At 47.5% G+C, this 117,323-nt stretch overlaps 3 protein-coding genes and 1 long non-coding RNA gene across 12 annotated transcripts; 2 read left to right on the top strand and 2 right to left on the bottom strand.

Annotated features, from left to right (window-relative positions):
• Positions 1-1,969: 1,969 nt before the first annotated feature.
• TMEM63A (transmembrane protein 63A) lies at positions 1,970-35,301 on the top strand. Of its 9 annotated transcripts, none has more exons than XM_066381156.1 (26): positions 1,971-2,187; positions 3,104-3,130; positions 3,805-3,879; positions 5,250-5,430; positions 7,001-7,191; positions 8,977-9,056; positions 10,818-10,884; positions 12,398-12,435; positions 16,957-17,099; positions 17,688-17,739; positions 18,077-18,185; positions 19,039-19,112; positions 19,453-19,533; positions 20,197-20,320; positions 20,413-20,546; positions 22,031-22,168; positions 22,578-22,731; positions 25,594-25,700; positions 25,810-25,896; positions 26,751-26,810; positions 29,091-29,253; positions 30,567-30,672; positions 31,793-31,960; positions 32,588-32,703; positions 33,026-33,088; positions 34,344-35,301. In XM_066381156.1, exons 4-26 carry the CDS (start codon positions 5,307-5,309, stop codon positions 34,509-34,511), a joined length of 2,547 nt encoding a protein of 848 aa, XP_066237253.1. In that variant the 5' UTR covers positions 1,971-2,187; positions 3,104-3,130; positions 3,805-3,879; positions 5,250-5,306; the 3' UTR covers positions 34,512-35,301. The 9 variants fall into 9 exon arrangements, with proteins under 9 accessions (XP_066237301.1, XP_066237253.1, XP_066237244.1 ...); XM_066381147.1 differs by having other exon boundaries at positions 3,762-3,879; XM_066381175.1 differs by lacking the exon at positions 3,104-3,130.
• A 455-nt stretch (positions 35,302-35,756) lies between these two features.
• On the bottom strand, positions 35,757-74,017 carry EPHX1 (epoxide hydrolase 1). Its single transcript, XM_066381228.1, has 9 exons — positions 73,866-74,017; positions 45,671-45,858; positions 45,234-45,414; positions 41,523-41,750; positions 41,068-41,197; positions 40,346-40,554; positions 38,244-38,352; positions 36,731-36,856; positions 35,757-36,216 (listed from the first exon to the last, which is right to left on the bottom strand). Exons 2-9 carry the CDS (start codon positions 45,851-45,853, stop codon positions 36,015-36,017), a joined length of 1,368 nt encoding a protein of 455 aa, XP_066237325.1. The 5' UTR covers positions 45,854-45,858; positions 73,866-74,017; the 3' UTR covers positions 35,757-36,014.
• On the top strand, positions 47,355-69,359 carry LOC136389104 (uncharacterized). The gene is made up of 3 exons (XR_010748269.1): positions 47,355-47,477; positions 48,258-48,452; positions 68,925-69,359. It is a non-coding gene; the product is annotated as an uncharacterized lncRNA (long non-coding RNA).
• An 8,262-nt stretch (positions 74,018-82,279) lies between the features above and the next one.
• On the bottom strand, positions 82,280-88,217 carry SRP9 (signal recognition particle 9). Its single transcript, XM_066381124.1, has 3 exons — positions 88,022-88,217; positions 84,842-84,910; positions 82,280-83,440 (listed from the first exon to the last, which is right to left on the bottom strand). Exons 1-3 carry the CDS (start codon positions 88,091-88,093, stop codon positions 83,321-83,323), a joined length of 261 nt encoding a protein of 86 aa, XP_066237221.1. The 5' UTR covers positions 88,094-88,217; the 3' UTR covers positions 82,280-83,320.
• Positions 88,218-117,323: the final 29,106 nt, after the last annotated feature.

Here is a 117,323-nt window from a genome sequence, read left to right as displayed (position 1 = left end):
AATTAGTATAGGTGTGCCATGAAATGAAAAAGGTGGAAAACCACTAGGTCAACCTGATTAGAAAACTAAGGGAAGAGCTATAAAAGACATGGTTAAAGTCTTAGTTAAGTACAACAGGAAGCTAGGATTGAAATACATTCAGATTCTAGTGTGCCAGATTATAGCTAATAAGAACTGTGCAAACTACCAAGGATCCTCTTAGAATTGAAACAGAAATCTTTTTTTGTCATTGTCCACATTTTAACTTTTCTGGGCACAGAGAGTGGGCTTTGTTTCTATTTTACTTGCTATAAAATATGAAAAATCTGTGATCAAAATCCTCAGTACTACAGGAATGTGGGTCACTCATTTAGGTTTTGGGGCAGACAAACGGAGCAAATTTTGAAACTGTCATATATAACATTTTAGAATGCTAAGATCACAGTGGCTTTTAAGCTGTGACTTTGATGTAGGATGCTGGCCTGGGGCATGGAGGTCTTGGATTCCTTGGTAGTTTGCACAGTTCTTATTAGCTATAAATTCTATAATTCTATACCCTCTAAACCTCCATTTCCTTCTCTATCAAGTAGGATGCCCCCTCCTCTGACTCCCATACATTTACTGGAGCTTTAAGGAAATATGTTTTTATATAAGCACTCCACACCTTGCATGCTACATAACAGGGATTAAGGTTATCTGAACTCACATGCTGAACCAGTTTGGACTTCTGTTAATTTTGAAATAAACTTAACCTACTAAAAATCAGATTTAGAGATTCCTTCCCTCTCTGAAATAAAAGATTCTAACTTTATTTTTTTATCAGAGGTTTTACCATTTTAATTCCTGGGGTTAGAACCTTGCTCTTCCCAGGTGCCATTGAGGCAGGAAGGGAATGAGGACTGGCAGGTAGCGGGTATGGGGCTGTGAAGAGAGTGGACAGGTCAGTCTGAAGAGTGGGGAAAGTCCAGGGGCCACACTAGGAACATGCTGTAGGTCAGGTGTGGTGCCCTTGACAGCAGAGGACAACAGCAGGAGAGGAGACGTGGCCAGGCACGGTATGCGGAGACCAGGGCTGAGTGAGCTCAGGGGCCAAGGGCAAACTGTGAGAAATGACTAGTAGCTGGGGTTTGTGAGTCAGAAAGAAGGAGGAAGCCAGATGGGACAGAAAATAACTGCCAGAGAAGCAGGAAGAGACCCCCTACCCCTCCCAGAGAGCCACAGGCTGGTGCTAGGATCATGGGCAGAGAGTTAAGGAGAAGACGTTTAGCATCACAACAAATGACAGAGAGCAGAGAAATGGAGGAGAGGGCAGAGCACCTGCAAAACTGCACCTGTGTGTGTGAAGAACTACTCAGGATTTACCGATTTTTAGTGTTAGAAGGGACCTGGAAGGAGGCTTTTGTGCAAATCCTCAGGTTTTGCAGATGCGGAAACCGAGGCCTGCGGAGGAGCGCGGTTTGCACACCAGGCTGGGAGGCGGGCGGGGCTCTTCGGCTTCACAGGGCCCGCGTCCTCCCTGAGCCACATCCTGCGTCCGGCCCAGTGCCCACCCCGGTGCCCTTCTCAGCTTACAGTCCAGCTCAGAGCAAGCACCCTGGTACCCAGCCCGGGGAGACCGGCCATGCTCAGCGAGCTGGGCTAGATCGGTAACCCTGGTGGTCTGGCCAGGGTAGTACCGTGCGACTTCCGTTTGGGGCCACACCGAGAACCCTCACCAGGGCCCTGATGGCGGCAGGTGGCCACAGACTGCCTAGAGCGGAGGTGCTGAACCCTGCTGAGCTCCGCATCCTCCCACTCCCGGGGGTGGCCCAGGAGCCGTCGAAGAAATAAAGGACAAAACAGGGACGACCACAAACGTTGGCGGGTATTCTCCCCGCGCGTCTCTGGTCCGCAAACACCTGTGCGTGGCCCAGGTCACTCCCAGGTGCCTGGAATACGGGGATGTGCCGGGGGGGGGGGTGTTGGTGAGCGGAATTTGCCCTGGTGACGTCCTCCTCGGCCCTGGACGGAGCTGGCGGCGCCAAGGGGTGAGGACTGTTCCCTGGCGCGGGCGGCAGCTGCAAGTTGAACAAGCAGTGGCCGCCGCTTTGCGCATGTGCAGGAGGCGCGGTTCACTTTGTAACTTTCAAGTGCCCGGGACGCCGCTCGGCGGGGCCAGGTGAAGCCAAGCAACTTCCTCCCACCGCCGCAGCTGCGCCGCCGCGTAAGGTAAAGTGGAAAGGGGTCGCTGGCCTCGGGAAGTCGCCCTCCGCCTTTCCCGGACGTGTGGGACCTGGGCTCTGTGCCGGGGCGCTACGTCAAGTGTCAGGTTTCGGGGCTCGGCCCTCGGGTCCTCGCAAGCCCCACTCCCTAGCAGGGTGGGTGGGGGGTGGGAGCAGAGTATCAGTCCCCGGGCCGCGCAGCCCCGGCGCCCCGATCCCGCCCCGCGCTCCTCCGAACTTCCTGACAGCTTTGCCCAACTTTCCGCTTCCCAGCTTTTCGCCTTCACGCCGACCCCTCCCCCAGCCCCTCTTTCTTAGGGGCTTTGTCAGCTGGAACCCGACTTCCCAGCCTAACCAGGAGCGCAGCCTCTGGGTTCTACCTTCTCGGACTAGACGCGAGGCTAGCCTGGCAAAGGGCCAGACGTCTGAGTCCTCTGGCGCTGGGAGGGTTGAAACCAGCCAGGCTGTCCTCTACAGGAGGAGGCTGGGAGTTTGGGGGAGGAACAAGGAGGGTGAGGAGAATCTACTAAGGAACCAAAACCAAAACCATTCAGGTCCAGTACCTGATAAAACTGGCTACCTGAGACCCTGGAGTGGCCTCCATATCTCCCCTGGGTAGGGGTACACATCATGGTTGATCAATTCACCTCGAAGCTTCCTTCTACTCTAAAGTTGTGCAACTGCGTCCCAGTTCCTGCAGTGTTCAGAGTTTGAGGTTAAGCCTGTGGGTTGTAGTCACCAGTCCCAGGTGCGATGGCCGCAGGGGGGCTGTGGGAGTCCTCCTGGGCCTTTCTGGCTCTGGCAGGACTGTAGACACCCACTGGGGCCGAGGAAAGACTGCAGCTCATCCCACACTGTTTTCCCTTCTCCCACCGCAAACCTCACTGTCTCTCTCTCTCTTCCTCTCCTGGGACATCTGTCAGAGCCCTGAAGTTGGCTTCTGCCTGGAGGTGACTGTGAACAGAAGCGGAGGCCGCCTTTCCCCCTCCAACCCCCTCTTGTTAGTGTTGGGAGAAAGGTCCCTACTGGCTGTTCACTGGGCTCTAAAGGGGAGAACATCAGATGAGGTCCTGCTGTTCTCCCACTAGGTGGAGGGTGACTTAAAAAGCAGACAGCTTTTGAGTGTTCTCAGGGCTGGGTCCTGGGCTAAGTACTTTATGGGCATTGTCTCAGGTGTGTGCCTCCCAACATCCCTGTAAGAAAAACATCACCCCCACTTTACAGAGAAAGAAGCCAAGGTACAGATTGGTTAAGCCACTTGCCTAACTGACAAGGTGCCGGGACCCTAACTCCAGAACCTGTTCAGGGAAATGTTGGGCTCACAGCCTCTCATCATGGCAGACGCTGTGCCATTTACTCGTTGCTCCAGGGCCGATGTGTGTGTGGAGGTAAAAGTTGTCCAGGTTCCTGGGTCCTTTTGGTGGTCCAGTAAGAAGTTTGTGCTTACTTTGCAAACTTTTGCATCTAGAAGATCAGAGTTAGCTCCTGTGGCAGAAGGGCTAGGGCTGCTTGCGGTCTGGCAATCATTGTATCAAAATCAGAAGATTTGGTGACGTTAAAAAATACCTTGGATTTGTACAGAGCCTTCTTGTGAGAGCCACCAATGCTCAAATGCTTCTTGCAGCATTCTGCTGGCATTTCTGGAAGAAATAGAGGTCTTCAAGTGCGCTATGGGGGCCAGTCCTCGCTGCCAACTCAGGTGGGTGGTGGGTGATGGGATAGCATTGGTGGTTAACTTTTTGCCAAGTTTGAGACCAGCTGTTGGATTCAGCCATCTGTCCCCACTAGCCACAATCAGATTCTGGGGTGCACATGGGCTGAACTTGGAGTTGGGGGCCTGAGTCAGCTGCTGCTCACCTGCCTCAGCAGAAATTCTTGGCTCTCCTACACTCGGGGTCTTGGCTAGGAATGAGATGAAGAATATAGACCTCTCTGGAAGGCAGTGATAGGTGCTAGGCATTTGCATGTGCGTATCAAACAAATATCAGATGACTGAATATTGCGAAGGTAGCAGCCAGGCAGGGCTCCTGTGACCACAGGGCCTCCTTGCTGGTTTGGCCTCTGCCCAGAACTATCAGTTTTTCACCTGCTGGGCCAGCTTCCTCTTGATCACTGCCAGCTGAGCTGTCCTATCTCCTTCCCCCTCCCCCTCCTCCCAGCAGAGGTGCTCATTCTGGAAGATGTAGAGAGGCTGGCCCTGGAGGGACCATGATGTTTCAGCAGAATCTGGACTTTATGTGTGTAACAGCAGGGACAGGCTCTAAGTGAGCTGAAAGGCCTGAGAGGGACTGGAAGCCTCCAGAGCTGTGCCATCACCTGGGCATCTCACCTGAAGGGGCCAGACAGACAGGCTGGTGGTATTTGCTGGCTGATCTCACTGAGTTCTTCTCACCAAACTTTGTGAACCCACACAAGTGATCCTGTTTGGCAAGAGGACAGTAACTTAGAGGCATGACGGGGCTGAAGGAGGTAGAGGCACCATGAGTACTTCCTCCCATGGGGCCTCCACTTGCCTAAGGCTGGGCATAAAGTAACATTGGTGAGGGCTGTCCTGCCCCCAGCACCACCACTGTAGCTGCCACCTCTTTCTACAGATGACAGTGTTCCCTCTGTGAGCATTTTATGAGGATGCCTTTTTCTTACCAATTCTCTTTTTAAGCCTTCCTTGTTTGTTCTGCCCTGTCCCTGGCGGCAGCAGCCGCCTTTGGGGCCCATATGAGGTCCCACAGCCTCCAGTGCTTGGCTGGGGTGGGGACCACTATTGTGACCCCAGTCAACCCTGAGCCAGAGGAGAAGAGGGGTGAGGCTGGATCCCCAAGTGATGCTGAGTGAGGAGGGAGGAGCAGGGGGGCAAAGAGGACCCTGGGCTTAGACCCAGTTCTGGGAGTTGAGGGAGAGTCAGGGCAGGAGGATGGCCATTGGGAGGAGCCAAAGGGTCTACATGCGTGTTTGAGTTCAGAGACACTGGGGCAGGTGAGAGAGAGTGTATGTGTGTTGTGCCGAAGGCCTCAGAACTCCTGAACTGGGGGAGGCAGCCTCCACGTGACTCCGGTTGTCTGTGTCCCTTAGGGAAGTCTGTAAAAGCTGGTGCTCCATGACCCCGTGGTCAGGAAAGCCTAGCAGGAAATGAGTGGCAGGCCCAAGTCAGCTTGGGAGGTGGCCAGGGCCGCTGCTGCTTTTGCCAGAGCCGGTTTCAACAGAGGACCTCTCCAAGGAACTCGTGCACAGTCCTCACGTCCCCTGATATCTGGTAAGTGTGGGGACAGGAGGAAGGGCAGGCACTGGCCTGCCAGCGTCTGGCTGGGCTGTTTAGTTGGGGGTGGTGCCACTGGGTGGAGTATAAAGGAGGGAAAGCAGGACCATATGTTTCCCAGAAGTAGATTTTGTGACTCTGCTCAGAGCCACCAGCTCCATGGCTCTGGCGCCACAACCTCCAGCTCCTATAGGGGTGAGAAAGTGCCTTGATCTTCTGGGGTATCCTGCCATAACTTGGACCTGCCACCCTGCCCTACACCCTGCCTGCTTTTCTGTGTGTGGGGGGTTGTCCCCAGCCCAGCAGTCCTAGGGTCAGAACTGGCAATCACCCCCCACGCCACACAACCCACCAGCACTGCCAAGGGTCCCAACTTCTGATTGGGTTCTCTGTACCTTTTCTTCTTGTCCCCAACATTGTTGTCCCCGTGGCATGCAGAAAGACCCGACTTAACAGAAAGCCCATGGGAATCTGGTTTGATCAGGTTTGGGGAGCTGAGGGCTGGAGGGAGGGGTGCTGAGCCTTGCTCCTGGCCTTTTGGCTGGCCGCAGACAAAGTGAAAAGGAGGCCAGAACTTGGGCACTGACTCTGGGGCCTTCAGAGTCAGAAGACAGACAGACAGGAGCTTTTCATTAGCTCCCGGTGTGCCAGCAGCCAGGAAAGGAGAGGTTGGCAGCCAGTCTGGGGCAGTATTTGCTTTGGACGTTGCAGACCTTCCATTTAGACTAAAGGTACTGTGGGTGCAGGGGTCAGAGGGTGGAACTGGGGGAGCTCCATGGGTGACTCAGGGGTCCCTGTGGAGGTCCTGAGATGCTATCCCCCTTCTCCCCTGGACCACCCCCTCCTGTGTCTTCTCTATTCCCACATTCTCTCCCAAATGGTTCCTTCCCAGGCCTTTAATCTCTCATTGAACCAGCTGGAGAGGGAGCGTGGAGGAGTAGAAGGAGATCTGGCCTCCGCGAGTCGGAAGTCGGGGTATGAGACCCCATTCTGCCAGGACCAGCTCCTTAATCTTTGGGCAGGTTTTTAAGCCTCTGAGTCTCAGTTTCCAAGAGTATTGAATGGACCTGTCTCTGATATCCTTGCACAGTAGGAGAAGGGGTTCATCCATGACTCCCATGGACCAGCAGTTGTTGCATACTTAGATGTCCCTTCCTTATTTGTTCCCCTCCACCCTGTCCCCTGCCTGCACGCTAGCGCTCCCAGTGGCTCCCAGGGGAATTACCTTGCCAGCAGTAGTCCTGGAGCCTGGAGGCCTGTGGGCACCCTAAGCAGGCAGACACAGCAGCTCCTGTCCTTCCCTTCTTCCTGCCCCCCCCTCTGGGGAGGCTGCCAGCTGTGTCTTGCATGGCCATCCGCCCCAGCTGACCCTTGGGACTGTTCCTACACTGTAGCTCTTTTCTGTGGACTCTGCCTGGCACGCGGGGCCTGGCATCTGCCTCTCCCCATCCCTTGCCGCTAGAGCCCTGTGCCCTGCTCGCCCCTGGAGGAGACACCCACCTCTGGCTCTTCCAGTGCTGGAGGGTCAGAATTTGAGCTCTGACCATCTGCCTGGTCCCATTCACAGGCGTGATGACCGACTCCCCATTCCTGGAGCTGTGGCAGTCCAAGGCAGTGTCCATCCGGGATCGACTGGGCATTGGGGACCAGCCCAATGACTCCTACTGCTACAACTCAGCCAAAAACAGCACCGTACTCCAGGGAATCACCTTCGGTGGCATTCCTGTTGTTCTGCTCATAGATGTCAGCTGCTTCCTGGTAAGACCCTTGTGAATCATGTCCCTCTCCCCCCTCCCCAAGTTATTTATTTAAGCCCCTACTCTCCTGAGAAACTCAGGTGAGGAGACAGATGTACTTGGCTTTATATCCCGACTCTGCTACTTACTGGCTCTGTGACCTGGGGTATGTTGCATGGCTTGTTTGGGCCTCAAGTATCTGCTCTGTAAAATGGAGCTAATAATTCTTACTTGAGAGAGTTGAGAGAAGATTAAGTTAGGCAAGGTATGGCAACAACACAGGTTACTGTTCCTTTGATTACTATCATCATTGCTGAGTTATCAGTTTGTTATCATTTCCAGAGATCCTCCCAATTTGAAATACACCATTTTTCTTCCCTATGCTGACTCAGCCTTAGCTAGGTGAAATTTACTGGGACTAAGGGGCACCTCTTTTCACAAATGCCGACGGGATGGTTGGTCCCTCTTGATGCCTTCTCCTAACACGTAGAGGAGACCCTATGAGAAAACGAAGTGAAATGGGGGCAGAGGGGTAGACACCTTGGGATGGCTTTGAGCCAGAAGCTAGCTGGGGATTTGGGGGAGGAGGAGTTAGTGTAGCATGAATGTCCCAGTTCCCAATGGAAATAGGCAGGTATCAAACAAGTTTGCTGAAACAAAAACAGTCCATAGGTGGGAGGTGGGGGGAATTCTTCCCCTTTCATTTTCCAGTTTGGTTCTAGGGTTAAGGTCTAAATGTGTGCATTCGAGTTTCGCTACATTGTTGGTCCTTTATGAGCTGATGCGGGAACCTGCATGCTACACATGTTGCTTTTATTCAAAAGGGCTCTTTAAGCACCAGATCACCCATGTGTTGGAGCTAAAACGCACCTGTAGGTTGAGGACACTGTCATATAGACCAACCGGTCTTGGTTGAGAGGAAGGAGCGGGCAGGAGTACAGTGGTGGATTTGAGAGCGCTGGGGTTCATGGAGGAGGGTGGCCCTCACGCTGTAAGGCCGCGTCTTCAGGAAGGGAAGAGTTTGGGCCAAGTGAGAAGACTGGGGACGGAGGATGGGCAGGGACCCTAGGCAGGCTGGGTGGGGTATGCCTGGATCAGGGTAGGTTGAGAAGAGAGAGTTGTTCTCCAAGGGAGTGTGCTGGTTGGGGCGACTTTTATTACAGGAAGGTAAGGGGAGGTCACAGAGGAGCTGGGGCTGGTGGCTGGCTGGAAAGCTGCACGCATGGGAAATGCCCATACCACACGGCCAGGGAAGCAGCAGTTGGGACAGAGGACAGGCCCTGGCTGAGCAGCCTTCTTTGGATCCTGCAACATGACTCCTCTGCCTTTGAAAATATGTCACTAACTTCCGGCTCAGTCTGCTATTGGAGTTCTGTAATTAAAAATGAAATTCCACGTAAAGTGAAGAAGTTAAGTAAAGCTGCCCCCACAAGGCTGCTGTGAGGCCAGACCTTCCTGTACAGGGGCTGCTGATGACAGATCAGGGCTGAGGAAGGTTGTGGCCGTTAGTGCTGCCCTGATAGCAAAGGACAGAGCCAATGTGCTTGACTAGGAGGAGCCAAGGCAAGCTCACTGTCAGCACTGACAGCTTTTGTGACTTAGGAACAAGTGATGAAAACTGGGGGGGATGGTGAGCAAAGCATCAGGCCTCTGAGCTGTGTGGCTTTGGGCAGCTCAGTACCCTCTCTGGGCTTGGATCATCTCCAAGACCCTTCTAGCCTTGTTGGGTCTAGGCAGATGGGCTTTGCTCCTCAGACAGCAGTTTCTTCTCCTATATGCTCTCACTTGGTTTCTTTTCTACTTGTAGTGTTTAATATTGGTGTTTTCCATCATAAGAAGAAGATTCTGGGATTATGGGCGCATTGCCTTGGTGTCAGAAGCCGGCAGGTAAAAAAGGAGGGAGAGAGAGAGAGAGAGAGAGAGAGCGAGAGAGAGAGAGAGAGAAAGAGAAAGAGAAAGAGAGAAAGAGACTGAGATGGGCTGGAGGCTTCTAAAACCTACTAGTCAGGACCCACACACGAGGCTGGTGTTATATCATGTTCCCTGAGCACATCTGCCAGGCCTGTCCCAGACACCGTGTTTCTGCTCTGCACCACAGACCCACGAGGTCAGCTTTGGCACCTCCACTGTGGTGATGAGAAAACCGAGGCCCACACTCCTAGCTCTCTCTTGGGGCGTTGGCTGGGCTGTGACCATGAACCTTGCTAGCTGCAGGCTAAGCAGGAAATCTTGTTCCTTTAGATAATTAGGGCTTTCAAAATCAACTAAAGAGGAGGATGCCAGTTTTATTTTTGCCCTGAATGTTTTCAAGGGCATCTTCTTTGAAATTAATTAGTTTGGGGCTGGGGCTGATTACGAATGGCCGTAGAGCCGTTGGGTGAGCTACGCCTGGCCTCCTTCCGGTCTGTGCTGGCGATGGCCCTAACCCAGCTGGCCCCGGATGAGTCTGCTACTAACCGCAGACTTCTCAGCTCCTTTCACTTTCATCCTGGGCTCTGATGGCTCTCTGCTTATGTCGCCCAAAGGGGGAAAATACATTCTTGATCTGCACCACTGGGGTTTCCAGCTCCCTGTGGCTGTCACACACCTTGGTATCTTGTGTCAGTAGGAAATGAATGGGAGAACATATGATGCCTGGGCTGCCTGCCCAGCACCTCCCCTGCCGTCACCCGGCAGACCTTCACTCTTGCTCCAAAGGCTGCCCCTCCAAAGGGGGCTCCGACTTCAGCTCGTTTGGAGCTTTAGACTGTTGGGTGAAACTTTTGGGACATTGGTGCACTTTTGGGACATTCACCCCTAGGAGAGAGGCTGAATGTTACAATATAATATAAAACTTTGACATCAGGAGACCTAGCCACTTCTCTGGCTGTGTGATCTTGGTTAAGTCCCCAAACTTTTTTTGGGGGGGGGGTGTTTCTTCCTGCTCTTCCTTCCGCACAGGCTTACTGTAAAGGTCTAATGAGACGGTTCTCTGGAAAGACTTTGAAAGTGGAGTTTCACCATGTCTTAGCTGTTAGGAGTGAGATGGTGGAGCCAGGGGTAGAAAAATAGAAGCAAAATGCACTCCCCTGAAATTCACAGCACATGGGGTGTTCACATGAGTCACTCAGAAGAAAGGGTCTGATTAAAACGCCACAATGTAAAATGCCAGAGTTCATCAACTCTAAAATGCACATTTTGACATTTTCTTGTCTCTGAAATTGGAATGCAACTTATCATTGGTAGTTATAGTTTAATTGGTAGCATTTTTTCATTCTTTGCGGTTCATAATGATGCCCCTTAAAACCAGTGGTGTCTTAGATTTGATAAAATACAGTATTTATTCCAAGTGTCATGTGGTATATCGGGAAATAGCTTATAAACAGGCAACTTTTTGAAGTCACCTTAGGCAAACCAGTCATAGTGCTGAGGGTTAAGGGTGTCCTGATCCCGAGTTATAATCACATATAACAGAGTTTTATGTCTTACACACCTAGGAATGGTCATTGTTCTTGCCTATACTTTTCACAGGGTGAGTTATATCCCACCCAGCCATTGAGAGCAAGTATCTTTGGTCCTGAACTTGATGAGGCAGCAAGATACTGGACATACATTTTTAGATTTTTTTTAAAAGAGTTATCCTGATTTTTTCCCCTTTTGTATTTCTAGTGAAGCCAGGTTCCAGAGATTGTCATCGTCTTCCTCCCTAGGTCAACAAGACTTTGAAAATGAGCTGGTTGGTATCTAAGGGACAGCTGTGGTTGTGGCTGGTGGAGCAGGCGGGCAGTAATGAATGAGTGAGGAAAGGGCAGTGGTGTTCCTGTGCAGGTGCTAACTCAGTACCCTGGATCATGAGAGGCAGGTGTGGGTAAGAGCCCCTCCGCACTGACAAAGCCACCTAGACTTAGTAAATACCACAGGAGAGATGGCAGCAGGATGACCCAGGATCCTGAGACTTAATTGACTCTCAGGAAGAGGGCTATGGAATCCCCATGTGGTCCTGGCACTTGTCTCTGTTATCATACATATAGCTTTGGGTGACAGTTAATTATTGACTTGCCTGCTAGTTTGTGAGCCAAATGGGGGTAGGAACTATGTCTTTTCCAGTGCTGTTCCCCTTTACCTGACACCCAGTAGTACAGTGTGTCCGTAAAGTCATGGTGCACTTTTGACTGGTCACAGGAAAGCAACAAAAGATGATAGAAATGTGAAATCTGCACCAAATAAAAGGAAAACTCTTCCAGTTTCATACCTATTCAGTGCAGTTCAATCTCATGCACAGATTTTTTAGGGCTCCTTAGGTAGCTATCCCGTATAGCCTCTACAGACTCGTCACTGACTGATGGCCTACCAGAACGGGGTTTCTCCACCAAACTGCCTGTTTCCTTTAACTGCTTATCTCACCGAGTAATGTTATTCCTATGTGGTGGTGCTTCGTTATAAACGCACCAATATTCACATTGCATTTCCGTCACGGATTTGAATTTAGCGAGCCACAGAACACACTGAACTTTCCTCTGTACCGTCCACATCTCGACTGGTATGGCCGTGGGGCTGCTCCGCTGTATACACGGTATTACGTCATCATCTGTGCATGCACACACGCTGCCACATCATCCTACAGAAACTGGGAAGGTTTTCCTTTTATTTGGTGCAGATTTCTATCACATTTCTATCGTCTTTTGTTGCTTTCCTGTGACTGGTCAAAAGTGCACCATGACTTTGCGTAGGTGCTTAACAATGGTCAAATGAATGATGAACAAATATTTGTCTCCAAATAAAGACAAATAAAGCTGGTAACAGTCCAGCTTTAGGGAGTATCAATGGACAATCAAACCTATAGACAACCCCTTCCCTCTCTGAATCCAACTCCTGGGCTCTTTTGCCTCATGTCTCATTCAGTCGCTTTGAGACAAACAAACCCACATCAGTTTCTCCAGAGCTGCCCTGAGTTATCGTCAGCTGTTGATTCAAGTTTCATGATTTGACCCCACAGGCTGTGTAATTCCACAGGTTGTCAAATTGGAGAGGTTTTAGCAAGAATTGCAGACATGGAGTGCATGTTGGGAAGGACTCGGAGCATGCAGACTCTGTCATGTTTGGGATAAAGGGCTGCTTGCTGAATATGGGGCAAAATGCTGCTTTTATACAAGAGGAGGTGGAATGGTTATTAATGTCAAAGACGATGATTCTATCTGCTCCCCAAGACAGACATGCTCAAAGCTAATCGCTGATCTCTTTGTTTCCAGGGATGCTGCCCCTGGCTGACTGCAATCTTCCGTCTGCAGTGAGTACAGCACAGGCAGCTGTGTGTGTGTGTGTGTGTGTGTGTGTGTGTGTGTGTGTGTGTGTATTTGGCCATCTAGAGGAAAGAGCCAAGATGCCTCATCTTGAGATAAGGTCTCTTAGGTACTTTTTCAGTTCAGGTTCAAAGCAGTATGTGAGAACAGAGGTAGCCCAGCAGCCCCTGGACAAGCTAACTAAAGCTCATGCTTTGCTTTAAGCAGGAATTATGGTACTTAATATTTAACATGGATATACTTGGATGGAAGCTCTTCTAGACAGTTTTATATGTCTTTGAACCAGTGAAAAGCAGAGAACTAAAGATTGCTTGATGTATTCAGCTCATTGGGTTAAAAGTTTTCTTTTTTTTTTTCAAAACTTGGAGACTGTGGAGAGAAATCCTAAAAAGATGCTTGGTCAGGTGAGCTGATTAGTCATGTCCAATGTGGTGGGAGAAGCTGAGATGTGAGTCTTGGCACTGCCGCCTGCTGCCATATTCCATCCAATCCAAGAAGTCATTGTTGTCAGATGCACATTATTTGACATAGACCCAGGAATGAGAAAATGCTGCCTGGTGAGCCGTGATCAGCTATGATCACTGGAATAATATGAAAAGGACATCTTAGAATTGAAGAACTATCAGGTAGTGTCAGGACCTTGTGTAAGTCTGTTTCTCTGGGCCTTAGTTTCCCCAACGATGAAAGGGTGCCTAGGATGATACCTGCTATGCCTAATTCAAGTGAATTTGTATGGATTGTATACATGGCAGAGTCTAAGGGGGTGTTGTTCCCAGGGGAACTGCCAGGAGGCAGAGTTTCTATAGAAGAAGCCAGTGAACTCTGATTTGGAGCAGGAAGAAGCAGGAGAAAGGATTTCAGGGAGAGAGGGAGGGGACAGAGGTGGGAAAGGCGGAGATGCCCAACATAAAATCAGGTTGCTTGGACACGTTTCTTCCTAATATTGGAAGTAATACGTGCATTGTGCAAAAAGTCCCGCACATACAGGAAAGAATCAGTAGGAAGGAGTTTTAAGTCACCAATGATCCTACCTCTAAGAGATGCACATGGCATGTGTTCCTTTGGTCAGCCTCTCTCCACGGCCACTGCTGGTTAGGGCTCAGGCCACCTCCCTACCCTGGACTGTGGACCCCACTCTTGTCCTAGACCCAGTGGGGCAAAACCAGAAACTCTGACTCATCATTTTCGTGGTAACTAGCAAAGGCTCGACAACTTTGGGCTGAAGTCACTCTCCTCTCCATGCCCACTGTTTGCATTGTCCCATGTCCCCAACACTCCTCTCTCCACAGGGAGGCTCCTTTCTTGTTGAGTGGGACTATTGGGGGCGGAGAGGACACAGCTGTGAATTCTCTGTTATTTTAATTCTGTTGAGGACATGATTTTGCATTTTGACTCCCAATGGTTTTTGCTTCTGTTTGAACCTTAGAAAAGACTACCCTTTGACTTTTTTTTCTTTTTAAAAATTATTTATTTATTTATTTATTTATTTTTATTTTTGTATTTTTCTGAAGCTGGAAACGGGGAGAGACAGTCAGACAGACTCCCGCATGCGCCCGACCGGGATCCACCCGGCATGCCCACCAGGGGCAACACTCTGCCCACCAGGGGGCGATGCTCTGCCCCTCCGGGGTGTCGCTCTGTTGCGACCAGAGCCACTCTAGCGCCTGGGGCAGAGGCCAAGGAGCCATCCCCAGCGCCCGGGCCATCTTTGCTCCAATGGAGCCTTGGCTGCGGGAGGGGAAGAGAGAGACAGAGAGGAAGGGGGGGGGTGGAGAAGCAAATGGGTGCTTCTCCTATGTGCCCTGGCTGGGAATCGAACCCGGGTCCCCTGCACGCCAGGCCGACGCTCTACCTCTGAGCCAACCGGCCAGGGCCAACTTTTTTTTTTTCTACAGAGACAGAGAGAGAGAGAGTCAGAGAGAGGGATAGATAGGGACAGACAGACAGGAACAGAGAGAGATGAGAAGCACCAATCATCAGTTTTTTGTTACGACACCTTAGTTGTTCATTGATTGCTTTCTCATATGTGCCTTGACCACAGGCCTTCAGCAGACCGAGTAACCCCTTGCTCGAGCCAGCAACCTTGGGTCCAAGCTGGTGAGCTTTTTTTTTTTGTATTTTTCTGAAGCTGGAAATGGGGAGAGACAGTCAGACAGACTCCCGCATGCGCCCGACCGGGATCCACCTGGCACGCCCACCAGGGGGCGACACTCTGCCCACCAGGGGGCGATGCTCTGCCCCTCCGGGGCGTCGCTCTGTTGCGACCAGAGCCACTCTAGACCAGAGCCACTCTAGCGCCTGGGGCAGAGGCCAAGGAGCCATCCCCAGCGCCCAGGCCATCCTTGCTCCAATGGAGCCTCGCTGCAGGAGGGGAAGAGAGAGACAGAGAGGAAGGAGGGGGAGGGGTGGAGAGGCAGATGGGCGCCTCTCCTGTGTGCCCTGGCCGGGAATTGAACCCGGGACTTCCGCATACCAGGCTGACGCTCTACCACTGAGCCAACCAGCCAGGGCCCAAGCTGGTGAGCTTTTGCTCAAACCAGATGAGCCCGTGCTCAAGCTGGCGACCTCAGGGTCTCAAACCTGGGTCTTCCGCATCCCATTCCGACGCTCTATCCACTGCGCCACCACCCAGTCAGGCCCCTTTGACTTTTTTTATTGTATAAACTTTTTTATTTTTTTTATTTATTTTATTTTATTTATTCATTTTTAGAGAGGAGAGAGACAGAGGAGAGAGAGACAGAGAGAGAGAAGGGGGGAGGAGCTGGAAGCATCAACTCCCATATGTGCCTTGACCAGGCAAGCCCAGGGTTTTGAACCGGCGACCTCAGCATTTCCAGGTCGATGCTTTATCCACTGCGCCACCACAGGTCAGGCACCCCTTTGACTTTTTAAAAGTTGTAATTAAATTTTAACAACTGCTCACACAGTAGTACAATTGGCATTTAAAGTGACCTCTCAGTTTCCTTCCAAATTGCCTTTTTCTAGCAAGGTAAGAACGTCAGAAGAGTGTCTCACCGTATGTATTGAACATAGCTCATTTGCTGGTTTTATTTATTTATTTATTTATTTATTTATTTATTTATTAAGACAGAGAGAGAGTCAGAGAGAGGGATAGATAGGGACAGACAGGAACAGAGAGAGATGAGAAGTATCAATCATCAGTTTTTCGTTGCAACACCTTAGTTGTTCATGGATTGCTCTCTCATATGTGCCTTGACCGCGGGCCTTGAGCAGACTGAGTAACCCCTTGCTCAAGCCAGCGACCTTCGGTCCAAGTTGGTGAGCTTTGCTCAAACCAGATGAGCCCGTACTCAAGCTGGCGACCTTGGGGTCTTGAACCTGGGTCCTCCGCATCCCAGTCCGATGCTCTATCCACTGCGCCACCACCTGGTCAGGTCATTTGCTGGTTTTAGTCTTCATTGATATTTATTTACTAAGCAGAGAGAGAGTAGGGCAAGGTATGTGCATTTTGGTCATTTATTTAGAATTGGAAACAGGGTAGTTCATTGCAAAGCTTTGAACTCCAGGTAAATAGTAAAAAGGAGTACCTTCGCAAGCATACTTCTGAGTGTGTACTAGGTGTCAGGCACAGCAGCGGGTGCCTCTGCTAATCACCAGGTAGCTGGTGCTTTCCATGCTTCAGGTGAGTCTCAGCCTCAGCGAGTCCTGTGACTGGCTCTCACAGGTGGCTGAGCTGGATTCCACTGTGGTCTGTCTGACCGCCAAGCCCATGCTCCACCTGTCAGAGGTGCCTCTTTAGGCCTCCATGAGCTCTTCCCAGGCTGTGCTCTCTCAGCCTTCTACAAGCAGGACCCTCAGGATACCTCCCCATCAGGAGGCTGGGAAAGAGGGAGACCCCCCCCTTCTCCCATGAAAGCCTGGCTGTCAGAACCTGGAATTTTCTGGATCCCCAACTGACCTGGAGCCTCTAAATACAGCACCAAGTGTGGGAAAGAGTGGAGCAGGTCACCTCCCATCTCTGGGGTCATGTCAGGGACACAGGGAGGAGCCAGGGGCAGCAGGATGAACTGAGCCTCGGCATGTTTAAGCAATGTATCAGCCTCCTTCTCCCAGCTTGGCTTAAGGGGGTACAGATCGGGGCTGTGAACTTCAGAAGGAAGTTCCCAGTAGCCCTCTTGCCAATAACATCATTCATAGAAGCAGGAAGGGGCTGTGAGGTCATTGTACCTACACCTCTCACCCCACACAAACATGGGCACCACCAGTGTTTCTGGAGACAGAAGGAGTGGTAGCAGTTCTTCCCAGGAGTAGGGTGTGGGGCTCAGGTCAGGCTCCGAAGTTCTCATAGCTCCTCTGTTAAGAGCTATGTGGTTATAAAAGTTGTGTAACTTTTCCATACCTCTGTTTACTCATACATAAAAAAATTGAGATAAAATCAGAACCTCCCTGGTGGCAGGGTTGTGGGGGTTAAAGGAGATAATCACGAGAAGCCCTGAGAAGGCCTGTGACTACTGCTCATTAAGGTTCTGTGTGTGTGTCTTGCCCAGTGATGATCAGATCCTGGAGTGTTGTGGGGAGGATGCAATCCACTACCTGTCCTTCCAGAGACACATCATCTTCCTGCTGGTGGTGGTCAGCTTCTTGTCCCTGTGTGTCATCCTGCCTGTTAACCTCTCGGGCAACTTGCTGGGTAACTATTCCCATCCTCCTCTGCACTGGACCCAGGCCGAGCAGCAGGCCTGGGGGAGGGGGCTCACTGTGGTGGATTCATGCTCACACTCAGATGTGAGAAGGTCTCCAGGTGGCTTTCTGGACTTTTCCACCAGATTAAAAATCCAGAGAAGAATCTACCCCACACTTGGGCCAATTTTTGCTTCTAAGAAGGTGGGGAAAAAATCCCAAGATTTATGTTTTCCTGCCCCCACCCCAATCAGGAGGCCACAATTGGTGGATCTGGAAGACGGTTGTGGTGCTCAAAGTCGGAATCAGAACCAAGAGTTACATTTTCAAGCAACCGTGGGAATCTAGCCTCCAAAATGCCACCACGATTCCATTTCTTATGCCAGTGATCCCCAATCTTGGTTTTCAAAACAGCGTAGGATCTCTCCAGATTTCTCAAGAGATGCCACAAAAAGTCTCAAAGCAAGACGAATTCAGATTTGGACTTGACCCCCATGATGGGTCAAGAAGTTGTCAGGGAGGATCGTGGGATGAAGCAGAGGTCTTGGTTGGGGAACTCTAAAAGACACTGGAACTAAGTATCTGTGCTTTTCTGCAGACAAAGACCAGTACAGTTTTGGGAGGACGACGATAGCGAACCTACAGACTGAGTGAGTAGGGTTGGAAGGGACTAAGGGTGCCGCTGGGCGAGGCCAAGGAGAAGGCAGGAAGCGCGGGCGGGCTGGCTGATATCCGCAAGCCCCTTTGCAGCGAGCCTATGGCTGGATTCTGGGCACAGACACGCCGGAAGCAGTGCTGTTTTGAAAGGGTTTTGGCAAACCAGGGGGTCCCGTGCATCTGAGGTCCATTTGTCAGGACAGGGCTCTGTCTGTGGGGGCACTGGCCATGCACCTCAGTGCCATGAAGGTAGCCAAGCCCCAACCCCTGCACCTCCGCCCCCGCCTGGGAGCCCACCCTGACAGCAAATGGTATCCCTCCGCCCCTCAGCAACAACCTACTTTGGCTGCACACAGTCTTCGCTGTCTTTTATCTCTTCCTCACTGTGGGCTTCATGCGGCATCACACCCAGTCCATTAGGTACAAAGGAGAGAACCTGGTGAGTGCGGTGGGGCTGGGGGTGGGCCAGGGGATGGGGAGGGACCCAGGGGGGTGGAGAGATACTATGTCCCCTGCGTATTCCCGTATTCCGCAGGAGCAGGACAGCACTGAGCCTCGGGCAGGCTGTCTGTGGAACCTGGTTTGCATATTTCCATTCAAACTAGCCATTATATTTTTTTAAATTAAATTTATTTATCTTTTAGATTGTATTTATTCATTTTTATTGGAGAGAGAGAGAGAGAGAGAGAGAGAAAGGAAGGAAAGAAGGAAAGAGATAGTTAGAACAGGGGAGGAGTAGGAAGCATCAACTCCCGTATGTGCCTTGACCAGGCAAGTCCGGGGTTTCGAACCAGCAACCTCAGCATTCCAGGTTGACACTTTATCCACTGTACCACCACAGGTCAGGCTTAAACTTCCCATTATCTTAAACAAGTCTTTCTTCTGATGAATTATTTCAGGATTTAGTTATTTTTCCCTCTTGTGGGGTACGGGCTTGTCATTACTGATTTTAAGTAACTTTCAAGACATTCAAATTGAGAGAGCTTCGTCTCTCTTTGCAGCACACAGCTTGAGGGAAGAGAGCAGTTTCTGTTACCTGGTTCCAGGCCTGGGCCCTCCTCTCATCTGCTGTGTGACCCTAATTGAGTCACTTCCCTTCTCTGGGTTCTTTCTCAGCCCGTCATGCAAAGGAGGCTCATAGAATTGCTTTGAGAAAATGTTCTTTGTGCAGCTGGGGAAAAGGTTCATGTAGATATCATGCTTCCGGGCTCTGCCAGGCCCTGGAATGAGAGCTCCTGAACACCCAAGACTGGCTTGTCCTGGTAACTTTTCTCTCTGCTGTGTTCCTCCGGCAGGTGAGACGGACCCTGTTCATTACAGGACTCCCCAGGCACGCCACAAAGGAGGCTGTGGAGAGCCACTTCCGGTGAGCAGGGTCCCTTTTGGACAGCAGGGCTGTGGCCAGAGGGGACTGAGCCCCTCCAGGAGGGATCACACAGTCCTATGGGGTAGGCACTTTGGGTGAGTGCCCTATGTCTTCCCCTTGGGCACCTGGGTGATAGCTAAGACCCTGTCACATGGGCATCAAATAAATGGCTGCCTTGTGCTGGCTCTGCTGGTGCTAAAAGAGGGGAAAAAAAGGTCTCCGCTGGCACAGAAATGAGCAGTGTGATTGCTCTGCTACCTTTGGCGATGTGGGGATCTCACCTGCCTAGGGGTTCTCTTTTTTAATGCTGGCTTTTGCCTCTGGCCTGCCCTGGGCACAGGGATGCATATCCGACATGTGAAGTGGTGGAGGTCCAGCTGTGCTACAATGTGGCCAAGCTGATCTACTTGTGCAAGGAGAGGTAAGAGTGGGTGATGGGCGGGCATACCTGGGTTAAGCTGGCCTGCAGCTTTCTTTTTTCCCCCTCCTTTTCTAAGTCAGAGGAGGGGAGATAAAGAGACAGACTCCCACATGTGCCCTGATCAGGATCCACCTGGCAACCCCCATCTGGGGTCAGTGCTGTGCCCATCTGGGGGCATGCTTGCAACCGAGCTACTTTTAGCACCTGAGGCCATGAAGCCATCCTCGGTACCCAGAGCTGATGTGCTCAAACCAATCAAGCCATGGCTGTGAGAGGGGAAGAGAGAGAGAGAAAAAGAGATAAGGGGGAGAGGAAGGGGTGGAGAAACAGATGGTCACTTCTCCTGTGTGCCCTGACTGAGAATTGAACCTGGGACATCCACATGCCGGGCCAACGCTCCACCACTGAGCCAGCCAGCCAGGGCCTGGCCTGCAGCTTTCTGACCCTTCCCCTCTCAGATGACCACCCTCCTTCCTTGATGGCCTTGGATCCCATCAAGGATCTCCCAACTGGGAAGGGAAGAGGAGGCTCTGTCTTTATCTGTTCAGAAAGCTGAACTCCCAGCTCTGGTGGTGACTGATGGTTGAATGGAGGATGTTGGGTCTATGCCACCAGATTGTGGATCTGAAGTTTGTCCCCTCCTTCTGCCCCCCTCAACTGCAGGAAAAAGACTGAGAAGAGCCTGACCTATTACACAAACCTGCAGGTGAAGACAGGCCAACGGACCCTCATCAACCCCAAGCCCTGTGGCCAGTTCTGCTGCTGCGAAGTGCAGGGCTGTGAGCGGGTGAGGCCCACACCATGGCCAGGTGCACGGTGCTGGGGTCCCCCTGCCACCTACACGGGGCTGCATCATCACAGGGATGTGTCCTCTGGTAGGAGGATGCCATCTTTTATTATACATGCATGAAGGACAGGCTGATGGAGAGGATCACAGAGGAGGAGTGCAGGGTCCAGGACCAGCCCCTGGGGATGGCCTTCGTCACATTCCAGGAGAAGTCCATGGCCACCTAGTGAGTGTCCCAGGCCCTTCTGTGGCTGACTCCCTTGTCTCTCTCCAGATACCTCACTGCCCTTCTTGGGTAGAGGTGGCACTCACATCACTGGGGTCTGACAGTGGTATGTCCACCTATTTCCCCAAGTCTGGCAGGGGAGGAAGCCATCTCACTCACGCCCTTGGTGAGCCCAGCCCATATGTGTATGACAGCTGGGCATGGGCGACTCTAGCTGAGACTTCTCGGGTGGATGTGGCCTTACCTTGCTGTCGGGCTCACACCAACTACCCCAGGGGGTGCCCTAGGCTCTGTGTCCCATGTCCCAGCATTCTGCCAGGCAGGATGGATGTCACCTTCCTTCAGATATCCCCTCTGTAACCACACATCCTTCTCTGTGCATGGGCTCCCATATTCCTACAAATGACAGTGGTGGGGCAGACCCCTGCACACTCCAGGGTGCTCACTGCATAATGCTTGGGCTCTAGCTCATAAATGTACCCATACCTGGGGTCTCGGTGTCCTGTCGCCTTGGGAGCAGCAGAGGGGTGAGGTCAGGAGAGGGATGTGGAAAGCAGGTGGCCAAAGAAAAGCCCCTCCCTTGCCTTCCCTTGGGCACCGTGGACCCTGGCAAGGGTCTCCTGGGTGTGCTTTGCAGACCCTGAAGTGAGGCTGGGGCCAGGAGGCCAGTGGAAAGAGGAGGAATGTTCTGAGACAACAAGAGGGAAGCTTGTGGGAGACAAACGGGGGAAAGTAGGACCTGTTGAGCTGGCGAGGGTTGAGGTGGGAGTCCTAGGGAAACCTTGGATCGGAATGAGAGCATGCCTCATATAGCGTGATCTGATAACAACTACGGGGCCTGGGGAGTAAATGAGAGAATCGGAGGGTGAAGCGCTGACAGCAGGGCCCAGGGGAGAGCAGTGTACGGGGCAGTGCAAACAGCATGGGTGCGGAACCTAACTCAGGGAGCCTCAGTTTCCTTATCTGTAAAATAGGAATAATAACCCTTGGCTAGCAGGGTTGTTCAGAGGATTAAACAAAATCCTCCATGTAGCCTGTGCCTGACCAGTGGTGGCACAGTGGATAGAGTGTCAACCTGGGACGTTGAGGTCCCAGGCTTGAAACCCTGAGGTTGCCAGCTTCAGTGTGAGGTCATCGACATGATCCCATGGTTGCTGGCTTGAGCCTCTCCCTCCCCTCCATCAAGGCACATATGGGAAGCAATCGATGAACAACTAAAGTGCCACAACTATGAGTTGATGCTTCTTTTCTCTCTCCTTTCTTGTCTCTCTCTCAAAAAAAAAAAGAAACCCCCCAAAAAACCACCCAAATCCTCCACGTAGTGTGCCAAGCATGTTGTCTCTTTTATAGCATTGATTATAATAAAGTAATAATAATAAAGTGGTCCTGCATCATGAGGCTCCCAGTCTTACTCAGTCCTCTGTGCTGAGCATGTACATGGCACCGTGTGGTCCGGGCCCTTGACATTTCTGCATTTCCTGCAGCATCCTGAAAGACTTCAATGCCTGCAAGTGTCAGGACCTTGCGTGCAAAGGCGAGCCCCAGCCATCCCCCTACAGCAGAGAGCTCTGCATCTCCAAGTGGACAGTCACCTTTGCCGCTTACCCCGAGGACATCTGCTGGTGAGCCCCCAGTCCTGGAACGTGTGTCTGGGACATTATAGCCTTAGGTCAACTGTCACCTTCCTCATTAGCCCGGGGACACATTAAAAGAGTAAAAACAAAAAATTGAAATTAATTTTAATAACATTATCTCTCTCTGCATATCTAAAATATTATCACTTCAACAGTGCTATAACTTGTTAGCAGTGAATAACCTATTTTCCCTCTGAGCTGCTAGCACCTCAATACAGTATTTGACCTTTCTGTAGCTGATGGTCAGTGCAGATAACTTGTCTGTAGTGCTAGGTCGAAATGAGCCCTAAGTCAGAGCCCTTAGGCCTGTCCCTTCTGACCCACCTAAGTCGTGGGCATTGCTGGTGTGGCCAGTGACCACATCCGGGATATAAGGGCTGTGTCCCCTCCTCCGCAGGAAGAACCTCTCTATCCAGGGCTTCCGCTGGTGGGTCCAGTGGCTGGGCATCAATTTCACGCTCTTCGTGGTGCTGTTTTTTCTGACCACGCCATCCATCATCCTCTCCACCATGGACAAGTTCAATGTCACCAAACCTATCCATGCGCTGAATGTGAGTGACCATTCTGCAAGGCCCATCCCAGGAATGCTGGTGACGATAGGTGTGATGGGTGGTGGAGGGAAGGGGACAAGGGATGTAGGGGACAGTGAATCAGGGTGTCTTGTTTTCCAGCTCATGTCTGTGCTACTTTTAAAATAAATAAATACTTTTTATTGAGGTATAATTGGCATATATAATCATGTCTGTGATTTTAAGCCCTAAGCAGACATGGTCACATTTAGTGCAATGTCTTCTAGTAATTTAAAGACTATATATATATGTAAAATTTCATTATACATAACATATAATAAATGCATATCATTATATCCCATATATTCATTTATTCATAATACATATAATTACATATACATAGAATCAATCTAAATATTCATCAGTAGGTGTCATTTGAGTTGAATGAAGTATATTTGGTCTGATAGCATGTTAAGTATCCATTAAAAAATTGTGTAGCCTGACCTGTGGTGGCGCAGTGGATAAAGCGTCGACCTGGAATGCTGAGGTTGCCGGTTCGAAACTCTGCGCTTGCCTGGTCAAGGCACATACAGGAGTTGATGCTTCCTGCTCCTCCCCCTTCTCTCTCTCTCTCTCTCTCTCCAATAAAAAACTGAATAAATAAAATCTAAAAAAATAAAAATAAATAAAATGAAAAAAAGAGTCTTTAAAAAAAATTGTGTAGACTTTCTGGTGGATGTTGGCAGCTTAAGCTAAAAGCAGGATGTCAGCTGTCTCTGGGCCCGGTCACAGCGAGGTGCCGGTGGTGCAGGTGAGCAAAGGGGGTCACGGGGAGCGGGCAGCAAAGGATGGATCAAGGTGGCAGAACCAGGAATTGCTTCTTTGACATTTCAGTTTCTTTTTTTTTTTTTTTTTTTCATTTTTCCGAAGCTGGAAACGGGGAGGCAGTCAGACAGACTCCCGCATGCGCCCGACCAGGATCCACCCGACATGCCCATCAGGGGGCGATGCTCTGCCCCTCTGGGGCATCGCTCTGTCGCATCCAGAGCCTTTCTAGCGCCTGAGGCAGAGGCCACAGAGCCATCCTCAGTGCCCGGGCCATCTCTGCTCCAATGAAGCCTCGGCTGTGGGAGGGGAAGAGAGAGACAGAGAGGAAGGAGAGGGGGAGGGGTGGGGAAGCAGATGGGCGCTTCTCCTGTGTGCCCTGGCTGGGAATCGAACCCGGGACTCCTGCACGCCAGGCCGACGCTCTACCACTGAGCCAACCGGCCAGGGCCAACATTTCAGTTTCTAATACTCTTGTTACAAAGTCATGGATTCTGGATAGGTAATGAATGGTTTTTAAAAATCTTAGGCAGACTGATGGGATAACAGCTAAACACTCCCTAAATTGGCATCTAGTTTAAAAGATGTTGGCTTTGCTGAAATATTACCCTAAATATTACCCCCCTCCAGTTCCACTTGATGTGTGGTTAATCACAGGTTTTTAAAAACTTAATTAATTAATTAATTAATTTTTAAAACTTTACAGAGCCAGAGAGAGAGTCAGAGGGATAGATAGGGACAGACAGACAGGAATGGAGAGAGATGAGAAGCATCAATCATCAGTTTTTTCGTTGCGACACCTTAGTTCACTGCTTTCTCATATGTGCCTTGACCGTGGGCCTTCAGCAGACCGAGGAACCCCTTGCTCAAGTCAGCGACCTTGGGTCCAAGCTGGTGAGCTTTGCTCAAACTAGATGAGCCCGCGCTCAAGCTGGCGACCTGGGGTCTCGAACCTGGGTCCTCTGCATCCCAGTCCAACGCTCTTATGCACTGCGCCACCGCCTGGTCAGGCTAATCAGTTTTGGAAAGCATGCTGGGCTGGGGGCCCGAGGTCCTGGTCCTCCATCTGCCATTCCCCCAGCTGATGCATTCTGAGCCTTGGTTTTTCATCTGAAAACTGGAGTAAAAAACTTGCCCTCTTACACTCAGGGGACTGTTATGATGGTGATTGAGCTAATGTATGGTTGAAGCTCTCTTTCTTATCTGACTCAATATATAATAAAAAATACATAGTGCACATTAGCATTGTTCACTAGATTTAAAGCACATAAATGTTCATTTTTTGGCCCATCTTTTGATGTATAGTCAAGGCCCGTTCTTTTGAAGATAAAGCTGCTGATTTCAGAGTTCCCCTTCATCAATTTTACACAAACTATATCCTTATTTCATTATATGTGATTCTAGTTTTGGTCTCTTACAGAAAAGCAAGAACTTAAAGATACTTGTGAAGCCATTCTAAGTATAGGACCCTCCTAGGGCTCCTCGGTCTTCTACAGTTAATGTATTCTTATCTCATTCAACAGCATTTTTTATTGGCCTTTAGCAAGACTTTCCAAAGTTAGTTTTCAAAGAAATTTTCTATTTTATGCTCACTTAAACAGGGGAAGTAGTAAGTTAATCAGGTCATGTCATTACAATAACAAGTACAATGGACATAGACAGGACTGGGGACAAACATGAAGTAGCCCTGGTAAGTTCTGATGGGGCCTTTGGGAGCTGAGTGGGCAGGCCAGCTGGGGAAGGGCTCTGGCCTTCAGCATTCTGTTGTCCCTTGGTATTGTCATTGGTTTTCTATAGGAAATGGAGATGGTTATCTATCTGGTCAGTAAGACAAGGGGGTTTCAATTACTATATGTGAAATTGCTATCTTCATTCTAAAGAGCTCCACCATACAAATATAAGGTGTTATTGTTGTCTATTCAGCCAACAGTATGGGATACCTACCCTGTACCAGGCACAGCATTGGTTATTGGGGTCAAGAATGATCAAACCCCAATCGTAGGAGATCATTGAGCTGCTGTGCCAATAGATCATGGTTTCAAAGCCCCAACTCTCTCTGCTGTGGACCTTGTTTTCCAGGACCCAATCATCAGCCAGTTCTTCCCAACCCTCCTCCTGTGGTCCTTCTCAGCCCTGCTCCCGTCCATCGTCTATTATTCTACACTGCTGGAGTCTCACTGGACCAAGTGAGTACTGGGAGCTCTGACTCCTGTCCCCTAGGGCAGTGGGCACATGGCTTACTGGGAACACCTGGGACACTAGGGCCTGTGGGTGCTCATCTCTGACTTCCTGCAGGTCAGGGGAAAACCGGATCATGATGACTAAGGTCTACATATTCTTGATCTTCATGGTGCTGATTCTGCCCTCCCTTGGCCTTACCAGGTACATGTCGCCGCCCCTGCTATAAATTCAGAATCAGGATCACATCGGGAGAGCACTGTCTCCAGGAGAATGGAAACGGTTTTGGAGTGGATACAAGTCCCTAGCAATATTTGAGCTTGTCACACTCACTTGAAGTGTAATTGTGCTGGCCCATTGATTCTCCTGAAGACACAATTTCTCTTCCCTTAAAAATATATAGAGGTGGGCAAAAGTAGGTTTAGAATTGTTTGCATGGAAAAAAATTATGATTATTATTGTACAGTAGCTTTACATCCCAATAGGCCTAGGTTGCAGGTCCAATCCCTGGTCAGGGCACATGCAAAAATCAACCCATGAGTGCATTAGATGGAACAACAAATTGATGCTTCTCCTGCTTTACCTCTCTCTCTCTCTCTCTCTCTCTCTCTCTCTCCCCCTCTTTCCCTCTCTCCCTCTTTCTCTCCCTCTCTCTCCTTCTCTCTCCATCCTCTCTTTCCCTCCTTTTCTCTCTCCCTCCTTTCTCTACAAATCAAGCTATAAAAATCCCTAATAACTTTATTAACTAAAAAGAATGTCACAATGCAATTATAAATCAACTTTTGCCTACCACCGTATTTTTTAAAATCTTGAAAACAAAATTTATCATGGCCTTCCACTTAGTGGGAGGATCTGATCCTGACTTTGTTTATCTCCAAGAAAGAATTTTCTGTTAAAGTAGGCCCTGGAATGTTGCACTGTAGTAAGTGGCATTTTAAAGGATAAATGTGGATCTTGAGAGTCGGCCTGTTTTTGGAGCAAGAAAGAAAAAGAAAATGTATATAGTAATCACATGGAGTGTTGGAAATAAATTCTTACGGGATTCATTTGTCTTTCAGTCTGGATTTTTTCTTCCGGTGGCTCTTTGACAAAACCTCGAATACCGCTATCAGGTTGGAGTAAGTATCCACCACACTGAGTTTTGGAGCCACGGCCCTGGGTACATGTCCCACAAGAACTTGGGCTGCACGGTGGGGAGGGTAGTTCATGCTTCAGAACGGATATCTTCCTTCCTGAGACCACAGGGCCTGGGTCTTCCTCACCGCCCCTACCAGGTTCCTGGCTGGGCTGAGGCTGGGCAGAGCCATTGGCTGCACCAGGGGAGCTGGCCCATTTTATGATATGTGTGCAAAAATGTGGTTAATCTTTTAGGCCAAGACTCAATTAATTGCAGTCTCATTCATTCTTTGAAACGTACTTACCGAGAACAGAACCATTGGGGAGAAGGAACTGCAGGGTCTCAGTGGGGCCAGGGAGCAGGAATGGAGAGTAATAATTAACATTGTGCCTGGAATGACTGGGTTGTGGAATTATTTTTTGCCATGCCAGGAGAATGGAGCTAAACTTTTTTCTGATGCGTGTCCTTGTTAATATTTTCAGCTTGTACCATGCCTGCTTAACACTGATACTTATTATTCAAGAAGGCACTATGCTAAATGCTTTATTCTTTTCTCATTTCAGTTTATAATGACTTATGAGGTAGATAGCATTAGTATGTCCATTTTACAGATGAGGAGACTGAGGCCCAGAGATGTTGAATAAATTGCCCAAGGCTACTCAGCTAGTTAAGGGACAGAGCTGGGATGCAGCCTCGGCCCTTACTGCACTAAATTTAAAGTCCTGATATGGGCTCTTAGGCTCTTGATGGATTTTTCCAAAGAGATATTTGTAGGGAAGGCTGGCTGCGATTTTCTGGAAGGAGGGGGTGAATTATTTTTAATGGGTTCTTGCTGGATAAGCAGGTGACTCAGGACCTGGCAGCCTCAGACAGACATCCCCCTACCCAACCAGCCCTTGTCTAGGTTGACAGTGACTTCCAGATTGCCAAGTGCAATGGTTAGCTCTCAGTCTTCATTTGACCTGATCTATCATCACCATCATGCCTTCCTCCGTCACTGACATTGGTTCTCCCCTCTCCTGGTTCCCCCATCTCAGTCTCTTGGGTAGGTTCTTTTGCATCTCCCCAAACTCTAAATATCAGCTGTCTGAGGGCTCAGCCCTCAGTCTTCTAGCCACACTCCTTCTCTAGGTGATCTTAGCTGGACCCATGGCTTTAATGCCACCTGATGACTCCTGAATTAGAATGCGGATGAAGTCACTTTTTTTTTTTTTTTTTTTTTTTTTTACAGAGACAGAATCAGAGAGAGGGACAGATAGGGACAGACAGACAGAAAGGGAGAGAGATGAGAAGCATCAATTCTTCGTTGTGGCACTTTAGTTGTTTACTGATTGCTTTCTCATAGGTGCCTTGACCAGGAGACTACAGCAGACCGAGTAACCCCTTGCTCAAGCCAGTGACCTTGGGCCCAAGCTGGTGAGCTTTGCTCAAACCAGATGAACCCATGCTCAAACTGGAGACCTTGGGGTCTTGAACCTGGGTCCTCTGCATCCCAGTTCAGTGCTCTATCCACTGCACCACTGCCTGGTCAGGCTGAAGTCACATTTATAACCCAGCCTGCCCTTCTGGACTCCATAGCCCACTGCCTGCCACAGCCCCACTTGGGGTTCTATTGGGCATCTCAGACTTTACCTGCCCCAAACCAAACTCCTGACTTTTATCTCCAACTCTGCTGCTCCCACAATTTCCACCATGACCACCATTATGCCATGCACAGATGACAGCAGTAGCCATCTGCGTGATTCCCCTGCCCTCGGCGGCCTCCCTGCACTCAGAGCTGCTCTTCTGCCCTGGGCCAGCCCTCCATACACTATGGCCTCATGCCCTGCCTTTCCCCCTGGTTGGTCCTCTCCAGCCCCTGCCTCTTGTCCCATCGACTTGCCAGGCACACTTCCCTGAGGGTCATTACCTGTTGTATCTGCTGTCGGGATGCTCTCTCCCTGGTATCCAAATGACCCTCACTCTTTACCTCTTCTGCACAAAATCACCATATCAGAAAGGCATCTCTGACTGCTGTGCATAGCAGAGCAAACATCTCCCACCTGCTTTCTTTGCCTCACACTGGGCACACATGTTTGTACATGTTTGTGTATCGCCCATCTAGGACGTAAGCCATGAGAGTGAGGTCAGGGGCTTTGTTTCATTCTCAGTGCTTAGAACAGTGCCTGGCACATGTGTGTGCTGCACACGCACATACCAAATGGAGGGTCAAGTACAAAGCTTCCTTGGCAGGAAGGAGGCTGTCCTGGCTCTCAGCTCATGCCCCTGCCTGGTTCCCCAGGTGCGTTTTCCTGCCCGACCAGGGAGCCTTCTTTGTGAACTATGTCATCGCTTCAGCCTTTATCGGCAATGGCATGGAGCTGCTGCGGCTGCCTGGACTCATCCTCTACACCTTCCGCATGATCATGGCCAAGACCGCCGCCGACCGCAGGAATGTCAAGCAGGTGCACTGGCTCCCCTCTGACCTTCCGCACCTCAGGCATTTCCCCTGCCACCCTGTCCAGTGCCATGCACTTTGCAAAGTGTCTCTCACCAGGGACACAGGGCCACCTTTGTAGGGGGTAGAGGAGTGAGGACCCTATGTGAAAGTGGCCTGTCTGCATAAATCTCCACTCTATAACTTATAACTTACTGGCTGGAGGGGAGAGCATGGATTTTTGCATTTTAATTGTTTTGGTCACACGCACATACAACTAACATTACATGTTCCTTATTTTGGGGCATTCATTGGCATGAATTCTTTTTTTTTTTTTTTTTTTTTTTGTATTTTTCTGAAGTTGGAAACGAGGAGACAGCCAGACAGACTCCCGCATGCGCCCGACCGGGATCCACCCGGCACGCCCACCAGGGGGCGATGCTCTGCCCATTAGGGGCAGACTTTACCTGCCCCAAACCAGAGCCACAACCAGAGCCATTCTAGCGCCTGAGGCAGAGGCCACAGAGCCATCCTCAGTGCCTGGGCCAACTTTGCTCCAATGGAGCCTTGGCTGCGGGAGGGGAAGAGAGAGACAGAGAGGAAGGAGAGGGGAAGGGGTGGAGAAGCAGATGGGCGCTTCTCCTGTGTGCCCTGGCTGGGAATCAAAGCTGGGACTCCCGCGTGCCAGGCCGACACTCTACCACTGAGCCAACCAGCCAGGGCCTCATTGGCATGAATTCTTTAGATTATCTCAGATATCAAAGGTGTTTGGGGCTTGTGGCATTTGTTCCCTAAATTGGGTGGTGTGGGTTCTCTTTTATTCTCCTTTGCCACGTGGGTACCACGAGAGGAGAGTCAGAGATGTGCACATGCTTTCATTTAATCCTCAGAGCCCCTGAGATGGACACCACTGCTGGTACCTTACTTGGCAGACGCACAGACTAAGCTATAGGGAGGTTAAGCATGTGGCCCAGGGCACATGCCAGAAGGGGTAGAGCTGACTCTGGGTCTGGTGCCAAAATCTGCAGGATATCACTCGACAGTCTGCCTGCAGAGGCACCATCTCTGCCCTCCAAGAGTGCAGGGGCCTGCTGGGTAGACATGATTCAGACAAAGGAAACACTGAGACAGCATGAATCACTACACCTTGGGAGGTCTGGGTGTGGGCTGAGCAAAGCTGGTTGTGGAGGGAGAGAAAGGACCTCGAGAGGTGGGGGGCCTGTGAGTCTCCCATTTTCAAAATCCCTCTCACTGGTTTTTCCCTCACCATGTGGAGCTATCAGAGGGGGGCTTGGGGTGCAGCAAACCTGGAAGGGCCTCACCACCTTCTCCTCCTCCCAGAACCAGGCCTTCGAGTACGAGTTTGGAGCCATGTATGCGTGGACGCTGTGTGTCTTTACTGTCATTATGGCATACAGTATCACCTGCCCCATCATTGCGCCATTTGGTGAGTGGCCCAGGAGCTGGTCTAGGGTAGGTGGGTACCTGATTTCCTCCAAATACCCTGAGACAGCCATCACGGGGCATTATGGAGACCCACAGACAAAGGAGCTGCAAAACCACAAAGTGTCAAGGAACAAAACCAAATTTAATTTCACTTCCTGTGAATTCCTCCCACTGGCCTCCTAAACTGTTGCCTCCCTCAGTACTTCTCCTGATCTGAGCTTCTCTGCCACTTCATTCTGGGTCGGCATTAATGATAGAGGTTCTTGTATGTGCTGTCACTCTGGCCAGTCGCCTTTGCACCTCCCCACGATGATCACACTCATTCTCACGCAATCCTACAAGCCAGGTCTGGCTTCTGTCCCCTCTCACAGATGAAGCATGTGATATGTGCCACTGAGGAAGAGAGTAGGGATTCAAACTTAGAGATGTTTGATTTTAAAGGTCAACATCTTGCAACTAAAATAAAACGTCAGGAACTGGCTGACAAATGGAAGACTCTAGAAGGAAACAACACCCGAGAGACTTGACAGTGATAGCTGAGGTTTAGGGGTAGGAGGAAGTTTTAGTTTTCCCTGTTTACTCTCTGGTACTATTTTAAAACTATAGTATTACTCTTCCAAAACAAAACAAAAAATTTAAGAACCTGACATAAAAGCCAGGACCCACCTTATGTGCCACCCCTAGGTTAAGATCCTTGGGCATCCACTGACTGAGGGCACAAGGCCAGCTTGAGTGGGAGAAGGAAAGGAGAGGGAACACTGGGGGGTCCAGGGGTGCTCAGCATGGGAGGGCTCCGGAAGCAGCTGAGGCCAGGTCTCTGGGCGTCAGGTAGTCTCTTTTCCCAAGATGATGCTAGAATTTCAGTGTTCCTTGGGCAGAGAATCATAGACACCTCTACTCCTTGGAATCAGAGAGAAACCAGGAAGGGGGAGGGTAGAGGTACTAAGAATACTAGCAGCCAGGATGTGCATTTATATACTTGACCACCTTTTGGTTCATGTGGTTAAACAGCAGACCCAGCCCCAGTTCCATGCACAAATAGCCACTCCAGGAAGAAGGGGACAGAGGGGCCCTTGTGGCCCAGCCAGGTCTCCGGCTCACAGCCCTCCCCATCTCTGCAGGCCTCATCTACATCCTGCTTAAGCACATGGTGGACCGGTACAATCTCTACTTTGCCTATCTCCCCGCCAAGCTGGAGAAGAGGATCCATTTCGCAGCCGTGAACCAGGCCTTGGCTGCTCCCATCCTGTGCCTCTTCTGGCTCTACTTCTTTTCCTTCCTGCGCCTGGGTGAGGAGCCCTTTGACCCAAGGCTAGGGTGGCAGCTGTCGGCCTCATGTTCCCATATCCATTCCAGCCAGTCAAATCTCTAGTTACTTTAACAGCATCAACTCAATGTCCAATCAGGAGTTGGTACCCAGGTTGAGGGCTGCTTGAGTGTCCAATCAGAAAATGGTACCCAGGGTGAGGGCTGGTTGGGTGTCCAGTCTGAATGTGGCACCCGAGGTGAAGGGTGGTTGGGAGCAGTGTTGACTCTGGTAAAGGCCAGGCTGACTGTCCCAGAGAGCCTAAGAGAGAAGATGGTCCCTTTGTCAGCTGTGCAGGGCTGCACCAGAGGAGATGGGGAAGCTGGTTCAGACTGCTGTTTGGCAGTGGATGGGTCCAGGTCCTCATACCTCGCAGTGTGGACATGCAGGATAATCTGAGCAGAATAATGCCAGCTGCTGAGGGACTGCTCTGCATCCCTGGCTGTGAAGACACCATCCCAGCTGCTTGAGGGGGTGGAAGTGCCTTCTCTTTATTTCCTGGCAGAGGGAGAAGTCCTCCCAAGTTCCTGCACCCCTTTCCTCAGGAGGGTGAGGGTGAATGGCAGCTCCCTCTTCCTCCTTCTCTGAGGCTGGCATCCCTTGTGCCCAGGTCTGACGGCTCCTGCCACCCTGTTTACCTTCCTGGTCGTGCTCCTCACCATCCTGGGCTGCCTGGCCTACACCTGTTTTGGATGCTTCAAGCACCTCAGCCCTCTGAACTATAAGGTAAAGGACCCCTCACCCTGTCATCCCCAGCCAGGACCTGAGAGGAGATGTGGGTTCACTCCACCCATTCACATATCAACAGCCTTCTCCAGGTTTTATTTACCCAGAGAGGCGTGGGCCATTGGGTGAAATGTGTGGGTTCCCTCCCCACCCCCTTCCCTTCTTCCTGCTCTGCCCCCCCCTCCCCCTCTTGGGCTGCCACTGGGAGCCTGGTGCCAGCTGGTACTATTATTCTGGGTGTTAATAGTCTGCTTGTTTGGAGGCTGTTAGTTCAGGAAGACCAGTTTTGTTTATCATCAGAAGTGTCTGCTGTTATTTGCAGACAGAGGAGTCAGCAAGAGACAAAGGAAGTGAGGCTGAGACCCACGCGTCCCCACCATACACAGTAAGTTATGGTTCTCCTCCAGCACTGAGCGCGGGCAATGGCCCCTACCAGATGGGCCCTGAAGACATGCTTTGATCATCTCTTGTTAAGATAGGAGTCCCTTGATCACCTGTCAGGCAGGTTGCTGAATTAATGCCTCTTGAGAAGGAATCCTGGCCCCTCCAGGTGCTTTACCTTGCATATGTGAAGTTTTGCCAGGATGTATGCCCATCCCCCTTGGTTTCAGTTTCCTGCTCACTTTCCTTCTCTGCATATTTAATGTCCACTGAGTTTGGGCCTTGCACAAGGTGGTATCACCAGGCCCCTTTGGTTTGGTGGGTGGAGCTTATCACCAACATTTCAGCAGCACCTGTTTGGGGGAGGTCCTCTGCGGTGTCAGAACCAGCTCCCCTTTGAATTCAACAAGTGAACATTGCATCTGCTTCAGAGCAGGCACAGCGTTAGAAAGATACTGGGTCCCCTTTCCTCCCTGGGTCTCCCTGCTTGTGGCCTCCAGGGTCCTGCTCCTAGGTGGAACTGGGAAAGGAAAAGGGAGCCTCAGGATCCCAGAGTCGTGACCACTGGCCATCGGCCAGGGCCAGGGCCAGGGCCAGGGCCAGGCCGGGGTGGCGTCCCTCTCATCAGCGGCGTTCTTTCCAGTGGCAGCCTCCCAGGTGTCAGGTCCTCTTATCAGTGTTTGTCTTTGGACCAGCCCCAGAGAAGGCTCCCAGGGGGACTCATTACCCAAGCGCACACCTGTGGCTGTGAGCAGACAAGGGAAGAGGCAGGGCAGATGGACGATGTACCTCCCTCATTCTCAGCCTGGGTCTGGGGAGTAGCAGAGCCAGGTGGTGCCACTAGCTAGGGCCAGCAGCTGGAACCTGGGACTGGAAAGAGGAGTAAGTTCATTCAGCTTTCCAGAAGGCCCACTGCCAGCCTTCTAGCCGGTCCTGCGTAGATAGACTTGTTTTCTATATAAAGTGAGAAATTCTGCTAGGATCCAGTGCTAGCAAAAGTCATTCCCTCTGAGAAGTAGGTGTGTGTACTTTTTTCTCTATGATCATGAGAACTGTATAATTGATTATATTTTCTATTTTACTCTGGCTGCTAGAAAATTCTGCAGTTGGCATATTTTGGGTTCTGATGCCCTAAGTTGATGTTATTTCTTGAGCATTGAGTCCCTCTTGCTGGAAGGAAGGGGGACAATGGAGGAGGAATGGGGTATAACATCTCACGCCTGCCCCTCCCAGGCACTAACACTCTTATTTGCTGGCAGCCCTATGTGCCCCGGATTCTGAATGGCTTGACCTCGGAGAGAACAGCCCTGTCCCCACAGCAGCAGCAGACCTATGGAGCCATCCACAACATCAGTGGGGCCGTCCTGGGGCAGTGCCTGGCCCAGAGCCCTGCAGACAGTGTGGCAGCTGCCTACCAGGAGGACTGAGGGCGAGCAAGCTTCTGGGCTGGGCCAGGCTTAGGGAGCTGGCACGTGAGGAGATACAGGTGGAGAAGTAGCTTGACATTGACCCCAACCAAGTTCAGGACTTCTGTCCACCTTTTAGAAAGTCCCACTGCTCTGTAAAGATGGAACCAGCCAGGAAGGGGCTCCGGCCCTTGGCTGAGGGGTTTGGGGTGAGACTGCCATTGGGTAATGCTTTTTGGTCACAGCAGTGGTGAGGGGACCAGGTGCAGCTCCCTGCCTTTGCTTGTGTGCCTGGGGCTCTGCTCATTTCCGATCCCCCTTCTGCAATGTCCAGCTCAGTAGCTGGATGGTGTCCCCATGATTTTTAGCAAGATCATGTGTTGGAATTGTGCCCCTCCAGGCCCATTGGCTGTGGTGACACACTCTCAGGAAATGGGGAGGATGTAACAGATGGAAGACCTCCTCCCTCTAAGCACGCAAACACCAACCACCCCTTTCTTGGTGCACATACAACCAACTGGCAACCAAAGAGCCTACTGCAGAGGGAGCCTGGACCAGGAGATGGTGCGGGGGTCCTTAAAGCTCCCCGCTCTGGGTATTAAGCCACGCCCCCAGCCCTGTCCCAGGAGTGTGTAGGGAGTAGAGCGGAGCCAGCCAGTGCAGGCTCTGTTGGTGGGCTGTACATGCACCTCCACTTTCCACTGTGGTTCTATTTTTGTATCATGTTGCCGTGACGCTATGGCTGGGCCAGGGTCACCCCACAGCAGTCAGGGACAATGGGATTCATTAATAAAGTGCCTATTTAGCCAGACTGGTGATAGCCAACCTTTCCTGCCTCTCCAGGGCCAGTGTGTGGGGCTCAGTCTCCAGCCCTTGACTCCGTCTCTGTCCCCTCCAAGGTGGAGTGATGGGGAGAGTAGTTCTCAGGGCCTCCTTGGAGCCTAGAGTTGCAGGTGGGCTCAGGCGGTGAGGCAGAACCTGTGGGGCTGCCTCATTTCCCAGAGGTGGGCAGAGTTGGATCTGGGGCACCCTTGCGGACCCTGTCCCCAGCAGTCACTCAGCCCCTTGGACTCTGCTCTGAGCGGCCCCAGGTGCCGGAAGGGGATAGAGCGGGCAGCAGGCCTGTTCTGCCCTTCCCTGCCAGGTTTGAATGGGATCACTTCCCCAACCCCAACGCAGACCTGCCAGCTTTCCTGGAAGGGAAAGCCCAGTGGGGTTGGGGCACATGCATGTCACTTGATTCCAGCTGCTCTTAGAAGTAAAATCATTATCAAAGTCATGTTGCTTAACACAAGTGTGGGGGAACGAGTGTGGAGGTGTGAGCAGGGTGGGGTGGGGTGGGGGCTCGCAGGATGGGTAGGGGACTGAAGCAAACCCATTCCTCAGGAAAGGGGCTCTTCACCAAGAGAAGACAGAGGCGCCTCCCTGCCAGCCCTACTCCGGAGGGAGGCTGGCACTGGGACATGGGACTTCCAGGAGAAAGGGCAGGTGTCAACAAGGGAGCCGGCCCCAAAGGGGTAGGGGTCACTGCCGCTCCACCAGCCCCACGAACTTGCAGATATCCTGGGCGACCAGCTCTGGCTCCTCAAAGGCCGCGAAGTGGCCCCCACGGGCCATGTAGGAGTAGGAGAGGAGTTTCGGGTACTGGAACTTCACCAGCTTTTCTGGGACGTGCATTAACTCACATGGGAAGGCAGCAAAGCCTGTGGGCACGTGGACCTTCATCCTGGAAGGGATAGCGATCCCACTGAGGGCTTAGGCTGTGGCTTGGCAGCCTGTCCCCCACAGCAGGGGGTAAGTGTGGGAGAGAGGGTCATCTGGCCTACCCACAGGGAGCCATAAAGCCACCCCCCACAATTCTAACCAACTAGGAACCCTCCTTTAGGGAAGGACCGCCTAGGCTGGGGAGAGGGATGGGATAGCCTCACTCCCCACCGCTGTTCCCTTTTCCTTCACTGCCCCCAGGGGTCTTCCTATGAGATCAGGAAAGGGTCCCAGAACTGTCAGAGCCACACCAGGCCGGCATCCTGGCCCCGGGAAGCCCTCCGGGAGCTGATTCTAAGGACAGAGGGATGTCTCCAAACACACCTGACCTTTCACTTGTGCTCTGGTCCTACACGCCCAGTGCACCCGCACTCCAGACTCTACTTTTATGCCACTGAATGCCCTAGCTTGAGTTCAAGACCAGGTCCATCCGCTGCTCTCTGCCTTGGAGGGCCCGTGCCCTGAGGCAGGCTCACCTGTAGTGCTTGTCAGTCAAAAAGTTGCCTCCCAGGTTCTCCTTGTAAAAGCGCTGAGAGGAGGTGATGGTGCCCGTTGTCCAGTAGATCATGACGATGGTCAGCAAGTCGTCCAGGGAGAACTTCCTAGGAAAAGCACAAGGCCACGATCAGTGCCAGATGCAGTCGCACGACAAACAAGAGCTGCCACTGTAGGTTGCGAGCATTTGCCAGGCCCCATCCCCACCTGGCTTCCCTCATTGGACCTCACTGCAAGGTCGGGGGTACTGTCCCCAAGCCACAGGCAGGGCAGGCTCAGCCCAGCATCACCATCCACCATGATGACAGGTAATGAGTGCACGGTGCCGACAACATACGAGGCAGGCTGTGCTGGTTCTCACCGTCATCTTGGATGGTGTCAGCCAACTCCTTCTTCCCTTACCCCAGAGGTTTTGCCCAGGTGGGAAGGAACAGGCAAGGTCACCTGACCTCAGGGGCCTTGACATGGTCACTACCAGGGGTCCAGGAGGTCTGTGAGCAGAATGCTACACCCCCTGCTCAGAGGCGGTACCCCCTCCTGTGTCCTCAGTATGGACCGGACCATCCGGGACTATCCCCAGATAAGACTGCCCCTGCCAGGCCCTGGGCAGTCCCTGGTCCCAAGACAGCCTTCACAGCTCCTGTCCCTGCCCCGTCTGGCCCCACGAGCAGTAGGGCAGAACCAGCAGTTCCTGGGGCATTTTTGTTCATCAGGCCCTAGCTTGTTCACATGCCTCCTGCCAAACTGGTGTCGCCCCTGGAGGGAGCCATGGGCCCAGTAGAAATCCCCCACTCAGCATGAAGCACCCCTTCTCTCCTCCAGCCTGGGACTGCTGAGCAGGCAGACCCCATCCAGGCCACAGGGCCCCACACTCCAGAAGGAAACTGTCACTTGGCTCACACTGATGGAGCTCGTGGTCTGTGGACTCGGGATGGATGCTCCTTCTCCTGGTGTTGGGCTCCTTCACCCCACCCCATGTCCAGAGTCCCTTGGAGCCCTCCATGGCCTCTATCTGTCACTGGTGCCCACTGGCTGTGCCTTCTGGTCCCCTATGTTTCCTCATTACTCTCCCCCACCCCGTTGTCCACCCTACAAGCTTCCACCTTTCACCCCCAGAATAACCGCCCGTGGTACACGAGATCCTCTAACTTCTGTGACACTCACTGCTTCAGTGTCCCTGTGTGGCCTTCTGCTACCGGGACCCAACTGACAGTCCACAGACCCGAGGGGACTGCAGCCCTGCTGATGGGTCCATTATAACTCTTTGTTCTCGAATTTCAACTGCCAGCTCCGCAGAGGGTACCAACCCCCGGTGCCCATCCAAGCCTTCCCTTCCTTCTTGGTCTCTGAAGAAACTCAAGTCCCTGGAGCAGCTGCTCCCCCCATACTCTTCTCTGCTGGATTCCAACTTGGGGCCTACTTCCTCCACCCAGTGAACTGGAGGGGAGGAGGATGGTGAGAAGGTGCTGCTGGGCGAGGTGCAGGGGGTCTCACCTCTCCAGGCCGCCATCCTCCAGGTCGCGGAACTCGGAGTTGGTCCAGGTGGAAAACTTCTCTAGAAGATAGGCAGCTAGTCCCACGGGGGAGTCATTCAGGGCACAGCCTGGCACGGGGAGGCAGAGCGACTCAGGTCTGGGACCAGGGAGCTGGCTGTCAGTTCTGAGGTGTGGTGCAGGTCCCATGGAGGGGTGCCACAGCCAGGGAGCCTACGGTGGGGCACAGCTCTGCCCTGACGCTTGGGGTGCTCCTGCACCTCACTTCCTTAACCCTCACTTTGGGATCCTCATGTTTGAGAAAAGGGGTAATGCTTCCCACTGCCTCGTGGGGACCTAGACACTGTATGGGCAGCTACCCTCACACAGAAGGGTCTGTGACTCCGGGTTTTGTGAGATCTGAATGAGAAATACTGTATATTAACGCTGTTTTTTAAAAGGTGGTTTTTTGGTTTATGTGCTATGATTTGTGAAAAAATGAGAAACTACCTAAAAGTCTAAAACAGGATCAGTTACAAATAAATATTGATCCACCCACAAACTAAAATACTGGCAGGCACTAAATATGGCTGGGACAACAGCATGGTGTCTCACAGCATGGGTGAATCTCCCAAACATAAAATTAAGCAAAAGAAGCTAGACTTAATTCTACTCTAGAATTCCACTTCATATAAAGTATCAAAACAGGCAGAACCAATCTATCTGTCTCAAGTCAGGAGGGTGTGACCCTGGAGGGCTAGGGGAGACAGTGGAAGAGGGGAAGGGGGCTTCTGGGCTGGTAGGTCATGTTCTGTTTCTGGTCATGCAGATGGGTTCCACTTGTGAAAGTTCATCAACCAAAATGTTAGCAAGTTTGTTTGAAGTCTGGGGACAGAGGAGGTAGGGAAGGATGAGAGGTGACAGGTGAATGTTGTTTCTGTCTTGAGCTTTTTGCATCTTTCAATAATTTTGAAAATGAGCATGGATTGCTTTTATGATCAGAGGGATGAAACGCTATTAGTATCATGAGCTGCCTAATACGTATTGAGAATAAGATTGTCCTGAAAACTATAAGACTTTGAAATGGGCAAAACTCTTCCTGGGTGCTTTCTGAGTGACATTCAGGAAATTATACAGTGGACCCTCCCAGGGCTATCTGACTCTATAGGGGACCCCTCTTCCCTTGTCTTAGAGCTATTTTATAGCTCTGTAAAATGTAGAAAAGGGATAGTTATGCAGGTGATTCTTGTTCATAGAGAAGCAAATGGATATTTAATTATTACTGTGGGTTTTGATGTTTTGCATCTATTAGCCCAGCAATTTTCAACCTTGTTCATCTCATGGCACACATAAACTAATTACTAAAATTCTGCAGCACACCAAAAAATATATATATTTTGCTGATCTGACAAGAAAAAAGGTGTAATTGTTTTGTTCACACTGGACAACTATTGTTGTGTTGGCTGTTGTCATTTTTTTTATTTGACAATCTAAGGGGAAAGAGGTCAATGTCTTGACTAAATAGTCAGGTATTGCATGTTTTAAAAATTCTTGTGGTGCACCAGCTGAAAATCACTGTATTGGCCCATTATGTTCCTAATTAGTGTTCCTAATTGCCTTTGAGCTGTTCTGTTTTACATTCTACTGGTTCCTTTATTAATTAATGAGGTAAGTAAAATCTTTGACATGTACTCATTTTATATTTGTAAGATTTTATCTTTTTAAATGTCTTTATCTGTTGTTTTTTTTAAATACTCTTTTAACAGGGCCCTGGTTGCTGGGCTCTCCCTCGCTCTCATGGGGACCCCCTCTTCTGTCCCCACAGTCCCAGAGGGACCACGCCCCCCGGCTTCCTCCTCCCTCCACCCTCTCCACCCCTCAGGGGTGGAGGGATCAGAGGTCAAAGCCACTAGGAATATTAAATCTGCTAAATGGAATTGTTTGGGAGTTTGATGACGATGCATCAACTCACTTCTATGGAAGAATGCAGTTTACTGGTCAAGAGAGCTCAGAGTTCCCGAAAGGGATTGTCACCCTGTGAGTAGTGTTCTGGGGGTAGGTGAGGCCCCCCTTGGTGGAGAGGGCCTCTGAGTTGGGCCGCTGGGCCACATCCTGGTCACTCACCCACGGTGTCCGGCTTGGTGGATTGGATATGCAGGTAACCACTCTCCCTGAACAAGGTGTAGAACACCTTCTCCTTTAAGGGATGTATCAGCTCCATATCCCTCTCGGTATAGCCAAAAAGCTTCCGGAAACGTGGTCCCAGGTAAAGGGTCAGGGAGTAGAAATTTCTTAAAATGAAAGCCATGTTCAAGTGCAGTCCTTTCACGTGCCTGAGGGCAGAGAGGGGCCAGGTGAGGCTTGCTGGTGTCAAGGGAAGGGGGGAGAGAAGAAACAGAGAGGAGGAGGCCACCAGGGCCAGCCCGCTTCAGCATCTGCCCTTCTGGGGTGGCCACATGAGATGGAGGGGCAGGTTGGCAAGCACATACAGAGTTTCTAGAAAGTTCTGGTCTAGTCTCTCTCAGGGTTTGGTCCATCAGAAAGGTATATTCCCTGACATTTCCCTCCTTTAACTGGCCCTTTCTGCCTGGGTATCTGACCCAGAGTCACCTACCCTGTGTAACACCCTATGGAGGGAGGATCCTTGTCAAAATGCCCCAGGCAGAGCTGACTGCCAGGAAACCCTCCCTCCTGTGCCCTGGGCTCACTAGCATCCCAGCAAGAGGGCATGCCAAGGCTCAGACACTAAATCCAGGCAGGGCCCAGTATGAAGAGCCCTGCACAGATGTCCAACTTGCAGATGCTGTGCACACACAGGCATGCACACACACCTGAGTGAGCCTCACCTGGGTGCCAGCTGAGCCATGTTGGTGCAGATCAGGGACCCCCAGTCCCCTCCTTGGACGTAAAATTCCTGGAAGCCCAGCCGCAGCATCAGCTTATAAAAGATCCTGGCGGTGGCCACCGAGTTCAGGCCTGGTTGTGAGGGGGAACAAGAACAGAGTCATGGAGAGAGGCCACTCCTTGGGTCCTCCCATGTCCTGTGAAACTCCTCCCCCTCCCCACCCTATCCTCACCCCCAGGCTGGGTAAGAGCAGCTCAGGAGGAGAGAAGAAATCCTGGGGCCCCTAGGTGGGGTGCCTGATGCCTGCCTCGATGGACAGGGAGTGGGGACAGATGGGCTCATGCCAGGCTTCGCAGCTGATTCCCAGCCTCATTCTCCCAGGAGAGCCTGGTGGGAAAACCTGGCTCCACCAGGTGAGGAGGAGGTGGGTCTGTGGGCCTTCAGCAGCCCCCGTACCCTTCTTGGAGGATGCCTCTGAGAAGCCATAGCCAGGAATGGAAGGGCAGATGACTTCAAAAACATGCTCGTCTCTCAGGCCGTGGTTCTTGGGGTCAGTCAGGAGCGGAATGATGTTGTAAAACTCGTAGAAGGCGCCGGGCCAGCCATGCACCATCAGCAAGGGTTTTGGGGTGCGGCTGGAGAGCAGCTGGGGGGGCTTCACGTGGATGAAGTGGATATCCAGCCCTGCGGGGATAAAGTCTAGTCAGGATGGGGGACGATGGGGAGAGGGTCCTGCAGTCACGGCCCTCTGGTCTGGCATCTGGTTAGGCTCTGCACCCTCTGGAGCTCAGACAGTGGATGCTGCCACTTCAGCCCCCCACCATGGTATTGATTTCAGTAATAACAGTAACAGCCACCAACTCTGGCCAAGCACCTGCCCTGCGCTCCAGCTGCATGGTTGTCCTTACTCAGGCTTCACGGCCATCCTTCAAGGCTGGTGCTTTCCTATGGCCCGTCACATGAGAACGTGAGCTCTGTGAGGCCAAGGCTGAGGACGTGGCCATTTGTGCATACTTGTATTCCCAGAGCCCAGAACAGTGCCTAGCTCATGACAGGGCTCAGTAAATACTTGCTTAATAATTTAAAAATCAAGTTGGAGGTGGTGGTGTAAAAGCCCCATATATCTAGCAACAGAGAATGAAATAGGTTATAGTTTAACAGTATCCTGGAATACAGCACATGTTTAAAATGACAGTGTAGATGTATATGTATTTGATAGAACACAGTTCAGTATATATCGCTATGTGGTGAAAGCAAATTACCGAGGCACATTCATTATGTGATCGACTTTTGTAAACAGTATATGAATGCACATATTTATACTGTGTGTAGATGAATTTTAAAGTCTGAAAGGATAGATTACAAAAATGTAAAAAAAAATTCTGAACAGGAAGATTTCAAGTGCTTTCATTTTTTTGTATGTGTTACATGTACTTTCTAATTTTTCTATAATGGACACATATTAAATGCATAACTTTGTTTTTGTTAGTGGAGAAACATATTTTTAAGGTAGAGTGCTGGAATGCCATCCATGCCAGGACAGGTGAATGGTTCCAGGCTCCTCTGGAGACTCCTGGAGAGCAGCCCCTTCCCGAGCGAGGGGCCCGGATAGCACCTGGGAAGTTGTGGCAAACAAGGCCAGTCTTCCTATTAACATCTGATGTTAACAGGATGCATTTGTTACCACGAATAAACCAGTACTGATACGTGCATAACTAAAGTCCACACTTAAGTTTTGATTTTTAAAAAAATTTTTTTTTTTTCATTTTTCTGAAGCTGGAAACAGGGAGAGACAGTCAGACAGACTCCCGCATGCGCCTGACCGGGATCCACCCGGCACGCCCACCAGGGGCGATGCTCTGCCCACCAGGGGGCGATGCTCTGCCCCTCCGGGGCGTCGCTCTGCCGAGACCAGAGCCACTCTAGCGCCTGGGGCAGAGGCCAAGGAGCCATCCCCAGAGCCCGGGCCATCTTTGCTCCAATGGAGCCTTGGCTGCGGGAGGGGAAGAGAGAGACAGAGAGGAAAGCGCGGCGGAGGGGTGGAGAAGCAAATGGGCGCTTCTCCTGTGTGCCCTGGCTGGGAATCGAACCCGGGTCCTCTGCACGCTAGGCCGACGCTCTACCGCTGAGCCAACCGGCCAGGGCCTGATTTTTAAAATTTGATGCCATTAAGAACATTTGATGTAAGACCAATCCTCTTCACAAATTTTTAAGTGTGCAATATTGTTATCTGTAGACTCAGTGTAGCACAGCTGATCTGTAGGATGTATTCATCTTGCATAATTGAAACTTCAATTATCTATTAACTATTTATTTATTTTTTTAACTTTCATTTTGTTCATTTTAGAGAGGGAGAGAAAGAGAGAGAGAAAGAAGGGGGGGAGGAGCAGGAAGCATCAACTCCCATATGTGCCTTGACCAGGCAAGCCCAGGGTTTTGAACTAGCAACCTCAGCGTTCCAGGTTGATGTTTTATCCACTGCGCCACCACAGGTCAGCTTATTAACTGCTTATTAACTATTTATTAATTAGCAACTCCCCACTTCCCCCACCTCCCAGCTCCTGGCAGCCACCATCCTCTTCTCTGCTTCTATGAGCCTGACAATTTTAGGTCCCTCGTATAAATGAAACCGTACCATATTTGCCCTTCTGTGATTGGCTGATTTTACTTAGTATAATGCCCTCAAGGTTTACCCCGTGTTGTCTCATTGTGGGATTTCCCTTTTTTTTCCCCCTAAGACTGAATAATATTGGCCTATACATACAATGGAATATCACTCAGATATCCTGAGTTTCTACCTAATGTCCTTTTTCTGTCCTAGGACCCCATGCAGGACACAAGACATTTAGTTGTCATGTTTCTGTAGGCTCCTCTTGGCTATGACAGTCCAGACTTCTCAAACATGCTTAAAGAACATAACTTTCTTTTAACAGAAATAGAACCCTACATACATTCATTCCATTTTGGAACTTTATTATTTTCATTTAACAATATATCCTGGTCATCCTTCTATGTTGCTAAATTTACAGTTTATTTTAGGAGGTAATAATATTCAATCCTTTGGAGCACACTGCATGACATGAGCTTATTTTTAATTCAAGTTCTATCACATTATCATTTGGGTTTTAAATTAAAAAAACACAAAGCCCATCTATACATGTATGCTTGTGTGTGCACGGGCCTCCCTGATAGCAGATACGAGAGAAGCAGAGTGTCCCTGGGGAGGGGACTAGGGGAGGGTCAAAAGGTAGATTCCTTTTCACGGTGTATCTTTCTGTACTTTTTGAATTGTAAATATTTCAATTTTTAAAATTACAAAAAAATGCAAAAAGCCCAAACCTCATAATTTTCCCTTTGAGGAGGAAATGTTCTTTCGATTTCCCTAATAGGTCTGTGGTGCCCACAGGATGCTCCATACCCAGGATGCTGACTTAGGAGCCACACTAGGCTCACAGGCAGTGCTGGCCCTGGTGGGTGGTGAGGGGAGGGCATGAGGAGAGGTCATGGCCAGGGGCCCGAGCCGGGACAGGCTGGGAGGCTGCAGAGCTGGGACCTGGCCTTGAACCTCAGTCTCCCTGGGACTCAGGCAGCTGGCTCACTCTCTGTGAGGTGATGGGCTGGACATCCCTGCAGGCCTCTGGAGAGACTGACCTGTGCTAGGAGGCCCAGGACAGCGGCTGGAGCCAGAGGCTCAGCACAGACAAGGGAGGGTGGATGACAAGGCAGTGGCGATGATGACAGAACACTGGGGTGGGGGTCAGAGGCTGAGCCTTAAGCAGCCCGGAGCTCAGGGGTCAGTGCAGCTCAAACATGAGGGAGGAGGACAGCAGCATACAGAAGATGAGGTGGGAGACCTTGGACCAACCTCAGGCTGTGGAGCCAGGAAAAAGATGTGTTGAAGGTTTGCTGGACCCAGGGGTGGGAGGCAGCCAGCTTAGCATTATGGGGGCTGGACAGCAGACAGCATGTGAACTTGGGCTTGGACTGTTGCATCAGTTGGGATTTTGCGTTATTTTTGCATCTTGATGAGGTTATACCTTTTAAATACATCTCAAAGACCAATAACTGGACTCTGAGTCTCCCTAGTTTTGTCTAAGTCATGTCTAGCATCTAAGAAGTCCGTTCTGTGACATCTGTCCCCCTTCAGCGGGTGTTTTGGAAACATACCTTCAATCTTCGTCTTGAAGTGAGGGTATCTGTTGAGAACCTCCACCTGCTTCCTCCAGTCAAATTCATTCCGCCAGTAGGAGATGATTTTCTTCAGATAGTTGGAGTTGAATCCATAGTGGAAGCGGCTGTCCTCCAACGATGGGGTTAAACGAACCTTCTCGATCCTTCGGTGTAAATCCTGGAGCAAAATGTAGGACCGCAAGGAGAGAGGTATGGGTGGGGCAGAGCACAGAGGAAGTTTGTTTCCAGAAGACCCAGCAAACCCTGTAGCCACAAGACTGCACTATAGTAGAGGCAAAGCTGGAGAGGGGCCATGTCCCACACCCCGTCCCCTCCACAGTCCTAGCTTAACACCCAACACCAGTGTCAGGGAAAGCACAGAAGGGGCTTCCTGCCTTCCCTCTGCCCAACCCTGCACGAAAGAGGGCCCTTACGTTGATCTCCTCTTCTGATGTTTCCACTTTGAAAGGACAAATGCTCTCATCCTCCTCGGAGGTGGGCCTCGCCCCAGAACCCCACCACCCATCTTCAAGTGGCAACGTTTCCTCCTTATCCTGGGAGACGAACCAGTAGATGACGAAGCCCAGCACCAAGGCAAGGAGAATTTCCAGCCACATGACTCCTACAGAGAGGGGGAAGTCCATCAGCCACAGAGATCACCCAGCCACTGTCATTTCCCTCTGATATAAATGACCAACTTTCCCTTTCTTGGCGGAATTATCTGTTTTTTCACCCATCCACATGGGCTGTGTCCTCGCCCTTGGATCACCTCCTTGGGAAGCAACCAGGGAAACACAGCTGCGGAGTTCTGCAACAGTGACACTCTCAAGGCCTGTATGGGAGGCAGGGCTGGTTTGCCTCACTTCTCACTGCCTTTTTATAACTGCATACTCCTGCCAACTCAGCTGACAGATGTGTGTGTAACGTGGTTACCTCCCCTGGACTTCATGCAGCAAACTGAACCATGCTGGCCCAGAGAGAATGTCAGAATGATCAGGGTTTAATATCCCATCTAAATGTAGGAAGTCCAGGACAAGGGGCATTAGGATGGTCTACTCTAGCACCACTCAGGCAAAGTAATAGATTCAAGGAAAATTTTTTTTTTCCATTTTAGTGTTTCTTTCTTAAAAAATCTAATTTATTGGGATGACATTGGTTAATAAAATTATATAGCTTTCAGGTGTATGATTCTATAGTACATCATCTGTATATTATATATTGTGTGTTCACCACTCCAAGTCAAGTCTCCTTTCATAACCATTTATCCCCTCTGTACCTTCTACCTCCCTCCACCCTCAAGGAGAAAATCTAAAGTCGTTTCTCTTGCATCCTAATTTAGATAATAAGAATATTACTACTTGGCTCAAGAGCAGTGCTTTAGAGCCACTGATCTTGGATTACATAGGGGGCTTTACAGGATTGTGCTAATTTGGTACCCAGTAACCGCTCTTTATTTAATAGCGGGTATTAAATGTACACGAAGGTGTTTTAGGTTAGCCCTCTGTAACAGGCGCTGGCTGTCTGCCTGTGGGTTTTCAAGGGGTGTGCTAAAGCACGTACCATACAAATCCAACCAGTAAGGAGCCAGAATAAGTCAAAATTGACTTTCCTCTTCATGTATGTAATGCAAGAGTCAGGGCAGGCAATGGTTTTGCCCCAAATCACACCGTAGTTGTGAGGATGAGAATTTGTAACCAAAGCATTCATTCCCTGTCACTAAGCAGGTTGCACGCCCCCCGATATTTCTGTTTCCCTTCACGCATCTGTTTTTAGCTTCACAACCCAGAGCCAGGCAAGCCACGACTGCACGGGAGCGCCGGCCGTCGGACCCAGCCTTTTTCCAAGGTCTACATTTATTTTCCGGAAGATGAAATAAACAAGACCCGCCCCGTCCTGGCCTATTGGAGCAGAGGTTCAATGGGGGAAAAGGTGGCAAGTCAGTGATCCCCGAGAAGAGGCGGGGCGTCGAAGTTCGACCAATGAGAACTCGGCCACTAGGGTTGACTTCGTGTCGTCGTCCCCCCCCCCCCCCCCCCCCCCCCCCCCCCCCCCCCCCGCTCGTTGGGAGCGAGAACCAAGCTGCCCGCCGCTGGGGGCGTAGAGGGTGCAGGGCACAGCGGCTCTCCTTACGCCTCTGGAACTCCCAGGCCAGGCCTGATGCTTTACTTAGAATAGAAGTGAAGGTTTGAGGCTTAGGAGAGAACGTGCTGCTCTGTCTGCCCAGCTCCCTGCACAAAGCAGGTGAGTGTGGGGGGCCAGCCGGTGGCTCTCTTTCTTCCCCAGGGTGGGCTCTTTGGGGTTGGGCCAATGGAAGCAAACATCACTCACAATGGAGAAGGCACTGTTCCCCAGGAAACCCAAGGCTGGCTGGACTCTGGTAGCAGCAGCCTGGGTTGCGGAGGGGGTGACACTAGGTAGGTGACAGAGCCCTCCCCTCCCCAAGGCCCCTCTCTGCCTAAAAGGTACCTAAGAGGAAGAAGAGGGCTAGGTTGGAGCCAGTGACCCCCCCCCCCCCCAAGCTGGAAAAGAACTCAGCAACCTTGAGTCCAACCCTTTCACTTCATAGCTGTGGAAACTGAGGTGGGGTGGGGGGTGGGGGTAAGTGCTTCTCCCCAGGTTGCTACACATCTGGAATAAGGGGAGAAAAGGGCTGCATTCCCTGCCCTCTGTCATAGCTCTTCTAGGGCAGGGTTCCTCAACCTCAGCACAACTGATATTTCAGAGAAGATAATTCTCATCCTTTGCATTGTAGGGTGTTTAACAGCATCCCTGAATCTACCCACTAGAAGCCAATAGCACCCCTCTCCCGTAACCGTGACAACCAAACATGTCTCCAGACACTGCCCAATGTTCCTGGGGGAGGGAGTGGGAAACTGCCCTCAGCTGAGGACTCACACTATAGATCAGTGTTGCAATTCTAGGATGTGGTTTAGAATCACCTGGGGAGCTTGTTAAACCAAGTTCCCGATTCAGGAGCTCTGGGGTAGGGCAGGAGAATTAGCATTTTAAACATGTTCCCAGGTGCTGCTGCTGCTTCTAGTCTGGGAACCACACTTGGAGAACCCCTGTCCTAGACTGCACTATAAACTCTAAGAAGTCTGGTCCATCTGTCTGTCTTGCTCTCCATGGTATCCCAATGAGCATCCTGGGAAGATGGGAAGAACCCTGGCTCTTTCAAAGGATTGAGAACGGCAAAGAGAAACCACCATCTCCAAGGTAACAGGGGAGCAGAGAGACCCAGAGCCTCTTTCTGCTCGCAGACTAGTCAATTGGTCCCATGTGGAAGGCTGGATACCCAAGTTGCCTACCTGGGTATGATCCTCTGGGGAAGGGTGTTCTTTGCATCCAAGGTGTCTTTGGATAGAGTATACCCAGAAGTGGAATCACTGGGTCATAAGGCAGTTCCATTTTTAATTTTTTGAGGAATATCCATACTGTTTTCCACAGTGGTTGCACCAATCTGCATTTCCACCAACAGTGCATGAGGATTTTCTTTTCTCCACATCCTCCCCAACACTTGTTTGTTCATTTATTTATAATAGCCTCTCTAACAGGTGTGAGGTGTATCTCACTGTAGTTTTAATTTGTATTTCTCTGATGATTAGTGATATTGATCCTCTTTTCATATGTCTATTGACCATCTGTACGTCCTCTTTGGAGAAGTGTCTATTCAGGTCCTCTGCCCATTTTTAATTGGATTTTTTATTTTAGTGTTGTTGTATGAGTTCTTTATAAATTTTGGATATTAACCCCCTATCAACATATCATTGGTGAATATCTTCTTCCATTCAGTAGGTTGCCTTTTCATTTTGTTGACGGTTTCCTTTGCTGTGCAGAAACTTCTTAGTTTGATATAGTCCTATTTGTTTATTTTTTCTTTTGTTCCCTTTGTCCAAGGACATATATCAGAAAAAATATTGCTAAGAGAAATGTCAAATATTTTACTGCCTATTTCTTCTAGGATTTTTATGGTCTTGAGTCTTATGTTTAAGTCTTTAATCCTTTTGAATGTATTCTTGCATGTGGTATAAGAAGGTGGTCTAAAAGAAAAAAAAGAAGATGATGGTCTAGTTTTTACTTTTTTGCATGTATCTGTCCAATTTTCCTAACACCATTTATTGAATAATGTCTTTACTCCATTATATATATGTTCTTGTCCCTCTGTCATAGATTAATTGGCCATATAGATAAGGGTTTATTTCTGAGGTCCCTATTTTTATTTCAGATTTTATTTATTGATTTTAGAGAGCGAGAAGGGGGGGGGCGGGAAGCATCAACTCATAGAGGTTGCTTCTCATATGTGCCTTGACTTGGCAAGCCCAGGGTTTCGAACTGGCGACTGCAGCATTCCAGATCAGCACTTTATCCACTGTGCCACCACAGGTCAGGCTGGGTTCTCTATTCTATTACACTGATCTATGTGTCTGTTTTTATGCCAATGCCATGCTGTTTTAATTACTATAGGCTTGTAGTATAGTTTTATATCAGGAAGTGTGATCCCTCCAATTTTGCTCTTCTTAAGATTACTGAGGCTATTTGGGGTCTTTTGTGGTTCCATATAAATTTTTGGATTATTTGTTCTAGTTCTGTGAAAAATGTCATTGGTATTTTGATAGGAATTGTGTTGAATCTATAGATTGCTTTGGCTAGTACGGTCATTTTAATGATGTTAATTCTTCCTATCCATGAGCACAGCATATGATTCCATTTATTTATATTATCTTCAATTTCTTTCTTCAGTGTCTTATTTTTTAAGTACAGGTCTTTTACATCCTTAGCTAAATTTATTCCTAGGTTTTTTTTTCTTGTGCAATTATAAATGGGATTGTCTTCTTAGTTTCCATTTCTAATTGTTCATTATTGGTGTATAAAAATGCAACAAATTTCTGAATATTTATCTTACTGAATTCATTTATCAGTTTTAGTAGTTGGTGGAATCCTTAGGGTTCTTTATATACAGTATCATCTCAATTGCAAATGATGTCAGTTTAATTGACACAAACCAACAGCAAAGAAAAAATTCTCAAGGCAGCCAGGGAAAAGAAGAATACAACATATAAAGGAAGGCCCATTAGATTATCATCAGATTTCTCAGCAGAAACTCTACAAGCTAGAAGAGAGTGGACCCCAATATTTAAAGTCCTGAAAGAGAGGAACTTTCAGCCACGAATACTATACCCATCAAAGCTATCCTTCAAATATGAAGGAGAAATAAAAACATTCACAGATACAGAAAAGATGAGAGAATTTATCATCAGAAAACCCCCACTCCAGGAATTACTAAAGGGGGTTCTCCAATCAGATACAAAGAACAAAAAAAAAATCAGAGCCACAAGTAAAAGCTCCAAGAAGAACACAATAAAACCAAATTTAAACTGTGACAACAACAAAAAGAAAAGGGGGGAGAAGATGGAGATTAACAGTAGCAAAGGACGATGGAGTACAAAAGTACTCGCAAAATAGTTCGCTACAATGAACAGGGTAGGGACCCTTTTCATTACTCAAAGGTAACCACCATTGAAAAAACCACCACAGAAGCACATGAGATAAAAAAGATAGCAACAGAGGAAAGATGTATGGAATACAACCAAATAAAAACAAAAGATAGAAAAACGAAAGAGAAGGATCAAACAAGACACAAAACTAACAGAAAGCAAGATATAAAATGGCAATAGGGAACTCACAAGTGTCAATAATTACACTAAATGTAAACGGATTAAACTCACCAATAAAAAGGCACAGAGTAGCAGAATGGATTAAAAAAGAAAATCCAACTGTATGCTGCCTACAGGAAACTCATCTAAGTAACAAGGATAAAAACAAATTCAAAGTGAAAGGCTGGAAAACAATACTCCAAGCAAATAACATCCAAAAAAAAGCAGGCGTAGCAATACTTATATCTGATAATGCTGACTACAAGACAGCAAAAGTACTCAGACACAAAAATGGCCATTTCATAATGGCTAAGGGGACACTGAATCAAGAAGACATAACAATTCTTAATATATATACACTAAACCAAGGAGCACCAAAATATATAAGACAGCTACTTATTGATCTTAAAACAAAAACTGACAAAAATACAATCATACTTGGAGACCTAAATACACTGCTGACGGCTCTAGATCAGTCATCCAAACAGAGAATCAACAAAGACATAGTGGCCTTAAACAAAACACTAGAGCACCTGGATATGATAGACATCTACAGGACATTTCATCCCAAAGTGACTGAGTATACATTTTTCTCCAGTGTACATGGATCATTCTCAAGAATTGACCATATGTTGGGCCACAAAAACAACATCAGTAAATTCAGAAAAATCGAAGTTGTACCAAGCATATTTTCTGATCATAAAAGCCTTGAAACTAGAATTCAACAGCAAAAAAGAGGAAAAAAATCCCACAAAAATGTGGAAACTAAACAACATTCTTTTAAAAAATGAATGGATCAAAGAAGAAAGAAGTGCAGAGATCAAAAGATATATACAGACTAATGAAAATGACAATACGACATATCAGAATCTATGGGATGCAGCAAAAGCAGTGATAAGAGGGAAGTTCATATCACTTCAGGCATATATGAACAAACAAGAGAGAGCCCAAGTGAACCACTTAACTTCACACCTTAAGGAACTAGAAAAAGAAGAACAAAGACAACCCAAAACCAGCCGAAGAAAGGAGATAATAAAAATCAGAGCAGAAATAAATGAATTAGAGAACAGAAAAACTATAGAAAAAATTAATAGAACAAGGAGCTGGTTCTTTGAAAAGATCAACAAAATTGACAAACCCTTGGCAAGACTTACCAAGGAAAAAAGAGAAAGAACTCATATAAACAAAATCCAAAATGAAAGAGGAGAAATCACCACGGACACCGTAGATATACAAAGAATTATTGTAGAATACTATGAAAAATTTTATGCCACTAAATTCAACAACCTAGAAGAAATGGATAAATTCCTAGAACAATACAACCTTCCTAGACTGAGTCAAGAAGAAGCAGAAAGCCTATTAGTAGAGAAGAAATAGAAAAAACCATTAAAAACCTCCCCAAAAATAAAAGTCCAGGCCCTGACGGCTATACCAGCAAATTTTATCAAACATTCAAAGAAGACTTGGTTCCTATTCTACTCAAAGTCTTCCAAAAAATTGAAGAAGAAGCAATACTTCCAAACACATTTTATGAGGCCAACATAACCCTCATACCAAAACCAGGCAAGGATGGCACAAAAAAAGAAAACTACAGACCAATATCTCTAATGAATACAGATGCTAAAATACTAAACAAAATACTAGCAAATTGAATACAACAACATATTAAAAAAATAATACATCATGATCAAGTGGGATTCATCCCAGAATCTCAAGGATGGTTCAACATACGTAAAACGGTTAACGTAATACACCATATCAACAAAACAAAGAACAAAAACCACACGATCTTATCAATAGACGCAGAAAAGGCTTTTGATAAAATACAACACAATTTTATGTTTAAGACTCTCAACAAAATGGGTATAGAAGGAAAATATCTCAACATGATAAAGGCCATATATGATAAACCATCAGCTAACATCATATTAAATGGCACTAAACTGAAGGCTTTCCCCCTTAAATCAGGAACACGACAGGGTTGTCCACTCTCTCCACTCTTATTTAATGTGGTACTAGAGGTTCTAGCCAGAGCAATCAGACAAGGCAAAGAAATAAAAGGCATCTATATCGGAAAAGAAGAAGTAAAGGTATCACTTTTTGCAGATGATATGATCCTATACATCGAAAACCCCAAAGAATCCACAAAAAGACTACTAGAAACAATAAGCCAATACAGTAAGGTCGCAGGATACAAAATTAACATACAGAAGTCAATAGCCTTTCTATATGCCAACAATGAAACAATTGAGAACGAACTCAAAAGAATAATCCCCTTCACGATTGCAACAACAAAAAAATAAAATACTTAGGAATAAACATAACAAAGAATGTAAAGGACTTATATAATGAAAACTATAAACCATTGTTAAGGGAAATTGAAAAAGATATAATGAGATGGAAGAATATACCTTGTTCTTGGCTAGGAAGAATAAATATAATCAAGATGGCTATATTACCCAAAGCAATATACAAATTTAATGCAATTCCCATCAAACTTCCAATGACATTTTTTAAAGAAATAGAGCAAAAAATCATCAGATTTATATGGAACTATAAAAACCCCCGAATAACCAAAGCAATCCTAAAGAAAAAGAATGAAGCTGGGGGCATTACAATACCTGACTTCAAACTATTATAGGGCCACGACAATCAAAACAGCATGGTATTGGCAGAAAAATAGACACTCAGACCAATGGAACAGAATAGAAAGTCCAGAAATAAAACCACATATATATAGTCAAATAATTTTTGATAAAGGGGCCAACAACACACAATGGAGAAAAGAAAGCCTCTTCAATAAATGGTGCTGGGAAAACTGGAAAGCCACATGCAAAAGAATGAAACTGGACTACAGTTTGTCCCCCTGTACAAAAATTAACTCAAAATGGATCAAAGATCTAAACATAAGACATGAAACAATTAAGTACATAGAAGAAGACATAGGTATTCAACTCATGGACCTGGGTTTTAAAGAGCATTTTATGAATTTGACTCCACAGGCAAGAGAAGTGAAGGCAAAAATTAATGAATGGGACTACATCAGACTAAGAAGTTTTTGCTCAGCAAGAGAAACTGATAACAAAATAAACAGAAAGCCAACTAAATGGGAAATGATATTTTCAAACAACAGCTCAGATAAGGACCTAATATCCAAAATATACAAAGAACTCATAAAACTCAACAACAAACAAACAAACAATCCAATAAAAAAATGGGAAGAGGATATGAACAGACACTTCTCCCAGGAAGAAATACAAATGGCCAACAGATATATGAAAAGATGCTCATCTTCTTTAGCTATTAGAGAAATGCAAATCAAAACTGCAATGAGATACCACCTCACACCTGTTCGATTAGCTATTATTAGCAAGACAGGTAATAGCAAATGTTGGAGAGGCTGTGGAGAAAAAGGAACCCTCATCCACTGTTGGTGGGAATGTAAAGTAGTACAACCATTATGGAAGAAAGTCTGGTGGTTCCTTAAAAAACTGAAAATAGAACTACCTTATGACCCAGCAATCCCTCTACTGGGTATATACCCCAAAAACTCAGAAACATTGATATGTAAAGACACATGTAGCCCCATGTTTATTGCAGCATTGTTCACAGTGGCCAGGACATGGAAACATCCAAAAAGCCCGTCAATAGATGACTGGATAAAGAAGATCTGGCACATATACACTATGGAATACTACTCAGCCATAAGAAATGATGACATCGGAACATTTACAGCAAAATGGTGGGATCTTGATAACATGATACGAAGCGAAATAAGTAAATCAGAAAAAACCAGGAACTGCATTATTCCATATGTAGGTGGGACATAAAAGTGAAACTAAGAGACATTGATAAGAGTGTGGTGGTTACAGGGGGGAGGGGGGAATGGGAGAGGGAAAGGGGGAGGGGGAGGGGCACAAAGAAAACAAGATAGAAGGTGACAGAGGACAATCTGACTTTGGGTGATGGGTATGCAACATAATTGAACGACAAGATAACCTGGACTTGTTATCTTTGAATATATGTATCCTGATTTATTGATGTCACCCCATTAAAAAAATAAAATTATTATTAAAAAAAAATGTCAGTTTTACTTCTTTCTTTCCAATTTGGATGCCTTTTATTTCTTCTTCTTGGCTCACTGCTGTGGCTAGACTTCCATTACTATGAGGAATAAGATTGGTGACAGTGGATATCCCTGTCTTGTTCCTCATCTTAAGGGAAATACTTTTATTTATTTATTTTAAATGTTTATTATATTAGTTTTAGAGAAAGAGGAAGGGAGAGAGGGAGAAACAGGAACATAGATCTGCTCCTGCATGTGCCCTGACCAGGGTTTGAACTAGAAACTTCTATGCTTTGGGATGAAGCTCCAACCAACTGAGCTATCTGACCAGGGCAAGGAAAACACTTTTAGTTTTCCCCCACTGAATATGATGTTAACTGTGAGTTTGTCATACATGGCCTTTATTATGTTGAGGTATGTTCCCCCTATTTCCACTTTACTAAGACATTTTTTTAATGTTTTTTTAAAAGACTTTATTCATTTTAGAGAGGAGAGAGAGAGAGAGAGAGAGAGAGAGAGAGAGAGAGAGAGAAGAGGGGGAGGGCAGAACAGGAAGCATCAACTCCTGTATGTGCCTTGACCAGGGAAGCCCAGGGTTTTGAACTGGTAACCTCAGTGTTCCAGGTCGACATTTGATCCACTGCGCCACCACAGGTTAGGCCATTAAGATTTTTTTTTTTTAAATCACAAATGGGTGTTGGATTTTGTCAAATGCTGCTTTTTCTGCATCTAATGGGATCTGTATTTTTTGTTGTTGTCGTTTTTTTCTTCACTAGGTTAGGGAAGTTGTCAGTCATTATTTCTTCAAATAAGTTCTCAATCTCTTGCTCGCTCTCCTTCTTCTGGTACCCCTATGATACAGATGTTGTTATGCTTCACATTGTCCTAGAGGTCTCTTAAACTATCCTCATTTTTTAAAATTAATTATTTTATTTTATTTTTTTGAGACAGAGAGAGAGTCAGAGAGAGGGATAGATAGGGACAGACAGACAGGAACGGAGAGAGTTGAGAAGCATCAATCATCAGTTTTTGTTGCGAGACCTTAATTGTTCATTGATTGCTTTCTCATATGTGCCTTGACTGTGGGCTTTCAGCACCGAGTAACCCCTTGTTCGAGCCAGCGAGCTTGGGTCCAACCTGGTGAGCTTTTTGCTCAAACCAGATGAGCCCGCGCTCAAGCTGGTGTCCTCGGGGTCTCGAACCTGGGTCCTCGGCATCCCAGTCCAACGCTCTATTCACTGCGCCACCGCCTGGTCAGGCACTATCCTCATTTTTTAAAATTGTTTTTTCTTTTTGCTGCTGATTGTTTTCTGCTATCTTGTCTTCCAAATTGCTGATCTGATCATCTGCTTCATCTAATCTGCTGTTGATTCCTCCTAGTGTATTCTTCATTTATGATATTGTATTCTTCATTTTTGATTGGTTCTTTTTTATGGTTTCTATGTCCTTTTTTATTCTTACTATCTTTTTGTTGAAGTTCTCACTGAGTTCATCCATAAGTTCCTTGAGCATCCTTATAACCATTGTTTTGAACTCTGTATCTGGTAGATGCTTGCCTCAATTTCATTTAGTTCTTTTTCTGAGGATTTTTTCTGTTCTTTCATTTGGGGCATGTTTCTTGGATTCCTCATTTTGGCTGCCTCTCTGTATTTGTTTCTGTGCATTAGGTAGTCTTGGTAGGGTGGTGGTATGGAGTAAGTGTCTTGTGGGGCTCAGTGGTGCAATCTCCCTGATCACCTGGGCTAGGTGCTCCAGTAATGTCCCTTGTGTGGGTTATGCGAGCTCTCCTGTTGTAGTTGAATCTTGATTGCTGTTGGCCTTTCGGTGTGTGACCCTCAGGGTGGCTGATTATGAGGATTGATCTGGACCACAGTATACAAGCTGCTTTGTGGAGGCTGACCACACAAAGTGGGATTGACACCAGCAGGGTCTGGTGCCTGCCACCAGGTGTGTTGGTTCTCTGGCCTCTTGGGCAGGACTGTAGTGTAGGTCAATGTCAGGTGCTGACTGTGACCCTCCCTGGGCTACCTGGTAGGAGCTACAAAGCAATTCACAATTTGTGGCTGCCTCTGCTGGACCTAGGTGTGCACAGAGGGGGGCCAAAGCTACACACTATGGCCAGCATCCACCAGCACTGAACCTGGGGGCTGGTCAGCAAAAGACCCAAGGTATCCTGAAATCGCCTCTGCCTGTCGACTGCCTGTTAGGTTCAGTCACTGAAAGAGCTTCTGGTGGTATACAAACTTGGTGCCAGTGGTGGGTCTGAAGCCACTCAGCAGAAGTCCCAGTGTACACCCAGGCCAGCCGCTACCTGCCTGCGGCCTGCAGACCTTTGTGGTTGGAAGGGTCTCAGGGAGCTGTCAGGAGAGTCCTGTACATCAGGTCCAAACAGACCAGGATTTGCCTGTGTGGAGGGAGGGTTCTGTCCTGGACAGGTAGAGCTGGTTGGTGAGTATGGGAGTGAAAAATGGCCCTTCCTTGGAGCCACACAATGCAGCCTCTCCTTGTACGTCTCTGATACCCCACAGCTGCCCGGATCTCCTCAACTCTTTCAAGAAAGTCTGCACTGTGGAACCAGGCCGGCTCCTGTCAGCAGAGTCCTCCCCAGGGCACGAGCTTGGCAGGGCGGGACTGCAGGGAGTTGGCCGGGTGGACTAGTGCTCACACAATATGGAGGGGAGTGCTCAACCCAGGAAAGATGGGCTGTGTGGGAGAGGAACTCAATGGTGGCTGTCCCTCCAGTCCTCTCCCTGGGCCACACAACCCAGTCTCTCCCTGTAAGACTCAGTCTGCTCTGAGCCTTTGTCCCTCAGCCAGAACCCAGAGTGAGGACCTGTGAATGTGATTTTGTGTGCTGCCCCTTTAAGAGGGCACCTGGGTTTCTAGCAGACTCACCTCTCTCTCCCTGGCGTCCCTAGCTGATGAAATCACTGCTGTTTTTCACAGCTACATGTTATGTGGGCTCCTCCTTCTGCTCTAGGCTGGGGAGCTGGGCATCCCCAGCTCCTGGGAGGGAACTTTCTGCAGCTGAGAGCTCTTTGGATTCTCAACCATGGCATATGAGTGTGGGGCAAGCCCTTTTCATGTCTCCGTTGTTTCTGCCAGTCTTGATGAGGCTTCCTCTGTAAATCCTTGGTTATAAAACTTCTATTCAGCTAGTTCAGTTGGTAATTCGGGCTGATTGTTCTGTAATTTAGTTGTAATTTTGGTTTGGTCCTGGGAGGTCAGTGTAACTTCCAGCTGCTCGGCCGCCATCTTAGATTGGTGGGGAGGATTTTAGTGTACATGAAACTGTGTGCTTTCAGAAAGCAGGGATTATGTCCTTTTCAGCCCTAAATCCCCATCGTGCCTTGCTTATAAAAGAGGACCCATAAACCACTGAACTAATGCCGTAATAGGCAAGCCCATCACGATAAGGAGAGTGGGCCAAGGTTTAGGGAGATTGAATGACTCTGCACAAGGTCACCAGGGCTTATTGGTGAGCCGGGGACTGCGTGGCTCCCACTGCCCTCACGGCCTTCACCAGCCCACAGCAAGGAGCCAAGGCAGCGCTCTGTGCTTTCCAGATCACCTCCCTGCCAGTGCCTTCCCCATCATCCTCCTCCAGCTGGAATGCGATCTTCTGTTTCTTCTGTCTCCACATTGCCCCAGGCTCAGTGCTCTACAAACTGAGGTGCTCAGTGTCCACACACTTGAAGCTGGGAAGCTGGGGGCCCCCATCCCTGCCACTGGAAGACATTTACCTTTCAGGTGGCAGGGAGTATGTGGAGGATACTCTCAGAGCTGAAATCGAGGTCATCGTCCCAGAGAGAAACTAGGCTACCTCAAAATGTAACGGGAGACTTTCATACAATCAATCTGGAAAACTTTTTGGCAGAATCTTCTAAACCTAGACATATACAAACTCTGTGACTCAGCAATTCACCTCTAGGTCTAGGCCCTCCCAAAATGTTTACCAAAGTCACGAAACAGAATGTTCATTGTAGCACTATTCATAGGAGCCCAATACTAGAATCAACCCAAATGGCCATCCAGCACAGGCTGTGGCATGTCCATTCAATGTAATACATGGAACAAGAATGAAGAATCTGCAAGCACACATGATGATATACCACATGATTCCATTAAATACAGGACAAAGACAAGCAAGGCTTATCTATAAAGAGAGACATCAGAATGTTTTCCTTTGGTGGTAGGGGCTCAGGTCCAAGCACTCATACATGTTAAAGCTCCCCAGTGATTACAATGGGCAGAAGAGGATAGATAGGTCTGTGTGCAGCCTAGAAAAGAGAGACCTGCAGAGCAGAACTTGACTGGTGTCTTGGCAGGTGTCTTGACCGCTCAGGGGTACACTGAGCAGTCACCGTGGGAATGCTCTATTCTGAGTCTGGGGTGGCCATGGTCATCAGGCCTCCTCACCATCTCTGTGCTGTCCCTCAACTGTGGCAACCCCCGTGGGGTCTGATCCTTTACTCAGTGAGAACTACTGATTCAGAAGTCAGCCAGAGGTAGACCTGACCATTGCATCCCTGGGAACATGTTATTTACCTCCCAATCCACCATACATCAAGTATATATTATGGAAATACCTTGTGAGTTTGGGGAAGCATGGTGGCCCGCCTGGATGTTACCATTTGAGGAGCCAGCCTGGCTTACCTGTAGAGCCGCCATTCCATGGGACCTCCTTTCCCAAACAACAAGTCTGACTACCTTTGATGTTAAGAATTGGACCATTGTAAACCTTGGAGTTTACAATAAGAGAGCTTCTAGCTTGCTTCCTTGTTCAAGTAGTTCAAATCTCAGCTCTACCATTTACTAGTTGAGGGGCTTTTGGTAAGTCACCAAACCACTGAGCCTCTATGAACTTGTCTGTAAAATGGGGATATTAATGCCGACCCCCCAGGCTGTTTATGAAGATGCCTGGCTCAAAGCAGGTGCTCTGCCAAGTCCCTTATTGCTGTGTTGGATCTCTCTGTGCTGGGGGAGACCCCAGCGGGACTCTGTCCCTGTTAGATTATGTAGCCCACTCCCTGGGGCCCCATCACAGTCTGTGTGCATTAGTAGGCTGGAAGTTACAAAGTGCGTGGTATGGACAACTGTGGTCTGGGCACCTGCTGTCCTTCCTGTGTGTCCTCACCAAGGACTGACCAGGGAGGATGAGGGACAGCACAGGCCATGTACGTTTTTGGCTATCAACCCTTCGCCAGACACGTCCCTGGGGGTAGGATTAGCTCTTCTTTTCTGTCTTCCCAAAGAAATCGTATTCTCAACATTAGGGGTTAGAATTCTGTTTGCTTAGCCTCCACGTTTCCAAGGAGAGCTATCTTTATCTCTTCCATGTGGTCAGCCCCTGCTTGTGTAGAAAATACTCTAATCACTTCAAAATATTGCCATTTAGGAGACACTATGAAAAATTCAGAAGTAATACAATACAAAATAGGAGTGCCTGCTTTGCTGTGCCAACCCCTGACATTAGAGCTTATTGGCCCAACTCAGAAGTTCCAGAAATACATTTTATCCAGTTAGGTTGTTGTTCTGTTTTTTAGTGCACTTTTCCAGAATAGCGACAAAAGACTTGCTGATGGGGTGGGTGGTGGGGAAGGGAGCCTTTCTGAATGAAACTGTTGTTTGTTTGTTTTTTCCTCGGAGCCACAGTATCTTGTCTAAAAAAATGATTAGCTTGCCTAGTAAGGAAAATGTAGTTTTCTTTTTAAAAAGATTTTATTTATTTATTTTAGAGGGGGGGGGGAGTAGGGAAGAATGGGAAGCATCAACTTTTAGTTGCTTCTTTTATGTGCCTTAACCAGACACATACAAGATTTTGAACACACTGGATTTCGAACCGGTGACCTCAGCATTCTAGGTTGCCACTTTATCCATTGCGCCACCACAGGTCAGGCAAAAATGTAGTTTCTGTTGTAAAGCAGACTAATTTTTAAAAAAATTTATTGCTTTTAATTTATTGTGTTTACATAGATTCTGTGTCGCCCCAAATGCATCCCCCCCCGTATCCCCCTCAACATCTCCCTTGCTCCCCTCCCCACAGCACCCTCCCCAGACTAATTTTTTTTTTAACACACTAACTGGAGGACAAGAGTCATTTAGTTATAAGAGACTGAGCTTAGAGGGAAATCTGAGGAGCAATAATTGACTACTCAGATAAGACATGATGTTCTATGTGGTTTAACTTCCCCCATTCTATAGCGAGGTCAAGTTCTGGGCATGCACTTATGAAATGTAGAAAAAAATCTGAATGAGTTCAAGTTGAGGAAGCTAGCTGAGCAATGTGATGACCATCACCCTTAAAAGACCAACTAAATGTAAACTATTTGAAAGGGACAGATAATTCAAGTAAAGCAGTGTATTAGTTTACTTTTGTCTTTCTGGTCAGACTTACAAAGGCCAATTTTTTAAACATAGGAGGTCAAATAAAGTAGGTGCTTTGTTCCCTGGCACTGTTAAACGGCACATAAGTTTCATAACAACCTAATATTTCAGTTATGCTTGGGTCAAGAATACAAGTTTTAAGACATATAGTTCATTTTAAGATTGATAGTAAAAGCTTGAGCAAACTCTTTTTCTATAATTTGAATTTGGTCTGTAAAGTATCAAGGAATTGTTTTTTTTTTTTTTTAAGTAAATAAGAGAGTTGGATCTGTGCATTAGAAAGGCTCTGTTGGACCAGAGGGTGGTTCAGCAGACTCTGTGTGTGACTGTGGTCCAGGTTCTTTGCTGATATGGGACTAAGACACAGCCCTGTACCTGCAGGAGTTCATGTCACAGTAGGACAAACAGATCAACAGACAGTACCCTTTTAGTGATCAGTATAATATAAGCACAATTATGTGCTGCATAATGATGTTTCGGTCAATGATGGGCCACATTAATGACAGTGATGCTATAAGATTATAATGGAGCTTAAAAATTCCTATCACCTAGGGTCCTCGTGGCACAATGCATGACTCACATGTCAGTGGCAATGCTGGTATGTAGGGTACAATTATGTAAGGTACATAATATTTGATAATAATAATAAATGACCATGTGACTAGTGTATGTATTCACTATACTACTTATCGTTATTTTAGAGTGTACTCTATTTATAAAAAAAAAAGTTTGCAGTAAAATAGTGTGCTGTGTTAGCCAGCAGCAGCCTCGTACTTCATCTCACCTCCTGTTTATCACATTCCTGATTGTGAAATTTTCTGGTTTAATTTAACCTCGTGTTATTTGGGCTAGTCACATGCTTGTAGCCCAGGAGCGATAGGCTAGGTGCATAGCAGGTTCTCCCAGCTGGAATTGTTGTGGAAGTGCACTCTGTGATGTTCGCACGACAGAATCGCCTAACAACTCATTTCTCAGAATGTATCTCCGTCAGTAAGTGGCGCACGACTATGCACAGATGGAAGAGAAGTGTGCAAAAGTAGGCGTAGTTAAGTCGGCCACAAAGGTTTCACAGAGAAGGGGGGTGCCTGAGGAGGGTTTTTAAGAATAAATAGAAGTTTGCCAGGCGGAAAATAATGATAAAATGGGGCCAACTCCAGGGAGGAAGAGCACATGCGCAAAGGCACAGAAGAAAGAAGTGGTGAGTGCACAGTGCAGGCGGAGGACCGCTGGAATCACGTCCATGTTCAGTGTCTGAATCGACTTTACGAGCTTTGTAGAGTGCAGCCGTTTACATTTATTTCTGTATTCGCTGAAAGACGTCCCTACCTTATCTCTTGGATAAATTGTTACTTCATCATGATGGAGCTGACCCAGGAGGAGTCTTAACTTAGAAGTTGTGTTGGCAAGTCAAATAATCTGTAAATTACATGCCAAGAGCAGTAAGGAACGAGACCTGGGGATGTGAGCATTTCATGGTTCATCGAGGAAAAGATGACCTGGGTGGCAGATTACACCAAATGCAGCCACCCTTACCAAGCTCACTGGCCCAGCAGACAGGACCTCAGATTGAGAGCGTGGCACGCTGCCAACTCTGTTCCATTCTTTCTTAGCAATGGAATTTTTTTGCTGGATGAGCCCAGCCAAACACTACATTTCTTGGCCTTCCTTGAAGCTCAGCATGACAAAGTGATTAGGTGATGACAAAGTCACGGTCAATAAAAATATCCATGATGTTGATGCTGCGAATGGGTGATCACAGAGAACATAAAAGGGGATGAGACTTGTGAAGAGAATCGCTTAATGTGGAGTCAGGTATTCACTGAGGAGATGGGGCCTCTGAGCATCTCCTGTCTCAGTCCAAGGAACTATTGTTAAGTGGCTGACCTATTGCTAAGTTCTCACAGCTGAGCAACAAACATCCTGGACCCACGATTGCTACATGGACATAGATAGACTTTACCTCCTCCTTGTGGTCACACCGTCTGCATTCTTCACCTTGAAAGGGATCAGTTCATTTTGACAGCCAGCATCCTTCATGTACATAATGGGCCTGACCAATCCCAGCTGACCTAGCCATGTAAATGAAGATTTACATGGAAATTGTAATAGCTCTTCCGTTTTTTGTTTTGTTTTTGTATTTTTCTAAAGCTGGAAACGGGGAGGCAGTCAGACTGACTCCCACATGCGCCCAACCGGGATCCACCCGGCATGCCCACCAGGGGGCTATGCTCTGCCCATCTGGGGTGTTGCTCTGCTGCAACCAGGGCCATTCTAGCGCCTGAGGCAGAGGCCATAGAGCCATCCTCAGCGCCTGGGCCAACTCCGCTTCAATGGAGCCTTGGCTGCGGGAGGGGAAGAGAGAGACAGAGAGAAAGGAGAGGGGGAGGGGTGGAGAAGCAGATGGGCGCTTCTCCTGTGTGCCCTGGCCAGGAATCGAACCTGGGACTCCTGCACGCCAGGCCGACACTCTACCACTGAGCCAACTGGCCAGGGCAGCTCTTCCGTTTTTGCCCTTTATAAATTCTTTTCTTGTTTCCTTTGGAGCACAGTTTATGTTGTTAAATGAATCTGTGTCCTAGATTGTAATTCCTCCTCTGCTCAAATGAAACTTTTTATTCTTTATTATGCCTACAACTTTTTTTTAAGTTGGCAAGTTTGTCTAGTGCACAACCTGCATAGCAGGACATGGGTCCCGCATATGTGTGAATGACTATGTCAAGAACCCTTACTCAGCTGGGAAGTAGGCACCTGTTGCCCTTCCTCTTCCTAGTCATACTTCCTGGGATGTAGACATGATGAGCTGGACTCTGGTAGCTATTTTGGGCCATGAGTGATCTTGAGGATGGAAGTCATAGGTACAATGATGACAAAGAAAGACAGAAGGAGTTTTGATTCACCATAGAACTACCAGCTCAGCCTTGGACTATTTACTCCCAAACATCCTTTAGCTGACAGAAAAATAAACTTCTGTATTGTTTAAGCCACTATTATATATTTTAAGTTTAAGCCTAACATAATCCTAACTAACTGAGAGAGTCAGGGGAAAAAGAAAATATATCAGATCCCCAGTGCACAAAGTCTCAAGAATAAATGCTTGCTCTTCAAATTTTTCAATGGCTATATTAATTTTCCATCTCTGAAACACTTTATGATAAATAAATGCATTCCTGAGGACCCAGGCACATACAGGTATGTTCTCAAAGGACAGATGCAATGCAGGGGGTGGCCCCTTGAAGGGTTGGTGTCAGGGACGGAGCCATCCCTACTGAGGACCGAAAAGGGTGTTGTCCTACTTGGCTCCAAGGATTCACTGCTTCTTTAAATAAAAACAAAACAAAACAAAAAACCCTGAGTGAAAAGCAATTTTCTAACACCTGTCAAAATGTAAAATACAGATGGCCCTGGACCTGGCAGTTCTAGTTCTAGTAATTTATCTCCCCAACATGCTGAATTTACATTTATATAAAATGTTATAAGTATATTCACTGATTTTTTAAAAAAATTTTATTTGTAAAAGCAGAAGAGTCAAAACAATCAAAATGTTCACCAGTTGGAGGGCTGGTGAAATAAGCAGTGATGTATTCCTACGGTGAATACTATGCAGAAGGTGAAGAAAAAAAGGTAACTTGCCTGACCAGGCGGTGGCGCAGTGGATAGAGCGTCAGACTGGGATGTGGAGGACCCAGGTTTGAGACCCCGAGGCCGCCAGCTTGAGTAAGGGCTCATCTGGTTTGAGCAAAAACTCACCAGCTTGGAGCCAAGGTCGCTGGCTCGAGCAAGGGGTTACTCAGTCTGCTGAAGGCCCATGGTCAAGGCACATATGAGAAAGCAATCAATGAACAGCTAAGGTGTCGCAATAAAGAACTGATGATTGTTGCTTCTCATCTCTCTCCATTCCTGTCAGTCTGTCCCTATCTGACTCTGTCTCTGTAAAAAATAAAAAAATTTTAAAAAGAAGAAAAAAAAGAGAAAAAAGGTAACTCTATATGCCGATATGGACAGATCTCTATGACACACAGCTAAGTGAAAAAAGCAGGGTGCAGAAAAACGTGTAGAATGGGCACCAGAGGAAACACACATCTGTGCTGAAGACAGTGTCTGGAGCACACCCAGACACAACAGTGCCCGCCTACAAGGAGGGAATAAACTTTCACGGAATAAGCATTTGCACTTAAAAAAATCACATTTAGCAAATGCATATACTATCTACTCAAAAAAAGAATAATGATACACTTTTAAAAATATGAAAAACCATAATAGTGACAGACCTGTGGTGCCACTTCCACAGTGAGTCAGCCACCCTCATGACACGTGAGCTGCGCAAAACACACTTAAGCGGCTGCAGCTGGGATGTCTGCTGCATGACTTTCTAGTGGCCAGGAGGCCCTGTGACAAAGGTTAATGTGGAAATGCATGGGCATCTGAGGGCCAGAGGCCTGGTGACAGTGTGCAAATGGGTAAACAAAGCTGGCTACGCTGACGGAGAAGCAGTGGCTGCCAGAGGACCTGTGTCCCCAGGGGCCATTCTTTCTGTGAATATGGCTCTTGCTGCCACGTGGCTCAGGCAACAACTTCTGGCAACTCTTCCAAAATATACCGCTCACAAAAATTAGGGGATATTTCAAAATGAATATGAGCGATAAAAAAATGCATTTGATTTTTTTTATTAAACAAGAACATCAGAAAAGCAAACAAGTCAAAGAAATTTGTTCAATTATACAAATTAGATGCAAAACCAACTTTTATTTTATTGGTGAGAATGCACTACACAAAAGGCCAAAAGTATGGGAGTATCTGCACGTCCCTGATCCCCTAATTTTTGTGAGCAGTGTATATCTTGACTTCATCCCCACCACAACAGCCCCACCCAAGTTCCTGTGAGCTCCCTGGATCACAGCAAAGCCCCCTACCCAGTCCACTCACACCTGCTGCACCCCCCTCCAGCACACTCTGCAGTCTGACTATTTTGGGAATGTCACTCTCCCTGTTCAAAACATTAAATAACTTCCTGTTGCCCTTAGGACAAAGCAACACTGCTTAATGTAGCCTTCAAAGCTTGTGTGGTCTGACCTGCCCACCTCTCCCCTCCCCCAGACTTCAGTCCGCTCCTCACCTTCTTGCAGTCCTTGTCTTACCGTGCTTCCTCCTACACCATGTGCTCACCTGTCAGACTTCAGATCAAGTGTTCGTCCTGACCCATTTCAGCAGGGCATACCTCTCCTTGTCAACATTGCATTTGTGTGGTTATGTGACTGTTCTTGGTCTCCCCTACTGCAAGTAAGCTCCTTGAGGGTAGAGACTGTGTCGCTTTGGTACCCTTGGGTGTCCCCAGTAAATATTTGTTGAATGAACAAATAAACTCAAAGATTGTTTGAATGACAGTGTAGAAAATTGTCAAACTTTTGAACAAAAAGATGGCTGAATGCTCCTTGAGGAATTATACAGGGGCGAGCAAAAGTAGGTTTACAGTTAGAATACAAACAAGTAATCCTATGGCAGGTTTCTTCCCAAAAGACTGGAGAACCGTTATGCCAGGTGCACTCTAAATATCAGGGTTTTGGATAAAAAAAGATGAGGATCAGATGCAGGGTCTTGCTGAACACAGTGTGGGGTCTGCCGGCCTGCCCTGGGACACTCCCTGTGAACCAAGGTGGGTGGGGAGACCCTCACAACCAGAAAATGATCCTAAAATCATAGAAAGGTACCAGCTACCTCCAGTTCAGCCCTTACCATGCACCTGGCCTCGGGCCAAGTGCACTGCCCACTGCATGGCCAAGTGCCTTTTGGTAACAGAGGTGAGAGGGCGGACACAGCCTGGGTCTGCTGAGAGGGCCAGGCTCTGTCGTGTTTGTGAGATTCCTCCCTCTACTCTGCTGGCTGACGTTTTCCTGACTCAGACTCACATGAGCGCAAGAACCTCGGGCTCCTTGTGTGGGAAGTGTGCCTGGGCAGTGAACTGTGGGGCAGAGGGAGGAAGGGGAAATGGTGGTATCGTGTGCCCCTGGGGTGCCAGGCAGAGAGAACAGTGGGGGTGGGCGTGGGGGTCTGTGTGCTTCCTCTGACCTGGTCCCCTACCTACCCTGCCAGTCTCGCAGCTCCTTCCTGGGGAAGGCAAAATGAACATCCAGCAAAGGGAGAAACAGATGGCTTCCCTTCCACCGTGGGGCCAGCCTGCCAAGGCAACACAGAATGGGACGTTCCTGCCACCAACTCCAACACACTGTTGATAGCCACCCAAGCTCTGGGGCTCCCTGGAGCTTCCCAGAAGTGTGTCCCCCAACTCCCAGGCTCACTCACCGGAGCAGAGACCACTCTGGGTGTAGGCTGGACCACCACAGATTGGGGGGGAACCGCGGGGGACTCCCTGGCCTGCACAGCCCAGCACTGTGCCAGCCTTCCACCCATAGCTCTTCCCCATGACTCCAGTGGCTCAGGGACTCAGGATGGGCGAGGCTGAGTGCAAGGGAGCTGGGCTTGTTTATCTCCCTGCAGGACCTGGAGCCAAGCCCTGGGAGCCCAGGCTCATGCCAGCACCAGAGAAAAGGGAAAATATGGCTTAAAGGCAAAAAGAAAGGGGAATGAAAGAAGTAAAAACTGTGAGGAGGGGCCGGCCCACTTGGGGGAGCCCTGATCTGGGGCCTGAGTGAAAGGACTTTGCTCTCTGCCTTAGAGGGACTCTCCCTGTCCCCTGACTCGCTATATGACTGTATTGATAGAAAGAGTACACTTGGTGACTGTTGACCTGGTGAACATGTTCAGGGAGTCGGGAGCCAGCTGCCTGGTGGCCAGCACTAACTCGTTTGCACAACCTTCCAGCTTGAAGTTATATAACACAAGGGCGGACCAGACACTCCCCACAGGGAAGGGTTCACGTGCTCATACTCAGGGAGTTTCTTGTGAAGTCCTGTTTCATCTCCTGATCTGCCTGTTAAAATAAGAGCTGTCGGCCCTGGCCGGTTGGCTCAGTGGTAGAGCATCGGCCTGGCGTGCAGAGGTCTCGGGTTCAATTCCCGGCCAGGGCACACAGGAGAAGCGCCCATCTGCTTCTCCACCCCTCCCCCTCTCCTTCCTCTCTGTCTCTCTCTTCCCCTCCCAAAGCAGAGGCTCCATTGGAGCAAAGATGGCCCAGGCGCTGGGGATGGCTCTATGGCCTCTGCCCCAGGCGCTGAAGTGGCTCTGGTCTCTAACAGAGCGAGGCCCCAGAGGGGCAGAGCATCACCCCCTGGTGGGCAGAGTGTCGCCCCCTGGTGGGCGTGCCAGGTGGATCCCGGTCGGGCGCATGCGGGAGTCTGTCTGACTGTCTCTCCCCGTTTCCAGCTTCAGAAAAATACAAAAAAAAAAAAAAGAACTGTCAAGTTTCCAATGGTTCTCAATGAACCAGAGGAAAAAACCCAGTGGAACACAGTCCACCACCTCTGAGGAAAAAGCATTACTTTCTGTGGAATTTCAATACTTGGTAATTTTCTATTTGAGTAGAGAAAGACTCGTATACTAGGGGATAATAGGAGTGGGCCATATAATATGCTTATTTGATTCCTTTTCCATCATTACCCACACTCTGCCCTTCTCTCCTCCCCCCAGGTCGGCTTGTTCTCAACAATGTGTCTCCATCTGGAAGCTTCCTCAACAGTGTGTAACAGGATAGTGCTGGTAGCAGGGCGCTGACTCAGTAACCTGAGCCGTTTGTTGCCTGGGACAGAGCAAAAGGGCTGGGTGCTTCCTGTGGAATAGCCCGAAAGACCTGGGCCAGAGAGAGTTCCAAGGAATGTTCTGGAATGATGGTATCTTGATGGGGTTAGTTTGCTTGAGGCAAAAATCTAGGTTGCAAAAAGAAATAAATAAGAAGTCACGAAAAGCTGAAAACATATCTGGCGTTCAATCAAAGGTCCTGGTTTCCTCCCCCAGAGGGCAGGAGAGTCAGCCTTCCTGAGCTGCCCTGGTCACTACAGGGGTGACACATGGGGCATGGCATCAGAACCAAGTGATTTCCTTACTTTTCAAAGGTCCAGTGTCTCCCCTTCTAATAATAAGAGTGCACCGGAAAGTCACCACTCAATGTAGCAAAGGTCACGCATTCCACGGAGAAAGGCAAGTCCCACGCCATGCTGCTGGAGACAATCAGAGGTGGTGACCTTGAGGAAGGGTGGAGAGTCCCCTCCCTGGTTTCTCTGAGGAGCACTGCGTGGCTCTCTGACATCACACAGAGACACTCAGATCTTCTGCTCCTGGCCGTTGGCTCCCTGCAGCCCACAGGCTGACAGCAAGGAGCCACATGGGCCATTGGGCGGAGACTCTCAAAACCTCCTGGGGCCTCAGTATGTGCCTGGACACCACAACCTCCGGTAACAAAGCCCAGAGAAGTCTTGGACTGTGACGTGGAGTTGGGAACACTAAACATATCATCTCATGTAGTAAGGGGTAGTTCTTCTGTTTTAAAGAGATTTAATAATGAAGCTCAGAGATGCTGAGTAGTTTGCTTGAGTTAACTCCGCCAGTAAGCACCAGGCAGACATCTGAATTCAGTCAGTCTATGTATTCATCTTTCCAAAAGCTTCTGTTCCTGTGGTCCGGGTTAGCTAGAGAATCTTCTGGAAAGTCTCTTTACGTCTCAGAGAGAAGAAAGTTTTCCCCTCTAATGCAAGCACTCTTACTTAGACCTTGGAGAGCCCAGCGGGTATAGCTTTGCTGTGCCTGACCATGCACTAAGTTGGCTCTTCATGAGAATAGTGTCCCCGTCCCCCCCGCCCCAGCCAGGCAACAAGAGCCAAAGACAGACAGCAGGGACCAGTGGGTATGAAGGCCTTCCTCCAGGTCTGTGGGTCTGTGAGCCCATCTGAAGGAATGCTGTAGGCGTTAGAGAGTGAGAACAGAGCTCTCAGGGTGAGAAAGGGTGAACTATGACCCTGCTCAGGAAAGTAAATAGACCTTGGTGATAGAAGAGGCCACTTCCCCTTGAAGTTGGTTTGCACAATTGTGTGTTTAGTTATGTTTTTGTTGAACAATGTGGTGGTAGAGGCACTGATACCTCGTGCAGTCAAAAATCCATATATAACTTTTGTTATCTATCCAAAAACTTAACTACTAATGACATACTGCTGCCCGGAAACCTTACCGAGAATATAAGTAGTGGATTAACATGTATTTTGTGTTATATGTGTTATCTACTGTATTTTTACGCTGAAGTAAGGTGGAGAAAATGTTAAGAAAATCATAAGGTTCGTCTGTGAGGTTTTTCAAATTGTCACAAATCTCCAAAAAATTTCCAATATAATTATTGAAAACAACCCATGTGTAAGTGGACCCGCCCAGTCCAAACTTGTGTTGTCCAAGGGTCAACTGCATAACCAAGGATTGGATTGCATTGTTCCATCCTGGTGAGAGGCAGCTGTTCCCAGAGCACCCACCACTCCTCTCTCCTCAGGGAAAGGGGAGGCTGGACCTTTGGCAAAGCTTTGTTCCCTATTGGGGGAGCTGCTGGGGTGCCTCTCCCTGCTGCAGACTCCTCACCTTACCACAGAGCCCCCAGAGCCTCTGCTCCTAAAGCAGTGGACATCAGACATCAGCCAAGAACAGCCTCAGGTAGCTCACCCACAGGGGACCCTAGGAGGCCAGCTGGGCTGGGCAGGGGCTCCTCTGCCTCCCCCTTGCTCTCTTTCCAGGTTCACCTCCCACACCCCAGGGCCAGGACCTTCGCTCTCTTTCAGCTGCCCTCAGTGTGCCAGGCAGATGCCGCAGGGCCCATTCAGGCCTCATCCAAACTGACCGCTCCCCACTCCCCACCTACATAATTCCTTTCCTACAGAATCATCACAGATTAGTGCTGCAGATTCTTGCAGATTGGATGGCCCTACTTCACCATTTTATGGTTGAGGCCCTGGGAGGGTGACGTTAATGGCAGAGCTAGGACAGGAATGGGCTCTTCCTTCTATGCCAGTTCTCTTCCCACATCATTGTATCGCCTCTCAAAGGAATGACTCGCTAACGATGGAATCCAGGCCCTATCAGAGGCAGGTTTTGAGCATGAGCTCCTAGAGGCCCCGCAAGTTCCCACATGCCTGCTCTGTGCCTGCTCCAGCCCCAGATCGGCTATGCTCGGGGCTATTTCTCCAGCAGTGGCAACCAGCTCACATTTAACCCTTCTGTATTCTGCAAGCCCAGCTATGTTCTATGTCTCTGAGTACTGAAGAAGTGGAGTCTGGGTAGCTCCTGCCTTCACATGTCTGGGCCTGGCAAGGATACTGGAAGAGAAGTCAAGGTGTCAGGGGAACAACCAACTAAATTCTGGCATATTGGGTTCTATGTGGACGGGAGGGGCACTGCACATTGGTGACACGGAGGCTCCCTGTGAGCTCCAGAGGATGCTGGGTTTAGACATCAAACATGAACCAAGACACTACAGGAGGGGTCTGGGGGAGGCACTACATTTACTCCAGTGGCCGGATGCCCTTTCTCTAAAAGTCACTCTGCCCTAGGACATTCAGTCACTTCCCATTGACATCCACTCCCATTAGTCTGTACAACTGGGTGTTTAAGGCAGAGCTGAGAGCTGTGCGGGATCTCACAGATGAGCTGGATTGGAGCAGATGGCTTTGAGGTTCACCCTGGCTGCCTTGCTGAGCACTTATTTTCCATGAGTGTCTTTCTTTTCCTGGAACTATGGAGGAGTCTTCTCAGGCTGGGCGAAAAAGGAGAAAGGATGAACTATGACCTTCACTTTCCTGAGAGAGGTCACAGTTTATCCTTCCTCACCTGGGTCCTGTAGGTCACCTATACTAGAGGATATAGGTGGTGGCTTGGCCCTCACCCAGAATACACAGACATAAAGTTCTGCCATGCCAGGCACATAACTGCCACGGGGCCTTTGCACTTACTCTTTCCTCCACCTGGGCACTGTCATTAGAGATAGCAGCCTGCCACTCCCTTTCTCCTAGGGGTTACTCAAATGCCACCATTCAGAGAGGCCTTCTTTTACCTGACACTCCCCTCCTCCCTTTAGTGCCCATTGTCTCCATGGTATACATCTGACATACTTTGTATTTTACAAATTTACTTTGTTTATTGTCCACCTTTCTCCCACATAACTGCAAACCCCTGAGAGCGTGTTTCCTGCTGAGCCCCCATGCTTAGGGCAGAGAGCAGTCGTTCAGCACTGCCCACACTTCCTTGGGGAGACAGGAGGAAGTCATCACGTGTCCCTCCTAGCAGTGGAAATTTGAGAAAGAACTTCTGAATACCCCCAGAGCTTTTTGCTAAATCAGACCCAGTGGGGCCAGTGAAAGTATCCCACAACATCCCCCAAGCCCAGACTCCCTGAAGGAAGTAACCAGGGCACCAGCAGACAATGGTACTTTCTGGAGCAAGGGCAGCCGGGTTTCCTGAAAATGTTTATTTTAAACCACGCGGAATTCAGAGGAGGCTGCAGTGGCACAGAAATAGGCATAAATCCCAGTGTCTTCAATGGTTTCTCATAACAGTTCACAAACCCGGGCAAAGGGCTGCGCTGGGAACTGAGATGCCAAATGCATAGGTTTCCTCACCTCCCATCCTACCCCAGAGCTGCCAGGGGCCTGGCGGGGGGTCAGGGAAGGGAGAGGATGTCTGTCCATCCAGGTGCCAGGGATAGGTACAGGTTTGGGGGAGTCTGAAGTTTATACTGTGGAGTAAAGCGGGGGACGCAACTTCAAGAATAAAGGAGTCATAATTAGGATTACAACATTGCTAGCGCCCCCACATTCAACCCGCGAGGCTGCAGAAGGGGCACGGGCAAGTGAGGGGCCAGAAGCCAAGTTCCGCAGTTTCTGGGTCAATGCGCCCCCGCCAGGGCGGGAGGCTGGATTCTGGAGTCTGCAGGTACTTTTCTTCAGCCTGATCAGATCACACCACTCACTCCTACTCCACGGTTAACTTTAATAAACCCCAAGGCCAAGTTTCCCCTTCTGTAAGCTGGGCTTGGCTGAGTGGGCTGGCCTACCCTCCTGAGAGAAGAGCAAGGAGAAGGGAGAGGGGGAAAGCAGGGGCAGCAGGCAGAGATGCGCACTGCAACTAAAAGACGTGAGATAGGTGGTAGGACTCCAGGGACGAGCACGTGCGTGTCACCGCGGGTTCCGGACGCACCCCTGCGATTGCTCTCCCGGACAACAGGCCGCGGAAGTCGCTGCCTGAAGCCCGAGCCTCCTGGCAGGGCCCGCGCGGCCTCCCCCCTCCTGCATGCCCTCGGAGACAGAGGGCGGCTTGGTGCCAGGAGCGGGCATGCGAGGTCCCTGAGACTGGGGTGCAGTTGCGGGTGGGGAGGCAAGGCGGCGCACAACACCAGTGGGAGCATAGGCCTGTCTGTAAGTTACACTGGAGCCCCGGCCGGCCAGATGGCGCGGCTCCACCACGTCCCCAGCCCGTGGCCACCAGGCCCGGCCGGCCCCTATACGCCCCCCTCTGCCCCGCGGATCCTGTCCGTCCTGCGCACCCTGGAAGCTCACCCCCACCGCTGGGCCCCAAAGCTCCGCACCACACGCCCCAGGTGCTTACGGTTGTCGGTTCCCCGGCTCCTGCTGTTGGGTCCTGTGCACGGTCCCTCTCTCTGGCTCCGTGTTCAGGTTCCTGTGACTCCCGCTCAGCGGGTCTCCAGAGTGGCGCTGACCCCGCCCAGGCTCGGCTCCACCATGGGGCGTTCCCGGCTGGGCTCCGGGGACAGGGACATCCCGGGTTCAGTCCCGCCCCGCTGGCGTTACCTGAGGGACCCTGGACTGTCTGCACGTCCTTAAGGCTCCGCCGCCTCTAAGTTGGAGCAGGGCTACTCAATTTGATGCTGTGACTTAACATTCTAAAACTTTGATAATGGTGATGGTTGGTTGCATCACCACAACTCTGAATATATCGAAAAACTACGGAACTGGGCACTTTAAAAGGGTGTCTTCTGTAGTGTGTGAATTAGACCTCAGTAAGACCGTTATTGTTACGTAAAATAACAGCAGTGAGATTGTAACTTCACTCCTCACTATTTATAATATGAAATGTAAGACTGTAAGATATTTCAAAGTATAATAAACATATATGCAGTCAATAAATAAGTTACAGAGTCCAACTCAGCAGGGTAAAATTTATTTTTCTTTCTCTTTTTTGTCAGCAGAGTAAAATTCAGTCAGAATTCTACTGCTTTTGGTCAAAAGCCATTGCTATGGAACTAAAGTGTGGGTATAATGTGCTTTCTAGACTAAATTATAGTTTAAAAAATCTGAACAAAGGCTGGATGAGCCCACACTCAAGCCAGCAACCTCGGGCTTTCGAACCTGGGTCCTCAGTATCCTCTCAGGATTCTGGAGAGGTTCCAGGCACATCAGGTAGGATAAAAAATAATGTGTGAGCCCTGGCCGGTTGGCTCAGCGGTAGAGCGTCGGCCTGGCGTGCGGGGGACCCGGGTTCGATTCCCGGCCAGGGCACATAGGAGAAGTGCCCATTTGCTTCTCCACCCCGCCCCCCTCCTTCCTCTCTGTCTCTCTCTTCCCCTCCCGCAGCCAAGGCTCCATTGGAGCAAAGATGGCCCGGGCGCTGGGGATGGCTCCTTGGCCTCTGCCCCAGGCGCTAGAGTGGCTCTGGTAGCGGCAGAGCGACGCCCCGGAAGGGCAGAGCATCGCCCCCTGGTGGGCAGAGTGTTGCCCCTGGTGGGCGTGCCGGGTGGATCCCGGTCGGGCGCATGCGGGAGTCTGTCTGACTGTCTCTCCCCGTTTCCAGCTTCAGAAAAAAGAAAGAAAAATAATGTACGAGGGGAACAACTTTGGATAGAAACTAGGTCCATTCCTGATTCACTGGGAAGGAAACAATATTCTTTATGATAAAAATGTACAATATAAATCAATCATGAAGAAACATTAGGCAAACCAAGATTCATTCTACAAAATAATTAGCCTATACTCTCCAAAAATGTCAAGGTCAGCCTGACCAAGCAGTGGTGCAGTGGATAGAGTATTGGCCTGGGATACTGAGGACCCAGGTTCAAAAGCCCAAGGTTGCTGGCTTGAATGTGGGCTCATCCAGCTTTGGGGTTGCTGGCTTGAGTGTGGGATGATAGATATGACCCCATGGTCCCTGACTTGAGCCCAAGGTCGCCAACTTGAGCCCAAGGTCACTGACTTGAGCAAGGGGTCACTGGCTCAGCTGGAGCCCCCAAGTCAAAGCACATATGAGAAAGCAATTAATGAACAACTAAGGTGCCGCAACTATGAGTTGATGCTTCTGATCTCTCTCTCTTCTCTCATTCTCTCTTTTACTTAAAAAAAAAAATGTCAAGGTCAAAAATGTCAATGTCAAAAATGTCAATGTCAGAAAAGACAAGGCATAAGTCATGACAATGAATTGCAATGCTCTACTTTTGGCTGATCCCAGCACAGAAACAGTTTCTATAAAGAATGTTATTGGGACTACTGGGGGCATCTGTAGATTAAATAGTGGTTTTATATTCATGGTTAATATTTTAATTTTGAGAATTGAATTTTTCTAAGTAAATATCTTTGATCTTAAAAAATACACATTGAAAATTTTAAGTAGTAATGGAGCATCATGTCTGAAATGATTATGTATATTATATAATGTTTTAGATGTTATTATACAGCAAATATGCATTTGCTTTGTAACTATCTAGATATATAATTCTTTTTCTATCTGCCCCCCCCCCCCCCAGCTTTTCCTTCACTCTTATTTACCATAGGACTCCTCCTGGGCACTCTGTGCTCTTTGGATGCTTACCAATAAATTGCCAATGGAAAGATCACTGATTGCACCAGACCCTGTATGTATTTTATTATAGTTCTCAAAAGGGCATATCACTCATTACTTATTACAAAAGTATTATCTACTTCAAGATTAGCAGATTATAAATCATCTTGACGTTAAAGGAGTTGGGGTGGGGATACCAAATGGCTTACAAGATGTTAAAGAGTGAACATTTTATAAGAGTACCGATTACTGTATAGCTTGCTTGACTGGTTAGATAGAGCATTGACCCAGAACTATGAGATCACCAGTTGGAATCCCGAGGTTGTCAGCTTGAGTTCAGTGTCACCGGTTTGAGCATGCAGTTGCTGTTTTGAGCATGGGTCACCGACATGATCCCAAGGTCACTGGCTTAAGCCCAAGGTTCCTGGCTTGACGCCAAGGTTGCGCAAGGGGTTGCTGGCTCGTCTTAAGCCCAAAGTTGCCTGTCCGATCCCCAGTCATGGCACATAGGCGAAGCAATCAATGCACAACTAAGTGGAGCAATGAGATGATGCTTCTATCTCTCCCTTCCCATCTCTCTCTCCAATCCTCACTCAAAGAAAAAAGAATACTGATTACATAGAGTTATTTCATATCTGTCTTCTCATCATTTTTATAATCAAGTATATTTAAAAATCATTGATTAACATATGGTGCTCCCAATAAGCCAATAAAACACAAGCAAAATCCCAGTTTCTAGAAACTTGCCCATGTACAATGGACAAAAGTAATTTACAATGATATCTGTTGGAGACAGCAGGAATGACAATATGAAATAATATATTTTATGCACTGAATCACTACAAATAGAAAATAATTTAAAATTTTATACAGCCTTCATATTTTATGTAAAAAGATGTGTCAGAAAAGAGACAACAGGCCCAAAATGGAGTCACTTGTGCTAAGCCCCACATTAGCAAACCAAATGTAATTGACCTAACCCAATTGCTGTTTCAGCTTCTCCCAGGATTCTGTTAACCAGTTACTCTGGAATTACATGGTCAACACTAGCTAGGTAATCTTCCTGATAGTCCCCTGCCTTCCCCCAAAGGAAGGAGCCATTCCTTGAAACAATTATTTCTTTTGCTAATAACTCCTTGTTCCACCCCCCACTTTCTGCCTTTAACTGACTCCATTTTGTACAGCTCTTTGGAGCTCCTTTCTATTTTCTAGCTGGGATGCTGCCCGATTCATGAGTCATTGCATCAAGCCAAGAAGATACTTAAAATGTACTCAGTTATGGTTTTTAACAGATATAAATGAAGAAGAAAGATGTCAAATGTTAGATTTTTAAGCACTTTTCCTACTGAATTTTTTTTTTTTTTTTGTATTTTTCTGAAGCTGGAAACGGGGAGAGACAGTCAGACAGACTCCCGCATGCGCCTGACCGGGATCCACCCAGCACGCCCACCAGGGGCGAAGCTCTGCCCACCAGGGGGCGATGCTCTGCCCCTCCGGGGCGTCGCTCTGCCGCGACCAGAGCCACTCTAGCGCCTGGGGCAGAGGCCAAGGAGCCATCCCCAGCGCCCGGGCCATCTTTGCTCCAATGGAGCCTTGGCTGCGGGAGGGGAAGAGAGAGACAGAGAGGAAGGAGGGGGGGGGTGGAGAAGAAAATAGGTGCTTCTCCTATGTGCTCTGGCCGGGAATCGAACCCGGGTCCCCCTGCACACCAGGCCGACGCTCTACTGCTGAGCCAACCGGCCAGGGCCCTGAAAATTTTTTTAAATGACTTCACCCTGGCTCCCCAAACCACTTTCCTCCAGGTTCCTTGAGGTCTCTGACTAGATTGTACTATATTCCCGAACTTCAAGGGCAGGGGTCAACAACACAATCTTGTGAATATCAAGATTACTAGAATTTCCTTGAATAAGCTAGTCTGTAAACAAAGTTCAAAAGCAAACGCCATCTTGGGGCCTCTATCGGCCTTCGCTGGACACTGCATTGTGAGGTAAGTATGAGAATCATTTTGTGCCTGCTTTGCAGGAGATGGAAGGACTATTAAACTGTGTTAAGATCATTCAATTGATTGAAGCATTAATTGGCTCTTGTGGCTTTTTAAGACCACAAGACCACAGCAGCTTCTTCTCCCCACCCCTCATTCTTGAAGAGCAAAAACCAGGTTTAACTCTTTTAGTTGATGCTTTTTATATTTGTTTTTTTTTAAGATTTTATTTATTGATTTTAGAGAGAGGAGAGAGAAAAAGGCAGAGTGGAGTGAGGAATGAGAAGCATTAACTCATTGTTGCCTTTTTTTTTGAGAGAGGGGAGGTAGAGAGATAGACTGCAGCATGCGCCCCAGCCGGGATCCACCTGGCAACCCTGTCTGGGGCCATGCTTGAATCAACCCAGCTATCCTTAGCGCCCAAGGCTGAGGCTCAGAACAATCGAGAGCCACTGGCTGCAAGAGGGGAAGGTAGGGAAAGGGCAGAGGGAGAGGGAGAGAAGCAGCTGGTCACTTCTCATGTGTGCCCTGACCGGGATTGAACCTGGGACATCCACATGCTGGGCCAACACTCTGTCCACTGAGTCAACCGGTCAGGGTGTTGAATGGCTTCTTAATAAAGGGTATGTGGGAGGTAAAAATCTCATTGTGTAACTTCCCAGGGATGCAATGCTTACATATTCTTGACTTTTGCTATGTGACTTCCAGTGCCTGCCTGAGGGTTCGTATAACATCCCCTGTCACTGATGTCAGGCTCTTTTTTCAATCTGGGTTCCCTTGAAGGTAGAGCCTGGGACAAAGTCTTCCTTATAAGTACGTAGTTTATTTAGAAAGTTGTCCCAGGGGAAGGAGTAAGGGCTGGGGAAGTGGAAAGGAGGAAAGACAAGACAAAGGATGCTTAAAAATTGGCTGCTGTTCTGAGCAACTGGTGCTTGATTTATGGGATGTTCTGAGCTTTATGAAATGAGAACTGTCCTCCCAGGGTACTAAAAGTAGAGTTATTAGCTCCTGTCCCTCATTAGTCAATTGACTTTTTAGTGATTGACTTCATAGGCTCTGACTTCCCTGCATCTCCAGGTTATGTGAGCATGAATGTCAAGAAGACTGTTAGGCCAAAACCATAAAGAAATGGACCAAGAGATTAAGAAACAGTTCTCAAAATCTGAAACTTCTATATGACAAAAGGTATTTGTTGTAGGCTGAATAATAGATACATCAACTGAAGTTGCATGTACCAAGATGGGTAAGATGTATAGAGATTTATTGGCAGAAATGCCTGTGAAGGGGACAGGGAGCAGGAGTAGGTAAGAACCTCAGACCTCAATGAAAGTCTCACACCTGTAACGGGAGATTGTTTCCTCCGTCCCACTGTAATCCTTTCCATTCACCTCTCCCCTTCTCTGAGGGAAACACTCATCTGTGGTCCAGAAAGTTTGCATTTTCTAGTTTTATGTAAACTAAATCATTCAGCATGCACTATGTCTGGTTTCTTTCACTCAGTGTTAACTGTTTTGTGATTCACCCACCTTGTCATGTTATCAATAGTTTGTTCCTTTCATTGATGAGGCTATTATTGGTAGGTATGGATATTCACCCTTTCACTTATCCAGAAACCTTTTGGGTTGTTTCTGGGTTTTGGCTATTCATGAAGCTACTATGAATATTCATGTACAAGTCTTTGCATATGCAAAACTTTTAAGGAAACTGCCAGTTTTCCAAAGTGGTGGTGCTAATTTCCATTCCACCAGCAATGTTTGAGAGTTCTGGTTGTTCCACATCTGTGTCAGCACTTGGGATGGTCAGTCTTTGTAATTTCAGCTATTCTAATATGTATGTAGTGGCATCTTGTGATTTTACTTTGCATTCTTGTAACAACTGATGATGATTAACATCTTTTTATGTGCTTATTTGCCTTTTTTTTTTTTTTTTTTCATTTTTTTGAAGCTGGAAACAGGGAGAGACAGACAGACTCCCGCATGCGCCCGACCGGGATCCACCCAGCACGCCCACCAGGGGCGACGCTCTGCCCACCAGGGGGCGATGCTCTGCCCATCCTGGGCGTCGCCATGTTGCGACCAGAGCCACTCTAGCACCTGAGGCAGAGGCCACAGAGCCATCCCCAGCGCCCGGGCCATCTTTGCTCCAATGGAGCCTTGGCTGCGGGAGGGGAAGAGAGAGACAGAGAGGAAAGTGCGGCGGAGGGGTGGAGAAGCAAATGGGCGCTTCTCCTGTGTGCCCTGGCCGGGAATCGAACCCGGGTCCTCCGCACGCTAGGCCGACGCTCTACCGCTGAGCCAACCGGCCAGGGCTTATTTGCCTTCTGTACATCTTCAGTGAAGCGTCTATTCAAATCTTTTGTAGGTCTTTTTTGGAAAGGGTATTGAGTTTTGAGAATTCTTCATATATTATAGTACAAGTTGTTAGTCTGTGACTAAGAGGCTTTGTATATTTGAGACAAAAAGTTCACACCCTCGTAGGTACCCTGAAAGGGGGAGTAACCCTTTACAACAGAGAACACAGGTAGACCAACAGCCATGTTTAAAGGGCTCTGTGATCCAAGGGAAGTGTATCTTCAGAAGAGAATGAAAAAATGAAATTATTTGAAATATTAGTACTAGAGTCTCAATTACTACAGTGACTTTATTTGGATTACCTTAGAATCAGCAGCCCTTGATGAAATCTATCACAAAATAGTTTGCTACAAATTAACCCATAGAAATGTGATTATAGTGTTCAGAAATACTTCCTGATTTAAAAAATTAAGTATATAGCACTGTGATTTTCAGAATATATGATTTGGTGTTTTATTATATATAAGGTCTACCGGAAAGTTCTGTCCGTTTCTATCACAAGTTTCGACATGTAAGCACGTTTATTTGGCGCATGTGTGCCTCTCTATTTTTATCACTTAATGTATATATACTGACGTAGCAAATGAACTAAAACAAAGTTGATTCACATTAGTCTTATGTGTGAAGCGATAGTGTACCCATGGCTACTGATAAAGTTCATTTACGCCACTGTAATTTTTACGAATTTCAACAAGGAACAAATGCTACAGAAGCATGTCTGTCGCATCCACCATATTCCCTGGACCTAGCACCCTCCGACTATCACTTGTTTTTGTCCTCACAAAATTTTTTGAAGGGCAAAAAATTCAAAAATGAAGAAGATATCAAAAAAGCACTGGTTCAATTTTTTGCATCAAAAGATAAAACATTTTTCAAAAATGGGATATACAAATTGCCCACACGCTGGCAAGAAATCATTAATCATAATGGCAATTATATTATTTAATAAAGTTTATTGACGGTAAGAAAAATTTGTATTGTTTTATTCCAAAAACAGACAGAACTTTCCGGTAGACCTTATATATAGTCTTTAAGAGATTCAAACTTGGACCACTTACCACCTAGTTCTTTCACTAATTTTATTTTGTACACAAACAAGTTTTAGATTTAAGGACCCCCACACACACATACATAAGAACACTCTATGAAAATAGTCTTCTTGTATTTCCCAACTGCCAAAAATGGCATTTAATAATAGACATAACTTGGCAGAAAAGGCAGCCATTACCAATAAATAATCCTTCAATTAAAATTATGAGAAAACTTAAGAGCTGGCTAATACTCTTTCCCCTGAAAAACAGTAATAATAATAATAATAGCTACCATTTATTGAGCTTACTATGTTCTAGGCACTGTACTAAAGGTTTAGCATGGACAATGCCATTTAATCCTCAAGTCCTATGAGCACTACGTTGACCCCATATCCAGAAGAAATCGGAGGCTCACAGAAGTATCCTGAGACCACAGATGCAGAAAGTAGTGGAGACAAAATTGTAACCCCAGGCTGTCTGCCTTTGAACCTCTTTTCTTAATCCCTCTGCTATCAGATACAAACATCTCACACTATTTTCCCCCCTCCCTGGTTACCTTTATAAAAGCAGTGTTAAAAAAACTAGATGTACATGAGAGAAAAAAAGGCCAAAAAACCCCTTGTGATTCAACTAAGTGTGTGAGGGAATCAACAAATTCAAAAAACCCTACACTAGTTGATTACTTTTCCTAATCAACAAAAGAACCTTGCCATCAACAGAGCTCAAAAGAATGTAATGGAAAGTACCTAGAAACAAACAAAATTTACTAACATTATCATTAGGCTCATTTTAGACTATATGAATAGAGTATGTCCTAGTCAAGAAATAGTAATATTTGTGAGGTTAAAGACTTCAAGAAAAACAATATATAGTCACATAATATTTTATTTATTGACCTTTGAAACATGTCAAGATTCATATAGCTAATGGAACTTTCCATATAACTGTCATGTTCAACATGACAGATTTCTAACAAAAAATATTTTATTGTAGGAATCAACACATGAACTTTACATTTAGGTGGTAAAATTCAGGTTACGAATATAAGATAAATATCAAATAATATCATACAAACATGACAGTTGTGACAATCATGCTTAAAACCTTGGTTAAGTAAAGAGAGAAATGGGCAGGGGTGTTGGAGAGGTACACGAAGGTTTAACAGTTCACACAGTCCTTAGCCCTTCTGATAAACCCTACATGGGAAATATGTGACACATGTCCTGTGATATGGTGGCTTCAGTCCATCAGTGAGCATTCTATTCTGTTCACGTATTTTGAGTACTGAAAACTAGTTTCAAAGCCTGCTCAACAAGCCAATGGTACTATGAATCCCTTATATTCAAAAATATAGTTTAAATTTGGAGAGTTCAAGATAAAGCATACTTGTTTTCATAACTTCCTTTAGACACAATAGAGACAACACTACTGTACATAATCAAGAATACTACTGTGCACAGTTAATTCTAGTCACTATATTTTATATTTGTTGATCATCAAATGCACAGATTTTATGCCCCAAAAGAAATCTATCAATCCAGCAAAATGGTTGCATATAATTTTTTTTAAAGATGAATAAACTAAAGAAAGAATAAGCTTTTCTTGATAACTCATTTACAAACTTACCACAAAAAATTATATCTTTTGCCCAGCATCAAATGATCTGCAGAAAAGTTTCCAAGATAGCCACATTTCTTGTTCAATTTCCAAAAATAAATACAGGCTTTCTAACTGAAAGCACTTACATTCCTAGCTCTCTAAAGTAAACATTAAAAAGCAAAGTTCAAAAATGATTTCTAAGCTTCTGAATAGCCCACTTAGTTACATAAAGTATTTACTGTCCCAACACTTTCTCAAATTCAAAGATATTTACTTGGTAAGAACACAACAGTCTTCGTTTCAAAGCATTTAGTCCGTTTCCATGGCAACACTGCGGGATTCCTTGGCTACCATAAGTCGCATCAGTTGACTGTGGAATTTCTCAATCTTTTTTACATCTTGAGCTTGGTCTGTTCTATACACCAAACACTGTCAGAAAATTTAAAAGTATACATTAACTATGTAAGACTAGATTATCAACAATGTACCAAATATATGTATAACTGGGTAAAAATTTAAGTCTTTGCTACCATTGTTTTGCCCTAGTTTCTCTGGAGGTCATACTAAGAAAATTACACTCCAGTTTCCAAGCCCCCAGCATTTACATTCCTTAAATTTGTCAGCGCTGTTGCTAAAATAACTCAATGAACTCTATCATAAGTTTCTCAAAAATGACCAGTTAAATCCTGTTGTAGTCTGATGAGAAGAACTCAAGTCTTGAGCTTTTAAATAATACAGAAAACACAGAAATAAGAGGGGCTGTGAGGGTGGAGTTTACACCGAGTGATGAGGTTTTTAAAGAAATGAGGTAGAATAGAGCATTTCAGTCCATTCCTATTGCTATAATTTATTGTAACAATCAAATTCACATTTTTAGCAATCAGTCCAGTAGCTGTCTGGGATGACTGAAGGATGAACTGGAAGCAGGGACACAGGAGACTACTCTAATAATTTAGGCAAGTGACAATGAGCTCCTAAACTTGAGAGTAACTGAAAACGGAGCATTCAGGACAGGAAATGAATGAGGCAGCTTGATTCAATAATCCCCAAAAGCCTAGAAAAGTGTACAGAATGTATCAGAGGATCAAAATACGAGTTTTTCAAATGAAGGAACAGTGGCCATGAGAATGAGGGCGAGGATGGGACCACACATGATCCTCAGACAGGAAGTGCAACTGAAACTAGAAAGCAAGAGAATGCAGCAGTCTGAGAAGAGGGCATGAGTTCCATTCCAGACAGGCTCATTCTGAGGAATGGTGAGGTGAGGGTACTGAACTTAGAGCTGCTCAGGAAGCCAGAAAAAAATCAGGTAAATGTGCAAATCAGAAAACAGACACAGATCTGGGCAGTACCCGACTTAATGACTGAACAGATTACTCTACAAAAAGTGGTATGAAAAGACAACCAAGGGCCTGACTAGGCGGTGGTGCAGTGAACAGAGTGCCGGACTGGGATGCAGAGGACACAGGTTCAAAACCCGGAGGCCACCAGCTTGAGCGTGGGGTTACTGGCAAATACCATCACTTACTTCTCACATGCTCATAAAGAAACTTTATCCCCATATATCCAGTTTTGGCCTCTCCGTCCCTGTTGACTAAGGTCTGAAGACGGCAATTATTAAACCACACCTGGCATACTGTCTTAATGAAGCAAGTTAAATTATCTCCCTAAGAGCCTATAGAAGTAGCTTCTAGAATATGTTTCTTTGACTTTGGAATGAAATGCAAAATAATAATCCTAACAGGTAATCTGCATATACTCTGTGAATAATTCCAAACAAATAATTAACTCAAATCTGAAAGTATGCAACAAATAAAAATGTATACTTACAACTAAATCATCTGTTACTTTAATACACAAACTCCCATCAGAATGCCTATATTTGAGAACCACACGTGCCTGAAACAAAAATACATATTTAGAAACACTGAAGTCAGAAGATAATTCTCATAAATAATTTAGTCTTCAAGTTGGCTAAAATGATCTTTTAGAATAGCCAAAATGTCCAAAGTAACCTTTACTGTAAACTTATCATTATAGAAATGAGGTAGAATAGAGCATTTCAGTCCATTCCTATTGCTATAATTTATTTTTTTTAAAAGACTTAAGTGGGTTGGCATTTCTAGCCAGTAAAAATATACATTGAAGGGGATCAAAGCATGTTACCTCAAAGTAAGTCACTTTGTCATAAGGACTGTTTTGAGCTGAAGGCAATTAGGACTCTGCCATTTCTGGCTAAAAGGAGGGCATAAATGTTCTCCCCTCCCTTACCAAGAAGGATTCTTAACTGCAAAACAAACTGTACTAAACAACTTTTTTTTTTTTTTTTTTTTTTTTTTTTGTATTTTTCTGAAGCTGGAAACGGGTTGAGACAGTCAGACAGACTCCCGCATGCCCCCACCGGGATCCACCCGGCACGCCCACCAGGGGGCGACGCTCTGCCCACCAGGGGGCGATTCTCTGCTCCGGGGCATCGCTCTGCCGCAACCAGAGCCACTCTAGCGCCCGGGCCATCCTTGCTCCAATGGAGCCTTGGCTGCGGGAGGGGAAGAGAGAGACAGAGAGGAAGGAGGGGGGGTGGAGAAGCAAATGGGCGCCTCTCCTATGTGCCCTGGCCGGGAATCAAACCCGGGTCCCCTGCATGCCAGGCCGACGCTCTACCGCTGAGCCAACCAGCCAGGGCCTAAACAACAACTATTTACTATACTTTTCCTAGTTACCTTCCCACAAGTTACACCCCACCAGAAGCCCAAAACTCCCTTTTCTTTTTCCAGCCTTTATTCCACACTTTATCACCCTTTGTTAAGATGGTATACAGGCTCTAAATTCTAACTGCATCTTTATATTTCTTTATGAACTCCAGTTCATGTGTAATATTTTTCGCCCTTGTTATATCTGGCTTTTGTCAGGTTAATTCATAGCAATTAAATTTAAGGGGGTAAAGGAGAAAATTATTCCTCACCTATAATACTTTTTTTTTCTTTTGTATTTTTCTGAAGTGAAAAGCGGGGAGGCAGAGAGACAGACTCCCCCATGCACTTGACCAGGATCCAGCCGACAAGCCCACTAGGGGGCAATGCTCTGCCCATCTGGGGTGATGCTCCGTTGCAACCGGAGTCATTCTAGCACCTGAGGTGGAGGCAATGGAGCCATCCTCAGTGCCCGGGCCAACTTTGCTCCAATGGAGCCTTGGCTGTGGGAGAGGAAGAGAGAGAGAGAAAAAAAGGAGAGGGGAGGGGGAAGGGTGGAGAAGTAGATGGGTGCTTCTTCTGTGTGTCCTGGCCGGGTATCAAACCTAGGACACCTACACGCTGGGCTGAGGCTCTACCACTGTGCCAACCGGCCAGGGCCTGACCTACATACTTTAAACCATAGTGGAATGATGGGCAAAAAATAGCAGAAATGGCTAGTTAATTTTAAATCCATTCCTCAGGAAACCACTGGTCACATTTGCCTTTTCCCATGACTCTCAGGATGTGGACTGAGGCTAAAGTAGTCAACAAAATCACAATCACATCTTTATCATGATGATACAACGTGATGCATTATTACATAAAAGCAGAATTTTGCCTTGAGAATAAGTCTCCATCAAGTTTTCCCAAATCTAGAATAACTCCTATATTGAGTGCCACGTTACACAATAAATTTTTCTTTTCTTTTTTTAAGGTGACAGGAGGGGAGATAGTAAGGCAGACTTCCACATGAGCCCCCAACTGGGATCCACCCGACAACCCCATCAGGGGCTGATGCTCAAGTACTGAGCTATCCTCAGAGCCTGGGGCCACATTCAAACCAAATGAGCTGGCTGCAGGAAGGGAACAGGGAGAAAAGGGGTGAGGCGAGAAACAGATGGTTGCTTCCCCTATATGCCTTGACTGAGAATTGAACCCAGAATGTCTATATGCCAGGCCAATGCTCTAGCCACTGAGCCATTGGCCAGAGCCACTCAATGCTTTTTGTTCAGTATTATAGTTAGGTAGCCCTCCCCCCCAAATGATTTAGATATCAGCATATTTCAATACAAGAAGACATTTCCCAAGAGCGCTTACAACTTCTGTGAACATTATGTTTATTTCTTTAAATGATGGATTCAAAATAATGTATCACAGCATTTTTGCTAACAATTATAAAAGTTCTTGTTTAGCTGTTTTAAAAAGTTTGGCTACAAGTCAAAACAGAAACATAATTTTAACAGTTTAAAATGCAGCATTAGAAGTCTCAAGACAGTTCTGGAAACTAAATAAAAAGGGCTATTAAAGCTGTAACCTGAAGAGTTTCCCATTATGCTCTCTGCTCTCCTGTGACTGAAAAAAAAAGTCACACCACTTATGAGATTTATCTTAGTGAAGGAAGACGGGGAATTCACCAAGCACTTAAGTAGATATATATATAATAACAACTAGGTTAATTATCTTTGGATTACCTGACTCGATTTACTGAATGGTTAAATTCAGTTTTACATATTTTAAAAATCTGTTTTTTCAGAAACAAAAAACCCCCCTGAAACTTAAAAATGTACTAAAGGGCACTGACCTCTAAAAGATTAAGAACCACTATTTTTCTAAGGGGTGTAGATGTGTCCAAATTGGGGTTTTTCAAGAAACCCCATCGTCTCGGCGGTGTCTGAAAAAATTACCGTTTTATTTTACACGCGGTACCCTAACGCCCTGGCGATACAGGAAAAGGGCAGCAACACACAATGGACAGGAAGCCTAAACTGCGGGGTTGGAGCCGGCCCTTAGAGACACGTAAACCAAGCCAAGTGCTAAGGGAAACTCGGCGGGTGGGGACGCGCAAAGGCCCTGAAATGACGCTAACTTTTGCCCATTTCAGGGCCGTTAATCAGGGAGGAGACAGTAGGGACAATAGGACCTTCAGGGGTCCGTCCGTCTCTGCTCAATCCCAGCACCTCCCAGAGTGCGGACGAGCCCCCGGGGGCCGAGCAGACGGCAGGGTGGGAATCCTGACCCGAGGATGGGGACAGAGACACCGGCCCCTCCAGCGATTTACCTTCATAGGGTCGGCGAGGTAGAGCTTCTCGGCCGCACGACTGAACTCCTCCCAAGTCTGGTACTGCGGCATCGTGGACCCACGGCGGGACGGAACAGAGAAGTCAGGCCGGGACCAGAGGCTACCAGACCCACTAACGTCCCGCCGCCACCCACCGACCCATAGGCCCAGCCGACCAAAGATGGTGGCGTCTCCTCTCACTAACGCCCCGTCTCATTGGTCGGCCGTGCCGCCTTTGCCCAATGGGAAGTAGGGATGTTGTCACGGATGGGGCGGAGCCCCGAGCGTGTGGCTCTGGGAACTGGTCTAGAGAAGTGGAGAACCGGGAGACAGCTGGCGGCTCCCACAGCGCCCTCTGGAGGACTGGAGGAGCGACCGTCCCGCCGCCAGTAGGCTCTATTTCAAAGGTCAAGTCCAGGTTTCTGTAACCGATATGGAGCAGCTCGTGATAAACTCTGGAGATACAAGAGTGGACAGGACATGGTCCAGCTGTCGCATCTACAGCCTAGTAAAAAAGAGGGGAGACAAACACAAGAGTGCAACCGAGAACTTTGAATTTATTGGGGTGAGGTTGGTTAATAAAATTATACAGGTTTCGGTCCTGGCCGGTTGGCTTGGTGGTGGAGCGTCGGCCTGGCGTGCGGGGGACCCGGGTTCGATTCCCGACCAGGGCACATGGGAGAGGCGCCATTTGCTTCTCCACCCCCCCCCCCTTCCTCTCTGTCTCTCTCTTCCCCTCCGGCAGCCGGCAGCCGGGGCTCCATTGAAGCAAAGATGGCCCGGGCGCTGGGGATGGCTCTGTGGCCTCTGCCTCAGGCGCTAGAGTGGCTCTGGTCGCAACATAGCGACACCTAGGATGGGCAGAGCATCGCCCCCTGGTGGGCAGAGCGCCCCCCCATGGTGGGCGTGCCGGGTGGATCCCGGTCGGGCGCATGTGGGAGTCTGTCTGACTGTCTCTCCCCGTTTCCAGCTTCAGAAAAATACAAAAAAAAAAAAAAATTATACAGGTTTCAAGTGTACAACTCCATAATACATCATCTGTATATTGTATCATGCGTTCACCATCCGTAACTGAAAAATTTACATCATTTATGTAGGGTCAGTGGAGCACAAGAGAAGAATGATCACTTGTGGGTCCGGGTGATGCTAATAATAATAGCACACGATGGACCTCGGTAATCATGGTGAATGTTCATCAGGTGGGCAAGGAGCGGAGGTCTAGGCCCATTTTATGTATATTCAAGCAACATACATGTTCTCTAGCAGCTTTTTTTTTTTTACAAGGACAGAGAGAGTCAGAGAGAGGGATAGATAGGGACAGACAGGCAGGAACAGAGAGAGATGAGAAGCATCAATCATCTGTTTTTTGTTGCGACACCTTAGTTGTTCATTGATTGCTTTCTCATATGTGCCTTGACCGTGGGCCTTCAGCAGACCGAGTGATCCCTTGCTCAAGCCAGCGACCTTGGCTCCAAGCTGGTGAGCTTCTTGCTCAAGCCAGATAAGCCCGCGCTCAAGCTGGCGAGCTCGGGGTCTCGAACCTGGGTCCTTCCGCATCCCAGTTCGACGCTCTATCCACTGCGCCACTACCTGGTCAGGCTCTAGGCCCATTTTAAATCTGCGGTGTAATGTGACAGGTGTTTAAGGAATGGGAGGAGAGAAGCAAGAGCCATATTATCGCTCATGTCAGGGTAAGAAATTTGAAATTTGTCTTCCAGGCAATGGGGTGACATAGAAAGGTATCATTCTTTTTTTTTTTAAAGATTTTATTTATTCATTTTAGAGAGGGGAGAGGGGAGGGGGGAGCCAGAAATAACAACTCCCATATGTGCCTTGACTAGGCAAACCCAGGGTTTTGAACCGGCAACCTCAGTGTTTTCAGGTTGACACTTTATCCACTGCGCCGCCACTGGTCAGGCAGAGAGGTATCATTCTTTTTTTTTTTTTTAATTATTTATTTTATTTATTCATTTTTAGAGAGGAGAGAGACAGAGAGGGAGAGAGAGACAGAGAGAGAGAAGGGGGGAGGAGCTGGAAGCATCAACCCTCATATGTGCCTTGACCAGGCAAGCCCAGGGTTTTGAACCGGCGACCTTAACATTTCCAGGTCGACGCTTTATCCACTGCGCCACCACAGGTCAGGCGAAAGGTATCATTCTTTAATTAAGTCTATTGAGGCATATTTTACATACAAGAAAATGTTTTCATTTTGAATGTGCAGTTTGATGAATTTTAACGAATGTACCCATCAGGTATGTATATATACCCTTATGCCCAATACCACAAACAAAATACAGAATATTTCTTCATCTCCAAAACATTCCCTAATGTTTCTTCATATTCATTCTCCCCATCACCAGCCCTGGCCCCAGACAATCACTAATCTGCTTTCCACTACTATAGATTAGATTTTCCTGTCACTTGAAGGGCTTTAAGCAGATTTACATGTTATAAGGCTGCACACCATGCCTGGCAGCAGGGAGACCTCTTAAGATGCTCTTGTAGTTATACCAACATAAGAGACTGTGGATCTGAAATAAGATACTAGCTCAGGAATTGAGAGGAGGGTATAGTTAAGAGATCAGACAATGACCCTCAAGCCAGTGGAAGTGACGGTCACTGACTGATACAGGGGAAAAGGAGGAAGAACAATTTTGGGAAGAGACTGGGAAAGATAATTCCAAAAATCTGAAAAGCTCTGAAAAACCTTAGTACAGGGGTCCTCGGATTATGACAGTCTCCACATACGACACTTCAAGTTTACACACTTACTCCCATAAAAACTTTTAAAAAATTGAGATGTGTTTCCGCTTACACCATTAGTGTCATACTTACGATATGGGCAAACTAGTTTGGTTGGTTGGCAGAAGAATACACAGTAATGTGGCTTGTTTGTGTTTTTATGTTCTAGATTATGATTTTACAATTGTGTTAGGATAGGTAAGTGACTTAGGCTAGGGTGTGTTGATTTACACCAAAATTTGGGTTACGTCACTGTCATAGAAATGGAACTGTGTTGTAACTCAAAAACCCCCCATACTTTGTGGCTTCTTTGGTGGAAAACTTGATCTCTGGTGAGGTTGGTTATAGCTATGATTTGTCCCACTTGGTACGCATGATTACTGAGTGGAGTGTGATCTCTATAATATATAGTATGTGCACTGTGTTACCTTCCTGGAATTCCAACAAGTTTAGAATTCCAAAGCACATGAGGCCCTAGGGATTTCGGATAAGGGAGTATAGACCTGTTGCCCTCTCCTTTACAGGTGATGAAGAAATCAAGTCTGACAAATAAATTCTGCTAAACCGATTAGCACTGGAATTTGCTCTCCGTTGTCTGGCAAATGGCAAGCCAACACAAGTTAATCACAACAGGAAGTAGTAGGATTCATTTTGACTTTTAAAAAATGTATCTAGAGATAATAGGGAAGCTGGCTTAGTGGATAGAGCTTAGGTGGAGGTTCAAAACCAGAGGCCCTAGTTCTTTCCCTAGCCTGTGGTCTCTGTGATTACTTTCCTGTCCTTGCCATCCAAGCCCACCCCACCCCCAGGTCCCCAAGTGCAGTTGCTTTCACTGAGGTCACCAACTGCTCTCACAAGTTACCGTTCACCTGTATTTGAGGCCACTGGCCACCCCTTTGTCCTTACAATGTCTCAGGCTTTTGGCTTTTTTTCTTTTCTTTTTGCGTGCAAGAGAGAAAGAGGGAGGTATAGACAGACAGGAAGGGACAGACAGCATCAACTCATAGTTGTGGCACCTTCGTATTCATTGGTTGCTTTCTCATATGTGCCTTGACCAGGGGGCTCCAGCCAAGCCAGTGACCCCTTGCTCAAGCCAGTGACCTTGGGCTCAAGCCAGTGACCCTGTCCTTAGGCTAGATGAGCCTGTACTCAAACCAGCAACCTTGGGGTTTCAAACCTGGGTCCTCAGCATCCCAGGTCAGCACTCTATCAACTGCGCCACCTCCTGCTCAGGTGCTTTTGGCTTTTCTTATCTCATTCCTTTCTCCTCCTTCACCTCTCTGGCTGTTCTGCTCTGGCTCTGTCCTGGCCTCTTCTGCACCCAGGGTTCTTGAGGATTGGGTCCCAAGGGCCCCAACTTTGATTTCATTCTCTGTAGTCCTTCCTGAGTTTGCATTTGCACCTCATGCTGTGTGACTCCTGAATCAGCCCCAAATTCCTCCCAGAGCTTCAGGTTCATATATCCAAATGCCTGTCAGTCCCTGGGCGAACCTCAGAGTTCAATGTTGGGAATTGAAAACAATTTCTTGGCAAATTGAAGCAATTTTTAAGCAGTGAGTGTGATGCCTCCATTTTTACTTGTTTTGTTTTGTTTTTTATTTATTTATTTTTTTTTTACAGAGACAGAGAGTGAGTCAGAGAGAGGGATAGACAGGGACAGACAGGAATGGAGAGAGATGAGAAGCATCAATCATTAGTTTTTCATTGCGCGTTGCAACACCTTAGTTGTTCATTGATTGCTTTCTCATATGTGCCTTGACCGCAGGCCTTCAGCAGACCGAGTAAGCCCTTGCTGGGGCCAGCGACATTGGGTTCAAGCTGGTGGGCTTTTGCTCAAACCACAGGAGCCTACGCTCAAGCTGGCGACCTCGGGGTCTTGAACCTGGGTCCTCCGCATCCCAGTCCGACGCTCTATCCACTGCGCCACCGCCTGGTCAGGCTACTTATTTTATTATTGCCATTTGGCAAAGTATTAGCCACTCATATACTGTACTATATTTGACTGCCAGGAATTCGATAAGTATGGATTGCAGACCTTTTGTGGGCCACTTATTGTGCTGGGCAAAGTGGTTATAAACTAATGAGGTCAGGGGCAGAGATAATAAGGTAAATTCACAAATACCTATAACTGAAGACAGAAAATGTGTCACAGTGAGGGAGAGAGCAGTCTCATTCACAAAGTATAGCAGTACAAGAGTTTCCTTTCCCAAGGGAGGAAGGTTTTGTTGTTGTTAAGATCGAGAGAAATGACTGATTGTTTTTTTACTTCTTCTGCTTTTAGCTTTTTGTCCCGTTTTCTTGTCCTTCATTGTCTTCTAAAAACTGTCTGTGCCATAGCTGTTACAGAGTCAGAACAAGTATAGATTCTTAAATGATTTCTTATATTAATAATCATAACATGAGCCCACAGTTGGCATGTCGGGAACATTTGCGCACATTCAGTGTTGAGGGAACCCACTATACGCCAGGAGTCAAAGAAGCCCTGTCCTCTTGTCCCTTCCCAGGTTTCATGGGCTTCAATGCAAAGCAGTCAGGGTGAAACAAACCTGGTAAGAGTAGCCAGCCAGCAAACCGGTTTGCCCAGTAGTTGTGTCCAGAAGGGGGAGGGAAGGAAACCTGTGGGCATTTGGACATGGAGGGACATGGAGCAGGAGTGGGTTTCAGGGCAGCTTTGGCCCAGTGTCCAGTGGAGGGCAGTGGTGTGCAGAGAGACGTATGGAGACCTGTCCCTGAAGGCTGCTGTCAGGCTTTGCTGAAGGAAAAGGTCTCCCTTGGAACACATACCCTTAGCTTAGCTGGGGAAGATGTTGAGCTTGGTTCCCGTTTGCTCAATCTCTTCCTTTCTGGACAGAGCCTCAGCTCTTAGTTGATTGCCACGATTAAACTTCCCAGCCAGTTTAATTATTTGCTTACTTACGGAGCACCTCTTCCATATCCATTACGTTACGAGGTGAGCTACAGTGGAAACCAAGATGTGCACAGAAGCTCACATGCTCATGAGAGCAGCAGACAGGGCAGGGGTAAGGCAAGTTTGCAAATAATTAAACTGAAGGCAGAAGAAGGGCTTTATGAGCACCTACCACAACAGGACACGGTATACTAGGGTTTGGGCAGGTACACACATTCCCCGCCTTCCCAGGTGTTTGGGGTTGGGTGGAGGTATGCCTGTATGAAATGCCACAAAGGTCTCCCAGTGTGTCTGTGGGAGCAGCCCAGAGCTGACCCACAGGGACCCACATTTAGCCCTCCCAGATTCTGTGATCAGAAGCCCTGGCGTTGCCTAGGGACAGTAGTACAAGGACCACCTTAAGGCTGGGGGTGAGGTGGGAAAGGGAAGAAGGGGCACAGGTGGAGATGGAAGTCATCCTAAGAAACAAAGTCTCATCTGGGAGCCATGCTGAAGGGGCTGGGAGATCAAAGACGGTGTTAGCACCCGCACCAATGATACCCCCCGGGGCAGCTCAGCGCTGTCTCTCTCTGTCCCAGTTACATACTGCTCCAAGAATGCTGACATCCCATACTTTGAGCAGGTCCCTTTAAGGTGATACAGACTGAAGCAGAATGAACACACCTCAAAAAATTAATTAAATAAATATTGATAAAAGCCTTGATTTTCCACGGGTGTGTAGAGAGAACAGACTCTGGCTGAGCCTTGGAGATGGGAAAGGCCACCCTCAGTATTGCCACCTCTGGGGAAAGCGGGGTCAGGCCAGGTCACATGCTGCCCAACCCGCTGCCCAACCTCAGCAGGTGCTCGGGCGCTCATGCTTCGCCAAAGGGCAGAGGCAGGGGCTGAGACTCCAGAGGCTCCTGGCTTGTCAGTTTCATCTGAAACTGATTAAAATGAAATGCAAACCCAAGTAGCTGGGAAGAAAAGGTCAGAATTTTAGCCCCACCTGCTCCCCTCCCTCCTCCTCAGTACACTGTGCTCTGGCCTGGGTCCCATCCCTGCTTAGATTTCCCGCATGCCCAAAAACCCAGGAGAATGGCCCCATTGTAGGCGCGACAAACCAAAATAGCAGCATCTTCTGTTCTCGGCCTTAGGGAGATTCACTTCAAACCCCAAAGTCCCAGATGTGGACGACAATGGACCGTGTTGTTGCAAATTAGTGATCCTGGAACAGATAGATGAGAGGCAGGTAGTCAGAAGGCAGCCAGCGTGATGGGCTGGGCTTCGGAGAGAGAACAATTAGGCAGTCACTCCATTAACCCAATTAGCCCTCACTGGCAGGAATCCTGTTAATCACCAAGGACAGCACGGCAGGGAAGGTGGGGAAAGGGGACAAGCAACTGGAGGGGTCATGGGGGCTGGCAGGTTGGAAGGGAAGATGGATGTTGGGACCAAAGCGCTAGGAATAAAAGTTCAGCTATTTTGAGACTGGTAAATGTCATTTTTACCATTTTTTTATTGTGCTGGATTTCCCCCCCCCAAAAAACCATGCCCTGGAGCATTTGAATGAATGGTGTTTGCATTAATTAATAAATCAGATGACATCTCTACTCAGCAGCGGGCTCTGCTGTGGAAATGCTCCGGGTGGCCTGACAATTGGTGACTGTGGGGTCTTGATGGATCACAGCTGTCATGTCCTCAGTCATTCAATCCAACAATTCATTCAGCATGTCCTGAGCATCTCCCTGGTGCTCACTTGGGTTTGGTGAGGGGAGAGGGATGGACACAGGACCAAAAAGGCAATGTCTGTATGCATGGTTAGCAATAAGCAGCGTTCACAATCAAGTCACAAAAATCTGGGCCGAGAAGGAACAGGTTAACTGAGGGTGAGTGTCCGAAAAAGTGTACAGAGGACCTGGATTTTGAAGATAAAGGTCAGATGATGATAGAGGAATGGCTAGGCTTTTGGATATAGAGAGGGTGTGAGCAAAGGCACAGAGACAAGCTTTCAGGGAGCAGGGTCAGCTCTTCCCTAGTGGGAGGTTGGGGTCCCCAGAATATGGTGGGCTTAGTGGCAGAGAGGCCTAGAATGACCAGTTGGGAAAGAGGGTGTTGGAGTGAGCAGTGACAACTGGGGACATGGTGAGCAAGGTCTTCCCACTTGCCTGTCTTGCTTTCTGTTTTAGAGGCCATGGGAACGGGACTGGCCTGGGAGCTTAGTGTGGCCACCTGGGGTTGCAGGAACCAGGACACTGATAACCACAGCCTTCATTGCAATAAGTAAAGGGAGACAGGGAAACCTACCAAGCTCAGTGCACTGGGTGACTGGGAGGACAGATGGAGAAGATAAGGCCAGCCCCAGGGGAAATCATGGCTGAGTAGGTGCCTGTCCTGTCTCCTTCCCCACACAGACCTGGGAGCCACTGTCCCCTGCCCCACCCCGGTCCCCCAGCCTCTCACTCCATTATCACTCTCCCCACACGTCATTAGACGCTCACCCACTTTCTCTCCTTTGCTCTATTTCCTTCTCACGTTAGCCAGGCTCCAGCCACTGTGAAAGAGAAAAATAGTAAAACATGCGACGCCTTTGTCTTCAGGACAAAGACGAGGTGTCCTGTGTCTCTTGTGTTTGACCAGTTGCAATCTAGTATGTCTAGTTGCTAGAGCTCCTGCTAAACTTTGCTCCCCTTTTGGTCTGTCTTCAGGGATGCAGGGCTGGGAGGGTAGATGCTGACCTTTGAAACCAAATACCCCAGACAGGACCATGCAGACAGTCCTGCTCAGTAAATATTTGCTGGTGATCAGCATGAGACATATGGAGAAACTATTTCCCATCAGTTTTTAGGAAAACAGTCATTTTTAATCACTGACCAGTGGAGCCTGACCTGGTGGTGGCGTAGTGGATAGAGTGTCAACCTGGGATGCTGAGGACCCAGGTTCAAGACCTCGAGGTGCCAGCTTGGTCTCAGGCTCACCAGCTTAAGCCTGGGATCATAGACATGACCCCATGGTTGCTGACTTGAGCTCAAAGTCGCTGGCTTGAGCATGGGGGTCACTGGCTTGACTGGAGCCCCCCCCCATCCCTCTAGTCAAGGCACATGTGAGAAAGCAATCAATGAACAACTAAGGTGCCACACTACAAATTGATACAAATTCTTATCTCTCTTCCTGTCTCTGTCTGTCTGTCTGCCTCTCTTTCCTTTGCTAAAAAATAAATCACTGACCAGTGAAATTTCTGTATCTCCAGAGATGCCTAAGGCATATATGTTGAGATCTATGGAACTATTGTATGCATAGGGGTGAGGGCTGGGGAACATGACCAAAGCTTCTGGACCTCCTTTCTTCTGGGTGTGGGTCACCGACACCCTGATGGGCACAGCCTTCCTTTTGCATTTTTGATTTGAAGCCACCCAGGCTCCTGGAAGGGCCTCCCTCCACCCAAGGCCGGGTTGTGTCTGTACATGAATGGATAGGTACTCTCTACTCCACACCCAGCCACACAATACCCACCTGTTCTCACAGCACCAGCCCAAAGTCACTCCAGTTTCTACTCAGGTTTCATAACTGCCCGGAACTGTACCTGGTTCTTCTTGCCTTGAGGCTACAAGGATGTAGGCCAAGGAGATGCCCTCTTGGCTGGTTTGCCCCACTCCCTGTTCATGCAAGTCCAGACCCCTGAGGTGATTGGGTTTTGGAGGCTGGCTCACTATGGTGGGAATCAGAGAGCCCCGAGTGGGGGCATTCTTCAGGAGTGAGCTGCCTGTTTTCTAGCCGGAAAGAGACAACAGGTCGGTCTCAGGCTCATCTGTGGGCTGAGGTAGGGAAACTACTTAGAAAGGGCAAGGAAGTGCAAATCAGCAGTGGAGAGCTCCTGAGTCCCCAAGAGAGGCCCTGGCCCATGTCCCAGCACTGCTCAGCTGGGAAGCCCAGGCTCGACCTAAGCAAGCCTGGACAGAAAAGGCCATGGAGCTCACCCTGACCTTGGGGCTCCCCCTGCAAGCACAAACAGGCCTCCAGGAAGCCTCCTAACTTCCTGGGGGAGGGGAGCAGTTAGGGAAAGTGCCTACTGATTACTGTGTCATTTTCTGGTGCAATTCTGGGTGGCCAATGCCACCACATCACCAAGCCAAGGGGCTCTAGGGGGGTGGCTGCTCTGAAGCCCCCGCGCTGAACTCCTGGCCCTGGCTTGGTGTTGGGAAGCCTCACAGCTGCTCTGGACCAGCAGAGCCTTCTTTCATGACCTGGGGCTTTTTGGATCAGGGTGTTGGTGAAGCAGAGTTTTGGCAGGAGCCTTGGCGGTTGTTGCCAGGAGGAGTCTGAAGGGCGATAATTAGACCTGGTAATTGGTTTGCTTTTTACGTTTTTCAGGCACCGTGGCTGTGGCTGAGAGAAGAAGATGCAGAAGGAAGGTCTCTGGGACCAAGGCTGCCCCGTCCCCGGCTAGTCCAGCACTTCCGGTTATGTCTTGCCTTGAGCATCTCTCTGGCTGTCAAATGGTTCTCTCCAGCCCGCATTGCTCCCAACACAGCAATGGAGCATGCTCACCCAGGTTCATCTCACCAGGTCTGTGCTGTGCTCCCCTAGGTCCACGCTAAGCCTCGGCAGCTTAGAACTTTGAATCCAAGGATGCTCTTTAGATGAGTTACCCAACTCTGGTCCATCTGAGAAGAGTCAGAGGGACCTGGGGCAAAGGACTTCATTAAAGGCTGTTGTTTTCTGGACAGAGCTGACTCATCATTTCCCTGATAAGTTTGTGCTCTGGGTGGTTTCCAGGCCCCCATCCCTCCAGCTGGCCATTTCTCCCAACCAGATGGCTCATATTAGATCTCAATTTGCAATGTGCCACCCTTTGTGGTCACATGTTCTGGATTTGTCCCAACCTGAGCAGCTGATTCACTCAAATGTTCTGGGAAATCCTCACTGTGTGATTTCACCTCCTCATATCAGCATCGAATCTTCGGGGCAGAATTCCTGTCTTGGTGGGGAGCCTGCTTATTCTAAGCATAAACACAAAAGTGTGGTCCTGGGAGACTGAAGTTGGACCTCGGCTGAGTCTGCAGGAACTCTGCATTGGGTCCTCAGGAGCTAGTACTGCCTTTGGAAGGGCTGGTTACCCCCAGTCTTACCTTGTGGCAATCAGTGATCTGTTTTTGTGGCTTTAGTATCTTGGGTCACAGCACAGGAAAGAATTAATGACCAATTTGAGCTCTGAGAGTTTAGGTTTAAACAGGACGGCTTCCCTCTGGCTTATTCCTTTCAAGTTACCCAAGCATTTATTTATTCACTAGGTAGTTACTGAGCATATGCTGGATGCTAGACATTGTGCTTAGGACTTGGAAACAAGGATAAAAAGACAGTTCTTGCCTTCAAGGACTTAGTGACTAATGTCTGAGATAGGCAGGCACTTACAACAGAGTAACTGAGTAGATGTAACAGTAATCACGAGCCCAGACTCGGGCCAGACAGCTTTGTATTCCTACAAGCAGTATGGAGTTTGGGCCAATTACCTACCACTATGTGCATCTATCTGTTTCCCTGTCTGTGGAATGAAAATATTGATATCTACCTTATTGTTTTACGAGGATAAAATTAGTAAATAGATTTAAGGTGCTTAGAACTGTGTCAGGAATAGTGAGAATGGTACCCATGTGAGATCTTTTAAAAGCGGTAGCATCCACAGGACTCATTGGATGGGAATTTAAGAGGAAGGAAGGGTCCTGTATAAACCCTAGGATTCCAGGTGCTGGACATGAGCAGCCAGGGATGCTGTATTTGAGTCTAGGGTTCACTACTAGTTTTATATATATATATATATATATATATATATATATATATATATATATATATACACACACACACACACACACACACACACATGTATATGTATATGTATGTGTATATATGTATGTGTATATGTATGTATGTGTATGTATGTATGCATATATGTATATGTATATATACATATATATATCTTGAATTATTATGACCTCAGTCTGGTTATTTTGTAAAATGGGGATAATAATATCTTCCCTTCTACCCTCATTGGGAGAAAGGAAGTGAAACCAACATTTGAATCTACTGTATATAAGATGTAGTTTTATTCTGAGGATTGAGAGAAATAACATTAGAATGTGTTTATATTGAAAAAATACATTACGAACTATAAAGTACAACACCAATGGTAATTGTGATTTTCTGTCTATTTTCATCTACACTCCTGGCCGCCAGCATGACCACCTGGGAGGTGACGGGGAAGAAGGCACTTTGGTCTGACTTTATAACATCAGGTGCCACCAAGGTACTGTTTTGCTTCTGTGTGACTCATCTCATCTCCATGCCACTTTGTTCCTGATTACTAAAGCTTTGTGAGCTTGTAGGAGGCCGGTGATCGAGGAACACCACGAAGCAGAGGGAGATGTGCTGAACTTCTCAGAGGAAGAGTCGCAAGGATGATGCCATCAGACAGGTGGAACGCAAATGTCCCCAGTATAGACCCAGGTTCTGCTGAGCTGAGCTGTGTGCTCTGTGTCTTGGGGCTCCTGCCAAGCACCAGCTTGTTGATGGAGGTGGGTAAGAAGGTTCCCGTCCTTGGCTAGGGGGTGAGGTGGGGTGGGGAGTGTCATCCTTGCTGGTGGCTCACTGTCACCAGCTACCCTTCCATGTCCAAGAGAGACTTTTTGGCAAGGTTTCAGAGCTTACCACCAAGATCACAGGCCAGCTGACCTGGCCACAGCGTGGAGGAGGAGAAGTCTGTAGAGGAGTTAGCAGCCAGTGGGCTGGTTTGGGAGATGGGCCAACACTAACGGGATTGCTATCCACTGCCCTGATATGTGTCAAGAAGTTGTGAAATGAAATTCCCAGGACCCTGCCACAGACAGAGAGTGTGTGGGATGACTTGGCTACAGGGAGAATTTTTGGGGAAATGGGTCCTTTGCCATAGCACTCTATTAGTCTCTTGGAAGAAGAGACACTTTCCCACTGAGATCAGCCCTGGACAGCTGTCCTCCACAATTTGGTCAGTTCTCTAAAGCCTGTGGCTTTGGGTGGGGACAAGAGATGGTCCCCTGGCAGGGTGGTGGGGGACAGTGCAGTGACATGAAAGAATGCATGGGCTGAATGCCAGGGACCAGAAAGCAGTTCAATGGCTCTCAGCCTCTACCGGGCCTCTGACAACCCTACGCTGTAAGATCAAGAACAGACAACCCAAGAACCTTTATCCACCTCTTCAATGGCTGGAGTTTGTGGTCCATGTTCCTGGTTGGAGACCCTGCCTGATCACGTCACCAGTCTGGACCTCACTCTCATCTGCTTATCTTGCAAGGTTCTAGTGAGGATCAATTGAAACAATGCCCCTTCAAATTCTTTGTACCTGTAAAAAAATGGAAGGAATTGCATCCAAGTCCCAGAGGTTCAGAAGAGCTGAGTGGAGACTTTTGAACCGGATTCTTTTTTTTAAAATTGATTTTAGAGAGAGGAAAGGGGAGAGAAAGAGACAGACACAGCAATCTGTTCCTGACCAGGGATCAAACCCACAACCTTAGCATATTGGAATGATGCTCTAACCGACTGAGCTATTTGGCCAGGGCTGGGTCTGATGGTTTGGCTAATCCAAGCTAGCTTGTCTCCTGAAGACAGAGAGGAGACACTTCTGTGGGCCTTCTCTCTACCTTTCTCTGCTAAGAGCAGCCAGCTCTCATTGGTGGTCTGGGGTTCTAGAGAAAGAGGAATTTGTAGAGATCACAGGACTGGCTTTCTTGTTGGGACAGGTTTACCTATGACCCCCACAGCCTCTGGTCTTCGGACAGCATGAAGGCTCCCCAGTCCAGGGGCCAAAGGGAGCCTGTTTTCCGCAGGATTTATGTTGATCGTGTGACAGTGTCTTTACCTTTTATCCAGAGAGAGTGAGTAATCTATTTAGGATATTTGACCCAAACCAGATATTACCTCACTGGTGTCTTACCTAAAGCTGCCCCAGTCTTCCCATTAATTCCAGTGATGTGGGGTCTCTGACCACGTTAAGTGGTAAAGGGAGAAATCCACAGACTCTTTCTCTGAGTAAAGGGATTCACAGAACACACATTTGAGAAGCCCTACTTAAGTGTTTTGATTCAAGCCCTCTCTTTTCCTTAGTAAATGTCGGTTTTCTTCATTCTGAGGACAGAGCAAAGGAATTGACCCCAGTCCATCACCCAACCACCCTGACTCTAATGAGATTTAGACTCCTATCTAAGGGATATGAGGAGTTTTATGTGTGAACTCACGCCAGCCTCGTGGGGAAGCATCAGGAAATACTAGCAATAGGCAGACCACCCTCTCTGAGGTCATTTCTTAACTAAAGAGAGTGACTCAAGTGGTTACAGGCTTTGTGAGCAAGTGCCAAAGGTACACACTGAAGCAGGTACCTCTCATCTTTCCCCTGGTGTAGAAAGGCCTGCCTGCATCCTGGGAGAGGACCTGCCTGGGGGGTCAGATATGGAATCGCCCTTGGGTTGTCTTTACACAGGAAGGCCGGCTGTCCTCATCCCAGGAGAGTCAATGGGACATCTGTGCTTTGCAGAAGAAGAACTGAGGCCCCATTAAAAACTACCTGTATCCACAATCACTGTGTATGAAGGTGATAGAAAGGAATAATTATTCATTTTGATAAGTGTCCTCAGGGCATAATGATTACATAAGACAGTGTCCACAGTTGTATAGCTGTTTACTGAAGTCTATATGAGTGAAATGATATATGGTGTGGGATTTTCTTTAAAATATATTAGCAAAAATAAAGAAAAAAGCCTGATCTCTGGTGGCACAGTGGCTAAAACATCAACCTGGAATGCGGAGGTTGCTGGTTCGAAACCCCAGGCTTGCTCGGTCAAGGTACATACATGAGAGGCAACTACTACGAGTTGATGCTTCCTGACCCTCCCTTTCTCTCTCTCTCTCTCTCTCTCAAATCAATACATAAAATAATTTTTCTAAAAAAGAAAAAAGGGATAGATAAATCAAGCAAAACAAAGCCTTGTTAATAGTCGAATCTGAGTAATGGATAATGTGGTTTCATTATACTATTCTTTCAACTTTTGTGGTTAATTGAACATTTTTTATAATAAAAAAATAAAAGATATCATGAATACTGTTTAAAGACTAGACATAGACTGGGAGAGGATACTTTGACCACATTTCAACTGGCAAAGGATTCCTACCCAAAATATATAAATAACAAAAACAAAGGAAAACAAAACAAAACAACCATCAAAACCATAGGGAAAAAAAGGCATGATTAAAACAAGCAATTCCACTCCCAGAAGGAGAAACTTGAATGGCTAGTGTCTACATTCACATCAAGAAAATGAAAATTGGAAAACAAGACACCAATTTATGCCCATAAGATGAGCAAAAATTTGAAAGTCTGGCAATAGCAAGTATTGATGGAGATGTAGATTTTAAAACATATACTTAGAAAGCAATTTGGCAATATGTTAGAAACATGTATATACTACAATCCAGGATTCTACTTCTGAATACATACCCCTCAGAAAGTCTTGGTCAATACTATGTTGCTTATAATAACTGACACTGGAAAAAATTGAAGAAATAATTTGTGATATATTTATATAATGGCATACCGTATAGTTCAAAGGAATGTATTTCATATGTATGAATATACATTTATATATAAAATTATGGATGAATTTTCAAAATATTACATGAATTTGAATGAAAAGAAAATTGCCAAAGGATATGCATGCTATTATACCATGTATATGGACAGTTTGAAACAGTGGTTTACAACTACTGGTCTGTAGACTGGTGCTGGTCTACCAGAAATTTCATGCCGGTCCATGAAAGAGTCAACCACCCTGATGTTGTACAAAGACATGTTTGTTTTTCTTTTCTTTAAGAAAAAAATGTAAAAAAGGGAGTCTGATGCAAATATACCAAAAGGGTAATATTTGAATATCTGGCTGGTGGGTGCAAGGTGTTTATTATATTGTTGTTCTCTATACTAAGCATATTTCAAATATTTTGTAATTAAAAAGAATTTCTTAATTGAGGTCCTAAAGCTCCTCCTTTCTAAATTCTATCTGACCCCATAACTTTGGACCCTTAGACTTGCCTTTCACCTCTATGAAAACGATTCCCAAATCTGATTTTCCAACCTTTCTCATCCCATGTCATTTCTGGCTCCATCCACTTAATGGCTAATTCTTCTCCTATCTCAAATTCATCATCCAGTTCAATTATCTCAACCACCACTGTTCCAGAGCAGCTTTCTTTTAATTTCCTGTTTTCTGGCAACAGTGTACTCAGTAATCGTTACTTTTTATTTTCAGTAGCCTTTTCGACTTTTACCTCTTCCCACTGAGTTCACCATACACAGTACTGCCCGTTTGTCTTCTTGAAATTCTTTTGTTGTAGTTGTTTTCTGAAATGCTGCCCCCACCCGGAAATGTTGTTTTGCATCAATGATCCCAAAGCTCAGAAGCCTTATGGTGCCAATGCCAGCCTGAGAAGTTCCATAATCCTGAGCCATTGGTGTGGGACCTCAAAGTCAGTTGCCTACCTGTTTCTCCAGCTTGGTTGCCCATCAATTGCTGTTTCTAAGGAGGTGGCACCACCATGCAGTCAGGCTGCACGTTTGCCCATCTTCCTGCATGTTCAGTCCTGAGATGCTCTTTTACCTTCAAGCTTGGATCAAATGCCTTCTCCGCAGAGCCTTCCTCCTGCTCCCCACTGGAGCCATTCTTGCAGCACTGCCCACGTGCTTGCTGCCTTAGGTCTGGGCAATGCTGTTTTTGTACAAAACAGATCAAGAAGGCACCTCTCATCCCCCCACCCCGCCCCATCCCTTCCCATTACTGCTGAACTCAATTACTTGGCAGACCCAGGAAGCAGAGGTGGGGTGCATAGACCTGCTTATTCATAGGACATCTCACTGACAGGAATACCCTTCCCCCTTCCCTTTCTTTCTCCTGGTTTTTCTGCAGTGACAGCAACTTGAAGCAGACTTGCAGAGGGTAGGGTGCTGTTCTCTGACTTTTGGCAAAAACCAGATGAACATGAGATTCCTTTAAGTGTAACATTGTAAAATTGTCTAAGATGCACATTTGAATATCTAAAATCAGGATGCATTTTACAGTCAATGTAACTTTTTTCTTTCTTAGTGATATACAAAATGGAAATGCATTTTATATTGATGGGATCTATAATTGGATGAAAAAAGGTAGACAGGGAGGTATTTCAAATACACATAAACTGCAAATAAACAGCGCTTACTATTTGATATGAATATTAGCTATTGCCCTGCCTGGATAGCTCAGTTGGTTAGAGCATCATCCGGAAGCACAGGGGTTGCCAGTTTTATCCCTGGTCAGGGCACATACAGGAACAGGTTGATGTTCCTATGTTGCTGTTTCTCCCTCTCTCCTTTCCTCTCTCTAAAATCAATAAAATAAACATAAAAAAAAGACTATAGCTTGACCTATGGCATCTGGAATACTGAGGTCGAAGGTTTGGGGCCCCAGGCTTGTCCAGTCAAGACACATATGAGAAGCAACTACAGTATGAGTCGATGCTTCCTGCCCCCCCCCATCTTTCTCTCTCTTTCTCTTCTGTCTAAAATCAATAATACACACGCGCGCACACACACACACACACACACACACACACAATATATATATAAAGAATATAGCTACCGGTATTGAAAAGGAGATTTTGGAATGTTCTAGACAGGCATACTTTTGAGAAAATGGTTCCAGAACAGCCATATTTTGCGTATTTTGTGACTATTAGACAGCAGAGACCCAGAGGGAGTTATATCTTGGTCTTCTCTATGTAAAGAGCAACCAAGAAAAGACATGAAACCCTACAAGCAGAAACTCTGAGCTGAAGGTTTATATGAAGGAGGCCACTGACCAGTGATCCCCAAGATAATGTGTGGTGACAATAACTGAGCCCCCGGTGCTGGTGGCCTCAGTCTAGGCTGTACTGCTACACGCTGAGCCCTTTGTGCATACTTCTTACCAGGACCGTCTGGATTGTTACTCCAGGCACGTGTGGTGACCACAGAGGTGGCCTGACAGCTTGGTCAGGAATTCACTGTTTGTAACTTTTATCCTTTTCTGATCTGTCTCCCATCTGTTCCCAGATCACTACCGCCAGGGAGGTAGGTGGACAAGACTCTTCCATTGTTCTGTGTCTCTATCTCCTACTACTTCTCCCAGCCCTTGGTGGGTGAGGCTCTAACATGGGTGACTGTCCCTGACTGGTCACTTTCTGCCTCAATTGCCCATTCTGTCCAAATACCTTAATCAGTAAACTCCCTGAGATGGTAATGCTCTGGGTGGTTACGGGAGCCGCTGAATGCAGTATGGTACTCCATGAATTATTAACTGTTATAATTGTAAAAGTGGGGAGCTCTGAGTAACAGGAGGGGAAGAGAGGGAGGGTAGCAAGGGGTGTGAAAACACAAACACATGCACACACACACACACACACACACACACACACACACACACGATGAGTTTTTTCCAGTGCCTGTTATATGGTTTTCTGTTCTGCCTTTTTCTAAACTTAACTGCTTTTGCAGTCCTAAATGGGGCTGTTACCAACTCAGTCCTGGATGCTTGAATCAGGAACTGACTATGGAGAACTCTTCTTGTTTGTGGAAGCAGCAAGGGAATTGTGGGTCCTTCTAAGGAGCTGGCGTGACCGCAGTGATGGCGAAAACAGCCAGAGTGGTGAGGAGGATATGTTGATGCAGAAAGGTCTGAGGTCGGGGGGCTGCTTTGTGCACAGTGGCCCTTCCACACGGCACCCCCAGTGCCTCCTCTGTCCCTCTCCCTCACATCGCCTGGTGAATGGAGGTCAGGGAACACTATTTTGAGTGTTTAGAGAGGGACAGGAGGCTGCTGGATGGATCAGGCTGCTCGTGGGAGGATGAAGGAACAAAGCCATCATCAAGGCGGTACTAAACACAGATGCTGTTCTTTGACCTTCACTCCTTTTGCTGCAGCATGCCTGGGTGTTTTATCTTTGCCAGAACCACAGTGGGAGGAAGCTACTGAGACAAAGAGGTGACCACAGAGCCAATTCTATTTCTAGTCTGTAGTTGACCCTGGCAAGTAACCTTGAGCAGGTCACATCCCCTCCCTAGGGTAATTATACTGAATTCCAACCTATGTCAAGGAACTCCTGTGAAAATTGATAAGTAGAGATTTTTTAAGTGCTTTAAGATCTTAGAAGAGATAGATAAACAATATTCCTGTGTTTTGGCCAGTGTTATGGGCTACCCTTGAGACCTGGCTTTCCACGCATTGACTGTGCTCTCTCGTGGTTAGCAAGCATAGAATACACTTAGGATTAGTCATAAAAATAGCAAACACTTATTAAGTGTTTACTCTGTGTTGGGCACTTTAGTGCTCACAGCAACCTTATGACGTGCAGTTGAAGAAAAGAAAGTCCAGAGAGGTTAGGTAACTTGCCCAAGGCCACACGGCCAAAAGGTCAAAGCCAGTCTGAGTCCGGGGGCTGCGCTTATCCATGATGTTGAAGCATATTTAATAACCAGGTAATTCATCATTAGTGTACACTTAGTAGGGGTTCAGCATGAGCTGGGTGGGATGAGATATGGGACTGTACAGATAGGAGACAGACAAAGTTTGGGTGCTGGATTGGTGATTCCCAAGTGCTTTTGGAGATCTGAAGAAAGAGGAATCAGTGTGGGCTGGACCTTTGGGAAAACTTCAGGGAGAGAATGAGGATTGAGCATTTGTGTGTCTTGGCTGTGGGAAACCGGGTGTGAAGAAAAGACTAGTTCAGGGTCCAATCTGGGACCTGCTGCATGCATATACTCTCTTGAACTGATTGGTAATGAATGCACTTTGGCTCTTGAAGCCTCCGTGATGCTCTGTACATGTTGCACTCCTTAAACTGTCACAATGTCATATGTCAATTATATCTCAGTTTTTATTTTTTTATTTTTATTAAATAAATGTGTGGCTTGCCACACATTTTATTTTATTTATTTTTTTAATTTTAATTTTTTACAGAGACAGAGAGAGAGTCAGAGAGAGGGATAGGTAGGGACAGACAGACAGGAATGGAGAGAGATGAGAAGCATCAATCATTAGTTTTTCACTGCGACACCTTAGTTGTTCATTGATTGCTCTCTCATATGTGCCTTGACCATGGGCCTTCAGCAGACCAAGTAACCCCTTGCTCAAGCCAGCGACTTTGGGTCCAAGCTGGTGAGCTTTGCTCAAACCAGATGAGCTCACGCTCAAGCTGGTGACCTCAGGGTCTCAAACCTGGGTCCTCCACATCCCAGTCCATCGCTCCATCCACTGTGCCACTGCCTGGTCAGGCTATATCTCAGTTTTTAAAAAAGAAAAAAACAGAAACCTTCTTGTCTCCCAAATGCTTTTGGCCATAGAACACTTATATATTTAGAATTTGTGTCAATAATTCACAGACTTCCAATTTTGGGAACTACTGATGTAAAGGCAAACACCTCACTGACAATAGAAGTAGCTTACAACTGTGAAGCAACTTAAAACCAAACTTGCTGATAACTTTTGGTCCCACCCCCCACCCCTCTGCTCTCCACATGAACCATCTAACTACCTTAGCCAGACTACAAGTATCTCAAATGCAAATACTTGGTATATTTTTTTAATACCTCATGGCTTCTAGCCCATCCCTTGTCTAAAGAGGGTCAACAAATACATGTTGGTTTGAAGACAGAAAGCAGAGAGAAGAAAACAGGAAAAACAGCACACTTGAAATGATGGCAATCATTGGCAGGTTGCAGCTGATTACTTAGTTGTTAATTGCTAGTCATCAATCAATACCCTTTGAAAAGCTAGTACATTGTTTAAACAGCAAAATACTCTGCATTTTTGTCATTGCACTGGTTGGAGCTGGATCTACAGTTAGAAGGAGCAGCTTTAGGTTTGACCTCTAAAATACATCTTCTTTTATTAGCTTTGGCCACTTCCTGCTGAACTGGGGGTGCCTGGGTGGCTCCAGCCGTCAGATCTAAAGTCTGATTAAGCCTGAGTACCCCTGGATCAGCATGATGCCACCGCTTGCTAAACAACCAGCCCAAGGTGGGTGGGGAGCCTGCAGTTAAAAGTGACATGGTTAGCCCTGACCAGATAGCTCGGTTGGTTAGAGTATCATCCTGATACACAGAAGTTGCTGGTTTGATCCCAGTCAAGGCACATACAGAAACAGATTGATGTTTCTCTCTCTCCCTCTTCCTCTCTCTCTAAAATAAATAAAGTGACACTTTTGGCCTCACATGTTATCCTCTGTCTGACCATCGTCCCTCTCTGTCTCTTTGAACTCAGCGCCCAGGTTGGGAGAGTTTGGGAACTTTTAAGCTCTAAAGAAAGGCCTGTTAGTCTTAAAGGTTCTTCCCAACCTAACCCCATCTGGGAGGTGGAATTCATAAACCATTTGGTGCTGCCACCTCAGACGGGTTTCACTCCTTTTACTTATTTTTAGGAGGAGGGGAAGAGAAGTTTCCTGAGGGGGGTAGAGACCTTGCACAAGATAAAGGTATCTCTGACCATTAGTAGCCTTGGCTCTTGAAAATTCTTGCTCCTGTGGGTGGGAAATTGATCTTGTTTCTTCTTTTTGTTCTTCTTGATTGAATTCCCAATGTGGGTCTTACAGTGTTGATTGAACCTTGGTGTCAAAACCTCCCAGGCTGGGTCCTCACTGGGTCAAGAGATTCCTTTGTCCCTCTCTACTCACCCTCCAATCCCCACAGAATAACCCAGGTTGTTCCCTGGCACTGACTGCAGGGGATGGATGGGGGGCTCAGAGAGATCCCTGCAGAGCCCTGCTGGGTGCCTGTGGCACCTAAGGGGTTCCAGTTCAGGCAGCTATTTAGAAAAGACTGGAAGGAGGAGGTGGAGAGACTCAAAGCTTTGAAATTGGATCTGTGGTTGTTTTTCTGCTAAAACCAAATGAATCCCTGCCCACCACCTGGCTTTCCAGTGCCCTTCAAGCCAGGGCAGCAGTGAGCCCTGCGGAGCTGCTACAAGGTGGGCCGGATGAGCACATTGGAGTCTCTCCTCTTTGCTTTAGAAGCACGCAAGGGCCAGCCTGGAGCCGCACCTTCCTTGTGACTTCCTCCTGTGCTGGCACACACTTTGTGGATCAGCATGAGCCCTCCACGGCCAAGGCGGAGCCGGGTCCTCAGGTTCCCATTTAACCACACTGGTTCCCAAAGGGCTTTGCACGCAGTGGGCACATAATGAATGCTGCAGAAAGACAGGGCAGGAGGCTGTTTTTAAATTCAGTGTTGCGGGGCAAATGTCAGAATCCTCATCTTTATCCTCAATTTCTGCAATGCCTGCTAAGGAGCCAGGGCGGGCACAGCCATCAGTCCATCCACCTGGCCATGGTGCCACCTGTCACACCCACGGGGTCAAAGAGAAGCTGCCCTCTGCAGTTTGCAGGTGTGTGGAGAACTTGACCTGGGAGAGTCTAGCCCCACCCATCTAGAGCCCACAGGCTCTCTTTCTTGTGACTCCCCTCATCACCCGCCCTTCCTGACCATCTGGTCACCCTACTATTCTACCTGAAGGGGAAACACTATCTGGTGAGTGGGAATCTCTCCCTTGATTAAATCATGAGGCCAAGTGGCAGGGGAAGCAGGGGGCTGAATGGGCATTGCATACACAGTGCTGTCAGTTAGCTCAGGGGAGCCTGGCTTCCCACCCAGGAGCCCCTGGGCCATGGCATCGGACAACCTGCCATCAGCTCTTGTCGCTCACTTGCTTCCAGAGCCTGTCCAGGTGGAGCAGAGACATGTGACCACTGCCTCATTTTGGATTCCAAAGGTTTCAACCTTGATAGTGTAGTTAACTGGATGGCTTTCTCGGAATTCCTTTATTCCTAACACGCCCAGAGGCCAACATTTGCCATGATCTTCCTTTGTGTTGACAATATGCCAAATGCTCTCCATGTATTATGTCATCTAATCCTCACTACTCTATGAGGAAGGTTTGGTTATGACCCCAGTTTTAAGGATGAGCTAACTGGGGATAGAAGGGTAAATAACTAAGAGTCAGACTGAGCTAATCTTAACCACACTCCGGTCTCCTGTATATGATGACTTTCCTTTGTCCTGGCTTAAAGCTTTTACATTTTTACGAAGTCTGGGTCAGGTGAGTAATGATCTAGTACTATGGCCTATAGGCCAAATCTAGCCATCACCTGCTTTTGTAAGGCCTGCACAAGAATGGATTTTTGCATTTTTATTTATTTTTATTTTTTTTTCTCTTTGTGTGAAGGGTTGTTAAACACACACACACACACACACACACACACACACACACAGAATTGTGCCCATACAATGGTTAAGATGGTAAAATATTTCTCTGGCTAGGGCTTTAAATGCTTTTTAAAAAAATTGTGGTAAAAACACAAAAAATTTACCCATCTTAACCATTTTTGTGGTTGTTGTTGCAAAAAGCATTATTGTTTGTATTTGGGCCATAGCAGGGAGAGGGCTCCAGGGTGGTTAAATGGACGCCTAATGGCTGCAGGGAGAGGCTCAGGCAGAAGCCAGATGCCAGGAGGACAGAGAGGGATCCTTGGAAGGCCTCTGGGCTCCCATAGGCTCCTACTCGTGATTAAGGACCACCCTTTCAAGAGACACGTGCCAGCGCCTCCAGGGCGACCAGCCTGCGGAGGTGAGTCAGGTGTCCCCTATCTTCTTGATGAGTTTCACCTGCTAGGCCAGGAAGCGGCTCTCCCGGAAGTCACAGAGCTGAGGGCCTGTGCGGGCAGAACGCAGGGCCTGCAGGTCCACAATGGTCTGGTTCCGGTTCTCTAGGACCATGGCGGCTTCCCTGGCGCCCTGAGTGTCACCTCACCCCACTCATCATGGGAAAGACTCCACATGTCCTGGGAGAGGACGCGGCCTCCATGCTAGTTTTACTTCTTCAAGAGATCGCAGCGACCCTCGCGCTTCTCCTCGGCCAACTCTGGGAAGAAGTGTCCCGGCCTCCAGAGCCACATCGTCGTGGTGGAAATAGGAGCCCAGAGAGAGGTAGGTGTGGAGCCCTGCAGGTGCCGGGTGATCAGGCAGTTAACGGGACCTCCACCTGGGTGGAATAATTCTGATGAATTTGGGGACTCACAGTTGCTCCAAAATAAGGAGTTAAGCTCTAAAAACAGTGTTGGCTAGTCTCGGAGGCCGGGGATGGCTGAGGCGGTTCCAAAGGTGGCTACTGGAAAAAAGGCTGGAGGTTGGTGGGAGGCTGGAAGACGGGGCATCCCTAGGTCTGTTTCATCCAAGCACTGTTGAAACAAGAAACGGATCCCGGGGACTGTGAAGGGTCACTCTTTCATCTCACCCCTTTTTAACTGTAGAGTTCAGTAGGGATAAGTATTGATATATTCACATTGTTGTGAAACAGATCACCAGAATTTTTTGTCTTACAAAACTGAAACTCTATACCCGTTAAATAACATCTCTCCGTTTCTCCCTTCCTTCAGCCCCTGGCACCCCCCATTCAACTTTCTATTAATTTGACTATTGTAGATACCTCCTATGAATGGAATCTACAGTATTTGTCTTTTTGTGCCTGGCTTATTTCCTGCTGCATAATGTCCTCATGTTTCTTCCATGTTGTAGGATATCCTTCTTTTTTTAAGGTTGAATATTCATTGTATAGATTTAACACATTTTGTCTATTTATCCATCAATGGGCATTTGGGTTGCTTCCACCTCTTGGCAGTTGTGAATAGAGGTGTTGTGAAATGGCTGTGCAAAGGTTCCTTTGAGATCCTGTGTTGGTTCTTTTGGCTATATATCCAGAAGTGGGATCGCTGGATGTATTTATATTTGTAATTTTTGAGGAACTGCCATACTGTTTTCCATTGTAGTTGTACCCATTTCATAATCCTACCAATAGTGCCCAGTGGTTCCAATTTCTCTACATCCTCACCAACAATTGTTATTTTCAGTGTGTGTGTGTGTGTGTGTGTGTGTGTGTGTGTTTGGTAGTGACCTAATATTGAGGTGATATCTCATTGTGGTTTTGATTTTCATTTCTCTGATAACTAGATGTAGAATATTTTTTCACACTTTTCACAGTTTTGGAGAAAGGTCTATTCAAGTCCTATGCTTGTTTTTTAAAATGGATTATTTAATTTTTTGTTGTTGAGTTATAGAAGTTCTTTACGTATTCTGGATATGTGACTTGCAAATGTTTTCTCCCATTTCATAAGTTGCTTTTCTAATTTGTTGATTGTGTCCTTTTATAAACAAATGTTTTTAAGGTTGATATGGTCCCATTTGCCTATTTTTGCTTTTGTTTCTTATGCTTTTGGTATTACATCAAAAAAATACAATTGCAAACCCAATGTCACAAAGCTTTTCCCTATGTTTTCTTCTGGGAGTTTTTTAGTTTTGGGTATTATGCTTATGTTTTCAAACAATTTTGAGTTAATTTTTGTATATTGTATGAGGTAAGGGTCCATTTCATTCTTCCACATGTGTATATCTGGTTTTTCTAACATCATTTAAAAATATATTTTTAAAATTTATTATTTTTTGACAGAGAGAGAGAGTCAGAGAGAGGGACAGACAGGAAGGGAGAGAGATGAGAAGCATCAGTTCTTTGTTGAGGCACCTTAGTTGTTCATTGATTGCTTTCTCATATGTGCCTTGACAAGGGCGGGCTTTAGCAGATCGAGTGACCCCTTGCTCAAGCCAGTGACCTTGGGCTCAAGCCTGTGACCTTGGGCTTTAGGCCAGAGACCTTTGGGCTCAAGTTAGCAACCATAGGTTCATGTGTATGATCCCACACTCAAGCCAGAGACCCTGAACTCAAGCTGGTGAGCTCATGTCAAGCCAGATAAGCCAGTGCTCAAGCTGGCAATCTTGAGGTTTTGAACCCGGGTCCTCCGCATCCCAGTCTGATGCCCTATACACTGTACCACTGTCTGGTCAGGCCCAACACCATTTTTTGAAGAGACTAGTTTTATCCCCATGGAGGAGATGGTAAATTTTATGTTATGTGTATTTTAATGCAATTTTTTTTAAGTAAAAAGAAGAAGAATATGCAACAGAGCTAGTATTTGACCCTCAAGGCCTAAAGTATCTACTATTTACTAGCTGGCTCTTTACAGAAAAGCTTGTTGACACCTAGCTAGCACCCTACTGCGCCAATGTGGTCTCTACTGACACTGAGCCCCAGTGTGATGTCTGTCCCTTTTTAGTTCTCCAGTTACCTTTGGGCGAGGCTTCTTCTAAGAGTGCACTTGACAATGAAACCTCAGTATATTCATTCTGTACATGAAGATGGAGGTGGCAGTAGGGATTTTATTTTATTTTTTATTAATTTTTTGTATTTTTGCGAAGTGAGAAGCAGGAGGGAGGCAGACAGTCAGATCCCTCATGCGCCCTACCAGGATCCACCGGCATGCTCACCAGGGGGCGATGCTCTGCCTATCTGGGGAATCCCTCCGTTGCTGCCAGAGCCATTCTAGCTCCTGAGGTGGAGGTCATGGAGCCATCCTCAGCGCCAACTTTGCTCCAGTGGAGCCCTGACTGCAGTAGAGGAAGAGAGAGATAGAGATAGAGAGAAGGGAGAGGAGGGAGGATGGAGAAGCAGGTGGATGATTCTCCTGTGTGCCCTGGCTGGGAATCGAACCTGGGATTTCCACATACCTGCCCAACGCTCTACTGCTGAGCCAACCGGCCAGGAGCAGTGGGGATTTTAAATCTTTGACTGCACCTTCAAGTCTGTGTAAACCTCATGCCAGTAGCCTGGAAGACCGGCCTGTGGCCCATTTCTTGACTTTCCTAGTTGGGATATGAGGATGAGAAATTTTGGCCTGAAAATGGAGGGAAATGGAGGAGGGGAATCTGACCAAGGCTCATGGAGCATTGGCAAGAAGCTATGAAGCCTTCTTAGAAGGAAGAACCAGTGTGAATCACAACATTACCATCTTAACAAGTCTCTAAGCTCCTGGTCTAAATGTGTAAGATGGTCTGCTTAGGCTCAAGGAAATGTCTTCTCTCCTTTCGCACTGGATGTACACATGCCTGACCAGCTAATTTAATGTCTTTATGTCTCACCTCTCTGCCCAGGTGGTGAACTCCCCAAGGCTCAGCGTGGGTCTCATATTTTACTTGTATCTTCTCTGAGCACTTGTACTGCACTTAGCGCACAGAGGCTCTTAGTATGTGTTTACTGCCTGACTCACATGTTATGAAAAGACCCTGAATGGAAACAGGCCTTCAGGAAGAGTAAAATGAGGGACTTCTCTCTGCCCCCAGGATGGTCTTGAGGCCCAGAGAGCCTGTGTGAGCAAGCTGGGAGGGCCCTACTACCCCAAGTAGCGGGTGCCTATTGGCCAGGCCTAACTGCCCAGGCGTCTCCTCCCCTCCCCTTCAGAAGCCAAATGCTTCAGCACTCACTGCATTTTCAGCGTTTACCCCTCTTAGATGCTCCAGGAAACATCAGGACGGTTAATTATTTCTCAGGGCTGACTCAGACAGCGTTTTTCTGCCAAAGAATTTGGTCAGCCAAGCACAGTCCTGCTGTTACCCCCAGTGTGGAAGCCTTTGAAAGCCCCACCAGCAGGGAGGCCCGAAGCCCTATCTATAGCTTGGGTGGCATCCAGACCCGACCCCCCAGGGCGGGGCTAGTTGCCTGGCAGGGCAGGGGGCAGTTGCTGGGAGAGCAGGGAGACCCGTGTGAGAAGCCAGCTCCAGGACACTCTCACCACCAGGCTGCCTTTTGGCCAGTCCCTGTGGGGCCGAGGCTCGCCTTTCATTCAGTTGATTGGAGATTGTGTCCCTGAATAGAGCTTAATGTCCTTTTGAAATTATCTGTTCTCCCCCCCACCACCACTTTTTTTAATTTTATTTCTCCTGCTTTCTCCTTTTGGTGTGTGTGTGTGTGTGTGCGCGCGCATGTGTGTGTATATATATATCTTTTTGTATTTTTCTGAAGCTGGAAACGGGGAGAGACAGACAGACTCCCGCATGCGCCCGACCGGGATCCACCTGGCACGCCCACCAGGGGCGATGCTCTGCCCACCAGGGGGCGATGCTCTGCCCCTCCGGGGCATCGCTCTGTTGCGACCAGAGCCACTCTAGACCAGAGCCATTGTAGCGCCTGGGGCAGAGGCCAAGGAGCCATCCCCAGCACCCGGGCCATCTTTGCTCCAATGGAGCTTTGGCTGTGGGAGGGGAAGAGAGAGACAGAGAGGAAGGAGGGGGGGAGAGGTGGAGAAGCAAATGGGGCTTCTCCTATGTGCCCTGGCCGGGAATTGAACCTGGGTCCCCCGCACGCCAGGCCGACGCTTTACTGCTGAGCCAACCGGCCAGGGCCTCCTTTTGGTTTAGATTGTCACTGTGTCCCTAACTGCTAGAGGCAGATAGTGGGACATCTGGAGGAGTGGGATGGTCCTCAAACACAAATGTCTGCCCTATGGGGCCAAACTTGGGTTGAGCAGTAAGGAGGAAGGGCCCTTGAGAACGAGGCCTCGGAGGTATTTTCTCTCAGTTCGGTGTGGGTGTGTGGAGAGTGGAGGCAAGGCATTAAAACCAAAGCAGAAGGGCTTAGAATCAGGGAGCTAGGAATGGTGGTCTGACAGCAGTCTGAAGGATTAGGGTGGCTGGGGGTAGGCAGTGATGAAAAGACTGATCTGTGTTTGAGAAGCCTGGGACCAGAAGCCAGGTGGGGAAAAGGCAGAGTGAACAAGCCCAGGACTCACCTCATCGTCACCATTAGCTTCAGCCTGCCTGTTGACCATGCAGTGCGGAAGCAGGTATACACAGCACAGTGAGGACGCAATCCTCTCCTCAGCTAACCTGTGCTGTGTTATGGCTTCCACGGACAGGTCAGAGCTTTGCTTCATACAGAAACAACAGCACATATTACAAAAGGGGACAGGTGCAGGTAGGGCTATTCTTGAATAAGGAATGATAATTATACTAGACAATTCTATATTCTCTAAGAACCCAAGACCTGTGGTAAATTACATAGCTACAGTGCTACCTGATTCCCACAATACCCTCCCACAACACAACAGAAAACCCAACAACTGCGTTTTGCAAGAGTCAATAAATATTTATAGAACAGCTACTACATACAAGGAAGTGTTTAATATATTATATCACTTAACCTTTTCAATAACCCTACTATCAAGTTACCAATAAACAAACATTACTCAGAGAAGCTAAAAGGTAGCCAGGAATCACAAGACCACAGGAGGTATTAACCCAAGCCTGTCGATGTTGAGAACACAGTAGGGTTTGATATCTAGTAAATAATGCCTTGTTGAACAAACAAATGTGTCTACTGAGCTCTAAGATCAGGGCTCCTCTACAGGTTCACCATGCCCAGAGCCTAGAAACTGGGTAGGTTGTGCCTACAAACATGCCCCAAGGTGTTTTCTAAGATTCTATTCTCATCCTCTCTGCTGTGCTTTTCCCTCCTCAGTGCCATCCTGTCCCTTATCCCTTTCCAAAAGGCATCAAATGGAGATGTTAATTTTATTATTCAATGTATCAAGTATTTGAGTGCCTACCATGGTGCCAGCATTATTCTAGACAATGGAGTTAAGATGGTGAACAGACAAACTAAAGTTTTTGCTCTTAGGAGCCCACATTCTAGCCAGGGTACAGACATTTGAAAAATC

Source organism: Saccopteryx leptura, chromosome 1 (assembly GCF_036850995.1).
Source record: "Saccopteryx leptura isolate mSacLep1 chromosome 1, mSacLep1_pri_phased_curated, whole genome shotgun sequence".
NCBI lineage: Eukaryota > Metazoa > Chordata > Mammalia > Chiroptera > Emballonuridae > Saccopteryx > Saccopteryx leptura.
This window is presented reverse-complemented; position numbering and strand designations above follow the sequence as displayed.

Coding starts and splice junctions, on each gene's coding strand:
- SRP9 (XM_066381124.1), bottom strand. CDS start 88,093: ATGCCGCAGTACCAGACTTGGGAGGAGTTCAGTCGTGCGGCCGAGAAG. Junction 84,911..88,021: donor ACCTCGCCGACCCTATGAAG/GTAAATCGCTGG, acceptor TTTTTGTTTCAG/GCACGTGTGGTTCTCAAATA. Junction 83,441..84,841: donor AAGTAACAGATGATTTAGTT/GTAAGTATACAT, acceptor ATTTTCTGACAG/TGTTTGGTGTATAGAACAGA.
- EPHX1 (XM_066381228.1), bottom strand. CDS start 45,853: ATGTGGCTGGAAATTCTCCTTGCCTTGGTGCTGGGCTTCGTCATCTAC. Junction 41,198..41,522: donor AGAGGCATCCTCCAAGAAGG/GTACGGGGGCTG, acceptor CCTCACAACCAG/GCCTGAACTCGGTGGCCACC. Junction 36,857..38,243: donor GAGGATGGCGGCCTGGAGAG/GTGAGACCCCCT, acceptor TGCTTTTCCTAG/GAAGTTCTCCCTGGACGACT.
- TMEM63A (XM_066381138.1), top strand. CDS start 5,307: ATGAGTGGCAGGCCCAAGTCAGCTTGGGAGGTGGCCAGGGCCGCTGCT. Junction 17,100..17,687: donor CCTCTCGGGCAACTTGCTGG/GTAACTATTCCC, acceptor GCTTTTCTGCAG/ACAAAGACCAGTACAGTTTT. Junction 22,732..25,593: donor AACCTATCCATGCGCTGAAT/GTGAGTGACCAT, acceptor CTTGTTTTCCAG/GACCCAATCATCAGCCAGTT.